This window comes from Scomber japonicus, chromosome 21 (genome assembly GCF_027409825.1).
Source record: "Scomber japonicus isolate fScoJap1 chromosome 21, fScoJap1.pri, whole genome shotgun sequence".
In the NCBI taxonomy this organism is placed as follows: Eukaryota; Metazoa; Chordata; class Actinopteri; order Scombriformes; family Scombridae; genus Scomber; species Scomber japonicus.
The window spans coordinates 6,024,023-6,168,201 of NC_070598.1; the positions used below are offsets into that span (position 1 = coordinate 6,024,023).

A 144,179-nucleotide genomic window follows, 5' to 3' on the forward strand; every position below is an offset into this window, starting at 1 on the left:
CTCAATTAAGTGAACTGAAAGTTATATCCAACCTTTTGACTTGTGCTGTTTATGTACTCTATACTTGTTTTTTCCTCTTTTTCCACCCACTTGCCTGTACAGAATAGTGATGTTTATGTTCATGTTTATGTCTACTTATCATTATCAGCTTGCTGTACTTCTGTAAATGTGCATATGTTGGTACATTGTGTCTGAGCATATAGAGAACCACTGGAAACAAAATGCAAATACCTTGTGTGTGTTTAAACTTACTTGTCCAATAAAGCTGATTTTTTTATTTACATATATATATTTCAAATGAGTTTACACCTAAATCTCTCCTTGTACCCCTTCTGTAATAGACGCACCCCTGTTTTTAGAATCACTGCCTTATACTGCAGGGTGTTTTTGTACTTTTGTCCACCTCCCTTCACCCCCCTTGCGTGCCACTCTGTAGATAAAAGACATCAAACAGGCTGTCTTAGAACATATTGTACACACTATGCTTTCCTGTTTTTTTTTTATCATAAGAGGGTACTGGTATTGACAACCACAAGGTGGTGTAGCTTGCACAGCAGAGTGAGCCTGTGGTTTTTGCCTTTCACTGAGAATTACCAGCAAAAAAAAAAACACACTGGCACACATGTTTGAAATGAAACTAACTCCATCTAGTGGTGGTCTGGAAAGGGGGAGGCCTGAACATCAAGTTTCAAATTCATGTGGTTCATCTTGTCCTTGCAAAAAGAAAAAAAAAAGTCTCATTCCCAAAGAGCAGCTAATAGACAGGCAGATTGATCATACGTATGCTGTATTAGTAATATTCCACATTCCTCATTATCCCACAACTGTAAAGCACTGTATGTGATCACCACCGGGGAAAACGGTAAAAAAGTAAAGACTGAGCAGGTCCGAACTGCATGCTGAAGAATGCGAAAGACTCACAAGTAGAGCAGCACCTGTGGTTTGGGAACATCCCATCCATCTTTTCTGCACAGGGGGAATTGTGTGTGAATGTGTGTGTGAATGTGTGTGTGTGTGTGACGTGAGAGAGAGAGAAAGAAAAAAGAGGGATAGAGGGAGGACATGGTGGAGTGTATGACTAATAGTAGAGATAGAGGAAGCATATGTGACCCATTGACATTGAGCAGACTGCATTCTGGTTTCAACTGGCCTATACGGTCTGGTTCTTGTGGCCTACAGAAATCCTCGGGGATAGCGGCTTACGTATCAACGATGACCCACTGGCTTCAAACGCCACTTATTACAACTACAACAAGTCACAAATAGCTCCCCCTTTTTTAAGCTTGGGTGTAGCTCATCTACAAATTCAAAGCACATTGTGAGGAAAAACAGTGAAATGAAGGCGTATAAGAAAGGAAATAGAAAAAGGAATGTCACGCTTTATCCGAGCAAAGCAGGATCTTCATACTGCGCCTCGGTGTAAAAAAAGAAATGTAATAGAACTTGGACCCCCACATTTCTAGCCCAAACAGGGAGCCTCTTATCATCTGCCATCTCTCCCACAGCTAATATTTCACTTCAGCTCCAGAGCCCACAGAATGAGAGACGTTTCCATTTCATGTCAGTCATTTCCAGGCCTGTGTGTTACCTGTGTGATGATAAGTGTTTGACTGACTGGGAGCGTCGTTAGTCACTGTCCGACTCCGAGTGACAGCCACAGATTGACGCAGATGATGAGAGGGGAAGAAGGCTCACGGTGTGTTCAGGGACAGCAGCAGTAATGCACGGTTGATGCACACGTATAATGACAAACATACAGGCTATACACAAACATACCTGTATATTTATCAAAGGGGGATTAAAATAAAATAAAAAAAACAGGACGTTCTGTCTTTATAATGACATAATCAAGGGAGGAAAGGGGTGACATGCTTCCTCATTTGTAAATCTCTTATCTATTTTAAAGGTGATTTATTTCCATGCTTACATTTATGAATAAATAATGCTTTTGTCCAAGAGCTGAAAACTATGAGATAATCCACATATAAAGGCCTATACAAAGGTATGGATAAAAGACAAAATGATGGATCAAAGTGCATTTTTTGGTGGATACAATATATTAGATTCTTTTAATATTCTAATATAATCAGCAGTGTAGGAAAATAGTGGCTTCCTGGGCAAATCTGACCCTCTGATGAATGCTTTTTTCCTTTCATATATCTTCCTCTGCAGATAAGAATGAAAACAATATGTGGCAACTATACCTCCGAGATAGATACGATTGTATGGTGCTTAAATGAAGTCTAATAAACTTACCAGGTGAATAAAACCAATAGATAATGCAAATAACTTCATTTAGATGTGTAACCACAACAGATTAGTGTCAACACCACTACTATAAGCTGTTACTCTGTTAGCTTTCACTCACAAATGGGAAGAAATGAGATCTAGCCCTCAGATAACAAAGTTTTATAAATCAATTTTATACTTAAATGGATCAAAGTAGCTAACTAAATTTTAAAAAAAGTACAGGTCTCCATTCAGGATCTCAGTCTTAGGCAGCAGTGAGGATGATAATAATGAAGTTTGCAATGTTATTTCAGTTATTTCAGAGACAAATTACAACACACTCGGGTTTGCTTTCACCATTAGTCTCACAGCAGCAAATAATATAGTACAACAAGGCCGAGAAGTTCAATCTCTGGACATCTCTGGAACACGTTTTCACCCTCACTCTTCTTCCAAAAAAAAAAAAAAGCCAGGCAGAAGCAGCAGCAGCAGCAGCGGGCCGTGAGATGGATGAGCTGAGTGTTGCAAGGTTTTTCCAAAAAAGAGAAAAAGAGTCTGACTGCTGCTCTACCTGAGGAGCAAAAAACAAAAGAGCCATCTCTACCTGTAGGACTGTGGGAGTCTAAGCTTTGATCTGGACCAGAAAGAGAGAGTAGTTTGATGAAATATTGATGCTTTTTTTTTTTTTTTTTTTTTTTTTAACTGTGTCCTGTGGGAGTTCAGTCTGCTTTCAGGATGTGTGCGCTGATCTACAATACGGCTCTGTGCTTCACTGGATGAGAATGGACTTGACTATTCGGCTCCAGGAGTCTTATTGGTCCTAATGGGCCTAATGATGACCCCCCACACGGGCTCGGATCGGTCAGGGACTTCTCTTTTTCTCTTGATCAAAAGGAGAGTTACTTTTAATCAGCCAACACCAATTGAAAAATACACTCACAGGTGATGTGTGTCTGACAACATCTTAACAGAGTCTTGACAGCAAAGCCTGCACATGACTTAAATCTTTATTTGGTGTTGGAAGGGGTAATTGTTTGCCGTTGAAACAAAGGTGCAACAGCTTGAAAGGGTAGTTTCACAGCTTTTCTAGTCTATCGTAAAATAATAATCAGACGTACAATTGAACACTGGCACATTATTTTCATGCCTGTTGATACCGGCCATTAAAATATCACCTTTATGATGCACTATTCAATATATGTGAAGGATGAAAAAGATCCACAGCCCTCCTACTGTTTATCTGAGACTAAAATGAGTCAAATATTTTTCATGGTTTTAGTCTTTTTAGAGTCAAATTCCCTATTTTTACTCATAAAAACATTTTTATTAATACAAAGACTGTAACTGTGAAAGCTTTTCACTCTATTTGATGAAGCCCGAAGCCTCATATTATCTTCAGATACAATTTTAACTGTATTTCTTTTGCTCAAAACCATTTGAAAGGGATTTTCTAATGATATAAACAGGAGTTAAACTGGTTTCAATGCTCATATTTGGGTTCCTGACTGATGTTTTAAGACTGGAAAATTGTGAAACTATCCTTTAAGTGTGTATTTAAGTGTATCAGTATTAATTTAGCATAAAAATCAATGACCAACAGGAACCAGAGTTAATTTGCTGAATACTTTTTAAGCAGGTAAAAACTGATTAATCTTAAAATAACTACTGTATCATCACAGTCTGTGGTTTTAAGCCACTCTGAGGATTCTTCAGTTATATACTTACTCTGCTCAGATATTCAAACACTAAGGCCTTGTTAAGCCCAGCATTACCATGTAATATGATTTCAACTGGGTGCTCGGAAAGTTTGACGTGAGTTTGTATGAAAGTGACCCACATTCTTCAAGCAACAATGATCTTCGTGCAAGAAGAAGAAGAAGAGGAAGGGGTGGGGGGAAATTCTGAATATTGATAATTGCCTAGAGTGCTTTTGTCTGAAAGTTAAGAGGCCAACATACTCCAATCAGACTAGAATAGAGGGTATAAAAAAAAAAAAACGAGGGGGATTTATCACTCTCCCATGCTCACGTTCATACACAGAGATAGACGGCGGGCATAATGACTTCTGTGGCAAAAAAAAAAAAAAGCAGAACGATTATTTAAAAACTTAAAGGACAGAAAAAGGCAAAAGAAACGGGTCGAGGGGGAGAAGAAGGAGGGGTCTTAGGAGGAGCCAGGGGCAGGAGATAGTCTGGGAAAGGTCTCGCGTTAAAGTGGAATTAACATGCCTTTCCATTGGAGTCCATTAGATAATCATATTCATACCACACAAGGCTCCAAACCCTCTCTGTTTCATTATTCCCTTTTAATCCACCCTGATAAGGGGGTGCAGGCGTCGTGGTTTTTATTATGTCGTCATTTGAAATCCACATGAAATCCCCAAGGGATGTTATCACGGGGAAATTGCTTAAATTGCCCAAGTGGATATAGTTTTGCGTTTATTATTTCTGACGGATTCAAAAATACAGCAAATATCCTTTTCTGATTATTGGGGGCAGAGAGTCTTATCAGTCATTCACACTAATGGCCCACTCAAGCCATTTGATACCTCCGGCTGTTGAGGAGGGGTAGGGGGGGAGAAGAGGGGAGTGGGTTTCTGTGTGTGATAGTGTCCTGAATGTACAAGTGTGTACAGGTACAGTATGTGTGAGAAAAAAGGGGGAAGAGAGAGAGGAGGAGGAGGAGGAGGAAGAGGAGGAGGAAGAAAGTGTGTTTTATAAAAGGCACTTAATGAACCCTGAGTACGAGGATCAGTAACACTCTAATACACTCCTGATGGCGGACTAGAGGTCACTGAACCCTAAATCTCGTCTCAGGAAAACTGGTCCAGTGTCAGTTGATTGTAGTAATTTGGTGTTCGGTACACTTTAGCATCAGGAGCAAGAAAACACTCAGACATGGACCAAAAAACCATAAAAATAAATCCAGGACTATACTGAATCATTACATTTGTGTTAATATAATAATGACGTAATGACTTAATGTTCTTCCTTCCATCTGTCTCTGCAGCATAAAAACACTCAATGACAAAAACAACATCTGTATGGAAAATGTCAATTAAGTATAAGTATGTAAGTATTATTACCAAAATGTACCAAATGTGAATCTACTCATAAAGCAGCATGTGCTATTATTCATTATATTATATTATATGGATTACTATTACTAAAGAATGACATAATCGATATGTAAATAGTGTTTTATGTCTGTAGTTGGTGGAGCTGGAGATAATTTGTAATTTAATATATAACAGTGAATCACATTGTGCAAAAATCTTAATTGGTAATGTAACTAGTAACTAAATCTGTAGTGGCATGAAATGGAAATACATGCATAAATTACAAGTATTTCATATTTGTATGTAATATAAATGTACTTAGTTACATCCTACTACACTCCAGTCAGCTTTTGAGAGATTTGGTATTTCTGCTTCTCACTACAGAATAATGAAGGTAAGTGGATTTTGTCTTTTTTGGCACACACAGCACTGAAACAATTACCTTTAATTTCTTAATAGCAACATCTGGTACCAGAATAAGTGCCCCCCCCCCCCCCTCCCTTTTTTTTTTCTTCATTCAGGATAATCCACACACCAAACTATCAACCATTTTAGGGCATTATTTCTTCAGTAGAAAGAAAATATGTTTTTCTTTTCTTGGTTGAACAGAGCCAATCTAATGTTTTTAAAAGAATCAGTGGTAATTAGAGTATAAATTCAGTGTAGGGATATAAAACACAGTGTATTCAGTTGGTGCTTCGAAGCTCAGAGCTAAATTACTGGCTGTGTTACCATTAATGGAAAGTAACTGTAGTGCTGCTCAGTTACTGTACTTATATGCAATTTTGGGAGACTTCTCCTTCTTTACTTGAGTATTCTCATTTCTCTTTCACTTACATTTCAGAATAAAATATTACACTTTTAACACTCCACTGTATTTATTTGAAAGCTGTATGTACTTCGCAGGTCCAAATTATAAGACATATGAACATCTTATTAACCACAATATAATATACTGCTGTAGAATAAACTACCCTAACGGTATGTAAATAGTTATATTAGGCTCCTCTTGATTACACATTAATATAAAACACAGTATATTCAGTTGATGCTTCGAAGCTCAGAGCTAAATTACTGGCTGTGTTACCATTAATGGAAAGTAACTGTAGTGCTGCTCAGTTACTGTACTTATGTGCAATTTTGGGAGACTTCTTCTTCTTTACTTGAGTATTCTCATTTCTCTTTCTCTTACATTTCAGAATAAAATATTACACTTTTAACTCTCCACTGTATTTATTTGAAAGCTGTATGTACTTCGCAGGACTGAATGTTACATATAAGACTACAATATAATACAGTGCTGTAGAATAAAAAAACTACCCTAACAGTATGTGCTGCTCAGTTACTGTACTTATGTGCAATTTTGGGAGACTTCTTCTTCTTTACTTGAGTATTCCCATTTTATGCTGCTCCTTCTTTCTCTTTCACAACATTTCAGAATAAAATATTACACTTTTAACACTCCACTGTATTTATTTGAAAGCTGTATGTACTTCGCAGGTCCAAATTTTACATATAAGACATATGAACATCTTATTAACTACAACATAATACAGTGCTGTAGAATAAACTACCCTAACAGTATGTACATAGTTATATTAGGCTCCTCTTGATTACACATTAATATATAACACAGTAGATTTTGCAGCATGACTATGAATGCATGACTTTTACTTGATGATAACTGAAAGACACTTGAGCTACTCCTTTATGTTAAAATACTGCCACTGTGCTGCTGTGCTGCTGAAGAAACACACACACACACACACACACACACACACACACACACACACACACACACGTACTCACACACAGGAGCCTCTGTCATTCCTCTGTTCATGCAGCCAGTGCGTTTCCAGCGGCCACATCTGTGTGGATATAATATGCTTATTCTGCCGTATCCATTTCACAGTGACATCTGTCCAGCGGCAAAGAATTAAAGGCAAAAATCCAAATGCCTACACAACATTCTGCCAAGTATTGATTTACTGTTACGCGTGTAACATACACACACACACTGAGCACTACATATCATTTCAGTGAGATCACGGCTGAAGCTGGAAACATGCTCTGTCAGTTGGTCAGTGACACAGATGTTGATCTTGAAAAGCGCAGCGTTTATTTCGGGGGGGGGGGGGGTTAAAAAAGTGGCGATATATGAGTGTGTGTGTGTGTGTGTGTGTGTGTGTGTGCACGCTTGATTGGTTAGTGTGTGTGTCTTTCTTTCTCTCTGTGTGTGTGTGTGTGTGTGTGTATTTGTGAGGATGCCTGAGTTTCTACCTTAGTGTGTGCACCTCCCTGTCTGTGGATCTCAGGGTCTGGAACAAACAGTAGTTCCTTCTTAATTGGGGTGAGATCTGGGGCTTAGAGGGGGCCAAGAAGGGACCCCGAACCCCTTTCTTTCTCCTCCAGAATCGCTTTGGCTACAGAGGTGCTTTTGATGTGTGCTTTGGCTCTGCGAGTCCTACTTTGGAATATGTTCTTGGGAGACCATTGGTTACTTGCCTCCAGGCAGAATCTCAATCCCCAGGATCCTGGCCCTCTTTGATGAAATACTTTCGGGAGCCGCTAACCCTACTGATGCCCATGTGCAACCCACCCCTCCCTCCTTTACCCTCTTGTTCTCCCCCACCTCACTCACTCCCTCCCACCTCCCAACTCCCTCCTAAACCCACCCACCCTCCACCTCCACGTTCCTCGGATTCTCTTTGAGAGATTCATAACAAGGACTTTATCTCTGTGTAGTCCAGGCCAGATGAGCACCGCCTGACAAACTGACAGGAGAATTAGCCGTGTCTTACAGAGCACCTTTGACTGTCTCCCCTCTCTGCCCAACTTCCTGTCGTCATGGACACGAGATTTTTTTGGATTGTATTGACACTGATTTATATCACAGTTCATATCCCTTCATTGTGCAGTTGTTACCATGGCTGCATTTGGTGTACAACTTATTTAAAATATCACATTTTATGAGTAAAAAGGGGATTTTATTTTACATTTATTGATGAAAACTATCAATTCTGTGCCTAACTTTAACATCCAATGTCTTAACTCATCCACACCATCAGAATAAGACATTTCAGGAGCTTATTGATGACAAAGATGTTGACAGTTGTTGCAGAAGATCACAGGCTCTGATTGATTGAGGCACTAATTAGTCAATAGAGACATTTATCGCTATGATAAGCATCCGGAAAGTGATTTTAAAACATAAGCATCTTCTTTTTCAAACTTAAAAGTATATATTTTATCTTTTTGCAGCAGTATCTGATTGGTGTGTGTGTTTAAAATCAGGATAAACACACAAACTGTGACTTGATGGACTTGACCTCTTGGCCACACACACACATTCAAATCCTGGTTAAACGATTAACCGGTGATTTTCCTCTCCAAACTCCCACCTCTTCATTGATTGAAACAGCACCCTAAAGACCTCTCTTACCACATAATTTCCCTGTATATTGATTATGTATATTGATCACACCTAACCCTACAGGAAGGCTTCTCTCAAGCCTTACCGTTGCATTAGGTATCACTCTGAAGGCTGAAGCCCAGGAGACTATTTTAGCCTTCATAAATCGACAGATTCCAGTATGTGTGAGTGAGTAAGATCGCTCTATAATGTAAATGGGACTTTTTTATATATAATTGAGTGGGAGGCCTGAGTGGGATGATTAAGTTAAAGTTCATAATTGAGGAACAAATCAATGTATTTTCCTGTCACTGTGATTCTTACATGAAAATTCATTCAAACAGATGTTATATGCTGCAAGATTTCAGCATATAAAAACATCTATTGGGTGTGAATGGGTTTATCTTGTTATATGAACTGGCATTAGTACTAAAAGTAATAATGTCATAAGTGTGCTCATATTTCTTGCTTGTTCTTTAAACTTTTGTGCAAAGTGAGTGGCAGCTCTAAATCACACTACAGTGCTCCTGTGTGGTTCAAGAAGGTGAAAACATCATGTCTAATAGGAAGCTGAGCCCTTGATAGTATGCATTGCCTGCACAGATCCATTAAAATATCCACTGTAATGTAAAAAATGATCAAAATTCAGCTTTCCCCCCCCAGTTTCAGATAAAACATTAATTCATTTAAGGTTTTCTTTACAAAATCACCAAATTCTTTAACAAACCTGGGTCAGTTTTAAGCTTATTAATATGTTTCAAAGTCATGTGAAGCATATTAAGTTAACTGACTTTAAAAAATGATGCTCTTAAAGTAATAATTTTAGGACTTCCCTGGATTAAAGTTTGCCAAAAAAAAATAAAAAAAAATGCTGGCTCAAAGAAAGAAAGAAGGAAAAGAAAGGGGGTACACAAAATTTTAAAAAAAAAAGAAAAAAGGAGGGAGGCAGTGAGTAAAGGAGGGAGCAATCCGAAGGGAGGAGTCAAGCGAGGGAAGGAGCAGCTGGAGTCCCACACTTCGCCCTCTCTCTCTCTTCTCCTCGAAAAAGCGCACTAAATGTAATAACTCTCCATGCGCTTCTCTGACGCTTATGTTATTTTTACGCACATCTGTGGTCTGCTATCGGCAGATATTATCGGCAGGCTGATGGTGTTAGTCCGGCGGTGGTTGAACACAGCAAACTGTGAGAAGGAGGAGAAAGACAGGCAAGAGGAAAAACTCTGGCAGCGCCGTTTTGGAGTTGGAGTTGCAGCGTAAAAAAAAAAAAGAAAAAGAAAAGAAAGAAGAAGAAAAAAAAAAAGTCCCAGGCAAACTCCAGAGGCACATCTGCAACTTAGGAAGAGGAGAAGAAGAAGAAAGAAGACAAATCATTTTTTTTTCCCCTTGAGAAGATTTAAAAAAAAAAGTGAAGAATCAACACGGGGGGAAACCACCCAGAAAGAAGTAAGTAATCTATTAAATAATATCACACAAACATGCGGGATAGACTTTGAACATTGTTGCTGCTTATTTGTCTACTTTCAAAGTTTTTTTTTTTGTGTTGTTGAGGAAAAAGCTAAAGACAGAGACTCAGTGAAGCAGCAGCAGAGAGTCATTTCACTTTTCTCCCTAAAAACGATGGCAAGTTTAGATGTAGAGATGAAGTGGATTCAACTGCGAGAGAACTGCTGGTGCTGGTATAGCCTCATGAAACACCAGCTTCTTCTTTTTTTTCTTTTTAAAACTACGATGAAAAGCTTGATGTGGACCCCCCCTCTTTAAAAAAAACCCCCACACACACACACTCACACATACAACCCAAAAAAACGCAACACAGACTGCATCACACTTTGGCTAGAGTGAGATTTTGCTTGTTGTTAGAAAACCTGGATGTGCGCACACGTTAATAAGTATCCGGCAGACAGATGTGCATTTTAAAACAAGTTTGAAGTTGCATGAAGTTTCATAATAATGGGAAAAAAATTGTTATATATATATATATATATATATATATGAGAGAGAGAGAGAGAGGGGGAAAAACACACATTAGTCTAGTGGGAGTTGTGAACTGAAACTTAATGAACGTCTGTAGACATGAAACTTATTTGGACCTATGCCTAAAGAAACGCGCGTGGGGGTGGAGGTGAGTTGGGAAGGAGGGAGGTAGAGGAGGAGGAGGTGGATTTTTTTTTTTTTTTTTTTTTTGGGGGGGGGGGCATATTTATGTGCATGTGTGCTCATATTTCAGTGTCTGTTATTGATTCGGTTTATCCTGTTAGACTCCAGCAGTAGTGAAACGGTTAATAGGAAAAGAAAATACACCAGCATGTTCAAGACACTATTATATTATTATTTTTTAATGCATCCCAAAAAAAATATGGCTGACCCCTTGCCTTGACCTTTTTTTTTTTTTTTTTTTTTTTTTAACATGAAGACATATTTACTGTTATATCCATTATACCACTCACTCACTCAAACATTCATGCATCACTCTGACTGGTTTTTATAATGTTATTCTAACTTAAAAACCACTGAAAGTGAATTGGAGGCCTTTTATTTTCTTAGTTTTGGCAAAAAAATGGTGTAATAAATATTTGCACACTCCACTCCCCCCCCCAAAAAAACCTTATTCTAATAACTCATTTTATTTAACTTGTTGGCATTGAATTGTTTTATTTTAAATGTAGAAATTATGTAATTGTTTCCAGTGAACTTTACATTTTTCTGCAGAGGCATGTGTCAGTATGTGGAAACCTGACAGAGTCCAAAGCAAAGACATTCAATACAAGCAACAATTCAAGTGCTTTTATACTTTGATTGGCATAACAGAGTTTCAAAATAATTTATTAGTTCACATTTAAAAATAGTGAGGAGAAGAAAAGTGTTTTTTATAAGATATCATGGCGTGTTTGTTTGAAGGCATGTGTTAAAGAGAAATTTAAGCCCATTACAGTGGGGGTCTGTGGCCCTGCAGGGGTCCATGTGTGGAGTTTTATGGAAGGGGGCCCCCAAGCAAAATGAGAAATAGTATAAACCCCCCTTTTTAATTTAGTTTACTACAATTAATTAGAATGATTACAATTAAAAATGTATAAGAGTGACTAATATATAGTTTCCCTCCTTTTATAGACAGTGATTCACTTAATAACAAAAACCCAAATTCTTACATGCACACTCAAAAAAAAAAAATCCTCCTCTCTAACAGAAGTTTGTGTGTTCTTTTAGGGGGCGGGTGGGGGGTACAGGACACAAAAATGCTTGAGAGCCCCCGAGCCTCCACATGTGCAGATATTTGTTTGAAACTTTCCCTCCTGTCCTCGCCAGCTGTTCCACATTTTATCTGCTTGTCTGCTCTCGGGTTTCACACAGACGACGAGGGTCCAAGGTGCTCAGCCATGCGGTGCAGCTCAAATCCTCCCTTTTTTTTTTTTTTTTTTTGACACTTGGCAAATTATTAACGGAGGTCTGGCTGCCTTGAGACGGAGCAGTGAATGAACACACCAAATAAGATGTTTAACAGCGCAAGTTCACACAGATAAAAATCTCCTTTTAGCTATTTTTATGAGGTTGTTCCATCATTCGTCTTGGCTGAGGATTTGGCTTTTTGAACAGAGTTTTTTTTTTTTTTTTTGCAGCTCTCGGTTACATTAGTCTAATAAAATAAAGAAGGGACTGTCACATAAACTGTCATTTATATATATTTTTCCCCTTTTTATATTCATAATAACAAAATAACATTTCACAAGGCACACAAGTGGAAAATAAATCACTGTCAAAATGATTCAGCTCAGGTAAAAAAATAAAATAAATAGACCAAGGAGGAGAGATTTTACCCTAAATATAGTTCAATCTAACATGATAATCATTTATTATTATAATTGTATTTATAGTGTAATAGCTTGGTGCTATTTCCCCCTATATGTTCTGCTTTTCATCGCCTTTGATTTGTGAATTCAAGCATTTTTAAATATTAATGCAAATGGAAAAATATCACGTAATTGTCATTGCATTCTATAATTGGAGGCCAAAATTATGATGGCGTGTGTAATTTTCAATGTGTAAGTACTGTATTTTTTTTTCTACCCTCCCATCAGTCCTCTTTTCCATCACTTTTAATTAAGTGTGATTAATCTAAATTTCAGTGATTGACTGATGACAGAGAAATATGTCACACTCTTTGAATATTTTACACATTATACACACCAGGCTGTTCACTTTTAATTTAGCTTTTATTTGTATAAATTTCCAAATATCTGTTATAAAATGAAACCTATTAAACAGCTTTATAATACAAACTCACAAAAATGCATGTTAATATTTTACATGTACTATTAAATTTGGTGAAACTGATGTCAAACAGGTGCACCCCATAACCCCCACCCCCCTTTAAAAAAAGAAAATAGAGGACTTTGACTCATTATAATGCAGCAGCAGTGATGAATGCAGCAGTGTTTAAGATGCTAATCTGCTGGAATGAGATGCACAACACAGAGCCATTCGCTTACTGTAGCCAGCAAAAAGATGTATCACTGCCGCTCTCTCTGCTTTTTTTCCGCGGCTGCACGCGTGAGGAACAGGCGGATAACGTTTTCCTCTGCAGGAGTCAGTCTCCGTCAGATAGCAGCAGCAGCACCAGCAGCAGCACCAGCAGTAGAAGCAGAAGCAGCAGCATACTGTTTTATCTCAACTTTTTAAGCACTCTTTAAGGTAAAATTATGCATAGCGACACTTGCCCAGTATATCCGTGACCTCGCGACCTGGCAGAATAGGGGCTGTCATGTTAATGCAAGGAGATGACATGCTATTAGCTTTTGAGGTATGGCCCTCTTCTTCTCTCTCTCTCTCTCTCTTTCTCTCTCTCTCTCTCTCTCGCATTCACAGAAGGCAGGTTGTGTCCTCAGGCCTTTTACACCCTGCAGGAAGAATACCTGTTATCAAGTTTGTATGCAAGAGGCCCTAATGAGCTGTGTTGTTGTGCTAATGCTCTGATGTGGAGCCTCTCAAAGAGGTGGCAAATGTTTTGTTAAAACAGGGGTAATGTGAGGGAAGTTGATTTTCCTCACTATAATGAGGAGTTGGGAGTATTTTCAGTGTTAAGCTCTCTTGTTTTGTAGTGGTTTTTGTCTAGCTTGTAGTGGATTATATGTGTTTCCAGTGATAACACACAGGTTTTAAATAGGTACAATTATTATAACGTTTCATTGTTGATAGTAAATAAATATCCAGTAGTCACCTGACCAGTGAAAGTTTGGAGTAATTCCCTGTGTAATATGATTAGCTGTTGCTTCTCTTGCATATAGTTGAATAGATGGGCCCCCAAAAAGAAATCTCACACTTTGATGATTTGGTACTTTGATATGTTGACATCAAATGAAACAGACACAGTAGGGAAAGAAAGAGGACAAGTCAGACAGAGGTAGTGATTGAGGGTGGGGGGGGGGAGGAGAAAAAAAAGAAAGAAGAAAAAGAAAGGCTGTGCATGAGAGCGAGCGGTTGCTGGTGTGGGTTTGTAAGGAAGGAGGGAAGAAGGAGGGAAGGAGGAGTGCTATGAAAAAAAAAAAAAAGTTGGGGCTGAGATGGCAAACCTGAGGAGCGTCAAAACGTCTGGATGCATTTGCGTGCGAGCAGAGACAAGAAGGGGTCTTCGGGTGCGCGAGGGCTTCTCCTTGGCCTCCTAATCCCCAGGCCCAGCCATCCCTTCAGGGCATGCCTCAGATCTGGCTCTCTGGCTCTCCGCGCGGACGAACCCAGCTCCGCCAGCAGATTTAATATGCTATGTGTTCCTGCTCCCCCGGCTCCCCTCCACCTCAACCATCATTGTCCCAGAGCGGGACCCCCACTCCCCGCTTCAAGGAGCCTGCTAAAGGCACCTTTCAAGCCGGGTGATGTCTTTGGATAAGGCATACGGTGGTGGGGGGGGGAGGAGAAAGTGGCGATGACGGGAGTATGAGACTCAAGATATCACACTGTAATTTTAGATATGTATATTTCACACATTGGAGAATCTTAATACACTCGGGGGCGTTTGCAAACAGCATACTGACACAACAGTCATGCACCTCATCACAGTGGAAGTGCATGCATGTACATGTAGTCTGCTGCTCCTCCACACTTCTCTCTCTCTCTCTCTCTCTCTCTCTCTCTCTCCCTCTTTTTCTCTCCTTCTCTCACTTATACACAAACACACATTTAGTTTTTATTTGGTCTCGTTTCTCTTTGTCTGTTTCTCTTTTTCTCTCCCTCTCTCTTTTGTGGAAGCAACTTTTTTTTCATTTGTCTGAAGAAATAGGAAATGGGAGGAAAAAAAAAAAAAAAGTGGGAGCTCAAGTTGCCTTAGCAGGGGCTGAGAGAGGGCTGGTTTGTTTTCCATGGCTTTGGCCTGCTGGAAACTCCAACTGGACCTGACAATTAGTCTGGTCAACTGCTCTCCCAGAGTGAGGCACCGAATAAGCAATAAAAAAAAAAAAAAAAGGGAAGAGAAAAAAAAGAAAGAAGGAAAAACAGTCAAGTAAATATAAATTAAGTGATTTGAATTTACGATGGATGAAGTTGTGTTTGACAGCTTAACATAGGCGCAGTAGTGGGTCATTGTAAATTTTATTGCAAATATGCAGGTTGGTGTGTGTGAGAATTCAGAGTGTGCCAGCTAGCGGCTACGTTTTCTTTTCACACAGACTTGAGGAGAAACAGGACAGGTCGCGCCTGCATGAGGGCGCCGTTCATCCCCTCCTCTGTTTGCTGTAGCCGCCGTAAAAATGTCTTTAAGTCTGCGGTGTGAAGTATAGCAGCAAGAGGTGAAGTGCTTTGGTTTGGGGCGCCCATTTGCTTGTAAGCATGTGTGTGTGTGTAAAGTTGAACGCCTAAAGACACACAAGTTTTCCCGGGGGGTTGAGGAGGAGGACGGTGGGGGTGGTGGTGGTGGGGTTGGGGGGGTATTATTGCAGATGTGGCATTGTGTCAGCTTTGATGGGAGCCGGTTGTGGCATCCGTGAGGGGGTCTGTGCTTTCTCGTCCGGGGTGGTGATTGGGGGACAGATGAGCTGGCCGCTTGCTGTGAACAATGATCTGTCACTTACCCCTGCTTCGTGATGTGTGAAGCCATGAGTCAGGGCTGTTGTGTGTCTCCTCCCGGACACCAGTACACACGCTCACACATTTTTCTCTGCCAAATCATTCCCAACTCGGGAGAAGGAGGAGGAGGACAAAAAAAAAAAAGAAAAAACACAACCCACAGTGTTAATTGCGCATCTTCTAAACACAACTCCTTATTCTTAAACCGCTAATTAAGTTATGTATTGTCATGCAGCAAACGCTCAACAATGTGAACCCCGTGTGTTTGCAATCCCATGCTGCTCCGTAGTCGTCCTTCAGCTGGAGTTATCTGTGGAGTCTAGCTGCATCCTGGAGTGGAGGTCAAGGAGGAGACTATTGTTTGAATGTCAAATGTAAATCCCAAGGTTAATACCTGAAAGAAGCACAGGGCCAAGACATTCTCTCTGCTCTCCAAACATGTTTAGATGAGTACCCCCCCTTTTCTTCATTTCCGTCTACTGCGGACTTGGGGCAAGTTGGGAAAAGGAGGGGAGGAAAGAGAGAGAAGGGAAGATGGAGGAGGAGGAGGAGGAGGAGGGGGGGGTATGGGGTAGGGGGGCATCCCCGTATAAACCCCTCTAGTGTGTTCTCCTCGGCAATGAATGCTAACAGACCCTGGCTCTAATAATGCCTCATCTTAGAAAAACAAAAGGGGAACTCTACTATCTGAGCAAATTTCTGCCCCAACCTGACAGAGCCCTCCTTTGACAGCGCAGCATTTGAAGACTAATCGTTTTTTCTCATGCAAAGCACACTGTTTTAAGAGCCCCGGCCACGGAAAGAGAGGGGGCTGTGTTTTAACAATACTCCACAGGGAGTGAGGAACAGGGGTTTGGGGAGGGGAGGGGAGGGGAGGTGGGTGGGAGTGGGGTGTGGTGGTGTGGTGGTGTGGTGGTGGGGGGTGAGGGGGTGGGTGGGTTGGTTGGTGGGGGGGATTCCTCTCTCCTTTGCTCCTCAGACAAAGCCCAGTTCCTTTCAGGATTGCATGGGGGGTAGTGTGCATTTGGGGAAGAGGAGGGAGCATCCAAGAGTTTGAGTTCCTTGAAAGAGAGAGAGAGAGAGAGAGAGAGAGAGAGAGAGAGGGGGACTCCGGTTGGTTTTTAGTGACAGTTTGTCATCGTGGCTCCTCTACCTTCCAGGGAAAATGTAGGGCTGGCCTTGCACTGACAGGCCTGGAAAGAAGTGGGCCCCGAGAAAAAATTTATAGAGAAACAGAAATATTAACGTGTACATGGGGCCCTAAAACGGCTTTGGCTATTCCTGCCAGACTGGTGTTTTTATTAAGAGGGGTCGACATGCTTTGGAAATATATCTTATTCATGAAGAAAGCCAGGTTAGACTTCCCAAAGAATTCATTATATTCCCCCAGATGCGGCTTTGCGGGTTGCAGCCGTCCCTCGGAGGACGTGGAGCGTGGAGCGCGACATTGTAAAGCCTCCCTTAGTGGGCACGGGAGTGCGAAGGGTTCCATTTGTCAAAAGGTGCTGGAGTCTTTTTCCCTCCTCAACACTTTCCCGGCTCAGTCTCAAACTCATTGTCTGAGCAAAGGCAGGACATTAGTCACCGCAACACCACGGGAGCCTGCAGGGCTAAGGACCAGTGCTCTGGAGCCCGGGCTGGGACAGAGGGGAGGAGAGGGAGAGAGAGAGAGAGAGAGAGGGGGAGAGAGGGAGAGAGGGAGAGAGGGGAAGAATGGAGGGAGGGAGGGAGGGAACGATGGAAAAGGTGAGAGTAGGGCAAGAGAGGAGGAGGAAATGTGGGGTACCGTAGATGGAAAAGTGAGGAAGAGAGAAGACGAGAGTGCAGAGTATGTGTGTGGGAGAGGGAGAAGGACCGTGGGGGGGTTAGAGGGAGTGGAGTCTGTAGCTCTACCTCAGGGCTCAGTATGTAAGCCCCTGTCTACCCCCCAAAGCTGCTTTCACAAAGAGATTTACAAGACAGGTCTCCGGTGTGCTTTGCTGCCCTGCATTATGAGTGAGTGAGTGTTTGAGTGTGTAAATGTGTGTGTGTGTGTGTGTGCGTGTGTGTTTCTTGCAAAAATGGACCTTTCTTGTTTTTTTTTGTTTTTTTTAAAGAACTTCTTTTCTTTTTTGCATCATCTATGCAAGAAAGATATTCACCCCCAAATTTACCAATCCAAGCAGGTCAGACTCACAACAGCCCCAGTGGAGCAGTGTGAATAACCTATTCCCCTGGTGGCGGGGTGTGTGCGTGTGTGTGTGTGTGTGTGTGGGTGTGTGTGTGTGTCTGTGGGTGTGTGTGCATTCATGTGTGAATGTATTTCACAGATTCACACATACAAGGGATCCTGTTAGCTTTTGGAATTATTTATAAAGCCTGGCTTTTGTGTGGCGCTCTAAGTCCCTGTCTCCTCCCATTACTGCCTATGACTCTACCTGGGCTTTTTTTCAGCCCCCAAATGCTCCCTCAGCCACCCTCCCAGCACAAGGAACTGAGTTTGAGTGTTATATGTGAACCTTTTACAGCTACTAGTTTCCAGGGTGTATCTCTTACTCTTTTTATATAAAGTATACCAACTCTCCTCTGGGGAAAAAAAAAAAAAAAAAAGTAGTTTTCTCATTTTAGAAAGTTGCAATCTGTGGAGACAAACACAATCTATACACTTTTTTGAGAGAGAAACAAAAAGTTACACCAACCCATCCCATATGGCCCTGATTACCTTATAATCCATGTATGTTTTTTTTCCCCCTTTTTCTTGCACGGACTGAGCGGGGGTGAAGGTTTTAGTGTGTTTGAGATGGTTTATGTTAATGTTGCCTTTATTGAAACAAGCTGGGATGTGATTATAGTCCTGCTCGGTACATATGAGCGGCAAACTGCTCTAGTTTCCCCATCTCCCTCTGGCATAGAGATCAATGCAAACCAGCTAACGCAGGGTAATAAGCCATTAGTACACACATTGTTGGAGAGATTTACATACATCGACCGGCAAACTGATAAACTAGGTTCCGTGTCCTAGAGGTAAGAATGATTGTGTGTGTGCAGTGATTAGCTGAATGAACGCTTGGTTGTGTCTGTGTGTGTGTGTGTGTGAACCATCGCCGGGTGATCTCTTCCCTGTGACTGCCAGTCCTGTGTGATAGGTGCCAGATTGCGTAGCTGGGAGCCAGGTTGTCTCTGCTTGTCAGGAGAGTCGGGGTGGAGGAGGGGAGATGTGAGGATGATTACAGTACACTGTTCCTCTGATCTGATTCATCACTAACTGTCTCTCTTGCAAAGGGTGAACTTATTATCCCTGTCTCAACTTCCACCGTGGAGCCAGCTGCTCTCTATGCTTCCCAATTAACCCCAGGCACCCGTCAACCGCTCCAATTAAGGCCTCCTCCTCCTCCTCCTCCACCTCCTCCTCCTCCTTCACAAATTTATTTGCCCGCGTTAACCGGCCCCGGCTCTCGGTTGATGATGCTCGAGTGCGAGGAAGGTGAGTGAGTGAGCCGGCGAGCGTGTTTGTTTAGGAGCTGTCCTAAGGAATGGTGTTACAGCTCCCAGATTGATTTGAGGCGGGGTTGCAAACAGCTGAAACAAGTAAATACACCCAGATGTTTGGCTTCTCCACCATCAAGTCAGCGGGCCTGAGGGGGCTGCTGCCGCTCTAATGACAGTCTTGTTCCTCGCTCTTTATGTTTAGGGGATTTTTTTTTTTTTTTTTTTTTTTTTGTTAGGGGGCCATTTTGTGACTGTGCTCTTTGGAGTTTATGGGAAGTTTTTTGTCGAACACTTGGCAGCGCTGTGAGGTTTACAGCATCTCATTCCAGTGTAGTGTGGTGTGTGATATCGTCTTGGTATTTGACTAGCGTGAGGTTGTTTTTTTTGCAGTGGGCTGAGCGTTTCCTCCCCAACTCAGCCTTTCAAATCCGAAATATTCAGCTGTGTGTTTTTGATGCATTGGTTTCTGATGAGCAACAGCATGTGTGTGTGTGTGTGTGTGTGGTTGTGTGTGTGTGTATCTGTATTGGAGTGTTGCTGTAGATGGGATACAGGTTTGGCAGCACCACCAAATCCTCTGAGACTGCATGTGTGTGTATGTGTGTGTGTGTGTGTGTGTGTGTGTGTGTGTGTGTGCGTGTGTGGAGTCTACAAGCCGGTGCAGAGGGATGGGGGGGCTCTGTGGCTGATATGAAAGTGATGGGAGAGAGTTGTCTCCCGACGCTGCCGTAGGGAGAGCCGTCAGGGAGCTAGAAGTCTCTGGGACTCCCTCTGAGCTTCAGTTGTCTTTGATCTCACACCTCCGCTGCAGCATACTCCATAATACTCTATAGAACTCACTCTCACCTGCCGCCAATCCTGCAACACACACACACACACACACACACACACACACACACACACACACACAGTACATAGTGATGAGACTCTTAACTTTACTTGCCGACCTGCACGAGGGCCGGTGAGCCCCATTCACAGTGTATGCAACAAGAAAACATTATGAAAACACTTTATTGGCTCATCAGTTAATTAGCAAAGTTAATAAAATAGTAAGAAATGTCCAATTAGAAGTTTCTAGAGCCCAAGAAAATGTCTTCAAATGTCAAAAGGTGTTTGAAAAAGTCCATAATCCAAAAATATTCAGTTAACAATGCTGTAAATTAGAGAAAAAAACAGCACATTCTCACTTTCTAAATCACAGTAACTGAAAAGAGCATATATTGGCTTTTTTTTTCTTGAGAAACTAATAAACTTGTGTTTCCAGTACAAAATCTGCAGCTAATTTATTGGTAATTTTTTTTTTTTTGACCAAGCGGATGAAAATGAGCCCATTTTGTCACTGCTTTTTATAAAGTAAGTTATTGCTTTTAAGAGCTACTCGATTGCCTTGTTAAGTGCGTGTACTTTCTATTTAGCGCACTCCCTCCCTTTTTAAGCCCCTGTCGATAACTGACATGTTGAATTAAAGATGGAGTGCTGGATAGGGTGACCTCATTTTAAGGTATTTTTTCAGCCTGTCTGATGAAAGATTAAAAAAAAAAAAAAAAAAAGTGAAGATGCAACAGGATCGTCCGTTTTTCTGCATCTGTGGAATGTATGACCCACTGTTACCCTTTTGGATCCGTTCCCATCTGCACAGGAAGTCTAGCATTAAAGCAATGCCATTTTCTTCATTTTCAGCTTCCCCTCGTTTCCCGTTCTCTCTGCATTCCTCCCGACTGGCTGCGGCACATTTTCAGGACCAGCCTCATTCAGCATTCCTTTACATCCCGATTTGTTTGCCCTCCCCTCTCTCTCATTTTCTTTCAAGTCTCCCTCTGTTTAGGTCCGGCTTTATCATGTGAGAGCCAAACACCAAGACAACTTCATCTCATCCAATTTTCAACCCTTTAATTCGGTTTAAATGGCATGGCCGCGAGGGCCAGAACGGGAATTAATAAGAGCCAATAAAGCTTGCCGCTGGGGCATCGGGGCCAGTCTTTAAGTAAACATTATGACTTCTTGAGGGGGGAATCAGGGGCAGCACTTGATGAATTGTGGCGGAGCTTGGGAAGGGCTAATTTCTCACTTAGCCGTCCTGATGGGGCTAGCTAATAGGCCGTGCTTTGCCTGGCTGATTGTCTGCTGGCTTTATTATTGTGCATTATCGCGTTGCCCCCTGGCTGTTGTTAGGGTTTGGCCCCGGAGACGCCAGGGCCCGTCATTAATCACATAGCGGCACTGACTCACTCCACTCCAACACTTATCCCAATGACACAGAGGAATGAAGGAAAGGAGAGAGAGAGAGCGAGAGAGAGAGAGATAGGGAAGAGGAGGGAAAGGATAAGTTATAGAGATTGAGCGTGCATGGAATAAGCAAAAGAGTGAAACTGAACTGAAGGAGGAGAAGAAGTGGAAGTGAGCAAGACGGCTTCAAAATGACTCCATAACCTGTAGCTCTCTCTCTCTCACGCCGCACAGCCAAGGAGCGACTCTCTTTGTCATATGCTTCTGTCTAAGGCACGGAGGATAAGAGGAGTATATTCTACAGTCCCGCAGGCTAAGTGTGAAGACCTTGTGTCAAAGCCATACCTGCTGCCACTACACACACACACACACACACACACATAGGACCATCTATCTACTTGATCTTCCTCTGAGTGCACGCGTGAGGAGGAGGAAAAAGAGAAAGATGTGTGTGTGTGAAGTTTTCATCAGTACAGGAATTTCTCTCTCTCTCTCTCTCTCTCTCTCTGTGTCTCTCTCTCTGTCTCTCCACTCATCCCTTCCCCAGGGTCCCCTCTCTTATTTATGTTCTTTACACAGTGATCGTACTTGCATCCGGAGAGGCGTGTAGAGAGCACCTGGTGCATCCACTCCTATGCACAACTGTCAGGCGCGCCACACTTTAAAAAAAAACACAAATCGAAAGACTTCCCTGTTTTCTGCCTTGTGCCATGTTCACACACGCGCGCGCGCACACACACGCGCGCGGGCTACATAGGAAGTGCGCTCTCTCAAACATCGCAGCGAACACGGCGTAACGTGTTCTGTTTCGCTGCAAAGGATGTCGTCGCGCTCTGGTTGTGGCATGGTGCACAGCTCCTTCTAAAGCTTCATATGAAGAATGCCTCCACAAACACAAGACTGTTTTCACTGGAGATGAGAGGCCCACTGACAGGATACAGACCTCACTCCCCTTTGCATTACACTACTGTATGCCATGTGCAGGGGCCACTCCAGGAGAAACCTTTGAGTATGTGGTGGCTGCTGCTGCAACAGGCACTGACTTTTTTATTTTTTTTATTTTTTTGGCAAACTGAACATACCGAATGTTAAGTGGCTGTTGAGATGCATGATAAGTTTGTAAATCATGCTTATCTTAATCTCAAATCTCTTTTTAAAAGCAGAAACCTTTTGCATATTGAGAAATGTTTGTCTTTTCTTTCCAAGGACCTTCATGGGTTTTTTGTTTTTTTTGAAGTAATAATCTGCATTGTTTGCTTTGGCCTCCAGTAAATGGCTGAACAAGCATCTTTTTGCCTCTTTTCAAGAATCAGGAAAAGTGTTTGATCAAACAAATGCAGTATGTTTTAGCATGGGAAGAAAATGAATCAAGCGGGGGAGCAGGGGAAACCAATACCGCATAACTGGGCCACCACGGCAACAAAGCTGCCTGCATTATCCATTGTTTCAGCCCTCACGGCCCCACTTGCCCTGACACAAGTGGCTCACGAACAAATGCAAAGTCAAAATATATAAATAAACAATCTAATAAGCGGGGGGCTGTGGGGAAAACGTGTAAGATTTCCATTGTGGTACGTGCTTTATTTGCCCCTTATCTACTGGGTAGCGAGTGCAAAAGAGGCATCGTGTAAGCGTTCCGATTACATCGTGTGGGTTTGTTACCCAGGAATGTAAGATGCACTCAGCTCATTCTGCTGTGCGGCACATAGGGTCCCTCACCAGCACTCCAAAGCATCTTAAGTGGAGAGGTCTGAGGGACCAAGACGCACGCGAGGATAATCTTATTAGCTCTGCTGAAAGCTACTGATGGGCTGTGTTGTTGCACTGTTTGTCCTTGACAAAAAATATAAACATCCCTCATTTGCACTGGCTGGCTGGTGATAGCAGCAAATCAAACAAATATTTTGCTGATTGAATGCTATTATGATGCTGTGCTGTTTAAATTTAAGATCTATTATAAGCAGGTAGGCTTTTTAATAAACTTTTGAAGCCAATAAAGTGTAATACATGCACTGATTTATCTATGCACTAGTCATGAGATGATTTACTTCCTCTTAACATGAACCAATAAATCATCCCAATAAATGTATCAACTTTCATTTTTACAACCTCGTTGACAGAAGTGGGACTCACACATCGAAGTATAATAACAATACAGACACATGTAAATGACTAACAACCTGAATAGCTCAACCATGTCGTACTACACAAAAGGGTGAGAAGGCCTCGCTCTAAACCAGTCTGCATGTGCATATCTGGGGTTTGATATGTGTTTGTGTGTGTGTGTGTGGCGGGGTGTGACTAATTCTTGCTAAATGGCCCTTACTTGAGGGGCTGGTCCCCATCAGCTGTAGGCCAGACTTAGTGCCATCTGGGCACAATGTTAAGTTTTCACTGGTGAATGGGAGCCACAACCACCAAATCCCCAGTCTTCCCCCCTTCCCCTTCCCCTTCCCCTTTGCCTTGCAGGGCCAAGGGGAAGCCATAAGTGTAGTGTTGAACACAGCATGGAAACCTAAGTATGTGGTTTCCTCAGAGAGCCAATGAGTTTGGGAACACCTCCTCAGTAGGGATTTTGAACCCATGACAGGTCCTTTAACCACCAGCAAGCACTTCCACTGTCTCCTTAAGGGGCCTCATCCCCTCACTGACCTTATCCAATGCAAACACATGCAGCCAGAGCCAGCATTCTGTTTTATTGCTAGATTCAGCTAATCTTGCTGAAGGGCTTACTCCTCCTCCCTCTTCGCCCCTCAGTGTTTTAGTTATTCCAGCTGTGCAGGAGCCCTTAATGTTGTTGGCATAGCTGCGAAATGTGCAAAAACACACAAGGTACACACAGGAAAACATGTGCAGGCATGCAGGGCCACTGTGAGGTGCACACACACACACACATCACACATATGCATGCATGCAAACATGAACGCTCACACGCACACACACACACGCACACACACACACACACACACACACACACACACAGTCTCACGCTCCTCCCTTTCTCCATTCATTTTCTCCCCCTCTCATCCCACTTTTGCTCACAATCTCCCTCAATCGTCTCCATCTCCCATCTCTCCCCTCCCCTCTAACTTGCTGCGCTGCGGTGCGTTTGTGGAGTGTTGATAAGCCTAAGATAGCAGATCTCGGTGGTCGCTGATGTAATGATGATGAATGCTGTGCCGCTGCCAGTCTCCCCCCTCAGGGGGCCCTCGACACTGAACAGTTGCCCTAATGAAATGAACACAAATACAGTACCCCGTCTGCAAAGGGGGGGTGCCAAATCTAAGAAGACACTTCAAGAGTTTATATAGAAATGTCCCCCAGTTTCTGATTGTGTGTGTGTGTGTGTCACTGTGTGTGTGTGTGTGTGTGTGAGAGAGAGTGTGTCATGCATTTGTAAACATGTTCCCAAGGACAGAGTGCAGTGGCATAGAATTAGAGGTACACCTTAAGCAGCTCCATAAAATTAAGCTTGTAAAGACGTAGCCTTCAAATAACAAGAGGCAGTCATTTAAGCTTGCATGAAGAAGAAGGGGGGAAAAAAAGCAAAAAAAAAAAAAAGATTTTTTTTTTCAAAGGCAAAAGTTTATTTTAGTGTTTCACTTTGATGTGTACAATTTGCAGATGACTTTCAACTCAGTGCCTTTGTCACCAAGGCGTATAATTTATGTTAAATTGATTTGCTTAATGTGCTTATAAAATAAGAATGTTTTTTTTCTGAGGGAACAGTCTGAATTGTGGTATTTTAAACCTGTTTAATCGCCTCCCTTTCTGTGTGGAAGGATTACAGTTGAGCACAAATAAAGATACACCCTCTTTCTCTCTTCTCTAATTGGGTGTAGGACAGTCATTTCATGGAGAAGACATTAATATGAAATTAACATTTATTTTGTGTAACAACAGCAACCAATGCCTAGTTGTAATTCCGTCTTTTGTGCCAGGCCTCTGTGACACACCGCGGAAAAAAGTCTGCGAGATAGTCCCCACACAGACGGGTATTTCTGTGCTGTCTCATGTAAATTTATATAAAAAAAAAATCTGATTTCTGCCTGTAAAGGGATTATTGTTTTTTGTTTTAGTGAAGGTTCAAACTGCTAAACTGCAACTTAAAATGACACCCAGACTAACTTAGTAAAACTTTTCCTCTCACACCAAGTCACTGATCTTGATATAAACACTCATGGAAGTGTCTCCTGTGTTAATGAATATCTTTAAATGTTTTTTTTGGGGGGGGGGGTAAGAGTTGGACAGGGGGGTGAAAATGAGCAACGCGATAACGTGAAAGCAGAGACAGGAACATCTGCAGGATTGGGTGTGGGCGTCCAGGTCAGAGGGATTATGGGTGAAAAGGTCCTGCTTTTAATTGCTGCTTTGGAACTGTGGCCTGCCTTGTGGAGCACAAAAGACCGGTCAGACACGCTTCAGTGGCTTGGACTTGTGAATATTTCCCCCGTCCAGTGGAATGCCCCGCTTTCTCCTCACCTCCCCTACAAACCCCAATCCTGACCCTCATATTCACCGCTGCACTTCCAGCTCTCTTTTTTTTTGGGGGGGGGGCTTTTTTGGTCTGACTCACCTGGGGCCATCAGCCAGAAATGAACACATGCATATAGTGTATAACCCCCCCCCTCCCACCCCCACTCTCAATATACAGAAAGCACGTTGGGGATCTTTCAGTTTCTCTTCGCTCAAGTTCAGTCATTAGGATGATGTAATGACGGCAAAAGGAGAAAGAAGAGGGAGGCTAAAAAGTTTTCTCTGATCATATTCTCTCTCTCGGTTCAGTTTCTGCCGATGAAAGGGGGGAAACAGAGTGGCACCTATGATCAGTTATCATCGCAGGAACTCACAAATACGCACGTGCAGACAGACATCCACCGCACATATTCTAACGATTACCTCGCTCTCTCGCTGCAAAGACCCCCAGAAATGAAAGCATCCACTCTATCAAACGCGTGCAGCAGTGATTTGAGATGATATCTGTGCAAGTAGGACAAAAATGTCTTTGGTTGGGGATGACGGCTACACATGTACTCATGTTGGAGTGATTAGAGGACGAGCTCTTGTTTAATTCTGTTTTGATTGGTAGGGGAGTAATTGCATTGTGTTTTTTTTTTTTTTTTTTCCTTTCTTTTTTTTTTTTTTTTTTTTGTAAGCCAGCAATTGCTTACAGATGTTGTTGTCGGGTCAGAATAGATGACAGACTCTGGTTTTTCAGGGGGTTGGGAAAAAAAACAAACAAAGCACACAGTGTTTGTCTGAAGTTTACCCCTCACCACTTCCCCCTCGCCTTCCCTCCTTGGGGAGTTGGTAAAAATCTGCCCCCCCCCCCCCCCCCCCCACTACCACCACCACCACCACCACCACCACCTCCTCCCTTCTCGTGTAGTTTCAGCAGCACTCCTCTGTTTGCATTATAGCTTGACTTTACTGCTGGCCTTTGTATCCATGCATGTTTATAGAGTGAGGTACAATTAAATAGTACAGTTGGGTAATTAGCTGGCCTTTATTGGAAAGAAAATGTTAGTCAGACTAAATATTTCCAGTAATTATCCATGAATTATGGAGTCTAAGTAGAGGCTTTGTATTGGACCAAATGAAGCTGTCCTGTACTTTTGTGTAAATGAGTGGCTGTTGTATATCACCGTGTTGTCTCCATAATCAGAGACCTCCATGACCTAGATAGAGTTGAGTTTGTAGACGGCCTCTGAGGTGCTGAACTGAGCGGCATGTCTGCTAGACTGTTGGCTGAACCCCTTCTAAACCCACAGACAGTATTAACTTGAACCACCTTTATTCTTTGAAAGAAAAATTGCCCGGCACCATGATATTCCCAAAAGGGCCTTCAAACAACCCTTGTTTTTTCAGCACTGTGAATGTTTCTCTCTCTGTGGTATCCCCTTAAGGTTTCTCCTTTCTCTCTGGAAAGACTGCTCGAGCAGGATTATCAGTATATCCACAAGCTGCCTTTACTTCTATTCTGAGATATAAAATATCATCAGGATGCCTTGCTTTGTTTATAGAGTTGTTTTTGGGTGTTTTTTTTATGACAAGAAGTCAGTAGTTTAATGTGGCATAGTTCAAAATAAGGTAAGTTAAATTTTGTGGGGTTTTTTGGCGGGGGGGTGGGGGGGGGGGGGGGGGGGTATTAAACCACGGTTAGCAGAGAAGCAGATCAGACCCTCACAAGCAGATCAGAGCCCAGCAGGTTTGAGTTAAAATAAATCAGGGTGAGCTGGTGGATTGACCTGTGGTCTGCTCTGGGCATCATGAAAAGGGAGGATTGGATCTGAAGTTTTCCTCACATGGTTCTCAGTGTTGAAGTCTTTTCTTGAGGCAGTCTATTGATAAAATGTTTAACTTTTATATAAAGAAATACACCATTTTTAAACTTTGTGTGTAAGTCAAACTGATTTATTTTGGTTTAACAAGCAGTTAAATCAAATACTTCTTTTAAAAATGCACAAATTCAATTGATTCGTCTGATTTAGTGTGCAAAACACTGTATTCACCTGTCCTCTCACCACCACCCCCTCCCCTCCTTCTTCTTTTCCTCCACCAGTTATCCCGTCTCCATGAGGTGTTGAGGAATGAGCAATCGCCATGGAAACCCAGTCCCAGGCCAGTTCAGCAGCTGAGAAGAAGAAGAGGGTGGAGACCATTGTGGCGACCAAAGGCTCATCAGCACGCAATGACATCAGTGAGAAGGCGGTGGCCTCCAGCACCACCTCAAACGGTACGCGTCACCTCAAACTGCAGCCACAGCGGTTCATGGAGAAATGATTTTGGTTTTTGGTGGAATGATTTTGGAGTTTTTTGTGTTTTTGTTTTTGTTTTTAGGAAAGTAGGTTGGTTCCTAAGTGAATGACATGTGAGGAAAGAAGGGAAAAAGAGAAAAAAATCACTTTCCACTGAAATAAATCCAGTTAATTCTCATACATTTTCTCATAAAATGAAACCCCAGACACCTTAAAGTTAACTCCACTGTCACCAAATTCTGTGTTAGACCCCGTTAGCCAACTACATTCCAACTTATTTCCAGTTTTTTATAAGTTTTACACACATTGTTGGAAATCATGGTCAATAAGCCTCATTTAAACGAAACTACACCTCATTCCTCAACAGGAGGGGTAATAAATAAATCAGTCACCTGCTCATCTTGCAACTCTCAAAGACTCATATCATCCAGGTTTGTTAATCAAACTGTCGCTCGAGTGTGTAAACAGGCTTTACACATGCCATGACATCACCAAGTTTTCATCCATTTTTAGCCATAATGTTGCTAAAACAGCAAAGTTTCCAGACGTGAGGTGTTGCTACAGTTCATCACCTACTATCACTCATCATATATGACTGATGATCTGATCTGATACTGGAGACTAAGGAATGTTTTTCTACTCAAGTCGTCATTACGTTAATGTGAAATTGAGCAACTCCCATAAAACTGGATTTAAAGATTACGACATGCACAGATCCTTGTATATGACTGTTTATACCCCCCCCCCTTCCCCCCCTTACACACCCACACCTCACCCCCTCCCATTTCCTATTCCCATAGTTCATGGTGAGTCACATATAATGCTCACTGGTAGCAAAACTTTGGCATGTTTACACAGCAGTGTCTTCAACACATGCGATTAGAAGCGGCTCGAAGCTTACAGTTCATTACGGCCTGTCGTCATTCAACCTTTCATTCTCAATTCAGATGCTGAAATGAGGATATTAGATTGTGAGGGGTTTTTTTTTTGGGGGGGGGGGGGGGTTGCTGGAAAGCCTAGGGACATCCAGCTAAAGTCATAACAAAACCAGAGTTGAGATCACCACGGCCTAAGCTGCAGCTGTGCTCATTAGCAGTGAGAGGATTTGGATGGTTTTGGTTATGGAGGGGTGGTTGACTTTTGGGAGATGGAGCTGGTGGCCTGATGGAGTTTTCTGTCAACCCCCCCCCCCCCCCCCCTCACCACCACCACCACCACCACTCCTCCTTCCAACCCCCCCTTTTGGCTATTAGTCATGTCAAATGTGATCGTCTCAAGTGTGAACAAGAGACAAACAATCCAGCAAAGGGTAAATAAGTTGCTGTGACTTTCTCCCCATATGGGACTTATCACAGGAAGTGGGTAAGGTAATGCATCCTGGATCTTGGGAACACGCTCACTCTTACTCATTCCCAGATGGCCAGAGCACTGTTTTATTAATTAAAGGGGCAGCAGGGAAAAAAAAAAAAAAAAGTTTGTTGTGGAAAAAGCATGGATGTAATTTGGCTTCATGATTGTGGATTTTTCTTCGTAATGTGCTGGTAATTATAGCTCTGAACAGCAGGAGGTTTGTCTCGAGAAACCTTACTGAGGAGTCTCCTGAACTGACTCAGCCACGTCAGAAGACATGCTACAGCTTCAAGCGATGTTGCACTTCCTAAAATACAGTAGTCCCATAATTCACTCGGACGAGGGGGAGGGATGATACTTATCTGCAGAGAAAGGTCTCTTTTTAGATCCCAATCTCCCTCGCCCTCTCTCTCTCTCTCTCTCTCTCTCTCTCTCTCTCTCTCTCTCTCTCTCTCTCTCTCTCTCTCTCTCTTTCTTTCTTGGAATCATAAGATAGCTTACACATTCTTTGTGTGGTTATAATTACAGCACATTCCCAAGTCGCCCCCAGAACTCATAACCTCTTATCAGGTGTAACCCTACACTCGCCTCAACTTTAACCCCCGTAGCCCCTGCCCCACCGCCTCCATCCAAACAAAAGGTAATTGTGAGCAGCTGTGGAACCCCGGTGACTGGTTCTTCTTAGGCAGGCCCTGCGAAATATTTCCCCCCATCAGGCAGGAGTATAGCGGCCCCTGATCTCTGTGCAGCGGAAACCCCGTGGTGCGCCCCGGCAACGGCGTGATACGATAAGTTGTGAAAAGTGGGGAAAAATAAGTAGGAGGTGTGGGGGTGGGGGGTGGAGGAGGGGCAGGTGGAATGGCTTGGTGTTCTGCTATCGAGAAGTAGATCAGGTGTTGATTCTGTTGCACGAGTAACTTTAATCTGATCTGAGATAACTTTTTTTTTTTTGTTCCTGGAAACTGATTTTTACTCCAAAAAATCTTCACTTCACATCCTCTACAGGGATCATTCTCAACGTCCTCCTCTTCCTGGTTCCCTCTTGCACTCAAGTCTGTAAATTTTGTCCAACTTGAGCAGGCCCAGAGTAATTATTGAGTCCTGGTATAGAGCGTTCCCACATGGTTGGCTTAAATGGTGGCTTCATCCTGTGTGCCATTCATCTCTGTGCCCCCTCCTCTTGCCTGACAGCTCAAAAGAGCCGACTGTGCCACAACAATGCTGTGATTGGTGCTCTTTAGGAGGGGTTTTGAGGAGAGGAGGGGAAGGGTGGGTTTGCTCAACCCCTCCCACCCTCATCATTCGGCAGGCAGGTGGACCACAAAGTCCCCTGATTCTTTTGTTGGGTCCTGAGCTTAAAAAAAAGAAGAAGAAGAAAAAAAAAAGATGTCCATGCTCCTTGGTTGAATAAATCCTGTCGTCATGGGATAATTTGCTAATAATAAAAAAAGGGAAAAAAAACAGGGTGGGGGTCAAGGGTTGGTTATTTGCGAAAGAGAAAAAGAAGAGAAGTTGGACTTTAGTTGGTTAGAGATAAATTTAAGTAATAAGATGGAGAATTGAAAAAAATGGAGAGGAGAAGTGCTGGAAAAGTGTCAGGGAATGTTGTTTTAACATAGCAGGAGCCGCTGTAAAGCAGGTTATGAAGTGGTTGAGATGGGAGCTTTTTTTTTTTTTGCTTTAAAAGGGCAAGAGCAAGGGTCTCTAAGGCAAACAAGTTAAGCCTTTGAGGGCAACAAATGTTAGACTCTCATGTAGGTTACCAGAAGAAAAAAAAAAAACCCTAAGCAAAAATGGAGAGCGTGCCTAAAGTGTTTAAAGAAGAAAAGGTGACTTGGCTTTGAGGAAAAAGGAAAAAAAAAAAAAAAAAATCTTCTGACGGGTAGAGAAGAGAGAGAGAAGAAGATTGATACAGAAAGGGGGGGAGATATAGAGGGAGAAGAAGAGTGAGGGGCCACCTTCTTTTTAGGCAGCCATTTAAATGATCAACAGTAAATAGAGGGGAATGTCATCTGACAGAAATAAAGTTCCCGTTAACAGCGGGGATGGAAAGTAATTTACAGATACGCTGTCCCCGCCATCTTTGTGCCTCCCAGATAAGGTTTCATTTCAGAAACGGATAGGAGACATTTTCACTTACGGGCCCCCATTCTGGGACACCTGTGATAACAGCTTGTGGACCCCTAATTGAAAATGGGTTTCAAAATGGATTTTCACTTTTCTTCCTCCCCCCTGCCCCCACCTTCAATTCCCTCCCTCCCTCCTTCCCTTATGACTTGCCCCCCCCCCTCCTCCTCCTTCCTTCTCTTCCCCCACACACCTCCGTCAACACCCAGCTCCATCCCTTTTTTCCTTGGCGTTCCCTTGTCGTTGGTAGAGGGAGGCAGTCAGTATCGAAAGGACAAGGAGAGGGAGAAGGGAGGGAGGGAGGCTTGAGGAGGAAGGGGGGGGCGAAATGGAGCGTTGGGAGCGGATCATCCCTCAGCCTGTGTCACAGCTATGACAGCTGCGTGATCCGTCTTATTAATGAAATCATTGATCACTTGATGGGACTCATAATCAACTGTTTCTCCACTGTGTCCTGCCCCATCCCCTCCTCCTCCTCCTCCTCCTCCCTCCTAATGCTGCCACCTCTGCTTTCCACTTTTTATATCCCTGTTTTATTCCCTCTGAAAGGATGAAACACCATAGCAATGTGATCCATTTTTTTTAGTGTGAATAATGACATAATAAATTAATAAAAATGTGTGAATTTAACCAGAATAGTTTAAAAACAGAACAGCATCAGGAAATTTGATGTCTTAAATTGGGTTTTTCTTTTTAGAGAATGCAAGCTGGTGGTGACACTGAGCGGTTTGTGCATCAGAACTACTAAAAGGAGATGTCTGGCATCTGTATTTGTGCTGTATGTATTTCATGGGGACCAGAGGAGGAGGAAGCAGGGGCCCCTCCATGTTACCCTGCTCTGGGCTTTGCCTGTGGGGGCTAATGAGAGAGGACTGATGGAGGGATAAGGGACCTCATGGGAGCTCTGGCTGCCCCACAGGTCAAACAGCACAATGGAGGAGGCGTTATATAGCCTGACACACAACCCCATACAGGAAAACTGTCTTTTAGTGTCAAAAAAACCTCTGTATGCTACATGAATAATGCATAAAATACACAAAAAACGATATACAAGCAGACATAACATTGCATTTGTAGCCATAGTGAGGCTTCTCCATAGTTGTGCAGTAGTTGTGATCTTTTAGAAATAAACAGGTATGAAATTTCAAATATATACCTGTAGATTTAGGATTTGTAAAGTCACACGCACACACAGTGGATGGGCTTTGCCTTCACTGGTGAGCCTCATAGCTTCTTCATGGACCTCTGCACTGAAGGCAATTTCCTGCAGCAGCAGGGGGACAGGCTTTGGCAGAGCCACCTCACAGGGGCCTGAGGCGCAGGATTAGCTTAGCCTCGCTGCTACTCAGGGCGGAGGGGAACCTCAGCTGCCCAGCCCAGCCTGGCTTCTCTTGTCTGGCAAACTTCCGCTTGCCCAGATCTGCCTGCTGGAGCACCGCTGCTCCGTCACTGCTGGAAGATGCATATAAGCCACTGCCTCAAGACTTTTGCACGCTGTGGAGACGCAGCCAGAACTTAACTGTTGTGGCATGAAAACTTCAAAATTAGCCCTTGAAGAAAATTACAACTTGTGTAATAGTTTTGACCCTCATTTTTGTTGTTATTGTACATTATACTCAGCTTTTGCAATTGCTTTGAGGCACATAACCACATAACTGAAACAAAGTCAGATGTGGCAAGAAGAATTTGAATTACTTTACTCTGAGGCATAAAATGTAAAATGTGGCAAGTATAGTAAAGTTCAACTAGGAAGTCAGTCTGTTAGATGGATGTTTGTAACAGTTTATATAATAATCTTACTGCTAACTTTCATTTTCTCCTTGAGACAACATCTCAGTCACAGATTTTTAATTCTAATCGGCTGTGATAGTTCATGCTGAACATCAGAATAGCTCCTTAGAAGTACCTGAGGTCATTTTCACTGACACGCTGAGAGCCAGAAAAGCCTGCGAGTCAGAGGTCACCCGGGTCAGACAAGCCCCTAAACCAATGACCAGCCTCACAAAGATAAATCAGCCTTCCCTGTGTGAGAGGAGATATGTCAGACAGCCTGGTCTCTGCCGCATCCCAGCAGCACTGTGAACATGCCGAATCTCACTCCTCTGAGAGAGGGGAGGCACAGGGGTGTCCAGGGGCCCCATAAACTCATAAACCCATAAAGTGGGGAAACAGTAGTTGATTATTCTACCACTCTGTCCATTTGTCGGTAGGCATCAGTGGCCTCCCTCCTGCCAGTAGGAACAATGCAGGAGTGTCCTGACCCTGCCAGGAGGATTTATTGTGGTGTGTTCTTCTCCACCTCCTCTCTGTTTTGTTCACTCACTCGCAGCTCCTTACCGCAGTTGGGTTCTTGTTGAATGAGGCTCAGGATGAAGTAGCAACTAGTGGCCTTACCACCAGGGTTGGAGTTTATATGAAAGAGTGACGGTTCATGGAGGATGGAGGAGGATAGACGCTGCTGCTGACCAGAGATTTTGAATGATGGTTTTTTAATCACATATAAAGAAATTAAATTTAACAAACAGGTTTTCCAGCTAACTGCTTCTTTATTTTACACCAAGATATCTGTAAAAGACTCATGAATTGTCTGTGAATTCTAGTTTCTTGTAAGCTTTTGAACATGTTGACAGGTTAACAGCTTAAAGTAAATATGTACTTTGAATTCAAAAGAGTTCTCAAGGTAAAATGAACCTTAAAAACAAAATACAAAGAAGCTCTGTTCAAATAGTTCAGACTGCACCAGCATGATCTGAAAAAATATTCTCTTGTACAAAGATTGGTTGCCATCACATAAATTAACTCATTAATGGGCCGATTCAGACTGAAAGGAGCTCTGTGTTAAAACAACGTAGGGGGGCTGCGTTTGTGCAGGCGTCCACCAATGAGACAATGAAATACAATCCAGGAAGTCCAGTTAGAGTAACAGATTTATGTGTTTAAAGGTTTATCAGACAGCAACATACTGCACAACTGTTTGTACTACTGACATACAGAGTTTTACAATTCTGGAAACGCAACGATTTTATCTTTTATCGCAACAATCGAGAGGTACACAGAGAAAATTTAGTTAATGTTACAAAGTCATCTACCAGGAATGTGTGTGTGTGTGTGCATGCATGTGAATGGCCAGTGCAGCACCTTCCTGGATGATGTCATGTTGCATTGCACCAAAAGTTTAGTGCTTCATTTTTTCTGCTGGGTGACCCTGCGTTGTTTTGCTGGAGCCCCCTGCGCTGCCTCTTCTCAGATGATGGAATGGCTTTGCTTTTTTTTACACTGGACTGTAATGTTGGTTTGAGTGCGGCCTAAAGTCTTTCTTAATAGATATTTGTCTGCAAAACATCCAGAAATGTCGAATCTAAGATAGAAACTTTTTTGTCTATACGTTTCAGGCCACATCCACAGCTCTCTGCTCAAAACTCACTGGATTAAATCAAGACATGCTTTCAGGTTTGAGAGAGAGCAAAAGGCCCTATACCCCCTAATCTCTCTCCCCTGACCTCAACACCCCCTGGGCCTTGACTCTCACCCTTCTCCCTGCCCCCCCCCACCTCCCTCCCCTTTCCCGCCCAACTCTCTCCCTCGCAGTGCGAAAGAGGAGCTAGGATCAAAGGCCATAAACCATGGCAGTGATTTCTGGTGATTGATTAGAAGCAGAGGTTGAGAAGCAGCAGCTCTCTCTCTCTCTCTCCCCTCCATTCTTCCCACCCTCCGGTCCTGCGCACGCATTCTCCCAGGGCTCTCGTAAATAGCTCAGGCTTTAAGTGTGAAAAGAGTTGCCACGATTGGCAGACAGAGCCCAAAAACACATCCGTGCCTGAGCGGCCAGTTTTTCTTGCCTCTTCCTCCTGGATGGCAGGGAGGGAGGAGAGGAGGGAAAGATGGGGAGGGAGGAGGGAGGGGGGGGGGTAGGGGTGTCAGCTGATAAGAACCATTTGTTGTCTTGCTTGGATCTGGGGAGGGACAGTGTAATCCCCTCGCCCTGGTCTGTTCGCAGAGCTGGAGGAAAAGAGCAGAGGAGAGGAGGAGGAATTGATTTTCAGAGAGAGGGCATGCGGAGAATTGAACTCAGATGTGTAGCAGAGACAGGGTTTGAAAGAAACATTCTACTTGCGGGGAAACAAATGTCTGTAGCTTACAGCAGAGGGGCCGTGCAATTTGAACTTGAGCAAGTCCTCCTAATGTTAATCAATTGCATAGTTGTCTTTCACCATTCACTCCCCCCCTCCACCCCCCGCCTCCTCCTCCTCCTCCCCTTTTTCCCGATCCTAACGCGGCCTGGAGGCCTCTTGACAAGCAAGTGGTCCCGTAAAGGCATTTTAATAGGCCATGGTCATTCAGTGGCATTGAGATTAATGCTTCAATTGAATCTCCCACATGCAAGCTTTTGCACAGAGACACAAATACACATGCACCTCTTTCTTTCTCTCTCTCTGTGTCTTTCCTGCCCTATCTACCCTATCTGATCTCACCTGGAGCTGTGAGTCTAATGATGTTCGGAGTGTGGGCCTCGCAGCGACAGCTCCAGTCCCGGGGAGATGTGTCTCATGTCAGACTTTGCGCCAGACAGACTCCAATAAGGAAAGAATGGGGGGGAGGCGGTGGTGTTGGTGGTGTTGGTGGTGTGGTGGGTTGGGGTGGGGGTGAGGTGGGCGTTCTTCAACACAGCTGGAGCAAAGCCAAAAACTAAAAGTGCAATTCTCTGATGGTTTTGTTTTTCCACTGTGGTATTTACAAAGTGATTGAGCACATTTTTGAGTGTCATGGAGTATCTCATTACGCTCTTAAAAGCTTTTTATCCATCCACATGCTCTAAGATATGTACACACGCGTTACATACTGCAGATACTCAGTCATGCATGCATGCAGACACATAATCTCTCATTTTCTCTCACTTCCCTCGACTGCACCGAACTGTACACAGGCACACACACACACACGCACACACACAGGCACACACACAGGCACACACACGGTGCAGCTGGAAGATGGGGCCGTGATTATTAACTGTTTGGCGACCTCATGACTTCATCTTCGGTGCTGTCAGAGTGCGGCCCACATTATGTCTCCCCTCGGCTCAATGGGCTCTTTGTTCTGGCTTGGCTCTGGAGCAGCTCAGCATGGGGCTGCATGAGTCCAGCAAGTCCCACTGCGACTCAAGAGGGAGGGCGAAGGATAGATGGAGGGAGGTATGGTGGATGGAGAGGAGAGGAGAGGAGAGGGGAGGGAATGTGAGGGGGAAAAGGGATGGAGGGATATCGAGGAGATTTGGGAAATACATGGGAACTGGGAGACGATCTGGGAGAGTGAGGGATGAGAGCAGGAAGGCAGAAAGCAAGGAATAAGAGATTAGCGGGGAAGAAAGTGAGAACAAGATACATGAAGTGGGGGAATGAGGGATGGAGAGGGGTAGACAGTAAAAAAAAAAAATCCGGCTTTGAGCAGGTGGGTCTTTACTATGATCACACTGCTTTGCCTCTATCACACTGCTTCACTCCGGTAAGGACACCAGATCATGAAGGCAACTTGTCCGCCGGGGCTGCAGTGGCCATCCTTAATGTGGAATGTGGGATTAAATGGGGAAAGTAATGCAGGGATTAGAGAATGAGGTGAGAGCGGCGAGGAGGAGCGCCGGGAGTGACAGGAGAGGTCATACATGAGGGAGAGTTCATTACCTGGAGCGGACAGCAATGAGAGAGAGAGAGAGAGAGAGAGAGAGAGAGAGAGAGAGAGAGAGTCAGAGGTAGTGAAGGAAGAACTAAGATTGAAATTAGGTTAAAGGCCACATATTTTGTAGCCGAACAGAGAAATGTGACAAGATGCGTAGTTATTCAGTTATTTTTATGTATGAGAAGTCAGTTTTGCCTTCAAATGAGCCTGAGCAGCTGTTGCAATCTAAGAAGCCGTAAAGTAGAGCTGCTGTGAATTCAAAACGCTTCATTGCTGCATTTTTTTTTTTTTTTTTTACAAAACTCACAATCATAGCTGCTGAACTCATCAGAAATGTGCCCCAAAACCCTGAGAGTTAATTGATTTTTACCCTTTTTTGCTGCAAAGGAGTGGTGCATGCATCAGAATCTTAAACTTTGATTGATTGGATGTTTCATGAAAGAGTACTCCCTCTGAGTTTCACTTGACTTCTCTCCATGTTTTTTGTACTGGAACCAAAATAGTTTTATGGTAATCCAGGACTTGGAAGAGCCTCCAAAACTGCCACTGATTCACCTCAAATTATTTATGAGTAAAATGAAGACTTTTTACTTACTGTTTTAACACTATAGTACACTGAGTCAGCAGCACTGAGTCATGTAGGGAGTTACTGAGTCGTCCTCGCTGGATAATAAAACACATGACGTTAAGGTTTCAAGACACTAATCCAACATATCATCCAGACATGACACTTTCACCCTGTATTTTGCTTTACCACTTATCTAATCACATAAAGAGTATGGAGCCTTTTCCTTTCACCGCTCACCTCCAACCTCCAGCCCCCTTTTCCAGCAGACAGTGGTTAAGTCTGTTTGTCCAACATGGCAGATCCTCTAATCTTCAGAGCTTTCTCTGCCTGCTGCAGACACTGTAATGAAGGGTTCCAGGTCTCACCTGTATTTTAAAAGGGGGTGGGGGAGAGGGGTGAATTACACCCTGTTTATTAAGCTGGCACTCCCATTCATATCACAGGTTGGGGGCAGGGGGAGGTCAGGTTGGGGAGGTCTGTAGTAGTAAATGTGGCGCAACCTTCGGCCGTAATGATGGGAGGATGTTGGAAGGTAAATGATGAATGACAGGTTTGGTTTATAAAGGATTCTTTGTGAGGTGAATTGGCACCTTCATGGTCCTGATGAGAAAAAAAAATGTGGAAAATGAACTAATGTTATTTTAAATAATTAATGTGTCAAGCTGTTAAGGTAAAAAAAAAAGAAAAAAGTTGATTTCATTAGCTTTGGAGGTTTTTTTTTTTTTTTTTTTTTAAACACCAGGTGACTTAATGCGTGCTAAGAACAACCCCTCATTGTGGGAGCAGCGTGAAGGAGTCAGTTGAGTTGTGTTATTTTATATGGCATTTGGCTTGTAGTTTGGAATTCTGATTGTCATGCTCTCTGGTAAAAAGGCCTTATGTCCAAATGTGACGGGTTAGCAACTGTAAGCATTACCAGCTGCAGCATCAAAGGCCCATGCATGCTGTTCATTTAACCCAGATCCGTCACACTCATGTGTAGCCCCTGATTCAACCTGTAATGTAGACATTCAGCAGAAGGCATTTAGACTGAGACTAATGTAGAGTTATGGATGCGAATTAACTCCCAGCACCTCTCTACCTGTAATATGTCAAAGGTCTCTGACTATATTTGAATATATTTGGTCGAGGTGTTGTTTGAAATGAATACAGGTGTAAAACGATCATTACCAGCGAATGAAAGCTACAATTCTATGCTGACAGGCTGACATGCATTCACTAATCTGGTCACATTAATTTTGTTTCTCAATGTTTTGACCCTCCGTCCCCTTTATGAGAGCGTTTGTGACTGTTAATGAAAAAGGTTGTTTCCAGAATGGCGATAGGGAAAATATACCCCAGCTACTGTAGGTAGGTAAGAAGAAGAATGGATGTTAACAATGCAGGATTTCTAATTATTTAAAAAATAGGCCTTGCAAATTTTTTTCGCTTTATTGACCAGCATCAAATCACTATTCATTCTGCTTTTTGGTGCCTGACTGAGACTTAAAACCATGTACATGAGATTAACAAACACGTGAGTTCAGCAGGTGATCATTGAGCGCAGGAGGGGACAGATCAGAGGTTCTCAATTTACAACATTTTAAACGAGATGCACAGTTGTATTCTTTGCAGACTGAAATAGGATGAAGAAGAGGAGTTTTAGCCATTTTTTTAAATTTTAGTGTAAGTGTAAGTTCCACGTTGAAATTTTGGTGTAGTTGGAGACCTTTACGAAAGCATACCCGGAAACGTTTCTCTGTGTGCATGTCGTTTTCACACCTAAACCATGTTACCAGAAGTAGCCTGCTTTAGTGTGGACGTGATCACAGCGGTGTTCAGATCAGCAGTAACGGAGCAGGCAGTGGAATAGACAGGCTGATCTGAACATCCAAAGGCCTAATCACTATGAGAGAGTGAGAGAGAGAGAGAGAGAGTCCACTCTGGACTTAGACGTTCACCAGTCATTGATAAAGTGCTTAGCAGCAGGAAAATTAATGAATCCGGCCTGACTGGGAGAGGGGGGTTTTGTGGTTGAAGGGGAGGGTGAGGAAGAGAAGTAGGAGGAGGACTGTTGGTGTGTGTGTGTGTGTGTGTGTGTGTGTGTGTGTGTGTGTGTGGAGGGGGGGTAATCCTGTTCCAGCTAAATGGCTGATCCCTCTCATTCCTTAGATATCAAATGTCAAAAGTTAAATTAGCCTGCTAGCCTCAGATAGGAGTTAACATGCTTTTAAACGGGGCGGGGGGCGGCGATTCTTGCCCCCACTGGGATGGCGGGCAGGTGCCTTTGAAGTGTCTAATTATCCAGCTCCGAGTAAGTGCTGGCTAACTATCTTAATGGGGGCCTCTATGCCTCAATTCAGTGCACTCTTAAACACGTGTACCAGAATGTGTGAATTAACAGCACCACAGCATCGCGCTATGTTTACATGTTAAGGAGTATTCATGACAAATACATACATGGACATAAAGCTTGACCTATTAAAAGTTAATTGAAAGAGCTTCATGATTCTATATAGTAAGGTGGGGAATGTACACAGTGGCATTTTGGATCGTATTTGATGTGCATGAAATTACTGTATTATTTTTTTCTATTTTATCCTAACTGTTGGCTCTGTGCTACTTTGCTTTGGCTGGATATCCATTTCTCTTGGCGAGCCGTTCCTAATCTGAGTGCCACAGACTTGGTCCGGATCACTCTGGTGTCAGAAGTGGGATTCCAATGGTGAGGCCCAGTGGAAAGCTGGCCCGCTCCGGTCTGGTGGGAAACGTGCCCAGATCCACCCTAAAAAGACCCACTATCCCAACCGGTCATAATTCTGCCCGAGCGCACAATCATTTTATATTGTTACAGAGGACAGTGTAAATAACTAACAGGTTATGGCTGATCATAGCTGGCTTGTGACTATCTGAAGCAATGCTAATACATCCTATAAGCCAATCAGAGCACTAAATGGCATTTCTTTTGCTTTGAAGCTTTGATCAAATGCATCTCTTGGTGTTTGATTCCTCGAAGAATGCAGGCCAAGGTGCCCTTTGAGTGAAAAAAACATCTTAAAAGCCATAACTATCCATGGTCAGAAATGCATCAGTGTGCATTTTAGAGTCAGGGCTTTCAGCTCTCTCATTGCAATGCTCATTGCTTCCCTCACAATGTGGCCCTGATGAAATGGTAGTGGGGTTTCAGGCTGCTCTATGGTGGGCCTGTGCCCCTAATGGGTGAATAACGGGTAGCTAGGGGCAGGCGGGAGCTTGGCACGACACAACCCCGCTGTGAGGCTGATTTGAGGTGAGCGTAGGGAAGAAGGAAGAAGCCAAGCAGGCTTTGATTTGCCCCTCCCCAGCCCCGGGGCCTGAAGGCTGGGACTGCAAGATGCTGAGCTCCGGGTGCGTCCCAGCAGACCCCCGGCGGCGGAGGAGAGAGAACAGGCTTGGGACCGAGGGGCCGCGGAGCTGGGGGTTGGGGCGTGGGCTGCAGAGAGATAAATTGAGATGTGGGAGTCGTAGAATTTGCTTAGATGAATATTGAGGAGGGCATTTGCCGGAGCTGTGTGGGAAATCAGCGGCTGACAATAGACTGCTAACCAGGAGAGGGACCATCCTGACCTGCCTGTGCCTCTCTGTGCAATTCGTACAAACATCAGTCACACGCTGATGGTTAAATAATGTACCGCCACGGATTTGCTCTGCAGAGACCAAATCAAACATGAGCTCAAAGTTAAATGAACTTATGTTTGTTGAAGTCTTCCCAAGCTCTGACAGATATTTACTGGGGATTTCTAACTACCCTGCCCACACATATCAGGGTAATGACCTGATTCTGCCTGCTGACATTTAGAAGACTTTGTTTTGTCAAGGAGTTTGTAGAATGTCACCCCCCTCCCCTCCCCTTATATTTTAGGCAGATACAGGAAGCTCCATCAGGACTTGGTAACCTTCACATAATGCAGAGCTGAACTCCGTTTTGGGGGGAAGGCACCCAGCTTCCTTGTGGCGCTCAGCCCGACAGCCAAGAAGTTGATCAGAAAAATACCTCACACAATTGCAGTAATCCCCCCGTGCTCTTGTTGTGTTGGGTTTGGTGGAGTTTGAGCGGTCTCTCACTCCCTCGTCTTTCAGCCTGCGCTAATCGTGAATGATTCCCTCTGTCTATAGTGCCAATGCCAGGGCCGGTGAATCAGGTACATAAGCCTAAGCCGCTTGGAGAGGTGCTCTTATTAAACTCTAGCCAGCTGCTGGAATTTTTCTTCCCCCTCTCATTGTTAATTGGGGAGTCTTGAGTCTTTCCCGGGAGTTGATTTGCAAGAGAAAGAAAAAAAAGGAGCAAGAGATTATTGCACAGGAGGAGAGGAGCTTTGAAGAAGTGTTTTTTTTGTGTGTGTGTGTGTGTGTGATTTCACTGTATATCATCCACTCTCCTCTCCTCTCCTCTCCTCTCCGTGTTCACTCTCCATGTGCTCCCCAGCCAAAACCTGTTTGTGCCACTGACAACAACTGCTTTGAGAAGTTCGAAGGTGGAACACAGCACATATCTGGCTTTGGCTCAGAGGTACAACAACACCTCCTCTGATGTTTAGGCTTTTAGAAAAGGCGGTAACAGGAAGAGGAGGGGGGAGGTGGGGGGAGGTTGGGGTTGCAATGTGCAATGGGCTTTTGTGCACCCCTGAAACATACATGTCCCAGCTTTAGAGACTCTGACAGAGTTCAGGCTGGAGGGCAAATCAGATGCTTGAGAGTCAAGGACAGATTGGCATGTGGAGGAACAGCAATCCTTGTTCTTAACCTCTGCCTCGGGAAAATACCTTCAAAAACAACAAGCTGAGGGTTTTGTTTCACTTTTCATTTCTTTGAATTGGCCAGGCACCCTTAACTTTAGCCCCCCCCCCCCCCCCCCCCCACCACCACCACCAACCCTTGTCCTGGAGCCCAGCTCAGCTCTCAGAGGAATTGGCCCCACTCCATATCTCATTATCTCTTTTAAATTTTAATTTTGTCATTGCATCCACACTCTCTTTTATACTGGCATATTAAAGGCCATGCATAAGGTTTTTCTCTGAAGGTATTCGGACCAGAGTTTCACAATAGAGACCCCAGACAAGGGGGAAAAAGGGAGAAACCTGGGCTTTAGGATTTAATGAGTGGCTTGCTGGGGGTGAAAGAACGAGAGAAAGCAAGTAAGGGAGAGCAAGGGGGGAGTGCATTTGTAGAGGGTTAGAGAGAGAGAGAGGAGAAAGAGTAGTAAAGGAGGAAGAATGCAGGAATGGAGCACCAGGTACCATTATAGTGGCAGAGAAAGCTCCTGAAATACTAGAGCTGGGGCGTGTGCTCTGATCAGGACGGCAGTGAGCACAATTACCTTCTTTTCAAATCCTTCAGTGACACTGCGGGAGGAAGGAGGACTTTGAAACTTGAAAGGCAGGAGCTCACTTTCAACCTCAAACGCGAGCAGGAAAGGGCTCTGAAATTTGTTCAGTGCTCCCCATCCACCATTAGCTTGTTTCTTCCTCTCGCCTCCAGGCATTTAAGCGCTTTTTGAAAAGATGTTAAGAAATTCAATCACCATAGAGAGAGAGCGGGATAGTTCTTTTTTCTGTTTTTTTGAGAGGCATGCTTTCCTCTGGTCCACAGAGGACCGGCCTGCTGCTTTTGTGTTGGGCTGAATAGACCTGCAAACTGGTAGAGGACTGGATGCGGCAACCATGGGAAAAGAGAGGGAAATAAAAGAGGAATGAAAAATGAGGGAGGGAAAATGGGAACGGGTCTGTTGGGCGGATGGTCAGAGTTAGACAAGTGTTGCAAGGGTGCAACTTTTCAAAGTTGCATGTGTTTGCTTGTCTTCTCTGTCTTCATTTGCCCACTTTTTTTTTTTTGACAGATACTTGACATGTTATAAGGATACAAAAAGTTTCCACCAGCAGGTTCAAGCAGCACGGAGGAGAAACCTTACTCCAGACGTCTGCTTTTCCTCCACCAGTCCTAGGAGTCAATTGACCCTTGTGCTGCTGAGTGTTTGTTTAACCATTTAAGGTGCTATGAACTGAAGTAATGAAGCCCCTTAAGGTGGTATATGGTAGAATGATGACCCCCCCCTGCCCCCCTGTGGACTTGCCATGGTAACAGTTGGGGGATGGCGAGACTGTGACACTGCTGTGATTGAACTATTAGTCGCTTGACCTCCCTTGGAGTAGAGTATCTGAATAGCAGTGGGGGTCACTGAAGGGGGAAAAAACAAGAAAGAAGGAACAAGGAAGATGTGGAGAGAAAATGTAGGAAGTGAAAAAATATTTATATAGTTTTAAAGTAAGCAGTTGACTTCCTATTATGCGTAAGTTGACCAGGTCAGTACTAGTGCCCAATGGTTTCCTAACTGCTACACTATCTATGGCCACAGTGATGAGTCTATCAATAAAACATCAATATCTGTGACCCGATAGCCGACTATTTAAGACACGTGCCATAAAACTGTAACGCCCATGGTTCCAATCTGGCTCCCCATCACGCTCTTCAATTCCTGCCATCTCTCGACTGCCCCTATAATAAAGGTATAAAATGCTCCTCCTTCACCCCTCAAAATATATATAATATGTATGTATTTAAGAAAACCCATCATATCTGTATGATGGCAAGAAAAAAAAAGCTCATAAATATGTAGACTGTTTTTTTTACTGCCTCAGATGTGATGCTAGATTTTCTGGATGCGAAAGAGCCTAGAGTACATAGTCCAAGCCTGCGCTCTACACACAGCTACATGCTCTACCCTTAGCAGTGCTTGCTCCCAGCATAGTTTATAGTCTCGACTTTCAATCCTTGTCAGGAGATGAACCCAATTCCGAAATCCCTTTATGTTAATATTGCGCTTTGCAAGAGCAGACCTATTAATCCAGCTTTAACCGTATAAATGCCATTATTCCCTTAATAAGATCACTGGCTGTGCAGTATAGGATTAAATACTTATATCATAACTGACACTGTCATTTCCTGCGGATGAGAGCAGCTTGCCTCTCTGGCTGTCAGTTCCGCGTTAAGAATCCTTGAATCTGCTGCCAGTGCTGCGCTGTGGCACGGCTGGCCCGAACGCAGGTAATGGATGTGGGAGAGTGAGGGGAATGAAAGCGGGACCCGTGGGTTGCTCCTCCTGCTCTCTCTCTCTTTCTCTCTCTCTCTCTCTCTCTCTCTCTCTCTCTTTTCGCCTCTCACAATCTCATTCTCTCTTTCTGCTTCTCTCTCTCTCTCTCTCTCTCTCTCTCTCTCTCTCTCTCTCTCTCTCTCTCTCTCTCTCTTAACCTCCCCCTTTTTGGATTGCTTCTCTTCTTCTATGAAGTGGTGCAGCATTATGGCGGCCCTCTTCAATGCTTAAGGTAGTGCTCTTTAATCTGGCCCTCCCCTCTGTTCTTAGTTGGCAATTGGATGCTGTCAGGGTTTGCAGTGCATAGTGGGGAAGCTGTGTATTGCTGGGCTGCTAATACTGCAGAACCTCTGGCGCCAGCACAGCGGCATTTTGCCAGGTTCTCAGCGAGAGACATAAATGCAGGCAAGAGCACCGGAGTGCACTGATGACCAACATCCTGAAATCATAATTGCATATAAGCAGGGGCTGAACATGGAGACCATTCACAGCAGCAGCTAATGAAGGAATCATGGCCTGAATTGAAACTAGACTAGACTGTGTTGATCAGACTGAATGAAAGAGTTGAAGAAAGTAGCTCAGGGGTTAGGGGGAAAAAGTGAGTTGTCTCACTAAGTAAATGATCTTACTCAAGAGTACAAACTGCAAACTACAGTACATCACCCTACAATATAACAGAGCCTCTCTCTCACACACACACTGCATATGGACACATGTATGAATAATCTGCCCATTCTATACAATGACTGACTAATATGTGCAACTTGTTACCAACAATCATAGCAAATATCCACAATAAACACAATATAATACAGTCATCATAGATATTACAGTTTAGTAGACCATTGCCCATGAATATGTGCATTGCTAAATAATTAAACGTGCATTTCTTTGAACAATAAATCTAAAAACATTTGGCAAAAATGAATATATTTTTTTGCAAATCTGACATTTCAAAATGAAACTAAATGCCAGAGATGCCATACCACTGTCTGATTTTGCCTATATAGTATCATACTACAGAAGTGACTAATACTCAGTCATAAGGTCAGCTGACCCCCATACATGTCAGCTCAGAGGTCAGGCCAAAGATCAAGGGTTATGTCTTTCTGGTGGAGCTCAGCCCTTGAACTCAGCTCCACATTTATCCCTTTTACCCAGCATGCCAGAAAGCTTTCCCCTGAGATCCCACTCCTCCTAATTTTGCCCTCAGACAGAGAAAGAGAGATTTAGTTTGAGAACAGGGGAAAAGAGGAAGAAGGGGGGGGGGGGGGGTAGCAAGAGATTGAAGGAGGGTGGGGTTGATACAACCCATGACGCTGGTTAATGGGCAGCTTGGAATGCAGGCGGAAAGCCTGCGTTACCTCCTCCATGGGAATCCATTTCTTTTTAAAAAGAACAGACATAGCTGAGTTTTTGAAATAGACTTTTGGGAAATGAAGAGGTTGGGATTTTTTCATCCATGGTGTCCGTTCATGCTCATACACTGCGTGCCTCTGAACTCCCACATCTGGCTTTGTGGAAGGCGAACCCTGGTAGATTTACACCCTTAATGCCTGGTAGGTTGCAGGTGTACAAAGCTAATCTCCTGCTCCTCCCTCTACCCTGTCCTTCTATGTGAGCTGACTTCCTCACCATGTGTATGGGGGTTCAGACCAGACCGTGTGTTCAGCTGTGTGTGTGTGCGTGAAACAATCAGAGAGTGGAAAAGATTTTCACACCTGCTCCCAATTTTTATTCCAATATCTACTCATTATAAATCTGCAGCTACTTGTTTTCCTCCTCCCAGAGCTTTAACATCCCATCCTTATCCTACTTTCTTTTTCTCCACCTCTCTTTGCAGAAGATGAGAGTTCAGGCACGCCTTACCACCGTGAGAGGCGCAATGCTATCAGCTCTCAGGCCCCGACGCCCGGTGCCCACGACAGGAACGTGAACGAGGAGCCCTCAACCTCCACGGAGGAGCGCCCCTCCTTGCTCAAGAAGGAGCTGCACGGTTCCCTGCCCCACCTGGCTGACCATGCGCTCCCATACAGAGGCACTCTCTTCACCATGGACCCCCGCAATGGCTACCTAGACTCACACTATCGTAAGTCCACTAGCCACTAAATGCTAGCATATTATTTATTTTTAACACACAAAAAAACCTGCTATACTTTTTATTTTGTAAAGTAAAGAAAGTGCAGAGCTCAAGGACATATTTCCAACTAGTTTCTCTCTGAGCTACAGGTGAGAGGCAGGACTGTCAGATACTTGATTAAGTCTGACAGATTAGCCTCTCTTTTATGCTCACACTCATGTCTACACACCCACACACACACACACACCCACACCCACAATCACACACTTGTGAACACATGCACGCACACTTGTCTTGTTTTGTGCCTGGGAAGTTAGTATGGGGAACGGCCAGCGTAGCTTCTTAATTCCCTCATTAGGGGCCTGTCTGAACACAGTACTCCGCTTTCTCTCATCAACACACACTTCAAAGCCCCAAAGCAGTGTGGAGTCAAACCTCACCACCCCCTACTCTGCCTCTCTCTCTCTCTCTGGGACTCAGAGACTGTGTGAGAGAAAAAGCGGCGAGAGAACGGAGAGTGAGAGAGTGTGAAATAGAGAGAGAGAGACTAATGTAGATGAAGCCTGAGAGATTGCAGTGAGGGGAAAGCTGTGGCTTGAGTGAGATACTGAAGATAATTTGAGAAAAAAAAAGAAGGTGAGATAGACAGTGGTTGTAAGATGAAAGTCAGAACTGTGTGTGTGTGTGTGTGTGTAGAAAGAGAGAACATGAGATAGATGATTGGGGAGTAAGAGGCTGATTACGAGGTTAATTCGGTGGCCACTGTAGCCAGGACTTAGCCTGCAGACAAGGATTTGATGTGATAGCTTGTTTAGTTTGGTTAAATTGGCTCCGAATTGGGGCAGACAGAGTGGGACAGAGTGATTTTAATCCAGAGGCAGTAATGAAAAAGTCCAGTGGACCCCAACCGTGTACTGTAACTCTATTTATTCAGCCACTTCATTAGCTGCTTGCTCCCTTGTGCTTGGGTGCCTGAGAGTCACTAAGGTTCCTCTTTAAGGGAAAGGTTACTTAAAACCAGGCGATGGCGTTGTGGACAGGACCCTCGAGGGCAGAACATTACTGCCCATTACATCCTGACCTAACTCAGCAACACTGCCACTTCTCATTTTATGTATGTGTGTGGGTATGTGTGAAGGAGCTGTGGAGGTTACAGACCACTGAAGCCTTGGGGTGGGGGTGGGGAGGGGTGGAAGGGTGGAAGGGTGGAGGGGAGTTTTGGGAGGGGTGGGGGTCACTCTGAGGCTTGGGGTCATGTGGAAAAGTCACAGTCTGAAATGGAGAGTTCAAAAGCAGCAAGGAAAAGTCAAAAGGGCCGCAGTGCTTGGAGACACTTTCTTTGTGCGCTGGGATTCGAGAGGCTGGAAGGCTGCAATCATAGAGGCGAGTAGAGGAGAGCGCTGTGATGCTTGTTTGGAAGGTGGAAGCTTTATGCACGGCTTTTTCCACATTTTAGTAAAACTTATTTGATACATTAATCTATAATTCATCAAGCAAAAATCCTAAGCCTGCGCTAGTTTCCACTGCTCAAATGTGAGAGCACAAAAATTACAAGATGAAGTTACGAGCTAATTGGTTACCAGTGCTATAAAGAGAAATAAAGACCAAAAAAAAAAAAAAAAGAATAGAAATTTGTGTCTTCTGGTGCTTTTCATTGATGTTTCTCAGTCATTTCTCTGATCCTGACTCTGCTCAGGAAGACTTATGATCTGAGATGAGAGCATTGCTGTGTAAAACACCTCCTCCTGGCCCCAGGTGTTGTGGACATGGGGTGTCCCTAAAGGCAGCCGTCCCATTCTGTCTGATTGAACCCAGTACCAGAGCTCAATCCCCATGAGCGGTCTGAGGGTCAGCAGAACGAAAAAGGGTTCCCCCTTAAAACCTACGCTTCCCCTCCCTTCCTCTGCTGCTTTGAACCAGAAGCCTGTAGCGTCTGTCGCCACTCCTGCACCACAAGGTGTAAAAAGCCACTGGCTCCTGTTCTGGTTTCTGGTTCCATAGACGTGTGATCACACACATTTTACACTCATACACACAGGTCTTACCCCACCAACGGCAGTCCCTCTCTATTATGAGGGCTTTGTAACCTCCTAAATTCATCCCAGGTGTGTGCGTGTGTGTGTTTGTGATGGAGAGGGGGCCCTAAGCCTTTGTGCTGTGCTTGCACAGTGAGCCACGCCATGCTGCAGACAGCCAGGTAAATCCGATTACTCTTAGCGCTGGTGTGTGTCAGTGCTTAATGTGCCTAAATGCGACGGCACCTGCAGCCTCCCCACACCTGGCCGCTGGGTCGTTAACGTGGTGGCGAAGCTCTGGGAGGCGTGGGAGTTGAACAACGAGAAGGGAGCAAAGGGGGTTTTATCTTCGGGGTTCTGTGCTCTGGGCAAATCTCTGCTATTCACCCAGACTTGTGATCTCCCACTCCTCTTATGTCCGTGGCCTAAGACTGTGTTTACTCTGGTTTTTACACCCACTTCAGTGCAGAAAAGAAGAGGCACTAAGGAAACATTGCCCCTATTGTTAGCATTAGCTAATCGTGGTGATGCCTGAGTCTTAGCCGCTTTTCTTGGGCAAACACTGGATAAGAGTCCATATCCTTCTTACCACAACACTAATACATGGGGCTTTGCTGTGGGATAAGAAGAAAGGATTGAGATGAGGATTAATGAGGGAGAAGTGTTTTTTTAACATCTTAATTGTGTAGAAGTGTGAATAGGATGCACGGCGCCAACATCTGTTTACATTGTGTGCCGATTAGTCGGTCAGTGGTCCTGCAGCAACAGTGAGCCCACTTGCTGGCGAAGCATCTCTGCCTCCTCTGAGGGGATCGTCTTCTTTAAAGTGTTTCTTTCTTAAACACTTGCCCTTCTTTGCCAGACTAAACACATCCGTGGAGGGACTTAAAGCCCCTCCATTTCAATGGCTTTCTTGCAAATGTTAAAAAACACCAAAAAAAAATGTTAGTGAAAGGAAGGTAACTAGAGGGTAAAGTTAAATCTCTAAGCTTTAGAGACAATGCTTAAGCATTTTGGCGCCAAAGTGGCACAAGTTTTGTAGCAGTGCAATATCTGTGATACAGTACAGGCCTTTCATAGAAGAAAACCAGACACATTAAGTGGGTCTCCAGACTGTGATGGCTGCCTATCAGTTCAATAGTCTTTGGGTTAGCCCCTTTAAAAATCAAGCCCAGATCTGGCTGCCATTGTCAAATCCCCACACCAAAGCCTTGTTGTCCTTGACTGATCTCGGAAACCAATCCTGCTAAGCTAGAGGTAGTGGAGGCATGGATCTCTCAACCGAAGGATTCCTTCACATGTATCGCAGTAACCCAACTCTCTGAGCCCAGCCAGAGGTTGCTACTACCTGGATCATTCATGCCCAGTGTTCTGGGAAAGCTAGCGGGGGAGCACTGAAGCCGTAGTGGAAAAACCGTCCCTAGGTTTTATGATTGGTGGGGGTTGGTGGGTGTCCAGTCACAGGGGTTAAACACCAAACTGCTGTGCAGAGCTGATCTCAGGTCTACTGGGCCGTAGCACGCCAGCAGCTGCCCCTGGTGTCAGTCTTGTCTTGCCTCAGTATCAAAATGCAGCTGACCACTGAACTGAATGAGCTACAGTAGCTGTCACCAAACCAAACGTGATCCGCACAACAATGGCGCTCGACTCCCTACAGTTAATTACAGCTTGCTTGGTCATTCAGTACATACGGAGGACGCAAGACCTTTCCATTTGTCTTGAGTAAAAGCTGCAAAAACAGCAAGAGCAAGTAATTATAAAGCGTGTGTATGTATCAGAGGAATAAAGTTACAAACACACCAAAAAAATAAAATAAAGGAGCTCTTCTGCACTCAAAGAACAAACTTTTCGGGCCTCTTGTTGGTTTTAAATGTGACAAAACATGGCTGGTGTACATCCTTACATCCTTTCCCCCCTTATGAGATGGGGAGTACAGAGGAGAGCCTGGGGTAAGAAGATACAGGTAAAGGGTAAGTGTTCTCTTTGTGATTGTTTCAATATTGGCTTTTTGGAGTACGGTGGCACAGTGGAGTCCCTCAGCAGCGTGCCGGCACAGAGAAGCCCCGGGCACACTGCAGGCAATGGAGAGGGATTCCTTCCATCCACCTCCTTTCATCAAGAAAGAACAACATGGGTCTGTGCTGCTCTGCTGTGGCCTCTTGGTCCAGCACACCAGGGATAATCAGATGATCCCCTTTTATACAGCTTATTAGAGGCATCTCATGCTGTAAGATAGGCCATATTCTCACATGCATGTGCCCCCTTTTGTAGGCGCTGGATGGTTTAAGGGGGTTAAGCAGAGTTTGAAGTGCTACGAGAATGCACTTTCATACCATCTTAAAGTCATGTGGTGCTCTCGTTACCACAAAGCTGATGCGTGTGAACAGAACATCTCAGAATAATGGCAGCTCTTATTAACAATGACAAGATTAAATATGAAGGGGCTAAATAAGAATTAAGAAGAATTTCCAGGGAACTTAAGATGTTCAAAGAAGAATATACTCAGCATTTCTTGGTATCATCGCAGCAACATCTGTCTTGTGTGTTTTTACTTCTTTTCATATGAGATTGGTTAATCGGTCGATTCACAGAAGCAAAGTCATGAACAATGGCACATTTTCAGATGTCGTGAAAGGCTTAAAATGAAGATTTGCTGCATCTTGACCATCCAAAAGGAAAATCAACACCACTGGCAACAATAACATTAAGCGCTATATTATAAAAACAAGACGACTAAAAAGGCTCATGTGGTTTCTCCTCAGCTAGCCACAATATCTTGAGCTTTTTTTCTCTCTCCTCCTTAAGTTACCATGTAGTCTCCAGTAGGATAATCACCTCCGTGTGCTGTGGGAGAATCCGCTATTTCATGCCCTTCTACATGTTTGTTGTCCATGTATCCAAATCTCATCGCTCCTCTTTTGTATTTTCATTTCTCTCACATAGTGGCGAAGATAAGCACCCTTATCCCCTCAGCCAACAACCCGTATCTTGCTCTAGTCTCTGGAGGGTTGAAAGTATATATTGTTCTACACGAAGAGGAGGCTGATGAACACAGTATAATTAAAATGTTTCCAGCAGCCTGGTGAAATGTAAGATATCGCAGGAGAGAAGGGAGGCAGAGCTAAATCTGAGGGTATAAGTGAGACAGAAGGGTAAGAGAAAGAGAGAAGAGCCAGAGAGAGAGAGAGAAGGAGAAGGAGGAGGGGGGTGGTGGTGTAACAAAGCAGAAAATGAAGAGAGACATAAAAGAATGGGAGCTCAAGGAGGTCAGGCCCATCACAGGCTTTAGTGTTGCCTTCAAAGATGCCTGGGACAGGTGGCAGCTCCAGACAATCTCCCACCACAGAGCAGCATCCTCTCAGGAGGAGATAAGGGATTCCTCCATCCAGGCACCCTCCTCCTCCTACTTCTCCTTCACTCACACACTCTCCACCTCCCTCATGCCCAACTCCCCCCCCCCCCCCCCCCCTCCAACCTTTCCTCCCATCTCGGGGTTCTCCCAGACAGGCTGCTTTGATGTGGCTCAGTGTGAGCGGGCAGCTGTAGGCCACAGGGCTGCTGCAACGCTGCTGGGCCACTGGGCCGGCGGACCGTTGGGAGCCGACTCGAGCGCGGCTCAATCAGTGGGGCTCTCCGGTGCCCGGCACTTTCAGGTCTCATTAAAGCGCTCCGGCAGGGTTAATCCTCTTTAAGGTTTACATGGGCCCCAGTTTGTCTCTCTGCCCAGGCTGAGGGAACCCCTGGGCGCCACCTGCGTGACAAAGACTCAAATCACTGTGACACAAGTTCCCTCCGTCTGTTGCCTCACTTCTCAACTCCCCTTGTATGTTCTCCTCTCTCTCTCTTCCCTCTTTCTTTACGGCTTCACTTCCCATGTGCATTCTGCCTCTTCCATATTCCCTCTCCCTTGATAGTACCTACACCCCGTTATAAGTCTTTTAGGATTATTTGGGTGGAATCTGTTGACAGGGGTGCAGTAAATGGATTACAACTTTGTCCTTGTTTTGGGGATGCTGTGAGGAGGGAAAGGGGAGAGATCAGGAGGATGCGGTTTGAATAATGAGAGAGGCAAAGCAAAAGAGGCAGGCCGAGAGCGGGATTAACTCAAAAGAATTAGGAAGAGGATGCAGAAGTGAAAGACAGAGAGAGAGGGTGAAAGAGAGGGTAAGGTGACAGCAACGCAAAAAAAAAAGCACAGAAGTGGAAAAGAAAGAAAACCAGAGTCCTCCAGATGTTGTTACACTCATAAGACCTAATTGGTCCAGAAGCGTCGACCCCTGTCTGGCCCTGCAGAGCCCAGAAGCCATTTGTCTGATTGCTGTGACACTGGGCTTTGTCTTTGCTCTGTGACACACAGTTTCCTCCATTAGCCCAAATAATGGCCACGTACCTCTAGAGGCCTGTGCAGACTTTGTCTAATGTCTGTACGGGTTTGGTGGAAAAAAAAAAAGAAAAAAGAATAGACTAAAAACACAGAGAGGAATGTTGTAAGATTGTTAAATATATTTAAGGGCCACTGGTTTCCACTAATTTCCCTGCAGTATGAAAATAAGCTGGCAGGTGCTTCAAACTTGCTTGAAGACGCTTTCCCAGAACATTTTGTCGCCGATTATGATCTCAACCTCAAATTCTTTCACTCAAGATTTCTTTTCAAGCTGCAAATTTTGTAATGTAACAGACGACATGTTGGCCTCTATTGCTTCCTTAATGTGTTTTCAAGTATCCCACTTTCAAATCATAGAAGTCAGATTGCACCTGAATGCATCATTGAGCATTTTCAAACTGGCTCCTTCTTTATAACATACAGTCATACATTGACTATGGAGAATAAAGATGACATAATGCTCACTACCTTTCCTTTCTCAATCAAACTTAAAGCTGATTCACTGCACATAGAGATGAATTGAGAACAATGGCTACCTGGAAATGTCATTTTATATACAGAATTATAATAACTTCACTGGTCTTGGTCACCACCTGCCTCAGCATGGTTCAAAATTGAGAAGCTGTCCCAGTTTTTTAAATTTATTTATTGTGATGCAGGTGTATTAGCCTCACAGTCACTATCACACAGCCGCATGCAGTCTTAGTATCACCTGCACATGAGCTTTTGGAGGAGCTGTGATATAGAGGGTCAGCATGTCACACAGTGGTCTGATACAGCTGTGGCAATCATGAACTCTGTCACTGATATGACCACAGCTCATACGTGCTGCAGTAAACCCGAATGAGTTATCATACATTTTCTATCATACGGATATTTAATGGGAAGCAGACTCTGTAGGACTCTGTAGACAAAATCCCCCTTTTTCATTTCTTTGGTGACCCTCAATACTTAAATAAAGATCTCAAAAAAGATCAAACCCTAAAGCGGCCTTGTATTTGGGTAGAATAAATCACACAGGGAGAGTTGAAGCAAAATAAATGTAGCAAAGTCCTGGTGAGTTAACCTGAGGTTTAAATCAACTCCCTTCTCTCTGAGAGGTATCACTGTTTGGAGAGAAAGAGATAGACAGATGTGAGAGATAAAGTGAGAGAGAGAGAGAAAGAGGTGTAGCGCCGTGTTTCAACTACTAAACTGCTGTGTAAATCTCTCCCCAGCTGGGTGGGGGGAAAGAGAGGAAGCTCGAGGGTGGTGTAGGGTAGAGAAGGGTGCTGGAGCGAGGGGAGAGGCCCAACGCATAACGCTTTGTTCTGCTCCCCAGCTTATCCCAATCTGGAGAAATTCACCAAATGTAGGAGATAGATTGGCGCTCCGCAGAGGCCTCGTGAAATAACCTTCACTCCCTGATCCACACTGGGATACAGGGAAGGAAAGGGAGGGCATGTAAGGGAAGAAAAACGGGGTGTAGCCGAGGTTGGATGGCGCTGGAGGCCTCTGGAAGACCCGTGTGCGTGCTTTAGCTCTAGTCTTTTGTAAGGAAAAGGGCCCTTGTGTTGGCGTGCAATTTGTTAAGATTGACTTGGCTTGGGAAATGTCTTGCAGATGCTGGCGTTCCATTAAGATAGTTGTGTGACTTATGGAGAAGGAAGGGAGGAGGGGGGGTGGAAGAGGTAAAACAGCTACTTAAAACACGGCCTACATCTCCATCTTCATCATCCATGGTTTTCTGACTCCTCGACTAAAATCCGAGCTTCTTATTTTACATTATTTTTAGATAAATGTCGTGCAAATGGATACATATTTTGCAGGGGGTAGTCATCTGTTTAAACCTCGGCTTGTATAAAGTCTGGCAGCAAATTGTTGCACGTCATGAGAGAGTGTTTTAAGAGGATAGTGAACACTTGGCTTGAGTGAAAAACAAAATTATTGCGCACTTAACGTTATAAATATTGGCACAAAGAGATAACCTGCTCCAACGTCAAGCCCAGTAGCAAATATGCGTAGACATGTAGAACCATGAAGAGAGAGAGAAAGGATGGGCATTGACCGACTTGTTCAGTCTAGACAAACAAATTAATTCTGACAGCGAGTAGCGATGGAATGTATACTTGAACAGAGAGCCTGTTATTGTGCATAGCTGACGTTTCTCTCTTTTTTTTTTTTTTTTTTTAACAACTCACTTTCTCTTCTCTCTGCTCAGTTTTTTTGTTAATTACTTTTACCCACAGAAAGATTGTTTGTGTTTGAGGGGTGTAAGAGAAGTTGAATGGGAGAGACAGAGAAAGTAAAAAAAAAAAAAAAAAAAAAAAAGAGAACACAGCGGAAGCAAGGGAAAAAAAAAATCTATTGATTTACTGAAGAAGGGCAGAGTGTGATCTGCCAGGCTTGCGTATATGATGAATGGCAGAGAGATTGGCAAGCTAACACTTAACATTCTTCTGCTATTTAACCTCTCTGCTTGCTTTCTTCTCCCCTCTTCTTACCACATTGCTCTTTGTGAATAAAAGACCTGTTTTTTTTTAAGGTTTTTTTTTTTTTTTTTTTATCTTTCTCTGTTCTAGTGCCCGAGCATTGCATACAGTAGAGAAAGCTCTGCACAGCAAGAACATTAGGCTAATTTATACAGCGGTAATTAGGCCATTAGACCTGAAACAATCTGGGACCTGTAATTAAGCAAAACGCTCCAAAAGTCAACAGCAACTCCCATTGAGCTTAGCTAAACAGTCTCCGAAAGTGTTATTTACATGTCCAAACAGCTTGAGGTCTCAGTGTAAGCAAACACGATGAGAGACGGGGTGTGAAGGGGATTGATCAGAGGGGGGAATTCGCCTTCATGAGAGAGTGCCAGCCCTCCCGAAGTATACTCCCACTGATCTGGGAGTCCACATGGGGGCTTCTTCTTCATTTCCTTCTCCTCCCTGCAGGATAATGATGAGATGTTAAGTGTCACGTTGCTGGAGGAAAACTGGAAGTCGTACATATTTTTCATGCCCAGTGCTAAATACTCTCAGTCGTGCTTGTTTGCAGAAAAGTCACGTCTGTAATTACTAAGAGGAAAATTCCCTCGGATACACTTTGTGCATTACGGGAGTTATTTTTTATAATGGTGGACTGATGAGGATTTTTCTTAAATGGGAGTACAAACTAGTGAGCTCAGTAGAAAGCTTTTAATTGACTGTGAATGTTGTAGTGAAGAAAAACAATTTAGCTGTAAGTCAGTTGTGATTTAATCTAATGTTTCCTGGATGGTTTTACCTCTTTCCATCGCTGTAATTAATCAAATAAGACAATAAGAGAAGGGAAATCACTGTTTGGTGGAGCTGCTAACATCTAATGGACATAAACAAGGCGTTATAATAATATATAATAATGGAAAAAGCTGCTGTGAGTCTCTCAAGGTGGGCTTTCCTGAAGAGTTAAGTACAAAACGGGGCCCAGAAGTGTGTCGTCCTTCTTCTTTCTTGTACAGTAAAGTCTTGTACATGTACTCGTATTCACTCCCAGAGAGGAGTAACACGAGTTGCTCACACGTGCACTCGCAAACAGGCGAAAGTCTCGGGCATCTTTCACGCATTCTGCAAAGTGTTGCAGAGTTATGGTGAAACTGCGGGCCTCGCTGCAGACGAGCGTGCCTTAGCAGTGAGATCATGAGCGGGGAGAGAGGTGGCATAATGAAATCTGGCAGTCACAGCCCCGGCACAGGCTTCATATGTTCCACATTAGCAATTCACAAACCTCGGGAGCAGGCCCCAGCAGCCCTTTTCTCACTCCGCCTTAGTCGCTTATGACAATCTGTCACTGGCTCTTTGTGCTCTTGCAGCGGAGCGTCGATGAGAAGTGCAGTGTTTATGGAAGAGTGTTTCGTCCTCGTCTGCGGGTGACACTCTGTTAGAGCAGAGTCAGTGAACCTTCACCAGAGGAGGAGAGGAGAGGAGAGGAGAGGAGGAGCACAGGTTTTTTTTTTCGCCGTCAAGACAATAAACACACAATGCTGAGTTGACAACAAAAGGGAAAAGAAGGGAAATTGTTTTGCGTGTTATCAAAACCCAAATCAAAATCATGAGCGACAGCCACAATTCTCCCTAAAGTATCACACCACGTTGGCTCCAGAGCTCAGCAAAGATCCTCTGTTGTAAAACTTTCATTATGAAAGGAGATTAACCAATAAGGATATTCCAAATGATGTGCTTTAGGCTTTATCCTCCTCTTGTCCTCCCCCTTCTTTTGAAATTATTCAAGTGTCCAATAAAGGACAAGGCAATTACCATCCTCTCTTTAATGAAGGGGAAGCTGGCTTTTGGTCCTGAGCACGGTGTGTTTATGTTAAATTAGAATTAATGAGCCTGGTCAAAGTTTGCCTCTAATTGCCCTTTCATTAAGACCCATTTGTAATCATGTCTTAATGACTCCCATCCCTTCTCCCAAAAGAAGAAGAAACAAAGTATCCAAAGAAAAATGAATACCGCTACTCTAAAAAAAGCTACAGTAGGGTTGTTTTAATAATATTTGAGATGAATGCTTATGAAAAAATGCTAGATATTTCAAAAGATGATATTTAGGGATTCTGGATTCCAGCGTTTGATTGGTGGAGATGATTTACTTAATCCTGCTCACTCTGCAAGCGGTGGTGGTCATGCAGCCGGGGATGAAACCGGCGTGATTACACTTTCCGTAGGAATGCTGGAGCTGCTGTGGCGTGTGGCCGCAGCGGGAAGGTAAAAAAACTGTGACGCTGCTTCAGCTGGCTTCCTATGTGCCTTCCAGCTGTATTCTGTATCAGAGGATGAGAATACCCCCGAATATCCACAAGAGCAGGGGCAATTTAGTCCCGAAGTAAACAGTTAGGAGTCCCTACAGGAAACACTGGAGATGGATTGCAGGATGGAGTCGCCCCCCTCCCCCCCCTCGCTCCTTCGCCCTCTGTTCTTTGCGACTGTATACATTCCCTCCAGTGACACAGTGCTGTTTGCCTTGCTAATGGAGAGCTGCGCTGGCGTAAAAGAGGTGGCAGGCTCTATTTAGATAGGGCCACGGTAAAGTAAACTTCTGAGTTGGATTTAAATAAACCTCGGTGGAACAGTTTGCCATGCGGCAAAGTCGTGGGCCACAGCGAGAGGAGGGAGGGAGGGATGGAGGGAGGGATGGAGATGGAGAGGTAGAGGGAGGAGGGGGGGAAGAGTGATGAAGGAGCCAGAAAAAAGGGTCCAGGCTAGGCAGAGGGCTGTGGTGAGTGAGGAGCTCCAGAGACATAAACATAGAGGGGGATCTGGGTAATTCAATGAGGAGTGGCGGATGTGGGAATGAAGGTGTGTTTTGCGAGGAGTGAAGGGGTGGAGTCTGTTTTTTTTTAAATGATTTTGTAGTTTGCCTGACAGGACAGAGGTTTAGAAAGAAACTCCTGCAATGTAGTGCAAAGGGGGAGGCAGTAAGATTATAGAGAACATGAAACTTTTTACTCCCATCAAGCTCAAAAACACAGCACATAGACTCCCGGTGAACCTTGAAAGTTCATTTCCGACTCTGACAGCCAAGGGGCCGACAGACCAGGAGTGGAGCTGTGGAGAGTAAACAAAGCAGATTCTGCCCTTGTCTAGCATCAGGCCATCCCACCCTCCATCCCTCCCTCCCAACCTCCCTCCTTCCCTCCCCCAGCAGCTCTGGAATCAGCTAAGGTGAGCCAAAACTGAGTCATCAGGAGGAAACTATCAAACAGAGAGAGACGAAGTGGTCAGATACTTGCCAGAGCTGCATGGAGGAGGATTTTTTTTACCGCTTATCTCTCTGCTATTGTGAAACTGTCAAACTGGGTGAAAACTCCTGAATGGTTTGCAAAGGTTTTCACTCTGTAGAAGCATTATCATACTAGTGCAAGCAAGTGATTAAGTGAAAATAATTAGATATTTGAGAGCTTAATCACCACTTTAAGTAACACACAGCAGTTTCTATGCAAGCATATAACTGACAAAAGCAATCCAGATGCAGGTTGATACAGGTTTCACAGTGCAGGAAAACAAGGCAGTAACCAAGTCTGGGTCTAAGTAGAATATAATAGAGCTGGAAGCACTGATACGCATTAAATAGTGTGAGTGATTAAATGTTTAAGACCTAAAGGGACACTCCACCAATTTAACACGTCAAAGTCAATTTAGTAGTAGTCACGGGGGGAGTACTGCTCAGCCTGTGAAAACAGCTGTAAAATGTTGTGGCTGGGGCGTCTCAAGCTTTGGAGACGACAAATGTTTAACAGAAAGTCTGTGTTAGAGGCTGAGGTTGTTCAGTTTACCAAGCAGGCAGGCATGGAGGGAGGGAGGGAGGGAGGGAAGCAGGGAGGGCCAAATGAAAGACACCACCAAGTTGTATATGGGAAGTGTAAGATCCAGTGTTATTGGAGTCCAAACAAGGGATTCAAAGTCAGGATATCTATAGCCTATGATTCTTTTTGACAAGTATATTTTTAATTTGTCTCTTGGAAAGCAGCCAAACTTTATGGAAGTGACTTGTTAGCTTTATTAGCTTCGATCAGCCAGTAACGGGACATATTTTTTGGGCCATTTTTTCATGCCATTATTGGATAGCTATAGTTGATAGATGAGAGTGTATAAGAGGAGAGAATGAGATGCAACTGAACTGCTGCTTGTCATGTGGCATGCCTCTTGGGGTAAGACTGTTTTAACTCTGCTGGAGGATGTTAAATAAAAGTGAATGCTAATAACAGCTTCCTCTATTTTGGACTCTCCAGCTCTCCATCCCCTAAAAGGATAAATAACACAGTAAAGACAGCTTCACAAATGTATGCGTCAAAGATCCCCAAAAAAGTTGAAACTTGGCGCCAAATAATGTACACAAAGATTTTCTTTGTCCCCTTCAGCAAATCCACAGATCTACAGAATAAAAAATATTAAGCTCTTTTTTAATCTTGGTGCGATCTGAGCTTAATGCTGCAAAGACTACAAGCCACACCTGAACTGATCCCCCCTTTCTTAACTGCAGCTGTGTTAGCCCAAGCTGGCAGTAATTATCACAATGAATGAATGAGTGATGAGGTAAGCAGACCTGAGAGTTGCTGTGGGATCAACACCTGCTGCGTTACCCAGTGATGTAGCTTCGTTTGGCATGGATGGACTAAACACTTGTAGAACTGTTGGGCGCCCCGCTGTTTGGCCATCTGCCCTCTTGGCACACATTGCCAGATGTTTACAAGTAAAAAAAAAAAAAAACACACACATAGCTAGCAGCAACAGAGACTTACTGCATGAAGGTATGCAGATGTTGACATATGCTCTGCCTCAGGGTGGTGATACAAAACTTGGCAATGGTCGAAGTAACAAGCAATAAAATGCTCTGGCAGGGTGATGTTTGTACAGTATGTGAATGAAGAAGAAGTGATTAATTTGTTGTAAGCTCCTTTAAAAAAAAAAAAAAAAAAAAAAGTTGCATGCTGATATGTTCATCTGTCATCTGTTGTATCTGTCTACAAGTTTTAACTTATTTTAGTTTCACAACCTTGACCCTCTGCTAGGCAACATTTGAGCAAAATTCCCAACCGTGGTTTGCGCGTGGCAACTTGTTCAACAATGGATGCACAGTTGCAACACCAAAAAATTCCTGCTTCAAAAACTGACTATGGTGCAGAGTGAAGTTAAGTTTTAAGAAAATACAAAGTCTGCTTCAAAAAGGGCTTGGAAGCTCATATGGCAATGTTATTTTAATGTTTGCACTGGAAGGGAGGAAAAGAAAACCAAGTCAATTCTTTTCTGGCAGTTTTTGTTTGTGTCATTGGTTGTGCTTAAATGCTTTCCCCTTGTACCAAAACCACATAATGCTTGTTTAAGTGAGAAATGTGCCATTTGTGCTGCTTTTCTTATGGTTATTTATCACTGTTTATTTTTAGCTCTATCAGCCTTGAGACATTTACAAAAGACTTCCTCAGCGAACGTTTTTTGGAGCAGTGCCACTTTTAGTTCAGTTCGTTTTAATGAGGTCTCATTTGGGCGGGTCTGCTGAAAGATAGCCATCAACCACTGCTTTTCATTCTAGCTGCTATTTAGATTAGCTGAGGAAAGGAGAGAGAGGAGGGGAGGGGGGTTGATTCATGTGAAATATTTTATAGAGGGGAACCAGCAGCGGCCCTATGTAAAGAAATGTAAAGAAAATATCGAGAGCTCGGCCGTGAGTTGGTCACGTCTCATATTTCTTCTTCTCCGTTTCTTCTCCACAGCCGCACCGCAGTTCTTCCCCACCTTCCATCCTCCTGTGCCAATCGACGACAGACATACCCAGGGACGTTACATCTACGAGCCGTCTCCTGTGCCCCCTCTTCACGTGTAAGTCTCACACACACACACACACACACACACACACACTTACACACACACACACACAATCAAAATACTGCTGATCATACCTGAGATCACATCTGAATCAGCTGCATCACGGCACATCAGCGACGAGTCCCTCTTCTGTTAATGGCGATACGAATCAAGCTCCTGAACTTCCTTCCGCCCCCGTGGGTGTGGTGGAGCATCCTCCACACGGGTGCCCTCTCTCTCTCTTTCTCTCTCTCTCTCGCTCTTTTTTTTTTTTTTGCCTTCTCAGGATCAAAGGCCACGGCCCCTGTACGTGAGCAACATGATCCGCATGTCAGAGACACGCAAATGAACATGTGTCAGAGACATGGAAATGAGAGCAGGGTTGAGGGGAAGCCTGGGAGCGTGTGCGATTCTCACAAGAGCAGTGATCAAGCCCTGTCAAGAGAAGGAAGCAATGCCTCCGCTGACATCTACCCATCTCTGACAGACACAGATGGGCTCTTGACACATGAACTGTATACAACTAACCGTACAGCACCATTCAATCTCACAATCACACATCTGCTCATAGGCTATCAAATTGGAAGTAAGGTAAAAAGATAGATGGTGTCACAGCCTCATAAGAGAGAGTTGTAAGTATTTATAAGCAGCATGTACTAAAACTGTATTTTACTGAAGTGTTGCTGCTGGCAGTGCTGCCCAGGTCAGCAGGAGAGAACTTCAAAGTCCTCCCTCTCCTCAGCTCCACCCTGCTTACACACATTCACTTTTAGTCACACTATTTCTCCCCCTTTTCTGTCTCTTTTACTCCCTCCATCATTTGTATTCTCCGCGTCCAAACAGTGAGCACCACAAGGAGATGCTTCATCGTCCTTGCGGTGCTTGTTTTCCACCAGCAGACACGAAGGAAGCAATCACTGCGCGACGAGGACAAATTGGATGGGGCAGCTACTTGGGCCGCATTATGTTTGATATTCTTCATCATTATCAACCCCCCCCCCCCCACCACCTCTTTTTCTCCTGCTCAGGAGTCATATCTCTCCCTCGCTGATGTGCCACTAAGCGTAATGAATTTTTTATGTCACCCTCCCCCGCCTACCCACCTCCGGCCCACCCCACCTCTCAACCCCTCGTCTCCTGCTCAGGGGGCTGCAGCAGCAGAGGGTGGAGAGGGGAGAGAGAGAGAGAGGCGAGGAAATAAAAAAAAAAAAAGAAAAGAAAAGGGAGGTGATTGATGCCCCGTGTCACTGCAAACAAAATGGCAAATATAATTTAGCATTTAGCTTATGCGGAGATAATGGGGTGAACATGCGCCGGTAACACAGGCTTGAACAAACAGTCTTGCTTGTTATCCGTCAGGAGCGCTTTGGTGCGATCTGGAGCACAGTTTGGGTTGGGAGGGTGGGAGGGGGGGGCGAGGAGGAGGAGGAGGAGGAGAAGGGGTGGAGGGGACTACACAGGGCCAGGGAATTGAATTAAGGGGGAGAAGTTATGCAGCGCCTGTGTCTTCAGTCACTCTGTCCGGACAGGAGTTATCTGTGCGCTTGGTTTGCTGTCACTGCAGACACGGCCGTGCTCTGCTATGCTACTTATGGTCTATTTATCCAAGCCATTAAGCATAGAGCTGTTTAATATGACACGCTATGCTGAGGGAAACTATTTGTCATTATTATAAGACAGCTGTTTAGTGGCCGGCTTTATTTAAATCAAGTATGCGAACAACCTGTCATACTCACTATCTCTGATTTTTTTTTTTTTTTTTTTTACGTGGGTTTCATGCAGAAATGATCTCAACTACTTTTGAGTCGTTGCACAGGGAAGCAGCAATATTGCCTCTGCTTGATTAAAAAAGCAGCAGTGAATTCCTCAGTGAGTTGAGGTACTCATCAGTTGCGGTATTACAGCTGGGTCCAACCACCTGATGGCAAATTGGAGTTAATTATACTTCCAGGTTTTAGCTCAGTGCAAGTTTTAGCTGTGGTTAAAACTTTTTACCAACAGCTGAGAAATCAACCTCCCCCGAGCATTTAAAAGTGATGCATTCTGCACGGTAATGTTGCTTGTAGCCAGCCCGAGCAAACAGAGGCAGTCAACGTATAGCTTGTCGCTTCGAGGGAAATGGAGGACAGGAGGCGGCTTATGGAGAAATATTGAATTGTTTTAAGACAAGTTCTCCTCGGTGAGCAGAATTAATCGTTATTAGCCCTCTCAAAGATATGCCTAAGTACACAGGGACTATTATTGCAGTACTTCCCCATGCAGCCTCTCATTACGGCCTGTAATTACAGTTGGGTTGGCCCTGCGGCAGTTCCATCAATCCAGCCAGCTTCCACCCGCCACGCACATGAGCTACAGCTACCACTGGGCATCCGTGGCCGGAGAAAAACACCACGACGCGCCCGGCAGCTTGTTTCCTCTCTGCCACAATGACACATCCACCATCCGTACGTGGCAAATGAACAGAATCATATCCTATTACTGTGAGGGGCCTAATTGAAACATGTTTATTTATGGCCCCCGTTTTTTAGACGAGGAGCAGGCGTTAACAGCGCAGCTAACGGGCTCCAGCGATATGAGGCGGTGGAATTAAATTAAAAGCTCATAAAATGAAATATGCTCTGTATTAGCTGTTTGACACTTAATTTGCCTTCAAATGAGCAGAGGAAATCACAAATTAACTGTCCTTTGTTTTTTTTTCCCTCTTTACCTCACCTCCCCTATTAGGCAAGGGAGAGCGCAATTACAGACAGAGGCTAATCGTTTAGTTTATGAATTCTTGTGGGGAAGGTACCAATGTGCCATTCAATATTAAAGCCTGAGGGTCAGAAGGGGGGAGTGGGGGCTTGCTTTACTAAGGAACTCGTATATTCACATGAAAGAACAGCACTTTACAAGAGTTTCAGTGGTTTGAGCCGAAACCATCGCCAACTAACAACAAGCGTCTCAGTTTCCATAACCTTCCCAACTCAAGCAAAACCTCAATGTTCTTCTCTAATCCGGGAGCAGAAATGGTCATTTTTTGGCCCTGACTTTGGTGCTTTTTTCCCTTTGTATACCTCTGGTCTGGAAACAGCTGACTTCCAGCCTCACCAAAGAGAGAAAAATCCCTTCCTGCTTCAAAGAAGATGCTTCCTACTTAAATAAACACATTGATCGGTGAAGAGCAGGCTCTCCATGGGAGCTCTGGTCCCCTCTGCCACCACCATTGTGCGGGACTGGCTTAATGGGAGTTTGGGGGGAGGTTGGGGCCAAGAGAAGAGACCGCTCCTTTCATTCCAGCTTTATTGCCTGACCACGGTACACAGCAAAACAAAACAGCCCTCTCATGCGGCTCAGCGCCGGCTCACGGTCACCCGGAGACCACTCAGAACAAACAGAGGTATTCGTCACAAGTCAATTATCAGCATCAGAGTTTACTCTGGAGTCTCAGGCCCTCGTGCTGTGAATGGGGCCACTAAAACAACAAAACATTCTTATGGGATAAGCAATTGACTCACAACCTCTTGCGCAGTTACCGTATGTGGATTTAGGAAAGAATTAGTCAGAATGACAGAGTCAATTAAAGAGTTTGTAAAGTTGTGAAGGAAAATAATGCCCTGATCTCTAAACTTTGCTTTCTTACTATTTGACTGTGTATTTATTATGGATTATCTGTACAATATAAATTACTTAAAGCCACAGAATTAGTAGTTAAACCACATAGAAACTAAAGTACAAGATAAACATACTGTACATGTGCAATTCCCTTCTCTAATTTTCATATTCCACTAAAACACACATTTAAAAAGCATAAACACTTCATATTTTTCACTTCCGCTCTGCAATATATAATGAAACCTCTTCATATAAATCTGCTTAATTTGTTTTTACTGTATTAAAGGTATTTTAATGTATTTTAGAAATGTGCAATATAAGGCTCAAAGATGCCAAAACAAACTTGTATTAACTTGTATTACAGAAATGAATAAAGTCATGCAGTGTGTGTGTGTGTGTGTGTGTGTGTGTGTGTGTGTGTGTGTGTGTGTCAGTGAGGAGGTATACAGTGCAGGTGTGAGCTGTGCGGGTGTGTTTCCATCGTCCAGGCCTGTTATGTGTGGTTATTTCATTCAGGAGTGTGTTTGTTCAGCTGCGGGCTCCGGTCTGACTGGAAGGTATTCTGGTGCTACCAAGCAGGAGCTGCAGCATGTCTCTGTCACTGCAGCACAGCACCAGCACCCAAAATGATGATGACTTAATAGCAACCAGGAAAGAGTTAATAGATATGTTTTTTTTTGTGTGTGTGTGAGCTGTTGCTTCATAGGCGTTGTTTATATCTAAAAAAGAGTGCAACGTGGTACCAAAACCAACTGAATCACCTTTTTAACCTCCAAAAACCTCATGAGCCAGTTAATTCTACATTCCAGTTTTAGTTTCTGTTGGCAGGATTCAGATAAATTTCACACAGTTTCCTCTGCACCAACTCTCTCACACGCTTCCTCCTCGCTGTCCTTTGGCGGATAGAGTAGAGGTTTTTTTTTTTCTTTCTCTCTTTTCTTTAAGATGTGTGCCATGTTGTTTTGTTATTTACATAAAATGTTGTCAAGGAGCCCAATCTGGGCATAGAGGAGCGGCGTGGTGCTTAGCATAAAGACCACGGTCTTATCTCAACACCTCCTTCCAGATGGGACGAGGCCGAGCATTGCAGTACACACACACACACACACACACAAATATAGACACACACACACACTCATACTGGAAAACAATAGAAAGACAAAGGGGCCTATAGTGTAGTTTTTTACAGAAGACAGGAAAATGTTTTTGAAGCATATATTTTCATCTATAGTTATTTATGGTGTCAAGGCCTCATATAGTAGTTGATTTTTCAGTTTTAGGCCGCACTTCAACACATTTTTTGTATCAATATTGTCTTAATTTCTCTAAAACGTGATATGATGCAGTACATAGAATTTTTAAACATATATATTTTTTTATTTTTTATTTTTTTTGTGATGACAGCAACACATTTTATTTTCTTTTTCAGTAAAATGACTAAAAAATCACCCAGTTGGAGAATTCGCTGTAAATATTTGCATTTGAATATCGTCTAGACTAAAACTGAATGTGAATCGGAGCCATAAATTACATTAAGAATTAATGATTATTTCACATTGCATCTGATAATCTCTGTCCAGATAGGGCTGCTGTCACCGAAAACGCAGGGGAGGAAGACGAAGGCCACTTTTTCATCTTCCTCTCCAACTGTCCAAAACCCGTTCTGTGTGACTTCATAGGTCACCCCTCTCCGGTGCAGTCACTGGTTACCCTCCATCCTTCCTCTACCTCCCCCCTCATGTCTCTCACCCCTCCTCCTCCTCCTCCTCCCCTCTTTAATACTTTCTCTATGGAGTAAGTCGGGGGGACAGGCGGTCACGCAGTCGCTGGCTTCATGATTAATGGTGTTTATTCTTGACAGAAGGCTCCTTTATTTATCTGCATTGCAGTTTCACTGATACTATCAGTCACCTGAATGAAAAATATTCAGTCATACCAATTTTGCAGTATAATTGAGTAGAGTCACTTCCTTTCAGTTTTTCCCCCCTCGCTCTCCTCTCCCCACTCTATCTGGCAGCCTTATCATCGCCACAGTAATTTTCGCACTGCGTTGTTTGATATGGAGAGGCTGGCTTTAGCCGCATTTGACATAAAGCCTCTTCAATTTTCACTGGAGGAAAAAAAAAAGAGAGAGAGGGGGGGTGGGGGTTGTGGATGGAGGGAGAAACTTATGCACCACTCTGTGAAAATGTGCAAGGAGGGGAAAGTATCTTTTTCTTTTTTTTTTTTTTTTTTCTGAGGCAATTTCAGGATTTAGAGAGAAAGGAGATAAATGCCTAAGCAGAAATATGGGCAGATTGAAGTTACAGTATATCTATTTTTTTTGTAATACACCAGTTTCAAAAAACCTCTTTAAATGGGCAGTGTAGTCTTTTTTTTCTTATTCAGCCTGTGCACAGAAGCGTGATATTTTTGACGACACCTGTGTATTTTTTTTTTTTTTATAATTTGAGAATGATGGATCCAGCAGGTTGGGGTAGGAGGAGGAGAAGAAAAAGAAAGAAAGACAGAAAAAAAACGAGTTTTGGCACAGCATATATTTGACAAGGCCTGTAAAGGTTTAAGGGTTGAGTCATTACCTGTGGAGATCTGTTAAGACATGTTCCAAAAACTCTACTTACCAGGCTAGGATTACCTACGCTGACGCTGCTCCCTCCCGCTACTGCTGCTGCTGCTGCTGTGTGTATATTTGTATTTCTCCCTAGTTATTAAATATCACATGCATTTTTTATGGGGGCTTTTTTTTTTTGCTCCTTGCTAAATGGTTTTTGACTGATTTAGTATGTCTTAAAGGCAAATGGTAATCTCAACTAAAGAAAAGAATTCACAGTATTTCTAATCTACAAATGATTCCATACAAAATCCTGTCCTGATTATTTATTCAACAAATATTTCCTATTTCCTTTGTCATTTTTCCGCTGTTCAAATAGGTGGAATTTAATTTTAAGGGGCCCCCGTTGAAAATATCTTACTTTTTTTTCCCCCGATAAAAGAGGGGATACATTAATCTCCCGATATGAGGGGCCGGTTTTGAATTTGCACATGTAACACATTAGTGGATTTGATTTTCTACACACGAGTCATTTGCCCCCTCTTCATGTTTGAGATCTCAATTTGTAGCTCTCCCATGGAGCACAATGGAGTACCAGGTCTGAGGGGAAGAGATAACAGGCAGGTGCCAAAAGCTCTGCGCTAATGTGAGTGAGTGCATGAGTGTGCATTGATACACACACACACTAAACACACACACACACACACACACACACACACATTTTCAATATTTTTCTTGTCAGTATCCCGAGTGTCAGTTGCAATCTCTGCATATGTTATTTCTTTTCTTTTCAAATACAACATGAATCAAGCTTAATTCAATTCAAATAGATAGAATACATTTTTCCTAATTTGCTATTCAGGCCTCTTACAGGTCATACTGCATATTTCATCCTCTTATTTAAAACATTTAAATCATTACAACATGCTTTACAAATAGGGCTCCACTCACATATTATTTCCACTATTCAATTAAATTAATATGATGATTATTTTCCATTTAATCCTTTTTGCATGTAAAATATCAGCTGTCACAATTTGCCATAGATGATATATTAATAAATAGCTATTAAAAAACACTAAACAGTCAGTTTCAGTGATATATGACAGAGAAAAGCTGCTTTTAGCTCCAAAAATGACATTAAACTATCATTTTTCTATCAAAGTAAATCCAGATTAATTTTCTGGTGATCTCCTTTTAAAGACTAATAGTTCCAGCTGTCACAATAAAAACCCAGTTCTATTACATTACTAAAGAACACCTAAGTATTAAAGATTTACAGCTCTTATTAGGGCTTTGATGGTAACTTATTTGATGGGTGTGGCAAGCTGTCACTTTTATGAGCCCGCAACGCTTCTTAATTGGCTTTGTACAGGACCCTCCTCTCATTGGTGGGAAGCTATTATAGAACAGCAGTGACTGTCAAGATATTACAGCTCGCCCGCCTCACATCGTCTTCACAACCTCAGGCAGCTGCTGCACTGACGTCGGCTTCCTCCTCACAAATAGCAGCAGCAGCAGCAGTAGTAGTTAAGAGGAGTTTCACGTGTCAGTTAAAGGGATAGTTCGCCTTTTTTTTTTTTGAAGTGGGGCTTGCATAGTTGGTGTATTACCTGCAGAAGATGGCAGCACTTTCTGACCCAAACAGCTGATTTGTGTTGTAATACATTGAGCGACATGTGTAGGAATATGGAATTTCTTTGGTTGAGAAAGTAGTGCCAAAGATTCTTAATATAGCGTGCACTTAAATTCATATTCATCTTTTTATGTGGGCCTATTTTTTTGGTGGCATAGAAGTACATTACTTCACTTCCAAGCCAGTACTTCTGTTCTGCCTACTTCTCTAAACAGATGCTACAGATGTCCATCTACTGCACTGCACTTTAAAAAAAAACCCTGAACTATCCCTTTAAATGACCAGCCTGTTATTGGGAGAAAATGTTTTTTTTTTTTAGGAAGGAAATATCTAGTTTCTTACCAAACACACAATGATCAGCTTTAGTTCAAGTATGTCATGCTGTAACAGAAGAAATTAAGAGTCACTTTTCACCATTTTGACTCAGCCTTGTGCCCTACAGACGTCATGCTGTAGCGGTGTAGAAATGTGGAATTTCCATTACTCTGATCTCTGGGCTCTGAGCTGCAGACCCTACGATCCCACTCTGGGGGCCAGTCACATCAAGTAACAAGACCAAGGGAACAGGATCATAAATCCTCTCCAACTCTCCTCATTTTCCATCCTCCCTCTGTCCCTCCCTTTCCTCCTTCTCTCTCTTTCACTTCCATCTCTTTTTAAGCATTCAGTAAATGACTTGGGCAACCTAAATGCAACAATTTAAAACATTACCACATGTTTGGTTTTATAAAATGCCTTTAGTCTAGCTGGGCTGTTTTGTACTAAAGACCATTGACAGATTTAATGTCTTCTCTTCTCCCTGTTTCTGTTTATCTTCTACATCACAGAAGATTTCACTCCTTTTACACCCTCTCCTTACCAATGAAAATTAATTCATATCACATAAAGCGATTCTTTTCTCTCAGCCCTTCGTTATCTCCCCTTATCAGATGTGGCGTCCATTACATTTCGATAGCGTGATAGAGGATGGTTTCATAATGCTGTTTGGGATGAGCCAAAAAAGAAACCCCTTCACTGGCGTTTGTCTCCCATGATACTTCACTTTTTGTGTGTGTGTGTGTGTGTGTGTGTGTGAGAGAGAGAGAGAGAGAGAGATGGGGAGAGAGAGAGGGAGAGAGAGGGAGTCATCTTGTGAAGTTTTTTTTTTTTTGTTTTTTTCCCCCGGCGAGCATTCAGAGGGAACTGCACAAATATGCTCAGTCATGCAAGCAGCTGCAAGATGACCGCAATATTATGATGATTGTCCATCATTTCTTTTTCTTCAACATTTTTATTGGTATAGTGATTTTTACCAAATTTGGGATTATAGCGTTTATTTTAATAACTTCAATAGAGCTGGGAAACTTCTTTCTCTTCTTCTTTTACAACCAAAATAAGAAAGAAGAGAGAAAAAAAAAAGAAAACGTTGGCATATTAGGAATTCCTCCCATTCATATCAGTTTAGTTTCAATTATATTACAGGTTTGTGAAACATCCTCCTCTGGGTATATCCAAAATTTCCACCGATCTGTCTTTAAGCCTCCCAAAGCTTCATCAAGCCTGAGCTTGGCACCACCACGCACTCAGCCCCTTCATGATTAAATATCAAGGAACTCCACTTGACATTTTATTAGTCCAACAAGATGGATGAAATGGCCAGAATAAAGTAGGCTGTGTCTGTTCACTTTCCCACCAGCGCTTGCCTTTCTTTCTTTCTTTCATTCTTTCTTTCTTTCTTTCTTTCTTCTGACCGGCTTTTCCTTTCCATCCTCTCCTCTACGAGAAGTATGTATTAGGAAAACGTGATGGATTTCATTCTGAAAAGGAGATTTTCAGCTCAGAGAAGGAAACATATATTTTTGTGTCTTGTACCTGATGCTCCTGTTCTCCTCCCTCCGTGTCTCAGCTCTCGCTCCCTCCCCTCCTTTTTCCTCCCGACCCCCTTTTTTTCCTCCCTCTCTCCCTCTCTCCCTCTCTCTGTTGTTCTACCTCAGATCTCTGTCTGAAGGATTAACCATCTCCAGCAGTGTGTCTCTGCTGTCTTGTAGCGCTGTGTATTGTTTGTGATTTGCTCAGGCCCATCCGTGCGGCTGCTCATTTCACCAGCCCAGTGTGACGTGGTGAATTGAGAAGGGGGGATCATGCGGAGCCGTCTCACCGATCCACGCCCGCTCCCTCGCAGCCCCTGGGCCACACTCCGTTCTCCTCACCTCCTCCTTTCACCTGAAATGGGCTGCAGACGCGCACGCTCATTACCTGACTTGTCGGGGTAGCGAGGGCGGTGGGGTGTGGAACCTGAACCCTGTTTAGCTGCAGGCATCAGCTGAGTTTCTGTGTAAAGGCATCGGGGGCCATCGAGACACTACTTGAGAGAGAGAGGAAAAAGGAAAGATAGATGTGCTTCCCTTTCTGTTTTCAGAAGTTTAACACTTCAACACCCAGGAGTTCTCTTCTGTTTTCTCTCTAGCCCGAGGCATGCTAGAGGAACTCAAAACACAGACTGAGAGCTGCACTAATTCCACCTGTGCTAACTCTCCTGAAAAGAACTGCAATAAAGTCATTTACAGAGAGAAGAGAGATGAAGGTGAAATGTTCCATGCATATTGCTCTATTTGTTAAAAAGAGGGAAAAATCAAGCATGAGAGAGAGGACCAAAGAGAGAAAGAAAAAAAGCAACAAGCAACAATATTTTTTTTTTTTTTTTTTTTTTGGTCTCATGTTTGTTCCCTGATTCCAGCCTCCTTGAAATTACAGGAAAAAAAAGGCAGGCTCATTTTGTGTAATTTCACTTTCATGTTTTCATTTTCTTGCTATAGGCCTACACTCGTTTTGGTAGACGTTCTTATCTCAATGGCTGAAATTACATTTAATTGCAGTGTGGAAAAAAAAAAAAGGTTTTTGAAACAGTCTGCACAAAAAAAAAAAAAAAAGAAAGAAAAAAGAAAAGAAACACATACAACAAAACCCCGCTGCGTGGCGAAGCAGAACATAAACTTCTCAAGACGGCGATTGTATTCGGTCATAAAGTGGAACCTACACAGAAATAGCGAGAAGATGAAGAAGTGACTTTGCCTAAACAATAATTCTCTTGACTTTTATAGAAGTGGAAAGGAGCGTTTTTAAAGAGCCTTGATCTTAAAACAAGATACATTTATTTTTCATAGTGCGGCACACCTTTTGGGCAGGTTCATGACTCCTCTTCTGGAGTTCACGCCGGCAGCAGTTATAACCTGAGCCTCTGACACCTGGACCCGTTTGTTATGACTTGAGCCTGTCACACTCTCTGACTCCTGTTGATAAACATATGTTATCGCTCCAGTAGCGTGGAAGTGATACGTGCCTACGGGGATGTACTGTACATCGTCATGGCGGCGGAGGAGGCGACTGCGTGTTCTCATTGCTGCTTATATGTAGACAATGTGAGACATACAGGATGGAGGGAGGGGGAGGGGGAGGGGGGGTTTGAGGGGGGACGGAGAGAGACTGAAGGAGAGTGCCTGTGTATTCAACTGGACAGCGTGTGTGTGTGTGTGTTTGTGAACTGACTGTGCAGTGTATGGGAATGTCTGGCACGCCTCCAGAGGTATCCCACAGATAGGGAATCCTGCTTGATGTGACCATGAATAGAAAGCCATCCCCACCCCCTGAACCCACCCAGTCCTTTGATGTCAGGGGGTCACACAGAGCCTCCTCGCAGCTCTCGTGGAAGGGGGAGGGTGCATAAGAGTGGGGGGTGATGGGGGGGGCATAGTTACACCCAACGCCTGGCAACCTCCACATGCCCTGCCAGTCCCGCTGTCTGCTCTGCCCAGCCGCCAGGAGAAAAAGCTCAGAGTATAGAAGAGCTGCTGCTGATCTGGAGAGGAGGAAATTCAGATTACATGGGCTGTATAACTGTTGGTGCTCATAGACAAGGCTAATGTACAAGTTCTTGACCTCAGTTTGTGCTTCAAATGTACTAAAGAATGCAACATGTTCATGTCATATATATATGAGGGCTGCAGCTAGCGATTAGATCTGTTAACATGACCGGTTCCTCCTCAGGTATGCAGAGAGGATTTTTAGCATCGTTCAGCTCGTTGTTATGGTTATTACTCTCATCAGTATTGTTTTCATACATAACAGGCAGGTGTGTTTTCGGACCGTTTCCAGCACCAAACGGCTAACACTCCCAAGTTAGCAACTAGCAGGTGGACATGGTGGAGCATTTAGCAGCGATAGAGCGAAAGATAAATCTACTGAAGAGTCGGTGGAGACCAAAACAGAGCTATAAGGAAAGCAAATATTGGACTTATATGACCACAACTGTAACTTTTAATTCATGCTGATGTGTAAATAGGTTTGTAATATCAACTTAAAAGATAATGATGAGTTTCTGCATTTGCATTTCAGCCACTTTCATTTTCACTTGTACTTGTATGTTTGGCCTTAAAGGTCAAACTTGGCTCTGTTGCATCATTCTCTGATTAATGTCTGAGAGTCATTGAGATACTGTATTTGTCAGTTTTCTTGTTGGATGACTGAATATTAAGTATAAATCTACCTTTTTTATATTATTAACAGCCAAAAATGGACTTTAAAGCTCCAATTTTAAGCCAACATGAAAGTTAAAGTCGTCATGGTGATGGAAAGTTTGATTTATCCACTTTTTAAAAAGTTTTTCAGTTTTAAATAGCTGCAATTGATCATACCTGCCTATCTGTAATGGTCATTTCATATTATTCTGTCAGTGACAAAACTTGTATTTTGTGATCAGCTGTGTGGAAATCTAAGAAAGAGTCAAAGCCTTAAAGAAAGTTGGCGTCTTAACACAGCTGGCAAGCAGATATATGTCATTTATGTCTCTGAAAGATTTATGATGTGACAATCAGATGTTAGCATTTTAAAAAAAAATCTTTATTCTCCATCTGCACCATGCCATCGTACTGCCATATTAAACGTGTCCATGTTTTTGAATAGCTCGGTTTCTGGATGGAAATCGTGTGGAAAAACATTTCTTTTTAAAGCACTTAAGTGGGGGACATGTCAACTCACTATGTGCTGAACCAGTCAGATCCAGAAACCAGTGGCTTGACGAAAAGGTACATTAGATCTAAAAGTAAAACAGAGTTAAATTTAAGCTGCTCTGTGATATTCATTACTAATGTGGAAAATGAAGTCATAGGAATGTGCTTCAGTGGCACAGCCTAATGAAGACTTTCCCATCTATTCGTTTAAGTACCCTCGATATATCCACCTTCTTCTGTTTGTGTCTGTCTCCCGGTCTCTGTCTGTCTTCTCTCTCTCTCTCTCTCTCTCTCTCTCTCTCTCTCTCTCTCTCTCTCCCTCCCTTGTCTCAGCTCCTTTTCCTCTCTCCTTGGGTCTCAGCTGGCTCTGTTCCTGTGGCCCTTTGATCTCAGTGAAAGGGTTTGGAGCTTTAAAGTGCTTCTGTTTCCGCTGTCAGGAGCCCCTCTCTTCCTCCTCTCTGGTTTAGGCTTTCAGAGCGGTGGCAGCCTTGTGCTGTGGCTGGGTGGGTTAGAGGGTTGAGGGAGGTGGTGGTGGTGGTGGTGGTGGTGGTGGTGTATGGGGGAATGAAGGGAGGGACACAGGTTTTCTATGAGGTGGTGAGATTGAGGTGAGGTGAGGTTGGGAGGGAGGAGGGGTTTCAGGGGTGTGTGATGCTGTCAGCCTCGGTCAGGAGAGGACCTGACACCTGACTGCTTCTAGTTCCCTTCCAAAACCCCATTTCCCACCTCTCTCAGCCCCTTGTGGCCACAGACGTGCTCTTCAAGTGGAGAGACTGACTTAAACTACCTATTTTTTTTACTCTATATTTCACATGTGTTTCCATCTGAACGTGTACTTAGTGGGATAAGGATTTATTCTGCAAGGCATGCAGGTCTCTATACCTCTTAAAAACCCACATAGACATGCATTTAATACATTTATACTATGTTAGCTAACAGTAGACTACATACATTTAACTTGCCACTCATCTTTTTTTTCTTTTTTTTTTTACTTATAGCCAATGTATAGCACAACACACAGCAAATAACCACCTGTATCAAGTATCCATCCATTGTATCCATAGCAACAAGTGTCATAGTTTTTTTTTTTTTTAACACATGTGTACTGTTGAAATACCAGTTGTCTAAATAAAGGAAATAAATGAGACCATGTCTTTCTAAAATTAAGACCTCATTTTCACATCTGTTGCCGGTTTGCAAATCCAATGTCAATTTAGTTAAGAGGATAAATATGTTGGACGTTGTTTTCAATTGAACTTTCGCCATCTGTTGTCTCGGTAACGCCGTTCAAAAGTCTCAATATTAATTAGGTCAAGATTTCACGAAGATTGAATATGATGCACTGTAGTGTTTATGAAATATAAGGACTGGGTTTAATCTAACTTCTGTTGGAGCTGGTGCATGTTATAACTCTTTTAATTCCCCCCTCCTTTTTTTTGGGGGGGGGGGGTTGATCCACCAAGCTACACAGCTCTTAAGATTATTGGCTCTTAACCCTCTTATTACACATCAAGAAATGTTTTACTTTATTTCATGCGCGACCATTTCATGCCCGAGCTATAAGTATTTTTTTGCAAAGCACAGTTCCTGTTTTAGCAGACCGCTGTGTCAATACCACCACGTCTAACTGCACCGCCACAATGATACCTTGTGTTGCCTCGGGTGAAGTCATCAACTTTCACCGCAAATGCGTGTTTCGACCAAAAAAACTTATTAGTGTTGATATAACCTTGTTCCAAACAAAGATTCAAGGCCTGTTTACATGAACACACACCCCTCAGTGAAACCTCAAAGTCTTTCAGGGGGCATATTTACATTTGGCAAGTGTATATTCAAACCGGGGGAAATAGGACGACAGTTAAAAATCCACAGACCGCCCCGTGTAAACATGCGATGTCTTAAAGAGGCGCTTGGCTGGTTTAAGCCCTGGCCACGTGAAAGGAAATGGCTTCCATATGTCAGGAGCTCCATCTTTCCTTGTGCCCTGTTTGCAGGATGTCTACTTTTGAGGGTTAATACAAATTATGAACCTATGAAAAAGGCGGGGGGGGGGGGGGGTGAGTTGAGGAGTGGAAGGAGAAGAGAAAGGTTTACTCTGTGCTTAAGAAGTAGCCTGCAAAACCCTGCGGTAGAGCTTTGATGTAAATCTTAAAATCAGGTGTAACTAAGACGCCGCCACTTCTCTGGCACACACCTAGACTTGCACATAGGGTGAGCATTCATGCACACACACACACACACACACACACACACACACACACACACACACACACACACACAGTGCACGTTGTCAGATTACTTCCTTTCGTCATGTTGATTAATGCATACTGGCAGATGCTAAGACGATCACGGCCCTGCAGAGAGCGACTGAACATGGAGGCTCAGCCGTTCCCTCGCTCTTTCTCTCACATGTTACCGAGACACTCCGCACTCCTCCGAACCATTCATCTCTTTCCTGTCCTCCTCAAATCCCCTCACACCTGGCTCTGCCCCCCCTTGAGACCTCTTCTTCTCCCCTCCTTTTTCTTTTTTACTCTCCGTGTTCCCTAACTCTTCCCTGTCCGCCCTTCCCTCCCAAATACATAGTCCATATCTTCACACGCTCCCTCCTCTTTCTCCTCCCGACTACTGTTCATGCTTTAACTGTTCCCACCTTCTTGGCAGTACCTCCCTTTCATATCCTCTCTCTCTTCTCTCTTCTCTCCCTCTCTCTTCTCTCTTCAAATGTTTCCTTCACCTTTCAACAGGGGCCTATATCTCTCCTCTCTCTTCCCCCCCCCCCGTGCCACCACTCTCCTCACCAATCAACACGTGTGACGTACTTTCCTTTTTCTTTTCTTTTTCTTTTCTTTTTTTTTTTGACCATCTCTTCTCTTTTCCCCCCTCCCCTGCCAGTAGGACTCCGTTCTTATTCGCTTAGTTAATTGGAAAAACAAGGCAAGCAGAGGCATTTAGCCAGGGTCAGTGTATGGAGACGCAGCCAACGCATGACAGGGTTAATCAGTGTCATGGCAGCCAGAACGGGTGTCTGGCTCTCCTCAAACAGGCATGTGGAGGGCCAGATGAGGAAAAAAAAGTCATTACATTTTTCTACCTTTTACTCCTGGGGTCTAATTTCTGTATCTAAAAAGTCTAAAACGTTGCATTTGCCTCTTATAACATGCACGCTCTGAAAACTCGATGAGAAAAACGTCAGGTGCAGGATATGATTACATGTTTCTGTTTCGCCCTCTTCTCCCCCCTTTAATTTTTTTTTCTTCTTCTTCCCTCATAAGTGACAAACCTGTCGTGAGTCCTCCTCTTCACTCTTATGAGCTCCTTTTTGTGCGAGGAGTGTGTGTACGTGTTCGCCTGTGAGAGATGCTTGGGTCAGTCATGTGACATCAAAGTGAGCGTCACTCCGCAGCTGTGTTGTGATCGGTGTAAATGAGCCATGTAAATGGTGGCGTGTGGGCACATGACTTGCTTATCGTAAACACACCATCACACACACACACACACACACACACACACACACACACACACACACACACACATACACACACACACTTGTTTTTGAAGTTTCACGGTTGCCCTCAGCGTGGCCTGCTCGGTGTGCAGGAAGTAAAACATTTCTCATGAGTTAGATGACAGGAGACGTGCAGAAACACACGAATACAATGGAGGTGGGAAAAAAAAACATTCCATCACCATTGTGTTTCAGTGTCAGATACAATCCCTAAATCTGTCACCTTTGCACACTTTAACAACGAGGATTCTTCTGGGATTCCTCTTGTCCTCTTCTCATACACCTGCCTCAGCATCACTGAGACATGTTGTCACACACTTGACACAGTGAAAGCCTTGAAAATTGTCCCAGAGCTCCTTTTTTTGGGCTAATTACAGAAAAACTCCTGAAGATGAAGTTTGTGTCTGTCCTCAAGTGTGTGTGTGTGTGTGTTGTTTCCGCTCCTCGGTGCTCATTATTGGCCCTGGTCTGAGCTCTTTCATTAAGGGAGCTGTGAAGTGGAGGGACGGCGGGGCCGGTAGGGGATCAGGGGACGGGGCGGAGGTCGTAATTGGGCTGTTCCGCTCCCCTGGCCTTGCTCAAGGTCACTGTGAGACAAACTCTGAGCCAGGTCTCTCACTCTTTCTTCTCATCTCTCCTCTCAGCCTTTTTTTCCCACCCCCTTTTTTCCTCCTTCTCACCTCCCTCTTAAAACGTCCACTTTTTTTTCTTTCTTTCTTTCTCTCCCTCCTTTCCTTTTTTCGCTCATGCTCTCCTTCTCCTGGGGTCCTTTGTCACAGTAGACTGGTCCACTGGGGAGCCGCAGAGAAGTGGAGGGGCTAATTCAGTCTAATCTCTTAGCCTGTTAATGTCTAGCTGATATGTGGATTTCTCTACATCCTCAGGGGAAGGCCTTTGTGGTGAAGGCCATCATTATGAAGTTTCCTAGCCCTCCTAGCCAATTATAAGAAGGGAGACAAATTAGTTCATCTCAAACTTGGCTCTTAAGAAGTTTTCCTGATTGTTCTCAACTTTATTTCACATCTCGGGCCAGAGAGACCATTCATAGGAGAGGCTTTTGATAAAGAAAAATAGCCTGATTGTGCTCATATTTTTCTATTTTAAGAAAGATCATACATTTTCTCTGAGACTCAACGGTGGATCTTGTACAGCGTTGTATCCGTCGTGTGCAATTGTGCGATTCAAAGCCAAGTTCGAAGCTATCCGAGCAGAGTGGTGTAACGTTGCTTGTCTGCTGCTGGTCAGCGGTGAGCTCGGTCTAACGTTTCCCTCTGATTAAGATGCAGTGGTGAAAGCTGCCTTTGATCTGAGGAAATGTCTGCGTAGGGAGCAGTTGGAATGCGGCGCTCTCTTCTCTGCCTTGCAGATGGAGGGAGAGAGATAGTGTCACAGTCCATTTGTCTGGCCTCGCCACCGCCAGTCCACCCACGGTAGCAGAATCTGTTTGTTCAGAGGCAGCCGGGCCTAATGAAATGAACACCATGTCGCTGTTAGACATGTGTAAATGTGTGGATCCAAGTGGATTATTTATGTTTTCTTTTGTTTATTTAATGCTGGTGACACAAAGGCTGAATCAAGTCATAAATCAAGATGTTACTTTATTAGTCTGATGCCTGTAAGCACATTTCAACTTCAAAAAAATGTTTATATTAGGAGGTATATAGATTCAACTTGCATTAAACTTCCTTAAACGTGAGTGGTCGTATGTTTCCTATCAAATTTATCATCATTGTTTACAGCAGTCACACACATTTACCTCTTCTTACTTTTAAAGCACATTGAAAACATGTATTCATTCTCTTTCTATATTTCCCCTTTTCCTCTCTGTTTGTCTGCAGGCCTCCAGGGTTGGCGGGCAGTCCAGCTTTCTCCGACATCTCCCTCATCCGGATCTCGCCCCAGCGGAACCCCTCTGTGGGGGCGGAGTCGCCCTTTCACCCCTCGCACCCCTACATCAACCCATACATGGACTACATCCGTTCACTTCACAGCAGCCCCTCCATCTCCGTTCTGTCAGCCACCCGGGGCCTCAGCCCTGCAGATGGTGAATAAAGTGAAACATACACCGACACGCACACACACATGTACACACACTCAGATGCACACTCAGCACGCACATGCACATCTGCACACAACCCCAGCAGAGCAGAAATATATACGACAGGGACTCGGTAGACCCTTAAAAATAATTGTTGGAATTGATTAGCCAGGTTCGATTGAAAGTAGGAGGGATCTCAATTCTCTGTATCGGTTTAATTCCTGTTTGAGATCAGAGGAGGTCAGGTAAGAGGCACCCAGATCCATCTCTATTAAGACTCAGGGGTTGGTGAGATGTTATCTGAGGGAGGGGAGTGAGTGGATTGTGAGTATTATGAGTGCGTTGTGATCCGTGTGGGTGGGGGCGCAGGTTGGAGAGAGGCTAATCCTTTTGATCTGTGAGTCATGTCATAGACCTCTGGAGGATGCATCAGTGAGCGGCAGGGTCACGTACAGTTACACTGCGCACACCGGGGGAGGGTTGGATTCAAGTTCAGGGTTTTGGGGGTTTGGGGGGTTGGGGGGTGGGGGGGTGGGAGTCGGTTGTTATGATGTTCTACAGGGAGTATTTATTCGCTACGGTCTCAAGACGGATGTGGACTGGGAAATCAATTACAGCGGACACAAGAAGCACTCAAATTAAAAAGCAATACAAGATATAAAGAGTAAAATCAAGAAGGAAGAACTCCAACTCTAAAATCAATTTGTTAAAAGCAGCTTCAGTGTTTTTTTTAATGAAAATATTGGAAGCATTTTGAATCACATGATTTTAGTATTTAGTAGTGCTGAAACAAGCGCTGTGTTAATCTTAATGGTTAATTTAATAGAAAACGAGTCAGCAACAATTTTGATCATTTTGAAGACTAATTAAATTATCATGAACTGAATAGTTTGTTGTTTTTTAATTGTTGGTCAAATTAAACACTCAATATGAAGATGTCATTTTGGGCAATGGGAAATTTTGATGAGCATTTTTCACTATTTTCTGATATTTTATAGACACATTTTTCATTGATTGATTATTTGGCCCAAATAATTGCTGCATAATTTTAAAAAAAATCCTTAGTTTTTTTAAGATGATGCAAAGCTGTCTTGTACCATCCAAAGTTATAAATAAAACAGCATGTCAAACTAGACAGATGTAAAAAAAAAAAAAAAAAAAAACTGGTGTAAATTTTCCACCATAAAAAAAAAAGCTGATCAAAGAGCTTATTTGCCAGAAATCTATCTTCACCTTGAAGATCTTGAAATGGCCTGATGATCTATTCCGGCACTCATGTCCTCATGCCATCAACCTTTTGGCACTTCAGCAGCAGAGACCCACTTTAACTCCCCATCTTGTGTTGAAGTGTAGCCATGAAACGGCAGATAGCAGGGGCATTTCCTTGACACCGGGGGCTCACTCCACTTCATGTCATCTAGGTCTGTTAAAAGCTGGTATCTGTGAGGAAAACTACAAGACTCCGCTCCAGCAGCCTCACTCAGCCCTTCTCGTGCACTCCACTTTTTTTTTTTCGTGAACAGGAAGTGTATACTCGAGCTGAAACTCTCTACCCGCCAATTTTCCATTACCACAACATAATGTGCACCAGTCTCAGCTTGCTTTAAATCAAAATAGTTTCTCTCAACCTACCACACGATCCTCTTTCAATTCATAAGGCTGTGAATTGTGAATGAGCCACCTAATTACTCTTTTAATCAATCTGGTGATTAATTAACCCATCAGCTTTTGTGTTGTTAGTATATCACCACGCTTACAGGGAGCCTCCTACTTCAATATGCAAAGATTTTTTTTTTCTTCTACCAAAAAGTACATTTGAATAATGATGAATTAATTAACAGAATCTAATGGAGATTTAAAGTGGGTGGGATTTAGTGCCACCCTCTCGCTGCCACACATTTGCTTTCACATCTTTTTTTTTTTTTTTCTTTTGCTCCTCCCTCACAATATTTCTCTCTTTTTTCTTCCATGTGAGTTCAGAGGTAGGCTTGCCCCTGATCCTATTGTTGTGCTGAAGGAGCACCCGGTGGCTCACCAAGTCCTGAGGCATGTCTCTTGCCTTCTTCTCCTCCACGTCGAGTGCCACACTGACAGCCTTTTCCCCCCACTCCCCCTTTTTTTTTTTTTTTTTTGCCCCCAGGATCGCACTCTGATGCCAACATTTCTGATTTAGAAAATTCTGCAAAGCCCTTTTCTGTGTGTGGATACTGAATGGGCCACATTATGGTTGAATGCAAAAGCAAAGCTAAGGCGGAACAGTAGAGACAATTAAGAAACTCCCCCTTTCCACTGAAGACATAATACCCAGATCGAATTAATTTAGAATTTTTTCTTACATTCATTCAACCAATCATGGATGCATATTGCAGGCATACAGGCCAGCCTTAAGAGGAAATCTCCTCATACAGTGTTTCTTTATTTATTTCTTCAATTGGGGGAAAAAAGAGCAGCAGCACTCTGTGGGTCTGAACCGATTCCATATTTGCATCCAAAACCACAGTGTTAGTCTTTTCCCTCTCTCTTTCTTAGAATATTTGCATAAGGAAGCCCACCGCCAGATGTTTATTTTTAGGCTACGGTTCAAGGACTTACAGCACTCTATAACTAAGGGAATGACTTGGAAAAGAGAGGCATTTTGAAGAAAAAAAAGAGAGAGAGAGAAAGTGAAGTGGAGGCAGAATCGTTTTCTGTATCTTTATGCATGCAGATCTATCTGGGCAGATTTAGGCCTTTTGTTTTTTCCTATAAGGGAACAGAGTCGAGGAGCAGGTTGCATATCTGCAGACTGCAGCCCTGATGTGTACAACGCACAAGCACCATCTCTGGCAAAAGATGTGTCAGCCCACATACTCTTACCACACACACACACACATACGTATATATACATATACTTGTGCACTCTCTCCAAGTGATCAAGGAACAGTAAGAAGAAGAGAAAAGGCTGTTTAAGAATGGTATTGTAAGACGATCAGTTATGCTGTGCTCGGCATGAATGCATCAATCAAACACTAATGCACACTCACTGTAATCTCTGAGCAAGCATCCCGTAATCCCCAGTGAGGCTCTCTCCGTTTCAGGTGATGCTCCCCGTGCAGCTGTTTTGCTTAACTTGATGGTGTTGCTAATGTGCTCATTACTGTTCTGCTGAGCTGATTATCATCTAATGTAAATGAACGCTAGCTTTATAATGCATTGCAGGTGCTTCCCCTGTCATGTTTTTCTCACTACCTAATTTTTTCTTCTTCTGTTCTTACCTTGCTCTTCTTTAAATACTCCCTCCCCTACCCTCTACATCGTCTTCATCGCCCTCATCTGTCACCTTCACTCTTTTTGGTTTCCTTTTGTTTCCTCTTTGCTGACCGGGTCATCTCTCTCTCTCTCTCTCTCTCTCTTTGCTGCTCCAGCCCCTCACACAGGTCTGACCACAGCTGAGTACTACCACCAAATGGCTCTGCTGGCGGGCCACCGGAGCCCTTACACGGCCGACCTGCTCCCCTCTGTGGCGTCGACGGCGGGCGCTAGCAGTGCCAGCGCTCTGCACATGGAGTACCTGCAGGCGATGGAAAGTAAGTGTGCATTGAGCTCATACATGGCTCGTGAAGCTCTCAGGAGTCAAAGCTACACGATATTCCATATACATGATTATATTATGACATGAGATCCAAAACTGATGTAGGGTCAGCAATTCTTATGAGACATTTATAGTTTATGGGAGTTTTCAGCACACATTTTCCCATGGCCAAGTTCCCAAGGCCAAGTTGAATTAATATCATATACTTATATCATTCAGCTTTGCATATAGTCGCTGTGCTGCAGAAATCATGCATCTCCTAGCTTATACCATGCAATTTTCAGATTATCAAACAGGTCTTTAATTTTTTTTATGGATATTAAAAAGTAGGATACATTTCTCCAAATCTACGGCAACACTTAATTCATGAAAATTCAGATCCATAGATGAATGCTTTCATATGTGCTATGCGTAGGTGTCTGTATTAAAACAAATGTATATATGGTTTTAACATTTTTTACACATCTAGGAGGATACATATAACTGCCAACTAGGCTACACAATGAAATCTGGCTCTTGAAATGACGTTTTAGGAAACCTAGACATCCAAAAATCTTGACTTTCACTAAAACTGAGCCTTAAAAAAAGGGCGCTTTCCAAATCCACGCATCTCAAAGTATTACGAGTGCATACCTGAACATTAAAGCATGGGTGGCCCCGGTGGGAATTCAACCCTTAAACTGCGCTTTCACAATCCACCTATCTTGTACTATATATAGCTAGAGAAGCTACAGCTCAACCACAGCGAGGAGGGACCTGCAACTCGGCTGTGACATGATTTAAATGAGCCATTGTCTTAATGTGTTGGTCTCAGGACTGTGTGCAGAGGACTTATGCTAATGAGTTATTTTAAAGTGTAAATAGGAAATTAAACGCACACTGAATCTTAGAAAGGTCGGACAGCCTCACCCCATTTCCTTTGATGAGAATGTATTTAGTCAGGCAGACGCCGCTTTCATGGAAATCCGGGGTGAAGTTCTCCCGTATTCCTCAGAACAAACTAATTAAAACTAGCCAAACTTGTGCGGGTATCAGAAAATTAATTGCTATTAAGTGGGAATTGGAATGTCCCACCATTCATCACTGGAGAAATCCTTTCTTCTGTGTCACTTTTTAAGATTAATAGACTGAAACAAAACAAATAGGGCCAAATTTAAGTGGAGATGTGGCGCTCTTCACTTTAAAAATCGTCCTGTGATCATTGCTGGTAATAACTCTTCATGTTTCAACAATGTGTGTTCCAACGCCCATGAAAAAAAAAAAAATTAACACTTTAAAGCTTTGTTGGATTTAAGAAAAAGAAAAAAAAAACATACAAAGAGGAAAGAGGAGAGTCTATCAAGAGGCTTCTACTGATAATCTGGGCTACTGCGGCTATTTTAGTCTATTTCACATCAGTGTAATTACCTTCAGAGAGAGCTGTGCTAATGAAACAATGGGCCTGTCCTGCCTATTTGCGCTTTAATGGGCTATTGTCTACATTCTTACTGCCTAATTAGTGCCATAGCTCTCATAGATCACTACACTAAAGACTGTATTTGTGGTCTTTTTTAGTTCAGTCTAATTTCCCGTGCTATTTTTCCTCCATTAAGGTGTTTTTCTCACTAATGGGCTCACTTTTAGTATCATTTAAGCATTTTTAACACATTTTCTACAAACAATCCAATTAACTTTAGCTATTTATTATACTTTGTGAACTGTAATTGTAGTTGAGACTCCTTTGTGTTTAAAGGTAATTATAATTTTATGATAAAAAAAAAGGATTATTGCCATTTTTCATGTCCTGAAGTGTTTTTACTTTACATTTCTTCAATAAACTTCTCTGTTGCACCAAAAAAAAAGAGAAAAGAAAAGAAATGTGGACAGTCTATTTACACCACAGGCCTCTCCTCTCCTCTCCTCTCCTGTGACAACGTCCCTCTGAGGTGGCCCCCCGAGGTGTGACGGCAAATGTTCAACCCCAGTTTTGGAACCAGCTTTTATTTCTAACACCGTCAGTCCGGCCTGTCTGAACCCTCCCTAGCCGTGAGAATTAATGACGCGGCGCGTAACCATCCGTCCCGTCCATAAATCAAGAGGAAATTAGAGGGACAGTCCTGCTACGAGCCGGGACGCTCCTCTCTCTGTCTCCCCCGGTTGGCCGATTTATCATTTTGGGCTGTGCATTAATAAACACCACTCCCATGAGGCTTTGCAGTGGTGGGACGCTGGCCCTCTTCTCAGCCCGTACCCCCTTCTCCTAATTCACCACAAGTGGAAGCTGTCCCTCACACTGGTGTGGATTCCACTTGTTAAAAAAAAGTGTCAGGTGTGTCAGATTTTGGATGTAGAAGGTTTTATTTTACCCAATCCAGGAAGATAAAGCACCTTTTTTTTTGCAGAAGGATTAGACATATGATTCAAGCTCAATGAAACGGTGAAGCAGACATGTCAAGGAGCGTCACGTGACAAACCACAGGGGACTGAATTGTATTTAGTGATTGTGTACGCTCAGGGATTTGTATGTGTATACACCCTCCTCACTAAGACATGAAAAAGACAGATTTTCCATACAATGACAATGTAAAGGGGGTGTTGCTCTCCATACAGCTTCGTTGCTGTAGCCGAAACTCAGGCCTGTGGTTGCCAGAACACCACCGCTGCTGCCACAGAGGCGCACACACACACACACACATTCACACACATTCACATCCACACACTCTGATTACCATGTGAATGGAGCGTTCTGTAATCGTTGGATGTGTCAAACGAGAGACGGAGCATTTACGTTTGGGAGATGGATGGATTGTGGGGGACGTAAATATAGAGGGGGGTTATCGGGGCTGCGTAAGCTGGTTTTGTCTGCCTTTATAAAATAACTCAAAATGTTTTATTTCCAAGTCTTGAGTCACAAAGTCATTGTGTCAGTTCATGCACAAAGCGCGACATCCCCTCAGTGCTTTTTTTCCCCTCCTTCCATCTCCCTCTGTTTTTCCCTGTCTTGTTTGTGACATCTCCATGTGAAAAGACAACAAAAGTCATGTTTTAATCTCTACCCGTGGCTCATTGTATGTGCAGAGAGAATGGTTGTGCCGTTTCCGCCTTTTACCTTTTCAAACCCCCTTTTTAGTATTTCCAGTCAACACTGATTGCATTTGAATAACGAGTCAAATTGGACTTGATTAAATATTACCATACACAGTCAGAGCATTTCTCCAACATAAAAGGCATGTTTTCTCATGGATGAAATGCAAGCAGTGCATCAAGTGACAGCTGAACACTCATTCAGATGAGCCTTTTGTCTGATGATTGACAAAAATGTCATCTGTTAGGGTTAGATTAGGTTAGGGTTTGGATGGAGTCAAACAGGAAAAAGTGGATAAACCCGCAAATGCTCTTTTTTTTTGATCTGTAACAAATTTTTAAGGAATTTAACAGACGCTCTTCTTCAAAAAGCGTTGAATGAGGGAGCAGAGAACGTTTCATTTACAGCTTTATCAGACATTTGAAGGTTGCATTTGTCACTTGTTCTTTTCTTGTACCTTACTCTATATATTAAAAAAAAAATCTCCTCTTCTCTCCTCTCCTCTTCTCTTCTCTTCTCCAACAGACTCTCGTTTCCCAAGCCCGAGGCTGCCATCACGGCCCAGCAGGAAGCGCCCCCTGCCCATCTCGCCTCTCTCTGAGCACAGCTTTGACTTGCAGACCATGATCCGCAACTCGCCCAATTCTCTCGTCACCATGCTCAACAACTCTCGCTCCAGCTCGTCCACCAGCGGCTCCTACGGTCACCTCTCTGCTGGAGCCATCAGGTAGCAGACTGTGATTTGAAAATTATCCTGCATACATTATGCTTAAAGCTCTCGGTTCAATGTTAAGGTGCTAAGTGCTAATGCTATGGTGTTTTTTTTTTTTGCACTATACCTCCTCGATATGCTCTGTGATTTTCCTTGTCTATTCAGATATTGCTTGTGCTCGTACAATAACTGTGTGTTTTATTGAATTTATTACAAATATAAGAGTAAGAATATCTCATTTAGCTTTGTCAGAGGTTAATATACTCTTTGATATAAAGGTTTCCAGTGAGCATAGTGGGTCTCTTCCTGCATTTAAGACTCATTTTTTACCCTTTTAAGTCTATATAAATGTTATTTATTGTGATAAAGGGGCATTACACACATTTCACACATGAAGTTCAAGTTTACTCACTGCAAAAAGTGCAGCTCAGCCTTTCTCTGTTGCTCATGAGGGAATTTGACAAATAGATAATGTCTTCTCGGCTTTGGCTTGAAACAACATGACAATCTGGAGGCTTTGGCTTTAAGGGAATAGGGGAGATCTAATGACAGATGTTATCAAGTGGCATAATGGAAATTGTAGTATCCACTATTTATAGAGCTTCATCAGGCGAAAATTGAAACAAACTGTCCCCAAATTTCATGTAAGTGCAATAAAATGATGAATGACCCTTTTTTAAAGTTAGAAAAAATAACTTTTATAGTGTCAGGATGTGTTACAGAAGCTGTGATTGACTGTGTTTCTATCAAGGTGGTCATTCAGGGACTAATGTGCCAATAATGAATCATAAAGCAGGATCTCTAGGGAGAGATGATGCTGTAACTGATCATTGACTGGTATTTTTCATATAGCATACATACAGTGCAAAACTTGTGAGTCTCCTCTGAATATTAGTGTGATACCATAGTTGTATTGCAGTGTTTTGCATGTTTAGCTGACAGAGAAAGAAGGAAAGGAAGCGTGTGTTGGAGCGAAAAAGTGTCGTCCATGTCAAACCCCCATGTGGGTGACGATCTCCCAGCCAGCCAGTCAGCCTGCCTCCCCGGCGGCTCGTGTCAGTCATCCAGTTACACCTCATGGATACCTCACATACATCACGCCCCAGTACCGGAGGGCGAGAGAAGGGGAAGCAAAAGAAAAGAAAGAGAGGGAAGGGAAAAGGAAAGATCCATCGCCCCACCCACAGCCATTGATCAGCGATCTGTAAGAAGAGCCTGATCAATCACACGGTGCGCTCAGCCACTGTCCTAGTGACAGGGCCCAAATAGCCAGAGCCAACAGACTGATGAGTGATATGACAAGCGGATGGGCCCCCAAATGTGTCTCGGTCCATTGATTTCCACTCGGCTCGTAATAAGATCAGCAGACATATGGGTCGCAGCGAGAGCGAAGCGTCAGGGCTCAGGATGAATGGAGGCCGCTGCTGTCGAGCCACACAGATCTGTGTTTATCCGGTGGTTCACCTGTGGTTATTTGAGACCCCAGAGGAGGTTTGGTGGCTTCTGGGATTTTTTTTTTTTTTTTTTTACTTTACACCACAGCATCAACAAAGTTAGCTCAGGTTAAAGGGAAATAAACTACTGAGGAAACAACTCTCTGTTGCAGTAACAAGGACATAATTCTGCTTTATTTACAAGGCTTTACGATACACTCCAGATTATTTATCAACTGTATCATTTGCCCAGTGGAAGAATGACATTTTGCTTTACACAGACCACATGATAATTCACTGTGTGTTAACAAGCTGAACATTCATTGGCAAGGATTTGCCGGCAGCCCCGTGGTTCCAGCATTACCATACCATCTCCTGTCAGATTGTCCTTAGGGATGCGGAGCTATCCAGAACAATCCATTTATTCACCGTGTTTCCCTCTCTTTTGCCTCACTGCTGTTGCAACCGATGTTTTAGTGCAAAGTTTCAATTTTTATGATTCATACATAACCCAAAAACAACCTGTTCTCCCTCTCCTTTCAGCCCAGCATTAAGCTTCGCCTATCCTCCGACCCCGGTGGCTTTGCACGTGCATCAGCAGCTCATTGGCCGCCAACCAGGCATTGTGGGCTCTGCTTTTGGACACAGTCCGCCATTGATCCACCCGACGCCGGCCTTCGCCACACAGAGGCCCGTACCTGGCATCCCCCCCTCTGGGCTCAGCGCCAGCGAGCGTTCGGCCGTCTCCAACGAATCCTCACAGGTGAGAGCGGCAGCAGGCGCCTGTGCGATTCATCATCACGGGTAATAGATAGCGGCGTCGCATGCCAGCCGCATCTCTGCGAAATGTAGAGAGCTAACATGGTACAGGCAGGACCCCCCCTCCACATGCTCATCTCCTGGGAGTTTCCTCCTACTTGTTTTGTCTCTTGTTTTTAGACTGCCAAGCGCGGCCCAGAACGTGCCTGCAGCAAACAACAAGGGGCTTGTTAGCATAGAATCCCACTGCTGACTCCATTAATCACTAGAGAGAGAACAAGGATATAGAGTGGGAATATTGACATGGATGGATGGATCCAAAGGGGCTTTTTCTCTCCTTCCTCAACCCTTACTGTATGTGCGGGCCCACATTTGAAGTAAATATTCAATGTTTATTACCAGTCCTCCCTGCTGTTTCCCATCGCTCAATTTTTTCGTTACTGCGAATGAGGCTTGGTTCAAATTGAGCAGACCAAAATTGCCTTTTTCCTTCTCCTGAATAAACATATTGCTTTGGGGCCACAGCTGAACCGCATATATTTCAGCAAAGATGGTAGGACAAATGTGTTACATGTTGTAGAAACTGAGGAGATCGCTACAGCTCTTGAGTGTCCTGTTAAAAACCATAAACATTTTGGAGGTAAACATTTTCCTGAAGCGATCAGGAACATCTGAAAACCTTTTTTTTCCATAAGTTTAAAATCGACTACTTCTTTTTTTTAAATGATGGTGAGCTGGTATGTAACAATAATTCCCTTGAGGGCAAATTTAAGCCGGGGCCAAAGTCAGGTCATCCATTGAGATCAGCAAATGGTTCATTGAATTGCTTCATGGGTTTGTTTTAATTGCAATGATTAGGCTAGCTAATGTGATGCATTGAATTGCATAGTTTTTCATTTGCACAGTTAAAAGCTGGGACTGAGGGTACAGAAATCATTACAGTGGAACCATAGTTTGTTTTTGCTGGTTGATTAAGTAAATGATTAATTGACTTGTAAGCATCACATGCATTTTTAATAATACTGCATAGGATAACAAAAGAAATATCATTAAATTAAAAAAAAGAAGTAATTGTCTTTATAGTTAACTCAATGCCAGAGGAAGCTTGAAAAGGCTGAGATAGATGTTGTAAGTTCTTAAATATTTCCTGTTTCCACAGATCAAACCAACAAGTGAATCTGCAGTGAGCAGCACCGGAGACCCCATGCACCACAAACGCTCCAAAATGAAACCAGAGGAAGAGTTGCCGAGCCCAGGAGCAGTGAGCGTACAGGTGAGGATGACCGACTGTACAGTTATTAACCCTTTTATACTGTTAATTATTCTGGGTCCATTTTGGCCCGGTTTTGAACCACAGATCTGTTTAGAGAGCATCAATAGTCGATTTTAGGAGAAAAAACAGCTACTATGACACAATATCATGTCCTATTTTACATAAGACATGAAAATATAACATAGCAATAATGATTTAAATGTTATTTTATTGAAACTGAAAATTACAAGAATGTCCATTTTGGGCCAATTTAGAAAAAGTAATGACATTTCTGAATAAAAGCTCATGTGGGGTGTTTCTACAGCTGTCAAATGTCAGAATGGGTCAAATTTGACCTGAACAGTATATAAGGGTTAACAATGTCTGAATATAAAGCTCTTTAGTTATGAGGCAAATTAATACATTCATCACTGGGTGTGTAAATCCCAGAATCCACCAGCAGGTTTTTGTATTTGATTAGGAAGCTCATATAGTGTGTGATCACCTGCCAAAGTTCCTACACTAATAGACAAGCTTACCAGCCACAGTCTGCATTTACCTGTACTGGCTGTTTTTATTGGTGTTAGATTCCCACCCTGCTTTTATTAGTTGCATTTTCCCGAAGCAGACAACCCATTGATCTTTGGGACACTACTAGGAAATTGTTTTTGTTTAATCAAATATTTAAGTGGCTGGAAAAATGAAAGAAGTGAAATCCGTGTTAGAAACCTTTATGAGAGTCGATACTCAGCTTTTCCTCCAGTCGGGCCGCAGCACATCCAGCCTGAGGTGTGTGTGTGGTGGAAGTCCCGGACCTCTCCTGTATTAACCCACCACCAGCTCTGCTCTGCTCAGCCACCTCACTGTGACAGTGAAATATGTCTGGGCTAATAGAGTAACCTAGAGCAGGAAGAGGGGGTTAGATTCCTTAAATACTCGCCCCCGTCCTGTCGTATAACAACCCCCAAATACAGAGCGGGGCTTTCAGCGCTTACATTTCCGCTCTCCAGACTTCTTTCCCAGGCAGCCAAAAAAGGCCGGATTCACAGGGGCATTGGAGCTGAGACCTGTTACCAAATCAATTTTGGCTGCGTCTTCTCATGTGAACCCGCCGGGCCTGTGGAAAAAGTATTTATATGACAGGTTTAGATGAGCTCTCCCTCTGCTTTCTTTAGTTTCTAGGTGTTTTATCCGTATCCCTTATATAAAGTCACATCATGCATTTTATTCTCATGACACTGTCGAGCCTGGTTGTGCTTTGTGTACAAGAACTTTCTCCCTCCTTGTTCTTCTTTAGGATCATCCTGACGGCATGACGCTGGTAAAGGAGGAAGGAGACAAGGATGAGAGCAAACAGGAGCCAGAGGTGGTTTACGAGACAAACTGCCACTGGGAGAACTGTTGCCGCGAATTTGACACGCAGGAGCAGCTAGTGCAAGTGAGTATTTAGCAGCACACAAAACCATTTCAAAAATGTGGAACAAGCATGCCTTTTCTTAAGTCTTAACTCCAGCGGAGACATGATTGCTGGTGTAAAGTTGCACCAGGCATTTACCACACATTGGCAGCTCCAAATTCTCCAGCTGCAAAATTTCAATATCCAGAAATCCTGTAAAGCCTGCGTCACTAAATTGGGCGTATTATGTTAATATTTTATGATTTTAGAAAGTTTTTTAAGATGTTTTATGTAACAGTGCAGATTTATCACCTTTTTTTTTCAAACGTGACTCATGAGAGATTCAACTGCGTGTCTTAACAAGAAGGAAAGAGACGATCAGTGTGAGATTATTTGAAATAGATGCTCAGAAAACACAAACAGATACCACTACGTATTTTGCTTTTCATACTGTGATTGCTTCAGTAGTTTCTTTCCTCTCGGCTCAGTCGATCCCAGCACACAACTACACTAGCTGCACAATTTTTTGGACATTACCTCCCTATCAGACCACAACCCCTGCCTGCGTGCCTGTGCATTAGCAGTCTAGAGTCAGAACTGCAGCCATTGACTGATACTGCTGCCGGATTCCTGATTGGATCCGGGGGACGGTGGTAATGGGCTCAAAAGCTGGAGAGCACATCTCTGCAGCTGAACGGTGCTAACTGATTTGGTGGGTTAAGCCTCCCAGAGTCAGGATGCAAGCTTTGTGTGTACTACACTGGACCCAGCTCTCCTCCCCGTCTGTTATCAGAACTCTCTCACACAGCAACGGGGAGATGGATGGCTCTCATCACGCTGCGCCTGCGGGGTTCACTGTTAAGCTAAATATTAATGACATTATGGTTGTGTCGCCCCTCACTGCGCCTACTTACACTGACGCTATTAGCTCTGCTGCTCTCACGCGGCCTGTGAGCTGCACAGCCGTCAGATATCCCAGACACAGAGCAGGCTGAAGTTGGAGAAGTGGTGAAAATACACCAATATGATGCTGTAAACAAGGAGCGTACACACACACACACATATATATATACACACACACGTGAAATACACATCACCACACATCTGATAGAAAGATCCTCAGCTCTCCACAGCTGTCTATTTGCCGTCTTGACATTGCAATCCTTAGCTGCGGTGGTAACCCCTATCTATAATTGATATCCTCAGCGCGGAATGGGCTGCCTCCCGTGTTTGAAGGGCTCGGCTCAAAGGTTGAGGATCTTGACAACTTCTTGCCCCTGTTTCAGCGGCGGGATGAGTTAAGGTGGTAGGGGAAGGGGAGGTGGGGGATGGCTTCTTAATAGAGGAAAAGCTTGCTCACATCCTCCCCCTACTGTAGTCACACCAGGTGGCCGTCTGAACAAAAGCAATGTCCTCTCATTCCTCTACATATACTATCCACACTAACCATGCCGAGCTGCACCTATTATCAGATTGTGTCCATGTAGACACCAACACCAACAAAATCCTTATTAGTTTTCCATTTTTCCATCTTGGAATTGTTTTTTTTTTCTTCTCCTTCTTCTTCTTCTTTTTTTTTCTGGCATTTGACTTTCTGATATTGCATTTTATTTCTCATTTTCTATGCACATGCAGATATGCAGCGAGATGCCAATAAAAGTCTTCGCCTACAGAATCCCTGCCCTCTAATTCAGCAGAGCGGACGAGAAAATGCTCTTATCTCTCCGCAACCCCCCCCCCCCTCCCAACACCCCCCCTACCCCCCCTTCAGTAATAGGATAAGTACAGTATTTGGACCACAGTGGCTCTCCTCACACACTCCGAGGGGGCGGGAGGGGTGGGGTTGGTGGGGGATTTCCATATAACCAAACAATAGAGCGTCCCTTCCCCCGTACTTGTCTTCTGAAATGGCTTTGGGGAGAAAACATGATGAGAAAAAAAAAAAAAAAAAATAGCGGTTTCTCCTTGGTTGTAACCATTTTAACTGCTTTTTGAAAGTTTATTCATTCATATATAGCAAAACAATCGATGACGTGGAGTTATATATCGTGCTAAAAATTTGACTGCCGTGTTTGACAGTCTACGTCATGATATAAACGGCTTTTTGAAGTATTAAAAGTGACGGCTGCGCTGATTCAAATATCCCCTTTTTTCCCCCTTTGTGGTTGGCCTAATTTTAGAATTAAGCCTTCACACCACCCTCATCGCTTTCCACCTTGTTCAAAAGCACTCCTGCCACGCTCTTGATGCATATTTTTACACTCTCAAACATGCTCTCACCATGACATGCCACAGCGTTCCTTTATCATCTGCGTTTAAGCGCTCTTGGTGCAGGCGATAAGATAAACATCAGATCTATGCAATTTAGCTCACTTATCTGGCCTACCCAGTCAGCAAAAGCGAGGCGGGTGTCAATTTTAGTTTGCTGTATTTATTTCATTTATTACATTTCAACTCTCTACCTCTCTAACATCTCTCCCGCTCTCTTTGCCTGGCTCGACAATTCTTTAGCTTTCCCCATTTTAGGGGCATAAACCTCTCTCTCTCTTTCATTTTCTCTTTCATTTTCTCTCCCTCCCCTCTTTACCCCTCGGAGGGAGTACTTTTAAAGATAAGGCCTGGTGGCTTCTTTAATGTCTCTCTTGAAGTGGGCTCTTTTTTTTTTTTTTCACTCGGGTTTGTCGCCAAAGATGCCAACCCCACACTCCCATAACTCCCCTAATGTGGCCTCGCTCAACAATCTTTTTATTATTTCCTCATTGATCTATTACTGATACTTCACCACTGAGAAATCTACAAGGCGGCTATGAATTTTCACTGCCCCTTTTTTTAAAGCAAAAAAAAAATGAGTGTAAGCTATATTATATTTAGTAAAAAGGAAGGGGGTGTTAGAAGTTAGTTGTTTATGGGGAGAAAAGTCATCTGAAAAATACACATTAGACTGTGAATCAGCATTAAAGTTGCTGAAATTAATTAATGTGATTAAATTAATGTGTTTTCTGTCAGTATCCATCTAAAGTTTATTTATCTAAGGGTTATACTAAAACAGCTGAAAACAAATTTGCAATCTTGTGCACTCATAATCTTCAATGGTTGAACCGTTTCTGTCTTGTCAGCTTGGGAAGCAGAAGTCTGTTCTGTCATGGCAGGCCTGTTGGTAACAGATGGATTTGGGAGGGTGCTGCAGACTGGGATTGGGTTGGTGGTCTTCCATGTGTGTGTTCTCACAGCTCATCAGGCCTTTTTTTTACCCTCCACAGTCACTATTCTGTTCCAGGTCATCTGCATAGGTGGCGCTGTGATGTCCTTGTTCTTAGATGGGGAGCGGGGTCTCCCTGTGCGCAGCCTTGTTGAGGCGGCTGCTGCTCGCTTCCCCGGTGTTAAAGGGAGATAAACTCGGGCGCAGTCTGAAGGCAGCCCCCCTCTCTGGCTGCTGGCGCAGGCCTTTAATTGGTAAAATGCAGATTTTTTTTGATCAGGAGAAGGATTAGGCTCCTTATCTGTCTAGAGTATCTTACTCTAAGATGAAAAGACTGTGGTGAATTACACATGCCAATTCTAGCTCCCTGCCCCCTGCTCGCTCACTCACTTACTCTCTTCTTCCCTCCTTCCCTCCCTCGCTCAATCTTTACCCCTTTTACTTCCTCCCTCCCTCCTTCCCTCCCTTCTTTGCCTTTTTTCATGCTCTTTTTTTTTCTACTTCTCCCCCCCTCTCTCTCTTCACACAAAGCACTTCAGCAACTGACATCACAAAAGAGCATATGATTTATTAGGCGGTGTTTGATAAAGCTAAACGGTGTTGCGGGTCCCACAGCTTAGTGAAATTGCCTTGTAAACAGGCCCTCTTTTCATGCACGCTTGCATTCTAATGCATGAGGTTTGTGTCCCAGAGAGAGTTTGATAAGGAGACATGGAGATGGATACTGAAGTGGGCAAATGCTGGGAAAGAGCACAAAAATGATAGGATTCTGTGTATTACAGTAGTGCGTGGATTTGAGCGTTGGCATGGAGGGACAGAAAATCATTTGAAATCAGACTTTTTTTATTTGTAGAAAACATAAAAAAAACAATCCAAGGGTAAAATTGTTTTTGTGTTTTAGTGCTATTTATGTACACCCAAGCAGCAGGGGTCTTTACCAAGAAAACAGAGCCTGCACCTGTGTGTATACAGTATGTGTGTGTACATGAGTGTGTGTGTGTGTGTGTGTGTGTGTGTGTGTGTGTGTGTGTGTGTGTGTGTGTGCACCTCTCATACGTCACAGATGGCTTCAGTGTCCCCTGTGTCCGTATGCCTGGCGCTCCCTGTCGTACGACTCCCTCCTAAATCCATCTTGGTGGCGTTTTTACAGTTGTTGGCCGATAAGCTGGCAGGGGGAAGATGAATAACCTGCCGCACCGCCGCTATCAGCACCTGTTTGTCGATTTAGCCGGCCAACGGGGCCTGTCTGCTCAGCATGGAGATTATTGATTCAATAAGAATTGCCATTAGATCATGCCATTAGGTTCCTCGGCGGCCCCTCTCCCCGTGGTGTCTGTCCCCCTCTCTGTCAGCTCAGAGGCTCATGCATCACACCCGTCAACGACCTCCTTCATTTGTACAAATACGGTGTGAGTGTGTATCTGTGTGTGTTTGTGTGTGTGCGCATACACTCGTGTTGTGCCAGCCACCAGCGTGATCCAACACCGCGCCACTCTCCCATCGCTCTCCGCCAGGAGATATTGAACGCTGCTCACAACAGACCGATCGCTTGCCACAGGGATTCCCTCACAGAGAGGAAGAAAAGGAGAAGACGAGTCAGGTTTTTCTGAGGCTCTGACCGAGGAGAAGGAGGAGATCAATCGTAGGGAAACTTTACTTACGTCTGCGGCCATCCAGTCCCCAATCATCTACCAAGGAATTAGTCTTGTTTTGTCACTTTAAAATTAGAAAATTCCAAGTGAGAATAATGGAGGCCCTATGCCTTTATATATTAGTGTCAGTTTCTCTGTTGCCGCGCTGACTTGTGAGTGCAGTTTTTATGCAGTTAGAAGAGGTTTAGGGTCAAAATGTCTAGAGGAAACATTAAGAATAGGGTAGTTGGGGCTCTTTTGGATGCCATAGTCATGGTGCACAGGGTCATGATCTGGCCGAGAGGCGGGGCATTGGAAAGTACAAAGATGCCATTGTCAGGGCATTGACATGCCTGGAGGGGATCTGACCCTGGATACTTTTCATTTGCTTTGGTCCTGCATGTTTTATATAGCAACAATCTTGCGAGTAAGTGCTCAAAAGAAAGCACATTTCCCCCCAGACATTTAAGAGTGTTCAATGTCAAGTCTCTATTTATCCCCTTCCCTTCTTTCCTCTTGCCATCCGTCCCCCTGCATTTTACCCCCAAGGTAAAAAAGGCTTCTCCGCTGCTCAGGAATGTAATAATACTGGTTGCTTTTGGTCAGGATATTGTGTCTGTCTCCCTGGGTTTAAATTGCTCTCGGGGAGGCACTTCAGAGGCCACCACACACTGTTGTCTCTGAAAGAGAGCCAGATGTTGACTTCATCCCCAGAGGCTCTACGTCTGTATGTGTATGTGTGTGTGTGTGTGTATTTTTTTCTCCTCACCTCCTTCATTCCTCTGTTAACATCCACCACTTACCCTGTTTTTACAAGACAGTTAGTGTGAAAAGAAAAAAAAGACAGAGAGAAAAGGAAGAGAGATGAGGATGGAGCAAGAGAAAGGTGGTGTTCACAGATATAATGCTTGGCTGGAGTTGTAAAGCCTTCCGCATTTCAGGCGCCTTGACTGAACTTTTGATTTTCTCTCTCTATCTCCTCACCTCCCCTTCTTCCTAAGCCTCAGATTGGAAGTTGCCACGGCAGCACAACTGTCAGCACTTGTCACGGAGGGGTGAGGGGCCCAATGTGATGCGAAGTGACAGGGTTTTATTTGAAAATCCTGTTCAAATCGGACACTGAGACTCACAAGCTTGCTCTTTCTTTTCTTCTTCTTCTTCTTTTTTTTTTTTTTTGCCAATCATTTTGCAGATTTCGACAGAGTTAGGGAGAGAAACACAAAAGCCGGAAAGGAAGGGTAGAGTTAAGACAAATAAGATGGAAGAAATTAAATACACCGCATGAAAAGAGACAGGAAAAGACAGGAAAGAAAGTGTTATTTGCTTCTTAACGCTGCAGAGCAAAAACTTCCTCAAGCTGAACAACAAATCAATTCAAGGCGAAATAACATGGCACTCGCTGCAGCTCTTCCTGAATTAATATGTAAAGTCGCAGCAACTGCTTATAATAATGCAGGAATTGCTTTGATTGAAATGTTCTCATCTTTTTTTTTTCTAGCACATCAACAATGACCACATCCACGGGGAGAAGAAGGAGTTCGTTTGTCGGTGGGAGGAATGCTCAAGAGAGCAGAAGCCCTTTAAGGCACAGTATATGCTGGTGGTCCACATGCGCAGGCATACTGGGGAAAAACCACACAAGTGCACAGTAAGTATACTCCTATTCAGTTAAAGTTCACGTATCAGCAGATGAAAAGTTACTTTGTGTGTAACCTGCTAACATAAAGTTCAGGTAATAAAATATGGGACGTGTGAGTGATGTCCCCCTCCTCTTCTCTCTCTCTCTCTCCCTCTCTTTCTGCAGTTTGAAGGCTGTGCCAAAGCCTACTCCCGTCTGGAAAATCTTAAGACTCACTTGCGATCCCACACAGGAGAGAAACCTTATGTGTGTGAACATGAAGGCTGCAACAAGGCCTTTTCCAACGCCTCAGACCGGGCGAAACATCAGAATCGCACACACTCAAATGAGGTACTAGCAAATATGTTTTCAGACGGTCATGTTACCTTGAATTTTGGTGTTTGATTGGTGTATTGACCCGTTTCTTGCTGCTCCTGTCATCTCTAGAAACCGTACGTGTGCAAAATCCCAGGCTGCACCAAACGCTACACGGACCCCAGCTCCTTACGCAAACACGTTAAGACGGTGCACGGGCCCGAGGCGCACGTCACCAAGAAACAACGTGGAGATTACCCACGCCCTCCTCCCCAGCCTCGGGAGCCTGGCGCCAACAGTCAAGGCCGATCTCCAGGCCAACTGCCCCTGGGTGGGTATACGGACCAAAGGGAGTACAACCACGCTACCTCAAAACAGGATGAATGTCTGCAGGTGAAGTCCATCAAGACAGAGAAACCCATGGTAAGACTTTATTTCAGGTTTTATGAAACTGAACATTTTAACATTATTTGGATTGCTTTAAATCTTCTCTAATACTTTTACTACTAATTCCTTTACTGTAATGTGACACTATAAAAGCCTAACATTTAGATTTATGTGTGAATTAACATTGAACTGGGAGCATGCACATTTAACACTGAAATCTTCTAATGAGTAAATGTTTTTTTCTATCCATTGCTTCGGCATTTCTCTCCTTCCCTTTCTAAGGACAGTGGGTAATCAGGTGAGATAGGTATCCCTTCACTTTCTTTCCAAATCTCACTTTTTCCTTCTTTTGCTCATTATTATTTTATTGTCTATTGGACTTTTCTCATGCCATCACACCTGCTTGACACTTTCACCCCAGATTTGTTCTCATCGTATGTTTCCCTCATCACTCCCATTCATAAAAAGATTGGTCTTTACATTTCATTGTGCAACACTTTGAAGGGTGGCAATGATATTTACCAAAAGTGATGCATTCCTCTAAGCTATGCCGATGCCTTTGGGCAGAACTGAAACGGCTATAAAAGTATGCCCGATACTGCCCAGGGCTCCACTATGCTGCCAAATGAATTCAATAGTAAACGGGATCTCAAAACACTGCTGACACTTGATGCCAAAAAGTGATTCCCTTATTCCTCAGTGCAACATAGTTCCTAAAATTTTGTAAACAACCTAATTAGGCAGTAGCTGGTCTCATAAGAGTCTGGTCTCACAGGCCTTTATCCTGTTTGCCTATCCTCTGAAAACAACCCAAAACATGTTTTTTTCTTCTGAAGCATTTTTTTTGTGTCCCAACTGGAGCACAGGGGGGAAGCATTACTCATGCCCCAGTAAAGTACTAAACACTGCCTATCAAAGACTGTGTTTTTTTTCTCTAAAAGAATAAAGCTGGCAGTTGGTTCTTTGGTTTGGCAGCTAAAACTGCAATAATTATACAAGATAATTATATGAGCACGTGAATAAAGTTATCTCTCATAATGGTCAGTGAAAGTTCTATGAATAATTATCATTGCCTGTTGCAGGAAATACTCCTGCATTTCATTGTGTCATTGTTTGTGGCATATGACACTGTACACCTGCCTTTGTGTTACCTGAAATAAACTTGATAATCATCTCTTCTCTTATATATTTTTCTCTCTCTGTCTTTGTCTTTCTGTGTCCATCAGACGTCTCAGCCAAGCCCTGGCGGTCAGTCTACATGCAGCAGTGACCAGTCCCCCATCAGCACCTATCCCAGCAGTGGAGTCCAGCTTGCTGTGAGCGCCGGACGCTCGCCAGGGGAGGGGCTGGAGGAGGGCGATGAGAAAGAGGAAATCGAAGAGGAGGCAGAGGAGGAGTGTGAGGGTGAGCCAGCCCCCATAATGGACTCCACAGTCTCCACGGCAACTGCAGCCATGCTGACCCTGCAGGCGAGGCGATGTGTTGGCCGCCCCATGCGCTGGATGGAGCACATCAAGATGGAGAGGCTGAAGCAGGTGAATGGAGCGCTGCCCAGGCTGGGGCCCTTGTCCCCAACACCGCCCCCCAAAGTTTCCACACTACCCAACATCCTGGGGAAGGGTAAGCCATAACTTTTACTTTATTTAACTCTTGAATTTGAGGTCCAAATGGATTTTCCTAAAAGCTCTTAAAATGTTATACCAACATCCAGCATGTAGTAACAGTATTTTGACCCACAGAGAGCTCATTTGGGTATTTAACAGAAAAAAAACACCTGTACACTGAATTTACACATCGACACAAATGTGCACACAATTCACACTTGAGAAATGAATTATCCTGAATTCCATCTTGCCAGTTTTGGTTGAAGCATTCAGGCAAAACAAATGCTTAAAATTTACTGTTCCGCTAGAAAATGGTATCATAACCATATCAAGCTGTATATCGTATCAGAGAGAATAGCATGTAACAGTGTTTCATGGTCAAGTGCTTCCAGTTGTCTCTGGCAACATCTGTCTGAGCAATCTCTCCGCATTTACACTTAACTTATTTTGCTTTTTTCTCTCTCATCCTCTTGTAATCTTGCTCTCAGAACATAATTTCCTTGTTCTCTATCGGTTTTCAAACTTTCTTCATCGCATTTTCTGTCTATGTTTCTCCTCAGGATCCTGTCTAGGCAGGCAATGGGGGGTGTCTGCTCCTCAGCCACCTGCTCATGCTGAGCTGGGTAGCACAGAGTTAACAGTGCTCAACATGCTCCTAGACCGGCGTGACAGCAGCGGTAGCGCCACCAGCTCAGCCTACCTGAGCAGCAGCCGGCGCTCCTCAGGCATCTCCCCCTGCTTCTCCAGCCGACGCTCCAGCCAGACTTCCCAGAGTGAGGGTATGACAGCGGCAGCCCACCACCGCCGCCTCCACAACCTAAGTTCCACCGACTCATACGACCCCATCTCCACTGATGCCTCCCGCCGGTCCAGTGAGGCTAGCCAGTATGGAGGTGGGGCAGGAGGATGGAGTGGAGTGATACCCCCCGGTGGGAGCTGTGGAGGTGTAGGAATAAGCATAGGAGGAGGAGGGGTGACAAGGGGGATGCTCAGTTTAACCCCAGCACAGCATTACCACCTAAAAGCCAAGTATGCAGCAGCAACTGGTGGCCCACCGCCCACGCCTCTACCCAACATGGAGCGCATGAGCTCGAAAACTCACATGGGCATGATGGATGAAGGTGGCAGTAACCACTCACTGCCACCTCTAGTCAGGCCACACCGCTGCAGTGAAGGCACCAACGGGTACACCAATGGGTATATGGGACATGCAGGTTACAGGAGGAGGGTCCTCTATCCTGGCGAGGGACCACTGAATGGGAACCGGAGGGCCAGTGACCCAGTGCGGACGCAAGCTCCTGACAATTGCAGTCTGCCCCCAGTGCAACGCTTCAACAGTCTTAACAACCTCCACCCTCTTCCACCTCTGTCTCATCATTCTACACCTGAAATTCGCAACTTTAGCCTACAGAACTACACTCGCTCCGAGGGCAACCTGCAGAGAGGCCTACAGCACTCACCGCACACTCCCAGCATCGCAGAACACGCAGCCTTAGAAGCTCTGGCTATGGAGGATGATGGGGAGGCGGGCCTGTTGCTTGGGGATGAGGACATGCTACCAGATGACCTGGTGCAATATCTCCACTCACAGGTCCAGACAGATGGCGGCTCCTATATGCACATTGAGGACCAAATAATTTCTAGCCAAAGGGAAACCTCCCATCCATCGATGGAGGTGAATGAGCAGACTTCAGGGCTAAACTTGGCCTTCCGTGGATCCCACAACCTCCAGCAGCAGCAGATGCTGGCAAGGAAGAGTCCTAGTAAGCTTCCCATCCAGTGGAATGAAGTGAGCTCCGGGAGTGCTGACAGATCTCCTCAGAGGGAACAGAACCACCAAACACAATGTGGAAGGTGGTCAGGTACAGAACATGGACCCACATCTGAACCTTTTGGCAGGTTTGGAAACATGGTGGTTCAGCAGCAAGTGCCCCTTGATTTTCAGAACAGTTGTGCCCAAGCTAACCAGTCTCAAAATGCTTGCAGTGTCAACTCTGCAGTGAAGCTAGAGACATCACCAAACTCCTGCGCAGAGATGAGAGTATCTGGTCACAACTCAATAAACACCTTCGGCAGGTCTCAATTCTCCCAAATAATTGATGGACCTCTTCCGCAGGGCTTCAAACAGCAGGGCTCAAGTGGACCTCAAAAACAGAGCCACTTTCAGCAGAACCACAACAGTAGCACCTCCTGCCAGGTTGGGAACAATCTAATCCTAAGTAGGACCGCCATGGAAAACCTCCCCAGCCTCTCCCAGGGAACTGGTCTTCATCACAATCGACAAGTCCATGTCCCTCGCCCACCAATCAACGGTTACAGGAACTTGGTCAGGACCCAGCAATATCATAATCCAGAGAGCTGCAATGGAATCCAGGCTAGTCTCAATCAGCAGCAACAACAGCAGAGGAATGGGAACCACTGTTCCCTTGCACATCAGGTATCTGGGCTGAAACTGGAGGCCCCAGACCATGGATACTTAGAGCATGGCTTCAGTGATCGCATTCCCTTTGAGTCAGCGGATCCCAAGACCTCCTCGTTCTCCGTCCTGGAGGAACAGTGCTTGCTAGACTCCATGGCTGTGTCTGTGGGACAAGATAGTGGCAGCGGGGACCCTGTTGCGCTTCTCTCTCCTGGTTCAGACCAGGTGACCAGCACAGTGGATGGCACTGTGCCCGGTGTATTGGACGATGGGGTAAGTCTGGACTTTGGTGCCATGCTGGAGGATGGCTATGACCAGGGTAGCCTGGTCTCAGGGGTGTTGAGTCCCTCGATCTTCCAGGGTCTGTCCAGGACCTCATCACGGCTGACAACCCCTCGAGCATCTGCGAACTTCCATAGTGTGGCCCCTGGCCTAAACAACATGGCCATCGGAGACATGAGCTCTCTCCTCACCACCCTTGCTGAGGAGAGCAAGTTCCTGGCTATCATGCAGTAGCTACTCTCTCTCTCTCTCTGCTTTCTCCTCTCTTAGGAAAAATGGAATAAAGGAAGAGAAAAACTATGGTGTATGTGAAGATAAAGGAAAAAGTGGCAATTATGAGAACTTTAAAATATAATTAAAGTGTTCTGGCAGTCTTCAGGCAGTTGCCAAACCCATTTATTTTGTAAAAACAACATCCCACGCAGAAATGGGATGTGTCAGAAATTATGTATAGATAAATAGTTATATTCCTTTTCTGGAATGAAGGCTATTTTTGAAAGCCCTTCTCTTTGTATTACTATGTGATAGTGAGCAAAAGCTCACTTCTTTAAAACAGTATTCTGTGTATTGTCACTGTTTTTGCTGTACACACTGTTGGTAAAATGCATGTATTCAAGATTGAATCATGAACACTGTCTTTATAAGTACATAGCCCATGTGCCAAGTATCTACCGATTTGATCCAACAGGTACAACGCCGTCAAATCCATTCTTGTTACAGCAGGTCAGATGGGATTATGGGTCATGAATCAATTTAACAGGGCCCAGATGATAACTTTATAAATCATAGGTTTTAATAAGTGGTATATTTACATTCGTTGTCATTTTGTTTGTATGTTACTTTGGTGAATCTGTAAATGTTTCAGTGCTACCAAGTTTTACTAAGTGATGTTTTTGTCAAGAGAAACTGCGGTATTGTATCAAGTCCAAAAAAAGAAAAAAAGGATAACACATCCAAGTCTTAAAGGTATCATAGTCTACTTGATATCTAAATGGCTTGTTTTAGTTAGTCTGGTAAGGTACTCAAGTGTATATAACAGTGTTTTTATGTTCTGTTTGTGATAATCTGATTTTTGACGTTGGATTGCACGGTTGTTTGGAGCTGGTGTGAAAATGGACATTTCCTCCTTGACGATTAAAGGTCCCATTTGGTGCTTTATGTATGCTTACATAAATAGATATAAGAGTACTTCATGTTTTGAATCTGTCTTAATGACCAACAGTGGTCCACAGCACATGAACTTCCCTGTCATGACGATAAATACTGTAAAGTGATGTGTTTTGTTTCATAGGAAATCATCCGTATTGTTTTTTCCAAAGCTCTTAAATTCAGAATGTGTACTGCCATCAAGTATTGCAGTGACTTTGTCAACAGTGTTAGTATGCCTTGCAGTCTTATGTGACTGCGCACAGAATATCAAGTAGTTTACCTTTTATTCAGCGTCAAAGCAATGAGGTACAAATTGTTTTAATGTTCTTTGGTACTTTGTCATTTTTGTAGCTGTGCATTGATGGTTTGATTGATGCTTTTTCAAAGAAGTAGAAATGATTTCCTTTGAGAGAAGGAAATTACATTGAGGTATGTGCCTTATACGTATCTGCCTGTCAGTAAAGAGAAAGATCACTGCCAATCTTCCATTGTGAATTATGAAAAAATAAAAAAAATAAACATGTAAAGTGTCTTGTGAGACCGCAAAAAGATACAAATGACAGAACGTTTATATAAGAAAAGTGAATATGAGAAAAGTCAAGATTTGCGTAATGCATTCTACTTTGATTTTGTTTTGCTATGTTTTGACATTTATTGTGCTTTTATATATAATGTGTACATACATTACTCTTTCTGTAGGTTTAGCAGAGGAAATGGGGAGTATCCTGGGGCCAATAAAGAATTGACTTTGAAAGCAGGGATTCCCAGGCCCTGGGTAGAGGCCAGACAGATCTGGCTCACAGAGGAGCTTCAAGTGCCCAGCACTGCCCCTCCGCCAGAAGAGCCACTTTGCTTTTATAACTGACTACAAATGTTTGTATGGTTTTAATAAAAATGGAAATTATATTTTAAGTCTCCTTTCTTCCTTATGTGATGGTTTTGATAATATGACAATTTAAATTGTGTTTTTGTTTTTATCGTGATACCACGACAGAGGATAAAAATATTTCTTCTATAATTGTGCACAACACAACACCTCAATTTACTATAAATCAAACCATATCCACAGGAAACATGTTATGCAACTTGATAAAAAAAACTGTGCCAGGACATTAAAGAAGAGTTATCTGTTGTCACATTAGAATTTAGTTTTTGAATATACTCCTCTTAATAAAAAATAAAATAAACTTAGTCTTCGAGCCAAGTACCTCAGTAACTTCATTCATGAATCATAGCTAGTGCTGCTGATGCCCTCTACTGACCATTGTGAGAAATTACAGTTCCATTGCAAAGTGGGAACTATGCAATACAGTGTGAATCCCATCCTGATGTGTTTGATGGCATGCTTATAAATTGCTTGTTTGGTTATATATTCACATTAAGAGCAATCAGGTAACAGCCTCTTACCTGTATGCCATTAGATTAAAGCCAGATGTTACCGTCTCTGCTCACTCACATTAACACCTTTACCGATGGTTATTCCACTATAGCCCTCATGTATTTACAGTCCCTTTAGGCTGACAGCCCATCAGCTCATATCAAAAGTCCTTTTAGTTCCCTCAGTGCAAGTACAGAACGACCTTGCATCATTCCCTAACTTTCCAGGATGAGAAAAATGGTAATCTTATTTCTAAGTGAGTCTCCCATTATGCTTTTTAGAAGCTCAACACAAGTGCAATCATGCAACGGAAATGAAGGGTACAGTTAGACTTTCCACTGCAGAGAGGCTGCATGAGAGCCATAAATTGTTCCAACTGGATACAAGATAGACCATTTTTACTTTTGATGCTCTGAGGCTGCAGCTGGCTCAGATGAAAACAATTTTTTTCCTCCAAAGAAATATATCACCTTTTTTCCCCCCCTCTCTCTAACACTTCCTTGCAATCTTCAGACTACACTTAAAGAGAGGAGTTCACACATCTTATCCAGCGTATGTCAAAAGCTCTTTTAGGACAGCTTCCATCCTGTTATCAAATCTGTACACATGTTCCACGACTGGTTCCTCTCTGCCTCGTCTGCCACAACTTTTACATTATCAACTTCCACCACGCCAAAATGTTTGGGGATAAAATGAAAAACGGGGGGGATGTGTTGGTATACAATAGGAAACATTTTATTACTAAAAAGTTGTCTTATACTGAAGGTGCTCTTTCAGCAGTGTTTCCACAACTATTCTTTATTGAAATCACAAGATTGTTTTTTTTACCACTTAATGGAAAAAAACAAATGAATCATACATGAAATGGCAGTAACTATGGACTATATACAACAATGAGGGAGAAGAGGGTCACAGGTGTGGCTTCAATAGGCCAGCATTGTTAGGTGTTTTAACACACTTGGCTCATACAGGAGGCACTTGAATCGGAGAGCCTTAAGAACCAGGTCCTAGCCAGAGTGCTGGAGGGAGAGGAGGGTTAAAAATAACAACAACAAAAAAAACCAACATGGAAATGTCCAGCAACAGAAAACAAATGACTACCTGCTTTGAGAATAAGAAAATTCTTGTTCAAGGAATACATAATAATATGCATCTATTCCTTCAGCTCAGACCGCAAAGGCCTGGAAACTTGGTTAAGGGGGGATGGGGGTAAGAGGTTTGCAGGAGGGGTGAGGGGGGGTGTGGGGGAGGTTGTTGTCACATGTGGGACACTGATGCACATACAGAGCATTTACACAGGCCTGCACCACAAAAATCTAGAGCACAAAAGGGTGCACATTCAAAAGCATGCATCGCCCCACAATGAGCAATGTGGTTTTAAAAAAAAAAACAACAACAAAAAAACAAAAAACAGGAGAAGAAGAAGAAGATGTATTTTAGCCTTCTGCAACTACGACAAAACTCAACTGTCTGCTGCTTGAGATTGTTAATGCAATAGACATACAGTATTTACAGGAATTATATTTTTTTCTTTTTAAACACTCCAATGTCAGTTAAATTAAAAAAAAAAAAAAAAAAGTCCATAACTGCATTGCCAGGTAATGAAGGGGGTTTACAATGATATTCGAGGGGAAAAAAAATCAATGTTTTTAAAGAATGGCTACCATTTCAATGATCTATTTACAATAAAACACATTTTTTTTAATGTAATCCATAAACAAAATAATGTTGAGGAAGAACAAAAATCCATGACATTCTGTGTAGAAGTCTGTGGGTTGGCTGCCTCACTGAGTTCCTGTCAGAGCTGGTTTAGTGGTCGGTTCCTCCGTCTGCTCTGGGAGTGTTGTGGGGTCCTGGGTGTCAGATCTTCTCCTGGATAAAGGGGTGCTGCAGAGCCTGGTTGATGCTGATGCGTTTGGCTGGGTCCAACATCAGGGTGCCATCGATCAGGTCCTTCAGCTGCATCACCTTCTTCCTCTGGTCCTCGGGCAGTCGCTGGCATCCTATCATGTCTGTCAGCAGGTCTTTGGTGGGGTTGATGGTGCTCATCACCGTCACCTTCTCCTAATAAGGCAGAATAATGAGAGACATGTTCAGTACAGGTTCAATCCTGGTTGTTAGATCATCTATTCTTGTTCATTTTAGCAGCTTTCATCACTTAAAATAGTCTACAATTCGAGTATGAAGGAGCACCTTACCCTTTCTGTTACTTTGTCTACTTCAATGTACAGGAAGTTCAAATTCTGATCGAAGTGCTGGTCTTTGAACAAGCCTTTGCGGATCATCTGAGGGAAGAACAACAACAACATTGCGTCACTCATAAAGGTCTTGGAACAGTGAGCGGCTGGAGCAGCAACACTTCTCGCTTCATCTCGGAAAGAGAAACAGTAACTGGAGAAAAATCTCCACTGAAATCCTATGATGCAACTCCAACCTTGTTCGGCATCTTGCCCTTGAGGTCCATCGCCAGTTTGATCATGTGGTTGTTGGAAGATCCGGGAAACAGGATTTTGCCGGTGTACAGCTCGTGTAACGTGCAGCCGACGGACCACATGTCAATCCCGTAGTCGTATGGTTTTCCTATGACTGTGACGGAAGATGTTGTTGTGAGCAAAGGTACAGTTCTGACTCCGATAAGCTGCATGGTGAAATGTGATTTTTATATAAACAATCAAACTTACTGATTTCCGGAGCTCTGTAGAATCTGCTGACCAGGTATGGGGTGATGTCGTTATCGGCAACGTGCGACGCAGAGCCAAAGTCGCATAGCTTCAAAATGGTCTTTGACTCGTTCACCTTTTTTTTTTTTTAAAGGATTGACACAATAAATAAAAAAAGAAAAAGAAATCAGCAACTATTTTCATCATTCTATAACCTTCTTAATCTTTTTTGTATTCAGATCGTACCAGGATGTTGTCTGGCTTGATGTCTGCATGGAGGATGTTGCATCGTTTGAGCAGCTTTAGGGCCAAGAAGAGCTGCTGACTGTAAGAGCGCACCGCTTTGATGTGGAGGCCGACGTCTTTACCGTATTTCTTCAGCACCTCTCTCAAATTCATACTGCGAGAGAAAAAACAAAAACGCAGGTCGTTAACAAGCGAAGGCCATCGGATAAAAATGACGAGCAGAAAAACAAGTGTTACGTTTTCTCTCGTTACCTGAGAGGCTCGAATACCAGACACAGATGCTGCTTGTGGTAGAAGTGCCTGAAGAGGCGTAGGCAGTGAAACTTGTCATCGGGATCGGCGTCGTTCAGCTTCTTGAGGAACTCTAACTCTTTCAAACCGGTCTTCTGCCTGTTCACCAAAAAAAAAATATATATATATATGTTATTATCAGTGCAAAGTCAATCTAAGTATAAAAGTATTCATGTTATTAGCTGTGTTGTCATTAATGTATTTCCAAATGCCCTTTAGTTTGGATATGAAATGTGAAGATTGAGTCTATGTAAAGATGGTTTGACTCACATGAGCTCGTTGTTTCGGATGATCTTGACTGCCACCTCCTGGCCGGCTCTGGCAGTGTCTCTGGCTCTGATGACATTACTGAACACACCCTGGCCAGTGTAGCCGTACACGTCGTAACGTTTGTCCAGTGTCTCGCCGATATTCACCCCTAAATAACCACACACACACAGTACAGACACACACGTTTGTTAATGGGAGCGAGGCTGTTAAAAATAAAGAGAAAAGCAGCCAAGAGTGTCGATGTATTAGAGACTTAGTCATATCAAATAGTAATGCTTTACTGCCATGCTATTAACCCTTACATACTGTTCAGTGTCTAATTTGACCTGTTTTTATAGTTAAGAGAAGAAAAAAAACACCTCAAACACTTTTCTTTTAACCAGAAATTTCTAAAAATGAAGAAAATGTGTTTGACTCACATCTATTCAAAAATTCTAAAACCCACTATTACTAGATACTGCTTATTTACATTCAATATAATTCATTGAAAGCATGTAATTGTAAATATTTTTCCATCAATAAAAAGTGTAAAATCACTCTCTCTGCTCTCTGAAAGCTTCATTAAGGATTAATCACCAATTTATTAATGACTGATGATGTGTTCAAGTCTGTATGTATGTATAGGGGATACTCTGAAATACCTGAATATGAACAGTATATGTAAGGGTTAAGAGCAAGCATTCATGGGTGTCTCTCCTGATGCTGACACAGTCCTAAATAGAAGAATTAGGCGAGAAGCACTCACGGTAGTAACCCTCAGCATCAGTCCAGTTGTCCCTGAGGTTGGGGTTTTCTTTGAAGTCCTTTCCTACACCTGCTGCTCTCATCCTGGCACTCTGCACAAACAATACAAAAAAGGAGATCAGTGGCTCAGCAGTGCTTCCTACTATTATTATTTCAAACTCTGCTGTAACTTCACACAAAACCAGTGAATATTAGATACTAAAATGTGGATGAAATAGCTCCCAGTTCAGCATTAAGCCTGTTGCTGTAAATGTTTCTCGACACCACTGTAAATGAGGATTTCCTCCTTTATTGCCTTTCGAGGTAAAATAAAGGATAATAATTAAGATTGACTAAAAATACTCACATCAAAGTCAGCAGCAAACATATCATCCGACTCTGTAAACATGTCAGGGGCTGAGGGCTTCTTTGGGTTGGCTCCTGATTTAAAAAATAAAAATAAATAAGAAAAGAGTGACAATAAAAAGGACACAAGATAAGTTTTCTAGTCATCCAACCATGTTGTAAAACAGAATATGTGGGACATGTGTTTGATTCACATACTCTGCAGAGATCAAAACATGCTGCAGGTGGCAGAGACACCCAGGCTTTGGATTACAAGCCAGCAACTGAATGAACACATGACAAAAAGACACAAAATTAAAAATCCCTGTATCACACAACTCATTTGCATTTGTCACACACAATCACCACCAAAGACTTGCTTTTTGTTTTTATATACAGAGAGCGAGAGACTGGTATCCTTCTGCCAGTCCGTAACATGACAGACAGTTGTCACTATGTTCATGTGAGACAGGCCAAATCTGCCAAATTGTTGGAAATTGCAGGGAAGCTTTCACCTTTTAGCAGCACAATGGATGTCCTGTGTATCAGCTAAACTGTTGAACTTTAACTACGCTGAAAATATTCTACTTCCTGTGAAAATCAAACAGGAAATTGAGAGGAGACTATTCAAAGTGATTGCTCTCTCTTTGCTCTCTCCATGCTAATGAAAGGAGACTATTTAAGAGAGCAGATAAAATGATCCACATATTCTTTCTAGAGTTTTAAAAGCTATGGATGGACTATTGCTGACTTTTTTTTTACTCTATTCTTTCTTTTCTCTGGGTCAACTCAACCCCTTTCTAGGACAAGGTAACATATTTGGAGCTGCTTCAATGCTTAACGACCACATTTTCAGCCTTACCACAGCCTGTAGATATAAAGGAGAGGACACACTGACTGCTATAAAAGGTGAAAGCACTTCTTTAAGGTGTTCAGAGCAATGATTGACCTGTGCATGTGACTTCAGGGCTTTGATATTATTCTGTATAATTCATGCACTTCTAAAATCAGAGAATGAAACCTACATTTAATGTTTTTATTGCACATGGACACATAAACTACTCAACCTGACTGATTCACAGGTGATGGTGTGGTTCATTCAGTTGGTCTTGTACGCCAACAGGTCTTTTTTTTTTTTTTTTTCACGGCGATGCGTGACATTACCGTCTTTCTCCTGGGTGATGAGGTTGTGCTTGGCTTTGATGCTGGCCTCGAAGGTGTTGAGGTTCTCGCGTTCGTACTCCTTGACGTCCGCCGCCACTCGCTCCAGGATGTCGTCTGGCGAGAGCGAGCGGCTGCGGGTGCTGCTCTGCGGGCTGCTGGGCTCCGACACCATGTTGTCATCGTTCACCAGCTTGTATTTCTGTACGACGGTGCCGTGTGAGAGCATAAAAATACGTTTCAAAACATAGTAAATCATACACATTAGGTGTGTTGCTCATTTCTAAAAAGACAAACCACTGTGTAAACCTGTATCTTCTTCACAAAACCTGAGCTGATATAGGAACAACAGGATTAGAATAAGAGTAAACAGACCTGTACAATAGCCAAGCGTTGCTGCCTGCGCTGTTCAATGAGGGCTTCTTCATCTACTTCCTCCCCATCAAAGTCCTCCAACCTGCAAACACAAGAAAAGTTGTATGAAATAAAGCATGTCCAGACTTTAATGTCCCATTAATGGATCAGCTCATTCTGTAGAGAAAGGGGGTAGGACTAGAACTTTTAACATGTTTGGATTAATAAACTAAACTAAAACTAAAGTGAGTGGAATTTAAGATTGACCCATTTCTTTCTTAAAAAAAAACCCAAACTTTATCATATTATTATTTGCACCTTGTGTATGTAATATGATATGTTGGTCAACATAAGTCATGTGATTAAGTGTGTTTGTCGGACTCATTTCTAAATTTCTAAAGCTTTTAATCCTTTAATATAATTTGGCATCAAAACCAGATGCCATGAACAGCCTTAATTATTAGTAAGCTGATTAAAAATAATAGTACAATCTTAAAAAGTACATATTTTCTAGGTGATGACAAAGTTGTCAGATCAGCACATGCAAAGTTAATACTCTGAATATGATATAGTGGAGTCTAGAAGACATTTTTCTATTGGTTTGCTGCAAGTGGATCAATTATCTGAACAACCTGAAGAAGCGACGAGTACAACCGAAATATTTCCTTTTACTCACACTTCTCCTTCTGAGGATTCTTGGTCGACCTTCATGCCCTCTGATAGGCTGCCTTTGAACTTGTCTTCATCTCGGCTGCGTCGTCTTCTCCTGTCTCTGTCGCGGGACATCGAGCGTCTGTACTGCCTGAGTCTGCCGTACCGGTCTCTCTCACCAGACCTGCGGGGGCACAGATGTCGAGGATGGAGAGTTGAGTACTGGATAAAAATTTTACCTGATTAAAAAGATCTCGTCTAACAGTGCTGGGTCACACAAATGTAAGTTAAACAGAAACAAACCCCAAAAAATGAAGCACTGACTATGTATAGAAAATCACTGTTTTGGTTTAACTCAGAGACGAATGATGGTTCAGTGAAAGGTGTGCTGCTGTCACCTGTGTCCCAGAGGAGACCTGCTCCGCCTGCGGGGAGAGGAGCGAGAGCGTCGTCGTAGAGACGGAGACCGCCGTCTTAGAGGTGAGCGACTCATTCTGCGGCGAGCGGCCATTCTGGGACTGTTCTCTCGTGATCGATCTCTGGCTGACCCGATATCTGGCCGCGGGCGCTTCCTGTGTGAATACCAGAGGAGTGGACAGGACTTTAGGGGACATTTCAGGAGGCTGTTTAAACAAAACTGTTCCAATGCAGACGATCCGTGAAGGACCAGAAGAAAAAAACTGTTTATTTTTTCCTTCTTAACATTTGACACCTTACTGATTTAACCATTTATTTTGATTGCACAAAGACAAAATAAGTGAAGAATTAGATTTTTGTACAAACAGACATTTATATTCATTTATATGACATATATTTGTTAAGTGTGTGTGTGTGTGCGCGTGTGTGTGCGTGCTAACCAACCTCATTGGTGAGTCTTGCCTGTCAACGTCCCTCCTCCTGACGTCTGGCGAGCGGCTGCGGCCTCTCCTCGGGGGAGACCTTGTTCTGGAGGGAGAATGACTCTGTTTGGACGCCCTGTCTGAGGCGCCGGCCGGGGGGTGGTGGGCGTCTCTGTGGCGAGGGGAGGGGCTGCGTTTCCTCACGGGGCTGTGAAGCCCTCGTCTGTGTGGGGAGCGGTTCTCTTTCCCTGACGACGCGTCCTTCGACGGGGACTTGGTCGGCCGTTTGTCGCGGTCGGCGTCCAAGCGAGTCGGCCGCTCTCGTCCGGGCGACCTGGACCTCCGGCCCGCTCTCTCCTGGTTTGGTCGCTCGTCCCGCTGAGGTGAGGAACGTTTCTCAGTGCGGCTACCTTTCTGGTCTCCTCTCCAGCTGGAGGGGGAGTTAGACTTCCTGGCTCTCTCTTTGGACCTGTCAGCGCTGTCGGAGCGCTTCCTGTCTTTCGACCTGCTCCTGCCGCGCCCTCTTTCTTTAACACCTGTGTCCTTCATACTTTTTGCCACCTTGTCCTGCTTAGACTCTTTGGCAGGCCTTTCTGCGGACTTGCTCCGACTGCGACGCTTGGAGCTGGTTTTACTGCCCTCTGTTGAGTCCCGTCTAGATTTACCACCTTTCCCCCCCCTCGGAGATATGGGTTTACCTGAGCTGACCCTTTGACGTTGTTCTCCATTCCTCACCCTCGACTCTCCGTCTTCTTCCGATCCAGAGTTGTAACCCTGAAGGATCAAACCCATACCCGACTGAACCTTGCCCTCCATCAACTGGCTGTCCAGCTCAGCTTTAATCATGGCCCTCTGTTTCTCCAAATCCTCCAGCAAGGCCCTGTCGTCCAGACTCGGATTTCCGGAGGACGGAGAGGACTCGACTTTTTTGTGGCCGGAGGAGCCGAAGATGACAGCAGCGGAGGGAGAGGAGCCCTCTTTGCGTTTGTGTTTTCTATGTTTGTGACGGTGCTTGCGTTTACGGTCCTTGTCCTCCTCGGAGCCATGCTTGTGTTTTTTGTGCTTACTGCGATGCTTATGTTTTTTCCTCTTGTGTTTCCCGCCGCTGCTGCTGCTGTGATGTTTGGACCCCTCTTGTGTCTTCTCACCGTTAGTTTCCGCCTCCTCCTAAAAAAAAGAGAAAGTTATCAGGTTAACATATAATTCAGGTGTTGTGTTATTTGAATATATACACATGTTAGAATAAGCTCTGAAATCGGAGGAGAAAGATTTTTCTTTCCATTTTATAAGTCAACACTCATCCATCAACATACTCCAACAAAAAAAGGATCCAGAAGAGGGGCAGTACCCTAAAAATATAATTACATGTATTATAGAGCTGCTGTTGGACACTTTAAAAGTTGCTAATATACTACATGACAGATACTATTTGTTTAATGGTGTAAAAAAACACACATGTAGTGCAATATTATCAAGATCCAGACACACAGTTAAGACTCTTAACATCTGAGATTGATTAGATCAGAATCATGACATCATACCACTTAAGGTATTTAGGCCTTGTTGTTGTGTTGTCCACCCCTACCTCTTCCTCCTCCTCTTCTTCTTCAGACATCTCTCCGCTGTCTTCATTGCCGCTCCTCTCATGGCTCTCCAGATCCTGCTTCCTGTTTGGAAAAAGGGAGTAAGATTAGTGCTGAAATGGTTAGTCAATAAGTTACTTAAAAGAGAATTCATTAGGTTACATCCATTATGCTGGGTTAGGGTTAGATTACACAATAATGATTCAAGATTCGAGATCATTTCATAGTCATTGTGTAAAATAAAGATTTATCATATTAAACACTCATCAAAACATGTTCACATTCACATACTTACCAACATATGCTTAAAAGAAAGTTAAAAACAACATGGACCATAAAAAGTAGAAAATTGTAAATATTAGATTATATATTGATGGATTTGACGTGTTATTTATTATAGTTTGTGTGTGTGTGTGTGTGTGTGTGTGTGTGTGTGTGATTTCAGAGCACAGTTCAGTGTGATGATGGATTTTGGGTTAGAAACTGTTCTTTAAATCTTGTAATGCGTGCCTGAATGGACCTGTAACATTTGCCTGAGCGTAGACATTCAAATTTTCACTCAGTGAGTTAAACAAATTTGGAGAATATGTTTATAGTTTCAACAGAAAGTAGTGAGATAGAGGTTAAGTTGAGGCATCTATATCCGAAAGTATCGGGAGACAACAGGTGTGAATGATACATCCCTATCCAAAGTGATGATGTGCTTATTTTATTAAGTTAATTTATTCAACTCCTTCCTTTTCCTCCTACAGTTCCTACAGTGGAACATTTGAGCTTCACTGTGCAGAGTTTGAAGGCTGTTTTCATATTCAGATCCGCTGGAAGTGGAAAGTTTCTCTGCGCTCTCTGAAAAGCCGATCTTAAGGTGTGAGCCAACCAGCGTGATTTGTGACATCGCAACCAGTTTGGAAGCCAGATCCGCTCCGATATTTAATTTACACTCCAGTGCCATGTGGAAACTTTACAGCCTGCAGTGCACAAACACTGTGAGACAACTTTACAGTGAAGTGGGAGACATCTTGTTTCCAGCAGATCAACTTTTATAAGTACTTAGATTCGGAAATGTTGTAAGGATTTTTTTTGCTCAGGAGCATGTTCGGCTCCTTCATACCATCAGCCATCAGACTGCACAACAACGCAGCTCCTAGCATCTCCCACTCCCACTAAAAAGACGGATGTTTACTGTCTATAGTATTTTATTGTATCACTTTCCCACTATGCTGCTGTATCAAGTGTTGAATTCCTCCCAATGGGGATCAATGAAGATACAACTTATCTATTTTTATATGTCGTAATATAAGTGCAGAAAGGATCTTTAAATAAATGTCCTATCTTTGGACTGTTGGGTTGGATGAAACCAACTCTTTCAAACATCAACTTGAGCTCTCATTGATTATAACTCATCAAATAAATAATCAATGAATCTAAAAACATTATGTATGTATCAACTGGCAATGTAGACAACCCCTTAGCTACAGCCCTTGCTTGGAGGGGCATCTTAAGGGAGTGAAAAGTTATTATTAGGTTTTTTTTTAACCCATACTGTTTAGGGTCAAATTTGCCTCGTTTTTATATTCGAGAGCTGTAAAAACACCAAATACTAATTTCCTCTAGGTGGACTTTTCCTAATGTGACCCTGAATATAGTAAAATAGAGATAAATGCATCATTTATACATTTTTGTGCAGCTGATACACATTTTTGTTTATGAAAATGTCCAAATTTGACTTGCTTTTCATATAAAATACAAAAATCACCATTCAAACATGTTGCTGTATTCTTTATATCCTATAAAATGTTCTCTTGGATCATAAAAGTATGATTTTAAATGTTGTTTTTTCCCATAAATAAATACAATACACTCTTCATTAATGACTGATGAGGAGTAAATTAATGTGAATCGATGTGGAGATGAATTATGAGTCAGAATATGAGCAGAATGTGAGGGTGAATATATCATAATTATAGGCATTAACACAATATTTCATTTAAAATTAAACTAATGCTTCATGTCTATGTGAGCAAATATTGCATAGTTAAGTATTGGACTACATGTGAGTTGCAAGGCTTCAAAGGATAGAGGTGTGTGGTGGCGGTGGACCAGTGTGACATCATGATTCATGGGGGTCCAAAATCTCTAGGGACGCCCCTGCTTGCTTGTACCAGGGGATTTCTGTTGATCCTCCTATACACCAGTAACCATAGGCAACCAAGGCACAACTGATACCTCTGCTACCACTTAAAGCAAACCCTCTGTGACCGGTACTTTCTGTGCAATACTGAAATATACTATATTCAATACAGCATTTAATAACTACAATGGTTTTATATGTATTTTAATAATATTCCGGCATTAGTCAACGTTTCCATTACGTTATTATACATTAATCTCTTGTTTGCATCAAGTTTAGAAATATCAATCTTGGAAAAAAAATCATAACCCACGTGGTAAAGCCTCTTATAAATAAAACCTAACATCACAATAAGAGTAGATTATGGTTTATACATAAAGGTGACGCGTGGTTACGTAATGTGCTGGATTTAGCAACAACAGTGTAACCTTTAAAAAAATAAATAAAACATTTTAGAGATTGATAGATATGTATTAATAAACGTGGCGTGCTACACGTGTGTCAACCTGGTGAACTTTGGGTCTGTTATCTGTCTGTCATTCTGACTCCGCCAAGATTTACTCTCGTTAGCTCCGGGTGCTAACAGATGTAGCTTAGCAAAGTTAGAGCTAACTATGCTACATCCTTCTCACAACGCTCACTTAAACATGTACCGTTACTAGCAGCCATATGATCGTGCTTAACGCACTGCATGGAAGCAAATGCACATCTAAGAGAAGGCTTATATCAACATTCATTTTCTTTCCAGTGTAACTTAACGCAATGTGAGCTAAATAGCATTAGCTGCGTGGCTAGCTCAGCGTTAGCCCCGGTAACAATGTGAAGCTGCTATAAGCCTCCACGTTTATCAACCTGACTGCGTGGTTCGCTTTTGTTTTGGGATAAGGGTATGGGTAACACGGTGCAATACGAAATAACATATATTAAATGAAATGACTTACACGTGTTCGTTGCCATTATTCATTCTTCTGGACGCGATATCCATCTCAACGTCGGCCATTTTGCTTTTAGCTGAGGGGTGTTTTTTTTTTCGTCCACGCAAAAACAAACGAGGACAATAACAGAATGTCTCCGACGCCCCCTGCTGCTCCGGAGGAGAACTGCAGGCACTGTTTTTTTTATTTTATCTTCCACCAGGTGGTATCCATGCACTATATGGGTTTACTTCAAAACTGGCAGTGATGGAAAGTTACCATATTTACTAAAGTACTGTTCAGTTTTGAGGTACTTGTAGTTGTAGGAAATTTAATAGGTTATAGATTACTAGTTACCCTATTTGAGATAAGATAAGATAAGATAAGATAAGATAAGATAAGATAAGATACCCTTTAGTAATAAGTAATGTAACTAACTTCAATTACTTCATTAAAGTAATGTAACTTATTTTATTTGATTACTTTTCTAATCGTCTAACCAATGTTTTCAGCTGTTAGGGTAAGTTTTCCAATTAAGCAAAAAAATCTAAGTTCAGCTATTTTTCATGGATACTGACATGATTTATAAGGGAGATCATTTCTTATAAAGCAAGATTTATCTCTCATTTGAAAATGTATCATTAGTTCATGTAGATTTTGGAATATAAAAAACATATATTTGATGAAAAAAACTCAAAAGTCTAGCATGAGCTTAATTGGTGTGACACCATTTAAGCCCATGTGGGCTCCAAATAAGCCCACGTCATGATTTATTTATAAAATATAAAAATATGTTGATTTCAAATAATAAAAAGCAATATATATATATATATAACATGTTCTCAGGTTGTTTAGCTTTGAGTAGCAATGTGAATTGATTTAATCGGCATACTTGGGGCTCCGCCACATCTCAACCAACGCTTAAGTGTTGAGCTGTTTTGATCATTTTGAAGAGTTGGCCAAGTGTGTACTCAGGAGGCTTCAAAGACTTGGATGTCAGTAAAGCTGTACAGTAACATATGCAATGAAAGCCTGACTGAACAAGTGGCCCACTATCTCTTCAAGCACATTCAATACAACTAGGTGATAAAAGGTGAGGTCATAACTCACTTCAGACCTACTATAAACATTTCTAATGATTATGGATACAGATTCCAATATCTTATCGCCTTGATTGACTTTTAGGATGAGTTTTTAACCTTTCTTATAATAATAATAATAATGATGTGATAAACAAGCCTAGTGTGCAACTCATGGAGAAATACGTTACATAATGAGAAAAAAAAGGGGGAAAAGGTTTAGATTGAAAGTTCATTATTGACCCAGAATAAAGTCTTTAACATTGTTTTGTCAACTAATATCTAATATCTACTGTATCTACTGTATCTACCGTAGAAATGCACATTAATTGAAAAATACACAATCACAGATGAGAACCAGAGACTCCAATAGACGGACAAAGGAGGTCAGTTAAACAATGTTCAAATCTTACTTGAGTTGTCACATGTCAGCAGTGTGGAGCTGGACAGTGTTACTGAACTATAGTCTCTGCACCAGGAGTCAGCTTGAGAAGCAGCCAAGCAGGCTACATAATAATAATAAGAGGAAAAAGTCAAAAGTGGTTGCCTGGTTGCATTTGCCACAGAATGGCCCTGGATGTCAATTAGTGGATCATGTGGTTGTTTCGGGCCTCTCACGCACCCCATGGGGGATGCAAGAGGAAGTTCTCAACTCAATGTAAGATGAACAACAAGAACAGCAGCAGCACATTTCTTGGGAGAAAGATCCTCTGCAGCAGAAGAGTGAATTTCATGGCATCAGCAGAGATTTTCAACTTGTAACTTTTCACAATGTTTCCTGCTGCTGTGAAACTTTCAATATGTAAAAACTATGTGGAGAGTAGGAATTTTAACTTCTGCATCATTGGTTGGTAGTTGTTTGTATTTCCAGCTCATTTAACAGGATTCTGGAAAAGCAAATCAATCTTTCCTCAACTTTTACTTGCTGAATATTTTTATTGTATGCAGACACAAATAATTCAGACTCATGAAACAAAAAAAATCTCTTTCATGCAAAGAACAAATCCATTATCAGAGATGTTTATGCTTCACAGAAGGGAAACCACCGCATGTGATATTCAGTTGAAAAGAGAATCAGATTTTGCTTTATATAACATTTAAAACATATCAGACAGGTTTGATTCATTAGCTGTGAAATAGAGGAACCCTGAGCATCAGCTTTTTATCACTGCTCAGCGAAAACATTGAGGGATGCAGAAGCATTCAGCATCCAGTGGGTGGTTATTATCCACGCTTGACAGTTTTATTCATTGCAATAAATTGTGTTATTTGGGAGGCACCTGTGGCTGCTTATTCACAGCAGTGTGAACGTGAAGGAGGCCCGAGGCTGCGGACACTGCAGGATTATTGTTGACTTCCAGGCAGATGGGACGACAGCTTATGGCAGATGACAGCACGGCAGGTGTTACCATGGTTATCTTGTGTTTTGACATATTAGACTAAAAAACATATCTTCCCAAATATATAAGGTGGATTAGGGTGATGTGGGACATTTTTTGTAATTCTTATATGAATCCAAGATATTATATCAACACCTAATATCATTATGAAATCCCCAAGATGTTTCCTTGTTTAACCCTCCTGTCGTCCTCCCGGGTCAAATTGACCCCATCTCTCTTTAGACTGTTCCTTCTTTCCTTCCTTCCTCCCTCTTTCTTTAATTTTTCCTTCGTTCTTCCCCTCCTTCTATACTTCTTTCCTCACTTCCATCCATCCTTCCTTGCTTCCTTCCTTCCTTTCCCTCCTCTTTTCCTTTCTCCCTCCCTTCTTACTCCTTCCCTTCCTTCCTTCCTTCCTTCCTTCCTTCCTTCCTTCCTTCCTTCCTTCCTTCCTTCCTTCTCTCCTTACTTCCTTCCTCTTTTCCTCCCTCCCTCTTTACTCCCTTCCTCCCTCCTTCCATCTTTCCTTCCTCCCTCCTGTCCTTCCTTCCTTCCTTCCTTCCTTGACCTGAGGACAACAGGAGGGTTAATTAGAAGACAAAACCAAAATTGACCATATATTAATGTTTCCTGTTAAATCTTGGACACTAGTTTTTAGGCTTATAAATACTTTATTTATACAAAGCAGCCTTATCTGCTAAACTATTCTGAAATGTGCATACCCATATTTGCTCATTTAATTTAGTAGGCCTACAGTTAGTTTTGCTTTCTTCATCATATATATATATATATATATATATATTCAATGTAATGTTAAGCAATATAACCTTCACTAGTTAGCTTTAAAATAGTTGAATAGAAAAAGAGATAAATGCACTGGAGGTTAGTCAGTGTCCAACATTACCCTAATCGCCCCTAGCAACAAAAACTTGATCTAATAGGAACTTAGTTTTTGCTGTAGTTATATACAACAGTCCCCCCCCTCCTCCAGCATTAATATATGTACTATACACAGCACATACAGGAAGTCTATGGGCTGTAACTCATAGTCTGGGTCCTCTGCTGTTCAGTGTATCTCAGATTTATTTAGTAAAGTTGCAAGCTGGAGGTCTCGCCGCAGATTAAAGTGTCGGTCATGGAGACATTAGATATTCCATTAGTTGAGACCTCTGTCCCAGCATGCCCAGTAAATCATGAATGTACGTACAGTAATGTGGTGACTGTTGTATGCTGCCATGCGGTCTGGTGCAGAGACGGCCTGACTGTTTGTGATTTATCATGTTTTGCAACTTTGTAGACAACAAATCGCAGCACATAAAACACGAGGAGGTCCATTGGTGGGTCTGTTTGCTCATTTTGTGCATTCAATGCGTTGTCTAAACACACTATTCAAGTGTAAATCCCACCTATAAATTTTTGTACATGTGATATAAAGGTGCAGCCATAAAAAAAAAGTAGGTTTAAATGTTTGCATCATATAACTCTACTCTTGAAAATGTGTTTTGCTTATTGCCCCTTTAAGATCCCCCTCCAGACATATTTTAAGATGCATATAAAATACTATAATAATAAATAAGTATGATATGTGTCACCACTTTGCTCTCTTTTTTATTATTATCATTTATTTTGCTTCATATACTTACTTATTCTCCTTTTTTATACCAATGCTGTAATCTTGCTGTAAATTATAAGCTACATTTATATTACTCATATTTTAATGTGTGTGTGTGTATGTGTGTATTTGCTTGTATACATGTGATTACCTACTTTGTCACCCACCAGTGCTTATTATGTATATAGGAATTAGCAGTGATGCGTAACTGGATGGAAGATGTGAATTACAGGCTGCATGTGATGTGTGTGCAGTGAGTTATAGACTATATGCTGTAACACAGGTTTAAATTGAACTGCACTACTGTGTCTGTGCTGAATATGAGAAAGTAGTCTGTTATACTACATGTACCACGTAATAGAATTAGGAAGATATACTGTATAAATAACTCATTATTATATTAAGTATTTTTCCATAAATCTACTTTTTATTTCCTTTTTTGTAAATGCTCAATAGAAATAATGTTAAATAATAATAATGATAACAAGTTGTGTCTGATATGATAAACGGAAGTGGATTACCGGGGACTGTTTTTGCCGAAACACCGGAAGAAGAAACAACAACAACAACAGGACTACGAATTGGAAAACGAACTTGTTGTATTGCTAGCTTCGGCTAACACGGGGAGACCACTAACGAGAGTGGAAACAACTGACGGCTACATAGTTCCGGCAGCTTATTACTGTCGTTGTTGTTGTTGCTTGTACGTGCAGGTCAGGAAAAGACGTAAAAGGGACCGTATATGGTTTGTTATTTGTGTTATTACGTTACGTGTTGGACTAAATACATGTTGACATATTGAGGAAAGTATTTCGATGTTATGGAAACGGATTTCATATTTCACAAGAATGGATACTTGGCGAGCTGTACAGAAAGTCCTGAGTCATAAGATGATCGTTGTGGATAAAGGGAAGACTTTGAAGGTATGTAGAGATTATAGCTGTTTTTACTTTAGCTGAGGGGCTAGCCGAGCCAATCGCTAACACTATTACGGCTGTGAGCAACCATATAATTCGTGAGTGGTCTTGAATGAATCAGGGCAACCTATGCTTTATAACAATGTACGGCATGAATAAATATGTCTAAGGGTTGGTGTTTAAAACATTCAGAAGGACTTGTGGCTACCTCCCAACCTCCGACCCGTCCCGTAGGCGGAACAGCGTGTTTTAAGTTTCTGCAGCCGAAGCTAACAATACACCGCCATTCTCCAGTTCAACTTCAAACCTGGGGCTACATCGCCTGACCAAATAACACATTAAAAAGTACATGTAGCGACATTAAACACTACCATTTTCACTTACTTCATAGTTCGTTTTCCAATTCGTAGTCCTGTTGTTGTTGTTTCTTCTTCCGGTGTTTCGGCAAAAACAGTCCCCGGTAATCCACTTCCGTTGTGGCTTTTTTTATTTGCATCGTTTTTTTTATTATATGCTGCGGTGTTTTTGTTGTTTTTTTTGCTGCGATGTTTCTTTTATTTGCAGCGGCGTTTGTTTTTATTTGCAGCGGGTTTTTTTGTTTGCTGCGGTGTGTCTTTTTATTTGCAGTGTTTCTTTTATATGCAGCAGCATTTCTTTTTATTTGCAGCAGCGTTTGTTTTTGTTTGCAGCGTTACTTTTATTTGCAGCTATGGCGGGTCTCGGCCACCGTATATAAGTACTCAGAAACGTTCCTCTCTTCAGTAGATGAATATGAAAACAGCCTTCTAGGATCAAACTCTGCACAGAGAAGCTCAAAAATCCAACAATCAAAGTAATAAAACAAGAAAAACCTTCATGTCGTCCTCCCGGGTCAAATTGACCCCGTCCGTTTTGACTGTTCCTTCTTTCCTCCATTCCTTCCTCCCTTCTTTCCTCCCTCCCTCCCTCCTTCCTTCCTTCCTTCCTTCCTTCCTTCTTCCTCCCTTCCTTCCCTGACTCAACGACAACAGGAGGGTTAAACTGTTGCAAGACACAGTCACAGGTTGTCATGGTAACATGCAGTATGGACAAAAGTTCTTCTAAATTAAGAGATAAAATAAAGAGATTCAAGGGTTAAATGTGTATATTGTGTCAGTTTCTGCAGAAAAAAGTGTGATAAGATTTCATGATGCCCCCCAAAAACCTGCAGATCTGATTTACGGCTCTGTGAAGCTGGAACTTGGACATAAAGCAAGCAGACGTTGGTCCCTTTTCTCTCACTGGAGACACAATAAGGATGGAGCCATAAAAGATCAGCTCCAACAGATGCTTGCTGAAAACAACCACAGTCCATTATGGAGCCTGTTAAAACCACTCAAGCCTGTTCGCTAACCCACTGGTCACCCAGCACCTGCACCCCTCGTTGGGTTTTGTCTTCTGGTTTGGACGAGGACAGAGTTATGGCTAAAGAATGACCCCCCCCCCCCCCCCCCCCCCCCCCCCCAGCTCACAATGAAAAGGGAAGGGAACGCCTGTTTCCATCCACGCAGATGTTCAGTGTGCCCTGACAGATGTGTCTATCTTTATGTTCTTCCTGCTCCTTTTACTTTATGGGACTTTTTGATGTTTGATTTTCTGAAAGAGAGCAGCAGGTTTTGGGAGCCCTAAACATACGGTCTTGTCGGAGGATGAAATGCATGTTTGCTTTCGAGGGAAGGGGCGAGGCGTGAGAGAGAGAGCAGAATGTTTATGAAACTGAAATCATTTTTGTCATCTTTTGTCATTACAGGTCATTTAAATGAAGAAATCCACAGCAGCTCTTGTAATTTGGGACAGACCGGGTCATCATTTGGAGCCTGAGTGCTGCCTGTGTTGACAGCATCAGTGCACATTGAGGGTGTGGCAGGTTGGAGATTGGCAGCAAGTGAGAGTCAAATTAGAAAACAGAAGCAGTAGAAGCCCTAATCTTCCTCCTCTGAAGTGCACACTTACCTACGGGTGTAAAACTTAGCTTGAATGATAATAAAGGCCCACAATGTACAATGTCAGAATATAACTATGCAGTAGGTCCACCGCCCAGGTTATAAGGTAAACTCATGTAACGTATGATGTTCTGTAGTTTTTACCAGATTTATTAAGAAAATGTGACTTTTCTTAATCATAACTCACTTAAATCATCAGGCAGGATCATTCAAGTGTCAAATTAACGCTCTGATGATGCTCAAATATGTGCAGTCATGTACAACCCGCCCACTTTCCTGTTTGTTGGGTTTATTGGTCATGTAAAAAGAATGATAATGGAAATATTAGAAGCTTTTATCCATGTATACATAAAACATATTCTTTATCTTTCATGGTCAGAAACACAGACTTTCAAATATTGGAATAGACAGACTTTCAAATATTGGAATAAACAGACTTTCAACCATTACAATACACAGCTTTGCTTCAGATGTTCCCTCTGGTTTTCTTTTTAGAGATTAATACAGTCATAAGCAGCTGCATCTTTCTCATTTGCATACACTGTGTCTACTAAGATTACACTTAAAGTTACTGTCTGATCCACTATTTTAAGTTTTGTTAAAGAGCCTTATACTTTAACTTTATATGGTATAATAGTGTTTTTCCAACATAAGAATATTTCCTTTCAGATCAAAGTCAGCTTTATATATTTTGATGCTAATTCTCTAAATCTCTAACTAGTTTGAGGCATTTTGTGTTAGAAACCTAATGTCTCTCTTACTCTTTAAGCCATAAGAAGTTTATTTTTCCTGAGCACTTAATTTTATTTAATAATGTTTTACTTATTGTTTCTTTATATCCTTGCTTTGTTGTTGTTCAACTAAGTGCTCTCTTGATAGCTTTTCAGGTTTATTGCTACTATTTCAAAAATGACTTGGCATTCAAATATGATCTTTCACAGGTTTGAGGAGTGAAATTTTAATTTTACTGGTATTAAATATCAAAAAACATGGACAACAGCATTATTTTGCAGATAAAGAAATGTCATCTGGCAAACTGATGCAGTACAACAACTGCTGAACATGCTAACAGCGGACTTTTGATAACTGTGAACACCATACTGTATAAGTAAAGTAAAATGAAATAATGAACCAGAGATGCCAGAAAAGATAAGAACATGCACATTGTCAAATATTTGATTAAACAGAACTTATTTAGGATTAGGCATTTGTCAGATGTTGTACTGTGGACTCAACTAACTCAAGCCTTATCCTGATTCAAAATTTCAATCTTAAACCTGAAACTAGTTGCTAATCTTAATTTATAAAGGACAGACTACTTAGTTTGATATACTTTTACCCTGCGAGGACATCTTAACACACACAAACTCTTTGGGTTTTTACCTGATTATACAAAAAGAAAGAAATCTCATCTACAGACTTTTGGCATCAGCTCCATCGTCGTGAGAGAGACAAATGTGTTTAGGATTCTTCTGAGAGAGAAAGAGGATGAGTGGGCAAAAGTCTATTTTTTCCATTTAAAGTTTACTCTTTGAGAGGAATTATGTTGGAATGAGGCCGTGGTGCAGAATGTGCTGACTCTGTAAATGTGGCCAAACCGCAGATTGAAGCTCTGCTCAAAACAGACAGATCCTATTATTACACTGGGGTCGAGGGCACTTTCTGATAATAATGAGGCTGTTCCTCCGTGTAATATAATCATTCTCTAATCACATGTGTTTAAAATGAAATGCGTAGCACACTGGATCTCCACAGTAGTTGAACTGCAGTGAGTCACTATAAGAAGCAATTTTACAATATGCTGCATTGTTTGTTTGTTTTTTTGCCTTTTGTTTTTTACAGCTTGAACTTCTTCTGATAAATAATCTTCTTAGCTCAATTAAACCTCAAAGAATCAGCTTATCAGAATACATGAATGCAAAAAGTCAACACAGTCACCAAAGTAAAAAAACTGGCATTGCACATTTCTGCAAACCACAAATATGTTGAATTTCTATTTTTTTTTTTAAATGTTTGCCATTATTAGTGAAATAACTATTTTTTATGATGTGACAGCGCTGTCTGGTGTGGTTAAATTTAGGCAAAAAAAACACTTGGTTAGGTTTGGGGAAAGATCATGGTTTGGATTAAGATTAAAAAATGCTAAGCGAGGTGGTCTGGAACAGCTTTGATACTTTTCCAACTTTCCATCTAACTTTCTAGCAAACAACACGACCGCTCCGACCCCGAATAAGGAAAGTCAGCTGACATAGATGTCATCACTTTAAAACTTGATTTGATATGCATTAGATTCAACGTAGCTGTGGTTTGCAGAAACATACAATGCCAAAATCGTATTCTGCCAACTGGGCTAAAAAAGTTAATCTAAACCAAATGAAACTAAAAGCTAAAAAATGGACAGACTTCCTTTTTCATGCGTTTGTAGGACTGATCCACTTCACTAACTGGCTTGGGCTGGGTGTCATTTAAAAAATTACAATACCAGTACCAATCCAAGTACCCTTAAAGTGATACCGGAACCAATTGAGTACTTCATTCGATACCCATCATGTGAACGCTTGTCTTGATTGGCTGTGAGCAAGTCCATACATATAGTTATATTTTCTAGCTCTGGGTGCAAAAAGGATGGATTTAAGGTATCGGTTGACAGTATCGATTTATTTCGGTCACACCTATTCCCAGCCCTAGTACTGACATCCATTGTTCATAGAGGATGAATCGTAATTACTTTGGTGAGACCTCAAAGCTCAAAGACTGTGTAAAGTGAATTCAGACATTTTCTTCTAAACACATTAAATGCATTTCTAAAAAAGGGTTAGCATTTCAACCATTTAGGTTTGAATTGTGGAGCTAGGCTTCACAAACTGTGTTTCAAGATTTCTGTGTTCAGGATTTAGTGGGCGGGTCTGATTAGCATAAACCCACCCCTGCTGCTGTAGAGGTATAAATACATTCAGCGCACACTACTATTACTACAGTCTACAGTTAGCCAGTTAGTTGAGTTAGCCGCGGAGCTAGCCAGCGAGCTAGCCGCTGAGTTAGCCGCCGAGCTAGCCAGCGAGCTAGCCGCCGAGCTAGCAGCTGAGTTAGCAGCAGAAAGCTCTGAAACGTAGCATCCATGTTTCGGGTAGAGGTGGTGACTTTGATTGACAGGTGACACTTGGTAGGGGGCGGGGTTTCAGCGGACTCGACGGCCACGCCCACAGTGTTTGGTAGCAGAGAAAGAGGCTGAGTTTTACACAACTTTGAAGCCTAATTTCATATATTTGGCGATTTTTTTAATCATTCAAATTTGGCAGGGTGGTTAACAACACACTTTTCTGTGGTATGTCAAACTCAGAACACATATTTATTCTTACTTTACACTGACTTTAATCTAGTGCCACCATGAGGTGGACATTTTTTGTTTTTTAGTGAAATGTCTTCACAACTAGACACTCTTAGTTATCCTTGTCTGGATGGATTGCAGTTAAATTGTATATGTGAACATTAACTGGTAAACATCAGCCTGCTTGTATTGTATCATTTTGGGCAAAATTTGTTAGCTTGCTGATGTTAGCATTAAGCTCATTGTGGCCCCATAGAGATACTATCATAGCTGTACTGCATGCTACTATTGTTTCTCTCAGATTCTCACTGGATCTGAATATTACTGAAGAAAAGTTGCTTCTTTGCCGCTGCCAAACTCTTAATGGTTGAGCTTATGTGCAAAGACCAGCCAAAATAAAATGAACACACTGCATCTCACACCTCAACCACAACATGACAAATCAACATTCAATGGCCGGTCACGGTACTGTGCGTCACAGTTATTTTCTCCCTACTGTATAATTCAGCTATTTTAATGATACAGATTAATGTCTGGTGCCATGTGGACAACAATACTGAAGGAGCTCTATGTAATATGACCCAGTACTTGCTGTAAACAACTTATGATGTTAGTGGTCATATGATTTTGGATTCATACAATGGTTGTCATGGTTCCCTTTTCATGTTAAGTACACTTGCCTGCTCATGAATTACACTAAGATACTATAAAAATATATGTAGTATGTTTTTTGTTTGTTTTGCTCCAACAAAATGACACTCTTTAAAAGCCTGTTTGAAGCTTTTTTTGTTAGCTATAGTTATGTATGTATGTCACTACACTACAGACATTATTCTCAGAAAGCAATTTCTTAGCTCTCTCAGTACTATCTACTGTATCTCACTTCCGGTTTAAGAAAATGAGCATTCAATTCAAGCATGCTGTTTTCTCTGGAGATGCCCAAGATTCACTTCCACTTACAGTTTAAATGAAACTAATAGCACAGATCATGATAGAGAAATAACATAACATATTGAATTTTTATCTAGAAAAACGAAAAATCCCTCAGCTTTTAAATTTGACCCTTTTTTCTTCATCAACATGTTTAACCATAACAGGATCAGTAGGTTTCCTTCCTCATTGGCGACACACATGATTACCAGCTAAATCATTACCAACATTTATATGAATCCCTTCAACTGGAAGCTCATATAGGCCGAAGTGCAACCAGGAACCAAACCCATTTTCATCTTATGGAGGGGAGCAAAAAACAGGATTTAGGGGACATTTTTAGACTTTTATTATGGCAAATAGAAACATTAGATTTTCCCTGATTGTCTGGCTGCATTTCCTTTTTTTGAGCTGCTATATTTGGACTTAAAACATGCAATTGCAATCTTCTAAAGGGACACAAATGTATAAAACCAAGCACATTAAAAGCAGGATTCCCCTTCATCAGTCTGGTCTCTACAGATTTCAAGCGTCATTATGTGTGCACGTGCCATTGTGTGCTTTCATTCTCAATTAACATGCTATTTCCTGTGCTGTATAGATATGAATTGCTTTTACCAGAACTGTTTGCAGAGAGTCCTCTTCCCACAGTAGACTACAGTAGTTAATTACAGCTGAATTGTCATTACTGGACTTGGCCGTGGCTTCCTGTAAAGCTCTTTTTACTGGTCTCTTGTCTCTCTACTTGGTGAAACATTAGTGTGCTGCTGCTCAACTCAAAGGAGCAATGCAGGGGGAAATCTGCTCCTTTCTTATTTTTCCTTGGTCACTCTTGTCAGGACATCTTTTCACTGTGGCTAAATCTTGGCTACAATACTGGGTGTTTTTGTAAAGAAACTGAGAATCTTGCATATAGGGAAATATTCCTGCTCCTTTGTTGGCATTGTGAGACCCTATTTCAGCAGATTTTTCCCCCCTTGTGGTTATTTCCAAACATCTAATTTCAAGAACATGTGTGCTGATTTGAAGAAAGATGTGGTAGTGACCAAAAAGACCCCAAACATTCAAGGAACACTGGCAGCTATTTAAATAATATAAATAAAAAGAAAGAGAAAAAAGAAATAAAACACTATTTCTCCTGCTCATAAATAAGGAGATGGTCAGGGTTTTTCTTTTTTTCCTCTCTTTGCAGCTCTTTGCATTCTTTGCATAATAATACCCTGTTGACAAGGAAGGAAGGAAGGAGGGAGGAAGGAGAGGGGAGGAAACTGTGCTGAAAGAAAAGCCACTGCTTGTCCAGACAGTGTGAAGTGAACTGCTGTGTGGATTTAAGGAAACTGTCCGCAGACTGGAGAGCCGAGGGAGCTGAGGGGAACTTTCATTTCCAGAGATGTGGCTTTTAATCGCTTTGGACTTCTCGAGAAATATGAGCTCTGAAGAAACAGTGTTGCAATATTGAAATGTTTTTTTTTTCAGTGACAGGGGCGTTACTTTAATGATAAAGTCTGTATATTTTTTTTCTTTCTCTCTCTCGCTCTAAAATCATGCCACGTTTGAGATTACGCATGTGATGGGCTGAGCAAACGCAAATGGTCATCCTCCTCCTGTGCGTAAAGCTCTTACTAGACCTCCAACAGAAGACTGACGCCCCCCACCACCACCCCACCCTTAAAAGTTACAGAAGTTGCCCTCTTCTTGTTTTGCCATTTATATTTTCATTTCCAAATCTCCTGTAGCCTTGTGACTTCCTCAGCTTTCAGACAGCCAGCTGTGCGCCGGCCCGCCCCAGCATGCTGGACTGACGTCTGAGGAATGGCATCGGCTGTTTTTGAAGGGACGTCGCTGGTCAACATGTTTGTCCGGGACTGCTGGGTCAACGGGATCCGGAGACTCATCATCAGCCAACGGGGAGAGGAAGAGGAGTTTTTCGAGATCAGGACTGAGTGGTCCGATAGGAACATTTTATACTTGCATCGGAGTTACTCCGATCTTGGGCGGCTGTTTAAAAGACTCGTTGAGTCTTTCCCTGAGGACAGAAGAGACCTCTCCAAGTCTCCACTGATAGAAGGTTGGTCTGAAGGGACTGTCGTTAAATTACATGTTGTTTTAATAACAGGAAGTGATGATAGAGCATTTAAAGTAGTGGGTCTCAAAGTGGAACCCCCTATGGGACCACCAGGGATCCCTACCAAAAAGGGGAGCAATGCATTTGCACTATAATACTATCCATAATTAACTCAATGACTGAATGTGTGACATAATAAAATTACTAGGGTCAAATTCTGGGACAGGGATGCAGCTACAAATAATAATGAAGGGCCATTTGAAAAGGGACACCTCCTCTATTTTTGAATCTATGAATTGTCAAGAAATGGATGAAAAGGTTCAATCAAAAGTTAGAGCGAGAGTTGCAATAATCAAATTGCTCATTTTATCCAACTAACAGTCTAAAACCCCCCAAAACATTGAATTTATAATGATATAAAACAGAGAAAAGCAGCTAATCGTCACCTTTTTGGCAGTTTTTGCTTGTTAAAAGACTCCAAATGATTAACTGATTATCATAATTGTTGCCATTTAAGTTTCTGTCAATCCTGTAATAGTTTCTGCACTAATTATTTTAACGTATCTCTAATATCTCTCTTGACTTAACTACAACATTACGCACTTCTGCTCACAGTTTCATCATCAGTTATTTTACTTGTTTGAAAGTTTAAGTTTCGGTCTGGTATTTTGTCAGCAAACAGAAGAAGGGCAAGAAAAGGTCATGTTTCTGTGATACTATGCAGCTTTGGGTCATATGGTGTAACATGATTAAATCAATCAGGATTCAGGGCTAATCTTAACTGGAGTAGACTAGACTGATATGTTTGGACAGGTTGATAATTAACAAGGTCCATTTTAGGATGTCACATTAGCAGACCTATCACATAGCCTGTAGACCACAAGACCAATATGCTGACATGACGTTTCAGATCCTTGTCAATAAGCAGGACCTAAAAGGCTGTATTATCTGTGTCAACTAAAATTTGGGTTAACAGGAAGGAAGGAAAAAAAGACAGTATTGATGAATTTGCTCTAAGCATCTCTAATGCATTGTACTGTAGCTCTGCAAGTGCTTTGATCAAATGCAATGAGCAGGAGTATCCGGTTTGGTGGAAGGGAAGGAAAAGCACAGAGACAAAATAAAACTGAACTGAAGTAGACCAGGGCCGGCTGCTGTCCTCTCATCAGACTAAAAGTAGACATGAAAGTTTGCATTGTAGATATCAGTCACATATCATTATGCAATATGATTTTTACTGAGACCATAACCTGCATATTCACGATTTGGCTTTAAAATATTGAATATTAGGTTATGATACTCAGGATTTGTGAGCAAATAACTCAACTTTATTTTTTTGCATTGCACCTTTTATAGAAGAAATGCATCTTAAAGTGCTTTACAATAAAATAAATGACATGCACCAAGTACTTCACATAGAAACACATTAAAACAACATAAAATCATGTAAAAAAAGATACAAGATGGAAAATAAAAACCCACTTGGTAACGATAATAAACATAAAGATACAAGATAAAGATACAATACATGATAATTTAAGACTTAATAAGCAAAAATGTCATCATGTGTACACAATCTATAAATCTGCACCCAAGTCTGTGAAGCCATAAGCAAAAACAACCTCCTTTATTCTCACCAAAAAACCTAAATAATGAATAATGAAACTTAACTTTTAATGCCGTTACTGCACTATTTTTATAACTTTGTTAAAAGATACAGAAAACATTTAGGCAGTTGTTTGTTGAGGTCGATGTTTTGCCAGATGAAGAGTGAACCTATGGCCCCCAGCATTTGGATCTTTGACACTGCGGTGCCCTGACATTGCCAATAGGTTTGGCAGAACTCCCAGCTTGTTCTGTGTGTACGATCACCCCACACAGTCTCCTTGGCACTTCCCTTTTGTCTTTACTCACTGAGCCTATACGAATGCTTTGAAACATCCCTTTAGTGGCGACTGGAAAGCTTTACTTCCTGCCCATGCACTGAAATAGCTGACAGAGTTGTTGACAGCTTCGCCGCTGCCACACAGCAGTGCACAGTGCATTTTGGGAAGAGACATTTCTGATCTCATGACTCACTCTTCACTTCTTTTTTTTCTTTCTTTTTTTAAATGTCTGTTACAGTTTATCCTGATTACAATGAAAAATGAAGGGAGATGTGATACCAGCTTTGAGTTAGACAACAGTGTTTCATTCTGACTCATACAAGTTTGACAGTTACATTGATGGGAAGCCAGCCACAGGGTTAATAACATTCCCCTAATGGCCTTTCCTTTAATTCCTACCTCTGTTCAATATTTCATTTGCATCCCTTCTAATTGCCTCACAGATTGAAAGTCCTGAGAAAAATCGTAGCTCTGGCCTTTCTTAGTCCACTTTGCTCCAGTTTCAGGCTCTGCTCATGTTTTCCTGTGTCTGTGCTGCGCCTAGGCAACGGGGAAGGCGTGCAGAGCCTTCAGACTGATGTCATGATGAGAGAGAGAGACAGAGAGACAGAGAGAGAGAGACAGAGAGAGAGAGAGAGAGAGAGAGAGAGAGAGAGAGAGAGAGAGAAGGTGACTGGGATAGGAGTGGACTTCCCATATTTAGTCCCTGCGGTCTGCGGAGGCTTCATAACACTTACGTTACATGTGACCCCAGAGTGAACACAGACAGAGATCCATGTGAGACAGATTCCACCGAGGAATGTAGACGCAGGGTCTGAAATTACTCTTTGGTTCACTCATTCACTACTCGCTACATGAGAAATACTCAATAGTTTACTTTTAGACCTATTTATCATTCATAATCACTACATTAACATTTAATAAATGGTTTATAACACACTATAATGTAGTTGTAGGCAGGTATAAGTGTTTATTAACTATAACTCCTCTTGTGGACACCCATAAGTACAAACAGATAATGAATGACAATATAGTAAAATATAATTGTTATAATATAAAATATGTCTTCATAGGAGGAGTTATGATTGTTGACAAATACTTACTTAGCATTAATAATTACTTTAAAATGTTCTTATATATGCTTATAACTGTATTATAGTGTATTATAAACTGTTATAAACTGTTCATACGCTGATTATAAATGATAAATGAAAAGTCTCAGTGCACTAATTCACACCTCTAACAAAGCAGAAGTATTGTATGATGTGGAAACTTTAGTCATGCCAGGTTTGTAGATTCAGTGCTCCTAAAAAATCTCACATCTATTAATTCCATGCAACCAAAATACGCTTGTTGGCTTTCTTGTCAAGGGTTTGATGAGAAGATTGAAACCAAAATAAACTTACAGGCAGCAGCCGATTAGCTTAAAAAGTGGAAACAGGGGAAAACAGCTAGCTTAGCTCTGTCTGTATGTAACAAAAGCCTCTTAGCTTAGCAGCTTTTCTAAATAACACAATATACATATCTTGTTTGTTAAATCTGTAAATTATATGCTAAGCTAAGCTACCTGATTGCTAGCTGTAGCATTCAAACTCTATACATAGATAAAGACAACAGTGAGACTTATTAGTAAAGGAGCTTTGAGATTGTGTTGGTAGTGCAACCAATAAATTAGTATTTTAATTCTCTAGGTGACAAAAAGCAGAAAGATGAGACGAGAAAGAGAGATGCAACAAATGTCCTGAACCCTATGAACCCTGCAAGTTTTCCTTTACACATGTTTGATAATTGCGGTTATTGGTTACAGAAGTATGTGAATGACAATATTTTAATTTGTTTACTTGTGACAAAGTTGCCATGTGGTCACGATACACGGCAAATGATCAAATATTTGACAGTCAGGATCTAAAAACACTTAAAGTAATTATAGTGCACGTTATATACTTCATATACAGACATACATACACAAATACTGGGACACACTGAGTACAAGAAGTTACATTTTTCTTATGGCCACGGATGCTTGCTTTGATATGCTCTGCTTAGCGTCCAGAAATAACATGTTGACGAAACTTGCAGAGTTGGTGGTTAGATGATAAAGTGTTATGCAGCTAACATGTGCTTATCAGATTTATACAGATAGCTGCGAAAAAAGAAAAAAAGCTGGTGGTGCTTACAACATCTGATGACTGTTTTAGATAGCGTGTGTTTGACGATGACTTGGACGCAGCCTCGTTCCTGTCGTACAGCTGCTTGTACTTTGTTATTTCAACTCAAAGATGATCCAGATTGTGAACATGGCGTGCTGTTGTAGAGCGAACAAATAAATAAGTTCACTGTGCAATTAAAAAACAACAACAACAACATTATGATGAAGTATGACTAAATGTCATATGGTGTAATTTATGTTATTGCTACATTTGAGCTTCTTGTAACACCAAACAACCAAAACAAATAATAAATAAGAAGAAGATGTTGACTACTTGTTACAGTTGGACCACAGTGGCCAGGAAGTCAATGCAGGAAATTAAAGGAAATACATTTAGGAGACCCTGGTAGGACAAAGCAGTTGGTTTCCATGTCAGTGTCTTTGAAGGTATTTCCCAAAGGACAACTGTGTAATTATAAAACAGCAGATCAGAAAGGAAATACACACAGATGAGTATTTTGTATTTTTGAAGTTGACTTTGACATTATGGGCTTTAGTTTTGTGTGGGCTTGTAGTTTTCGGTGTCTGGGATATTCTCCTGAGGCCTTGCTTTAGTGGGTGGAGAGGTGCAGTGGGAGGGGTGGGGTGTCACAGGCGTTACAGTGGTGCACTGCAATTTTGGCATCAAAACTGATTGCAACTGCGCACATCCGCGTCCTGTGCTATTTCAAACACTTTAATTACTGAAGGCAACTTATGTGAAGCTTTAGAAAATCAACCCAATCAAGTTTTGCTGTTTCGCTTTTGTTTTGTTTTTCATTTGAACAGCAGACACACATACTTATGCAGGAAAAGTTTCATTCTTCTTACTGCGGATGTGTCCAAGGAGTATGGGTATGAAAGCCTTTAATTTAATCTGATAAGCATCCTTTACAGTCATTTGATAGCTGCAGGTACTTGTTGTATCTGGATTCTCTAATTCGAGAGGCAAGAATCATCAAACTGCCATTAAACACATCAGACACACTTGGTTATCTCCATTAGGTCTTGCGTAATCAACACCAAGCTGTTGCAAAATAACCACACTTCTGCGCTTCTCTTTTGCACGTATAACTTTGTGACAGTTGTTTCATCAGCAAACTGAAAATACTGACATACATTATTATAGATATATCTATGCACAGCCAAATCTTAAATTTAATATCTACAATAATTCAACTTAAATAAAAGGTGGTATTTATAAATGCAAATGTGATCCATGACTTCTTAACTTTCGATATATCCAGAAATGATAATTAAAAAGAGACAAATCATGCTCTTCCAGTATGTTTGGTCTGCTGTGTATTTGCACTAGCAGCCCTGTGTGTCTTAGAAGAGTCTCTGCTCTAAACTTTCCACTCCATTACCAAACTGTCAGTTTGTTTTGGAGGAGCGAGAGTGAGAGCACTGCTGTAAAAGGGATGAAAAGACTTGCTGTGATTGTTATTAGCTCCTAACACGGCCTCTGATAATACATTCTTCCTGATCCCACCCTGTTTCCATGTGCACCCTGGGTGCCCTGTGCACCCAATAAATTATGTGCACTTGTGCTCTGTGCCTTGATTCACAACATTAATGTCCTCGATGGCAGGAAGAGTACATAAACTAAACTAACTTGTTTGTGAGAGTAGCAGCAAACTCGACTGGATGGGAAGTTATCACCCAGGTTTCTGTTCAAGATGTTAACTACTTTCTACTACTATCTTGATGTTGAATTGTTAACTGACACATAGCTTCTCTAGGTGTTATCTTTTGCACCACACCTCTCTATCAAACAGCATAAACTTCAACAGTATAAATGATGTATTGTATTAACTTATAATACACTTATAATATCCTAAGTGTGTCCTCCTGAACAGAGCTACATGGAAACAGTCTGAAACTGTTTATCTCCCCATTGAATAGGTGGGGTATTTTATTCCCATTTAAAGTATTGAATATTGGTGCTAAACTCATAAAAACATCAGTAGAAAGACATCTGCATTACTATTAGTTATGGATCACTTCAAACGGTCTAAAAACTTGATGAACAGCTGTTCAGTTATGACACAACAACACAATACATCCACATAAAACATTCATGAATGCTGTCAAAGTTAAACAAAGGAACATGATCCGGAGGCAGCTTCAGCTTCAGACTGGGCGGGAGAGAGTCTCGCTTGGTTCTTAGCTATGATTTAACAGCCCAGTCACTCCTCACATCCCTCTGGGCATGATGTCATCACTGTGGCGGCATTATAAATGGATGAGGCTGTGACTGTGCATAGTGTTGCTTTAGGCTCTCTTACTCAGTGCTTCCATGTAACAGTAACCGCCGTGTGACTGCGCTCGGTCTGTACCACTCACATCAGACAGAGCCTCATCATCATCATCATCATCAGTGCGGCTGCAGTCTTCATCATTATTCTTCTCACCACATCCCTTTGTCAGCATGGCCGTAAATGATGCTTTGCTGACTGCTCGGTCACATGGGGCGGTTGCCTTGTATTGCTAAATGTGCTGATCTTACACTCCCACACCCTCCTACATTGCGTTCCTAGTTTCATGGAGGATTAACGTGTTATCGCAGACTTTGTTCTGCGGCTTCTCTGTTATTACTGCTCTTATACAGATGTGTGCAATCACAGTGGCAGTTTTACCGCACCAGTTTGTACCGTGTAGAGCTGCAACAATTACAGGATTAGCTGAATCATTTTGAGACACTTTTATAAAGAAAAAATATCCAAATTGTCTGATTTCAGTTTCTCTTTTTCTTTAGTCTGAATATCTTTGAGTTGTGGACAAAACAAGACATTTGAGGAAGCAGGGATTGACATTTTTCTACATTTAATGGACCAAACAAGCAATACATTTATCGAGAAAGTAATCATTAATTGCAGCCTTAATACCGTGCACTGTGTTCTTGATTTGAAGACAGTTTTTTTTTCTCTCTCTCTGCCTGCTTGGGGCAAATATCAAAGGACATTGTTAATAAAAAGGTTACAGTATTAAACCAACTATCACCTTTTCCCTTGCATTGGTGGCAACCTTTTTCAGGGCTAGGAATAAATTGAGTCCCGCTGTCTGGCTTTTTGTTGCCTGACCGATGGAGAGAATACACTCTGATGGCAGTAAAGGTCAAAGCAGCTGACCTTTTTTAATATTGTTTGGGCAAAGAAATAGGTTTACTTAACATTTTGATTGTGGTAAACTTTCTTTGTAGATTACACTTTTTTAGTTCAGTGCTGATTATGGTTGATTTTAGCCCATAGTTGGTGACGCTGGTGCATTGAATTACACTTACAATTACTGTATTGAAAGGTTTCAAAGTTGGCTAAAAGATACCTCTCAATATGACATACCACCTCTAACTATGACGTATATTAATAACTGAGTTTCCCAAAGTAAAGACTAGTGGCTGAGCTGTTGTATTGACTTGACTGATAAACTCAGATAGCTGGTAACTCAGTGTATTTCCACATTTATGTGTTTCAGGACTGGTAAAAATCAAAGAGGCGAACGACATCGAGGAGAAACTGAACGAGGTGGAAAGACTATTGAAGAATGCTATCAACATGCCATGCAAGGTGAGTCCCTCAACTCAAACCTGTAAAACCTTTAAGACCTTTAAGTTTTTATCAGTATGCTAATGTTCAATGCCTGTTAGACTGTGACTAACTAAACTGACTCACTCCACAGTATTCCAGGTCAGAGGTAATGTTGACTTTCTTTGAGCGGTCACCGTTGGACCAAGTGTTGAGAAATGACAAAGTCCACAGAATCCAGCCATGTTTTCAGAGCCCCATCAAGATATCAGGTACGTTACAGTATCTAGTATCTACGGACCCACTGTTTACATTCCTAAAATCATGATGACCTAAACAGGTGATGTAATGTGCACTCTGTACCTTTCAGAAATCATGCGGTCGAATGGATTCTGTCTGGCCAATACAGAAACCATCGTATTCGATCACAGTCTTCCAGAAGAAAAAGAGAGACCTTCATCCACTGACTCTGTGGAACATACGTGAGTATTAAGACCTCGACAACTGTCTTTTCATAAGTTATTCTATCAGTTCCAGTATCATGGAGCCGATTACTGGGTTCAATCCAAGTCTATTTAGTCCTGCAGCATAACTCAAATTACTCCCCTCATTTTCAAACAATGTAAGAATGTCCGTGTTTGTTTTTTAAGGGTACAGTTATTTGCTTTGGTAAGTCCTTGAATGCGACCCAACCCCAGGACCCTCCACCCCTTGTACACAAAGGAAGTGTGACTGTGCACCTCTTCCTTCCTTGGGCGTGTGAAAGAAGCAAAAGACGAACACATTCCTTTCGATGCTTCACGCAAAACTTTAAGAGTTTAATGGCTCACATTATACTACTGACCTTTTTCCGACTCGATGGGCCGAAACTATTTATAAGAGTCTCTATATCAAATGAATTAATCTTTTAATACCTTAGTAAGACTACACAGGTCTATTAATATAACCATGCAGTAATATATCTTTCTTTATTCTGTCAGGTATGAGGACGGATCAGAGTTTCTGCCAGTAGAATCAGACCTGTGTGATGAGGAAACAGAGGCGTATGTCACCAACCTGTCCTACTACCACCTGGTCCCGTTTGAAACTGACATCCTGGAATGAGGAACTTACACAACAGATGCCTGCTGATGGACATCTGATCCTATCGTTGAGGAGTATGCACTCTTAAATGGAACCTAGCTATGCAACGCTGCAAGTAGCTGCTCCGATTTAATAATGCTGCTGAAAAAGGCAGCACCACTTATTCCTCCTTATGTGACGTCACCAGTGTGCCTCAGTCGGAGCCTTATTTAAGTACAAGAACTGGATTGTCTGTAGACCTCCTGCAGAAGGTTTCCTGTAGCAGCCATTATGAAAGTTCTCAATCCTCTGCAACATTTTGAAACATGCAGCGTCTAATATATCAGAATCTGTGGTTTGGAGTATGACTGCAATCAGAGGAAATGTTCCTTATTGGACAATTCACCATTACATCTATCTATATATATAAAACTTTGTGGATTTTACCAGCTTTCTGTCTTTTTCAATAAGTTGTTATATCTTCAGCATTTAACTGTGCACAGCTAATTCTCCCATTGGACGTCTACGATGGCATAGTGGGATTTTCGGATATCACCTTCTCCTGTAAAATGCTCCTTCATGTGTAATCCAGTGTTAACCACTCTGGTATGGTGTTTTGCTCCTTTGGGAATACAGGAAGCTTTGTGTATGATTTTTGCTTATGGTGCAATTTCCACCAGCATTTAGGAACTTTTCATTTTTTAATGTGCAGTTGATTCCTTGGCGTGAGAGTACTGTAAAGATGCAAGTGAAATAAGCATCAAGAAAAACAGAATATTTGATGCTAATAGATTCCTATTTGTTTGCATAAGAATTAGATTAATTTGTCATGGTTATATGCAGATTATGCTTCAGTGCTCACTTGTTTCTTGGGCTACTGTCAAATTGAAGAATATAAAAGAAATATTAAGTGTCATTATTGTTTTGTTGCAACACACTCTTTCCAAAGTGAGAATGTAATGCTGCCTTTTTGAGTGCCTGTGAGAATTTTAATGAAGTTTTGCCTGAATAATACATTAGATTGTAATTGTGTTAGATGTGTAGCTTGTAAATGTTGCTTGTTTATAATTATTTGACATATTAGAGAAAAGAACAAGTGTTTCCATTATAACTGAATCATCTCACTGCTGTTGTTGCTGTCTGAGTGATGAAACAGGGCAAAGAAAGCTTTGTTTTATGGGTCAATGGAGGTCATACGTGACCCGGTCTGTAAGATGACGTGAGTGGGTTCGGTCTGACAGTTGACTACAGTCTTAGTGAATGTGGGAGTCTGCAGCTCGGCCTGCGATGGGGGGAACAAACCCTCTCTTTATCTAAAGAAAACAAATGACCTTTGCTGTACTAAACACTTTCTATAGGAGAAGTTGTGTGAAATAGGCAAATATTTGATTAAAATTCATGCTTTTTCTATTTTTTATGGGTCTTCCCATAATAATGATGGTGCTTATGCAATGTGTTTATATGTTTGTAATGCAAACCGAAAGGCAAAAATGTATATTTGTTTGTGGCTTAGTGTAAAAAAAAAAAAGTGTTTTATTTAAAGTTCAATCAATGCAGAAGTCATTGTGGCCATACAATGTGGGCAAAACAGCTTGCGTCCATTTTTCTGCCAATCCAAATACAAAGGCATTCAACCCTCACAATCTTGGCACACGAGACCTCAACAGGATGGTCCTCCACATGAGTCTATTTAGTAACACAGTCATGATCACTATTCACCCCGTGAGAAAGTACAGCTCTTTCTCAGGGGAGCAAGAGTTGGTGAGAAATTCCACTTTTTTATTTGTCTTGAATTGATATGGATATTTCACGGTCAATAAAATTCATGCTGAAATAGTCTCGCTTGCAGACAACCGCCCACATTAATGGAAATATCATTCAATAGTAAGAAACTGGAATTTCTGATTTAAAATATTTGACACCAAAGTCACATTTTCTCTGCAAAACAGCTGCTTGACGTTTATCAAACCATGTGAAGATTTAAAGATATGTCAAGACCCTTTTGGAAGCATGGGGGCAGTGCATTAGAAATGGTACTCAACCAATCCTGAGCAACCAACATATCAGTACAGACACCCATCATGCCAGCCGGGGTGTGAGGATTCAGAGGAGGACAGTGTCATAGATATTAATTAAATAATATTACACATAAGTTTGTATTTATTTGGTCAACTTCAGCCACATTCTGTGAAGCTAACCTTTCGACGCCTTGTAATTTAATGTCTATGTGCTGATGTCTGATGTCTGATGTGAGATCTTTTTTTTTTTTTTTGCTGTGTAAATGTGTTAAAACAACGGACTGAATGAAGATAATCGTTATTATGTGGTCACATGTTTGGAAAACTTTAAAGCTATTCTGACAGTATTCTCAAAGAAATAAATATGTTTTCAATAAAATGAATATTCATGTGATGTTTTCTTGGTTGACTGCTGTTGACGGACTGGAAATATTGTCTTGTTTTAGCTCACTGCAATACATCTTATTAAATATGACAGATTTAAATAGTTCAAATTTGCTCCATCTTGAGTTACAACATTAAATTGCTGCTTACACATTCATGCATCAGTAATAATTACCTACTATTAATATGTTTATAAGATACATGACCAACCCCGTCTGTGAAATATGTGCAATATATTACATTTATTGTTATTTTGAAGAAAAACATGCATGCAAATAATAAGATAAATATTGCATGCTAGCTCACTGTCACACTGTCACACTGTCATGTCTTACAGGGACATTTGAATGAAATAGAGCCATTGGTATCATCTGTACTTTTTGTACTTATGTCTTAATAGCAGTAAAGTGTTAAAATATCTGCTGGTATCGTCCTGCACTAACAGGTGTAACAAAGCTGCAAGAAGAGCAAGTGAGCTACTGATTAAGCATCATTTTATATATTTTGTACCTACACAGACCTGAGAAGAGGTCTAATCATAAAACACAGGTGATATTGGAACTCATCCCTCTTGAAGCAACAAGCTATTGGTTGAAAAACAAACCATTTTCAATATCTGGAACCCTTTTTTGAACTATATTGGGGAAGATGGGGCACATGTCCTTCGGAGGGGCTTGACTGGTCTGGCATGGTCTAAAATAAGTTGGTACAGTCATTCTTAGTTGGTCATGATTTAGTCACAATACTTATTGACTCCTGATGCGATATTTTGTATTTGCTTTCTGTCTGTTTGACATTGTGTGGGTATTTTTGTGTTAGTTTGTTTTTGTTGTTTATCCACTTTTTATTTTTTAATTTTTTAAAATTGATTTATTGATTGATTGATTTACTTATTATTATTATTATCATTATTATTTATTTTATTATTATTATTATTATTACTTTATTATTATTATTATTATTTTATTATTATTATTATTATTATTATTATTATTATTATTATTATTATTATTATTATTATTATTATTTATTTATTTTATTATTATTATTATTATTATTATTTATTTATTTATTTCTAATTTATTCTTGGTTAATCTAAAAATCTATAGAAAAAAATCAATAAATAAAACACAGGTGAAAACATCCGTGTGGGCAGACTATGGCATGTCAGGGCTTGTGTATAGATGAGATTTTGAGATAGGGATCGTCTTCAAGATGGGATTGCAAGATCAAGTCAGACATCCAATGTTACATAATAATCATGTTACAACCAGTGAAATAACCAATAGATAAATGGTTGTCTGTCCCACTTTGCCTGGTTAATAATCCAGCCTTGATAATATACCTTGTTATAATATTAATAAAGATGTTCTGATATCAAATACAAA

The 144,179-nt window shown here is 42.4% G+C and overlaps 3 protein-coding genes across 4 annotated transcripts; 2 read left to right on the forward strand and 1 right to left on the reverse strand.

The window, feature by feature from the left end:
- The first annotated feature begins 28,046 nt into the window (after nucleotides 1-28,046).
- Nucleotides 28,047-103,997, forward strand: gli3 (GLI family zinc finger 3). The gene is made up of 14 exons (XM_053342641.1): nucleotides 28,047-28,179; nucleotides 46,865-47,110; nucleotides 61,719-61,824; nucleotides 79,922-80,127; nucleotides 83,526-83,687; nucleotides 87,282-87,483; nucleotides 89,445-89,664; nucleotides 90,820-90,933; nucleotides 92,210-92,350; nucleotides 98,637-98,786; nucleotides 98,943-99,107; nucleotides 99,204-99,494; nucleotides 100,685-101,078; nucleotides 101,623-103,997. The coding sequence occupies exons 1-14, from the start codon at nucleotides 28,047-28,049 to the stop codon at nucleotides 103,995-103,997; spliced, it is 4,905 nt and encodes a 1,634-aa protein (XP_053198616.1).
- A 3,017-nt stretch (nucleotides 103,998-107,014) lies between these two features.
- Nucleotides 107,015-118,544, reverse strand: prpf4bb (pre-mRNA processing factor 4Bb). 2 transcript variants are annotated; one of them, XM_053342643.1, is made up of 16 exons: nucleotides 118,486-118,544; nucleotides 115,416-115,497; nucleotides 113,853-114,997; nucleotides 113,390-113,563; nucleotides 113,017-113,175; nucleotides 112,362-112,443; nucleotides 111,990-112,188; nucleotides 110,848-110,921; nucleotides 110,503-110,593; nucleotides 109,758-109,905; nucleotides 109,449-109,586; nucleotides 109,197-109,350; nucleotides 108,972-109,086; nucleotides 108,725-108,876; nucleotides 108,489-108,575; nucleotides 107,015-108,354 (listed from the first exon to the last, which is right to left on the reverse strand). In XM_053342643.1, exons 1-16 carry the CDS (start codon nucleotides 118,542-118,544, stop codon nucleotides 108,151-108,153), a joined length of 3,063 nt encoding a protein of 1,020 aa, XP_053198618.1. In that variant the 3' UTR covers nucleotides 107,015-108,150. The 2 variants fall into 2 exon arrangements, with proteins under 2 accessions (XP_053198618.1, XP_053198617.1); XM_053342642.1 differs by having other exon boundaries at nucleotides 113,853-114,994; nucleotides 115,410-115,497.
- A 12,857-nt stretch (nucleotides 118,545-131,401) lies between these two features.
- Nucleotides 131,402-140,554, forward strand: pxdc1b (PX domain containing 1b). The gene is made up of 5 exons (XM_053342646.1): nucleotides 131,402-131,732; nucleotides 139,278-139,369; nucleotides 139,482-139,599; nucleotides 139,698-139,809; nucleotides 140,308-140,554. The coding sequence occupies exons 1-5, from the start codon at nucleotides 131,477-131,479 to the stop codon at nucleotides 140,429-140,431; spliced, it is 702 nt and encodes a 233-aa protein (XP_053198621.1). The 5' UTR covers nucleotides 131,402-131,476; the 3' UTR covers nucleotides 140,432-140,554.
- Nucleotides 140,555-144,179: the final 3,625 nt, after the last annotated feature.

Coding starts and splice junctions, on each gene's coding strand:
- pxdc1b (XM_053342646.1), top strand. CDS start 131,477: ATGGCATCGGCTGTTTTTGAAGGGACGTCGCTGGTCAACATGTTTGTC. Junction 131,733..139,277: donor CAAGTCTCCACTGATAGAAG/GTTGGTCTGAAG, acceptor TATGTGTTTCAG/GACTGGTAAAAATCAAAGAG. Junction 139,370..139,481: donor CTATCAACATGCCATGCAAG/GTGAGTCCCTCA, acceptor CTCACTCCACAG/TATTCCAGGTCAGAGGTAAT.
- gli3 (XM_053342641.1), top strand. CDS start 28,047: ATGGAAACCCAGTCCCAGGCCAGTTCAGCAGCTGAGAAGAAGAAGAGG. Junction 61,825..79,921: donor CCTGTGCCCCCTCTTCACGT/GTAAGTCTCACA, acceptor GTTTGTCTGCAG/GCCTCCAGGGTTGGCGGGCA. Junction 99,495..100,684: donor TCAAGACAGAGAAACCCATG/GTAAGACTTTAT, acceptor TGTGTCCATCAG/ACGTCTCAGCCAAGCCCTGG.
- prpf4bb (XM_053342642.1), bottom strand. CDS start 118,544: ATGGCCGACGTTGAGATGGATATCGCGTCCAGAAGAATGAATAATGGC. Junction 114,995..115,409: donor AGGAGGAGGAAGAGGTAGGG/GTGGACAACACA, acceptor TTTTTTTAGGAG/GAGGCGGAAACTAACGGTGA. Junction 109,087..109,196: donor TCAAGCCAGACAACATCCTG/GTACGATCTGAA, acceptor AAAAAAAAAAAG/GTGAACGAGTCAAAGACCAT.